The sequence below is a fragment of the Leptodactylus fuscus genome, chromosome 2 (genome assembly GCF_031893055.1).
Source record: "Leptodactylus fuscus isolate aLepFus1 chromosome 2, aLepFus1.hap2, whole genome shotgun sequence".
Lineage (NCBI taxonomy): Eukaryota > Metazoa > Chordata > Amphibia > Anura > Leptodactylidae > Leptodactylus > Leptodactylus fuscus.
In genome coordinates, this window is record NC_134266.1 from 246,412,971 (window position 1) to 246,557,149 (window position 144,179).

The following is a 144,179-nucleotide window of genomic DNA, read 5'->3' on the forward strand; positions in this document are numbered from 1 at the left end:
AGTTGTGGCAGGCGGGTTTTGGCCCGAGAGTGACGCGGCACCCCACGTCACTCTCTGTGTCAAAATCTGCTCTTCCGCTCCCCGTGTAAACGGGGCCTAAGACCCCACATTACGTCACGTAGCGTTTTTGGCTGCTGCGGTAACACAGTGGGGGAAAAATGCTGCGTTTTATAATACCAACAAAAGTGAATGAGATTTCATGAATCTTATCTACCTATTTCAGAAAAAAAAGAGATGCGCTTTTCAAAAATGTATGCGGAATCACCAGAGGTTTCCCTGTATATTTATAATTTTAAAAAAATCAAGGGAAACCCCTGCACAAAAAGAAACATGCTGCACTTTCTCTGCGTTTCATTATGTGGGGCTTTAGCCTAAACGGGTTAAAAGAGTAAGTAGACAGAAACTCACCTCTATCCTATCCCCCTCAATGCAATACTTCAGCGCTACATCGGTTCCTGCCAGATTGTACTTCTTGGTGTCTCCTGAGATGCACTTACTGGGTTATGCGGATACCAGGAAATAAAATCTGGTGCGATCGTGCACAGCATCTGAACCAGAGTGGGGAGTAGGGAGAGGCGAGTATGTGTTATTTTTAACCCATTAAGAGCCAAATTTGAACAGATCTCCTTGAAAATCCTTAGGCTAAAACCCCACATTGCAGAAACGCAGCTTTTTTTGTTGCAGATTTTGTTGCGGTTTTTTGAGCCACAGCCAGGAGTGGATTGAGCAAAAGGTAGAAATCTAACAACTTCCTCTATATATCCCATTCCTTTTGTAGCCATTCTTGGCTTTAAAAACCGCAACAAAATCTGCAACAACAAAAAGCTGTGTTTCCTCGACGTGGGGACTTAGCTGTAGAAGGAACACCAGGCCAAGCAAATGTACCATATTTTGCCATGTGTGCATCCTGACCTAACTGCAGGGAGCAACAACCACTCTTCAGTTCAGCAAACAGGTGTTGCATGCTGTATTAGTCTGTTGACTAAAGCTGGTTGCAGATGACTGTGCTGTAACTGGCCTGCCATGAAATAAAAGCATGGGCTGCACACAGGGGACACAGAGATATTCCCGTGTGCTGCCACTACATGGGCCTCCATGGTTCCTTTCATTAAATGAATAAGAGCCATGAAAGCACAGGCCGCAAAATTGGACAAGAAAAGGACCTGCCCTACCTGATGTGGCCCGGACTGTCGGCTGCACACGGGACTGTGAAAACCACAGTCATGTGTAGGGGCCCATAGAAAAGAATGGGTCAGTGTGCTATCTGTTAAATACACGTATAACACACTGACACATACCACAGTCGTCTACAAGGGGCTAAGACTGTGTTCACACTGCAGAATATCAAGAAGAATTTGGGGTAGATATCTGGATTCTGCTGCTGACTAAACTCGGATGAATTAGCGGGACTGTCACGTCAGGAACTCTGCAGCAGAATCAATGGCAGGATCAAACAGGAGGTTTATTTTTTCACCACTCCGATTCAATCTCTGCCTCCAATGGAAAAGAGTGGGAGGCCAAATCGTGGTGGAATCCACCGAAAAAACAGAACCAGATTCCGCTATGTTAACGCAGACTAGGCAGATGTGGTTATAATTTATTAGATTATGTACATTTTAGTAACTATTGTTTAAGGCATCTCAAATGAAAGTATGTAAATGGGAATATTGTCTAGTCTATGCAGCTGCTAAGTGGACCTATGTGTGTACATGGCTATAGGCTAGAGATGAGCGAACACTGTTCGGATCAGCCGATCCGAACAGCACGCTCCCATAGAAATGAATGGAAGCACCTGTGACGCCGGCCGGCCGCTGGCAAAGTCAGCATCATAGGTGCTTCCATTCATTTCTATGGGAGCGTGCTGTTCGGATCAGCTGATCCGAACAGTGTTCGCTCATCTCTACTATAGGCTACAAAAAAAAAAAAAAAAAAAAAAAAATCACTTAATAAGTCATTCCTTCCATCTACTCTTCACCCTAACCTTTAGCCACAGAATAAGTAAATCATGGAAATATGGAAGTAAGTAAGACATGATGGGAGGAAGATTCGGACTACAGGTTCTAACCATGAAGTCTATGGAGGAGGACATGGTATGGTCAGGTGTAGCCGCTTACAATTTCCATCTATTGGCAGCAGAAGCGGCCACAGGAGGTGAGGGCAGCACGTACAGCTAGTTGTGCTACTGACCAGCTCTATATCACACGTTGCTCGGGTACGGCTGCCATGTCCCATCAGCCCAATCTACACAGCGGGGATAACCTCGATTCCGTGATCCTGATTAAAATTGTAATTTTTGAAGTGGCAATTTAATTGCCCAGTGTTACCACGGGGAGACATAGGTTTCCATAGAAGCTGTAGACCTGGGCAATACTAAAATACTTAAATAAGTATAAAACTGGGTGGAATTTTCTATTACAAGTAAATGCAAATTGTTAAGTTAGAAAAACGTCTATAACAGTAAAAACATTTCTCGTGGGAAATTAATTCTGGTTACAAAAAATGTTTCTTTGCTCATGGCAGATCAAATGCATTAGCATTATCATATTATCTCTGATGTATAGTCAATGTTGGCAAACAGCGCTCCGGAACAATCTACAGACTGTCAAGGACTAAAGGCGTGAGACGGTCATTGGGAGCACAGTTCCTAGAAATGATCTTTCCTGATATCTGACGCAGCTAAAGGTGCCAACGTGCTGCCCGCAAACTGTATGGGGATTAAATATTTGCCCGTGCCCATACAATAGCACCTTCTGCCCACTTATCGGTCCATGTCAATGAAGTCTCAGAGTTGTGTTATAAAGATTCAGAAGTCCATTTCACCAGTCCCAAACCAAATCGATCTGAGGACAACCTCGGAATACAGACTACTGTTTAACAAAGACCAGTGAGTGAGTTTGGAACCATGGGCATTTCTTTCAAATGTTGGTTTATGACCACAAAATGGATTTTCGCAGGGATTGGTGAATTTTTGTAAAGTGATACCGAATATAAACTCTAAAGCTGAGGTCAACTAGGCAAGCTGTATGACCGAACACTTTACAGTAAGAAGAACTATGACCATTTTGTCCCCCAAGAAATACCACAGAATAAGGAGTTACGCTGGAATGGGTTCTTGTGAGGACTGGCTACAGTAGATATAAAAGCATCAAATGTCTAGAGTCAGTGAAAACAGGTAGGAGTCATAAGTTGTAGAGCTTGAAAATGCATTAATGCAAGTCACATCAGTTTACTAAGCTGACCCAAATTCACCCATCCACTTCTCATACTTCTCCAAGTCTGCCGCAGAAACCGACTTTGAGATTTTCTTTAGTGCCAAGTCAAAGTCTGACATTGTCACAGGCATCTGTAGCTCATCTTTGGACAAAGCACGGATCTGTTCTGGTGTTAAGCCCTGGATACGTCGCCGCATAGCCATCATGGAGGCATCCCTGAAAAACATAATTCAATGGTTATAGCCTGACTCAGGTCGAAAAGAGCGAAGATGATTTAAAGGGGTCGTCTCATGACAGACACTGAAGACATCAGGATTATTATTAGGATGTGCCATCAACATTCAACCCTGAGTGAAGAAGGAGAATCATTAGAAATGCATCATGCAATTGCCAAGAGGTCGCTCCGATCAGATTTCAATGGAGACCAAATTAACTATAATAGATTGACTATGTGGCCTGTGAGGAAAAAAAACGATGGAGGGGCATGGTGTTCTTCTAGTGATGGATTAGGTCCCAATGATTAAACACTCATGACTGGACACAGAGATCATATACTGACAATGTACTATCAAAGTCTGTCAGAAGACAATCCCTTTAAGGAACATTTATATTAATTCAATAATTACATATTCACCAAGTTACTGGATCTACTTTAACACAGACTGAAAAGAAACTGGGCCTAATTTATTAACCACTATGGTATTCTAAATACTCGTACTCGATCGAACACTACTAGCTGTTCGAAGTTTAAGGTTCGATGCAGAACCAGTGTTGATTGGTAGAATGTTATACATTCTGCCAATCAACGCTGGTTCTTCTCTAACCTTTAGAAGTCTTCTCCGTGCAACGTCCCCGCGGCGTCTTCCGGCTGGAATTTACTCTGCCTAGGCATCCAGCCTAGGCAGAGCTGACTGCGCATGCGCGGGCATACCCTCGCATGCGCAGTCGGCTCTGCTCAGGCGTCGGGCCGGGCAGAGCCGACTGCACATGCGTAGTCGGCTCTGCCTAGGCCCCGATGCCTAGGCAGAGTGAATTCCAGCCGGAAGGCGCCGCGGGGACGCTGCGCTGGGAGAAGACTTCAAGGAGAATCCAGCCCGACTGTCACTCGTGGACTTGGTAAGTATAACTTTATCGAATTTTGCCTACCCCTGAAACGAGCATTTCCCCCCATAGACTATAATGGGGTTCGAAATCCGTTCGAACAGTCGAACAGTGTGCGGCTGTTCGAATTGGATTTCGAACCTCGGACATTTTAGTGTTCGCTCATCTCTATTAACCATTTTGTAACCTGGTCATTTTCCCTGGTTTATGACTTAGCACATTTTAAGGTTTTTGGTATATGCGGTTTTGATGGCTGTAGTATTTCTTGTAAAAAAAAATTTTTAAGTGATACATAGGCCTCTAGTTTTATGTCATTTTAACAGGAATATAGTCTCCTAGTATACACTGAAGAGCTGAACTAAGACCAAGAAGATGCAGTTCCCACAGATCATATAGCAACACGGTAGGGTAGATAAAGGCACAAGTCCATTAAGTCCAACCTATAAACCAAGTTGATCTATGGAAGGCAAAAAAACCCCTATGAGGTTGAAGCCAATTACCTCATCAGAGAAAAAAAATTCCTTTCCAACTCCAAGGGTGGGAGGAAGAAGCAAGATGGCGGCTTTGCTAGGAAGATCAATCTGTAAACAACTGTTCCAGGCTGGAAGGCTATCAGATGATGTAGGCCATTGGCTCAAGTTCATTGGGTATTTAGTGGGGCAGAATGTAATCCCTCTATGACACTGACGCTTCATATTTCTGTCCTAGTTAGAATGCAAAACCATATGGGCAAATCCAAGCAAACATACCTTGCAGAAGTCAACAGCAATAGACAGTAAGTGGGCAAATTGGTCAATTTTTGACACCATAATAAGGTTTCTATGAAAAAATTCACTTAATTTTTAGAGAGGAGCGCGGCTAATTATAATTAAATAGACAATCGAAAAATACGTCCCCCAGATATTAATTCTGTAATTATATTTCTAAGGAGCCGGGTGGGTGATGAATCGCACAAGCAGATTTGCTTAAAACAGCTAAAGGATTGCTAAATTATTAACCAAAGGTTAAGGTGTTACCCAAGGAGATCACATCTTACAGAAAAGATGCAGAAACAGATGGAGAAAAAAATTATTTATTAAATTTTTCACACAAAACCTAGGATTGATAGGAGTAATGTCACTATCGCTCATCTGTGTGTCCATCATATGACCTGGACAGATTTTTTTTTTTTTTTTCAATAGATAGAAACAATGAAGGTCCCTATTAAATGACAGCACGCAGAGATCTTGAAAAACGTGATATGGAATTGCATACCTTTTTGTTTCACCATGAATATGCTTTATTTCATTAACCTGTAATATTCCTTTAACGCGAAGGCCCCATGGTGCAGAAATGCAGATTTTTTGTACCAGATTTTATTGCGGCTTTTTGAGCAAAAGCTGAGGATGGCTACAAAAGGATATGTGAAATATTTAAGAAGTAATTCTACTTCTAACTTTTGCCCAATCCACTCCTGGCTTTAGCTATAAAAAAAAAAAATGCAACAAAAATTGCAACAAAAAAAAGGTGCGTTTCCGTAACGTGAGGCCTTAGGGGGCGTTCACACTACCGTCGGTGTCCGACATGTAGTGTCCGCTCCTAGTGTCCGCTCAAAATCTGTCACGGACACTAGCTGTGTCCGTGACACCTGTCATTTAGTTCAATGGGCATCGGGTGCGTTCTTTTGCACTCCGTGCCTGTCCTTTCCTGTCCGCAAGTGAAGATGTCCGACTTCTCAAGCGGACAGAGGAACCCTGCAAACATTAAAAAAAGTAGAGATGAGCGAGTAGTGAAATATTCGAAAATTCGATTCAAGTAGACCTTAATATTCGACTATTCGAATACCTACTCGATCGAATACTACTCGCTCATCTCTAGCAACTATTCATTGCCTAAAAACTTAAATATGGTTATATTCATGTGAATACCCTTGTAAGGTTATCAATGAGTACCCCCAACAGTCAGGGGACTGAAGGGTGTGCGGTGCTCTGTAATAGGCACAGCACTGTTCTGTACATTATGTACCATAATTATGACCATAAATGATACTGAAGCTCTGCAGTTCACTGAATTGTGAGAGAGATGCAGTACCACTGATGGCCACTACACAATGACAATGCCTCTTCCAGAATGCTGCAACACTGATCAGTGACGGTATCATAGGTTGGACTCTGACCCATCTGATAACAATTCCTAAGGATAGGTCTTTAAAGGTGTTAACTACAGTAGGAATCATAAGAAATACAGGCTGGGGTGGGTTTAACACCCAAAAAAAGTCATACTTGGCTATCCCTGGTTGTCCATACAATCTTTGTTCTCTTTCTCCCTCCATGCCGAGACTTGCTATGCTAGAAGTGGAGAGGCTCACATGACTGCTGAGGTCAATAAAAGGCCTCAGCTGTCACTTGTGAGGAACCGGTGATGTATTTGGGTGACATCATCAGTGACCGTTCTCAGCAGTCCTAGAAAATCCCTTTAATATAAAGATTAAGGATGTCTATGAAGTACCTGCAAACATTGGTGATATCAGCGCCAGAGTATCCCTCAATCTTCTCTGCAATGACCTCCAGTTTTACTGCTGGGTCCAGCTCAACTTCTCGGAGATTTATTTTCAGCAGCTCGGCTCTTCCATTAGCTGTGAGAGAGAGGGAACAGACTTAACTTTGTAGCGATTAATAATAGAACGATTTCCGAAAAGAACTGAAAACACAAGCGAAGCCTAAAATCTGCCAGGACGGAATCAATTAAACAGAAATAATATTCCCTCATTAGATTCCATTTGGCTGTCAGGTGCCAAATTCTGATAAGATGCCATTCCAAATTATCATTGGATTCAGCTGAACATATGTGCACCGTATAAAAAAACTGGCACAGAAGCAGTTACTGATGGCTAACTACATAGCCCGTGGTGTTGTCTGCCGTCTCGATTCCAGTGCTTTCAGCAGTGATGAACCAACATAATATATATTTGCCAACTCCAATAAAGCACAGAATGTAGAAATTTTCAAAAAGATTAAACTGAACATATACAATTGCAGATATCAGACATTTCTACCTCTTCCATCTCACAAGATGTCTTTCTGTAAGAAAAATGGCTGCAGCAGGAGCCTCCCCCCATCCCAACCATCAGTCAAATCAAATCAAATAGGCTTTATTAGCATATCCGAATGGATATTTGGCATTGCCAAAGCTAGTAAAGTGTGTGTGGGGGGGAAGGGGGAGTTGGAGTCGAGGGGGAGAGTATGGGGGGGGGGGGCTGATTTGGGGTATAACAGTCCATGGAGTCTCATCAGTCTGATATAGTAAAAATACGCCATACCCGACTGTCTAAAAAAAGTTATACTCCTCAGCTGTCTGCAAATGAAAAAGTATGAACCTACTGATAGATTCCCTTTAAATGCATTACTATATGCAAAAATGTTGACATCTAAACTAAAAATGTACCTATATACCTTATGAGGTAGCATAAAAGCGGGGCACCACTGAAATGTATGACACAAATTGTTACAAAGGGTACATAATAAAGGTATTATTGTTGGAGGTCCAAATGCTGGGACACTGATGAGATCATGGACAGCTGATGTAATGAGGTAGCACTGTACACGGCAGTCCCATTGGAGTGAAAGTAGAGGTATCCACATATGTGCTCTACTGCTTCATTTACACAGGGAACTCGGAGACCACCCATTCTCATGATCAAACAAATTCACTATTGTGTACTAACCAAAGAGGGGTCAACGATAAATCGAGTTTTTCTTTTTTGAGACAAAGTACTCCTACGCTATGAACGATAAGGCTACGGATGAAAGATGACCTGCTATCGTGTATTGTACTAGGTAGCCTCCGCTGGGACCATGAGTAGGTGTCCAGGTATTATATTATATCCTGATGTGAATATAGTTAGAGATGAGCGAACACTGTTCAGATCAGCCGTTCCGAACAGCACGCTCCCATAGAAATGAATGGAAGCACCTGGCACGGCGACCGGCCGCCGGTAAAGTGTACGTGCCAGGTGCTTCCATTCACTTCTATGGGAGCGTGCTGTTCGGAATGGCTGATCCGTACAGTGTTCACTCATCTCTAATTATAGTCAATCTTTGACCATCCGAAAATCAACATTACAAAATCCAGTTTGCCTATAATTAGCACTCCTGAGAAGCTTAGAACAATCCAATTTATTGAGAAGACTCTGTCACCACATACAATGAAGACCACATGGATGTTCACGCAAACCATTCATCTTTCTAATATGTTTCAAACCCTGTGACGTCCTACGTAGTACTATGCCCGAAGACCCAACCACTGAAAATTGGACACTTGATGGAAACACCCATGTTGTCTTCATTGTATGAAATGTTTGATTCATCTCAATAAAGTACGCTATTTTTCAGAATTGCTGGTTGTTGTTCATCTATCACCAAGTCCAAAGGTTAACTAATATGTTACCATAAACCTTCGAGCTGCAGTTCGGCCCATAGGGTGAGTGTCCAAAAACTTTGGAAAGATCTGGAATTATATGACTTTTTACCCCAAAGCTAAACATTTATGGCCTCCCTCGATAGTGTAATTTGGTGGGATATTCAAGATTCGCTGCACTGAAATAAAACCAGACCGGCATTAACTTTTCTCCTTGGGACTGTCTTCAAGAACCCCAGAAGATCCAATATTGACATGGAAGTTACTGCTGGCCATAGTAGAGTAGTTTACAGACAATCAAAAGAATGGGTACTATGGATTGTTCAGAAACATACTCACCTGTTCCCGATGCTCCGGTGTCTCCGGCTACTGTCTGTCCTCGACCCGTGATCACTGAGGTCAATCAGCGGTTTAAGAAATGGTGACATCACAGGGAAGGTATGTGAGTGACATCACTGTTTCATTTCCTTAGGCTGCTGATTGGCCTCAGAGATCACAAGCCTTGAGATGGACAGTAGCAGTCGGGATAGGAGAGTATGGGGTTTGTTTTTTTTTCACCTTTCCTGGCCTCCTTGCAGAAACCTGTAATTGCTAGACAACCCCTTTAAAAACCACTTAATGCATGGTGGGTCCCAAACAATTGACCACCATCTATGATACCATGAACACAACTTAAAAATCGAAAAAAAGTTTATTCAGGTCAATATAGGCAGACTTTTCTGCTTTCAATGGTAGTCGTCAGAGCTATAAGCTAAGCTTTTCCATATCAGGGGCAAAGATTTAATCAGTTGGGTACACTAAATCAGTGGTCCCCAACCTTTTTTCCACCAGGGACCAGTTTCAGCAAGACAATTTTTCTATGGCCCGGTGGGAGCAGGAAGGGGTGTGGATGGGGGCAGGGAAGGGGTGTGGTTTGGGACAGGGTTAAGCATGGGGGTGTAGATTAGAATCATGTACATATGTAAACACAAGAGAAAGCGCAAACTACAGTCCTATGAAAAAGTTTGGGCACCCCTATTAATCTTAATCATTTTTAGTTCTAAATATTTTGGTGTTTGCAGTAGCCATTTCAGTTTGATATATCTAACAACTGATGGACACAGTAATATTTCAGGATTGAAATGAGGTTTATTGTACTAACAGAAAATGTGCAATATGCATTACACCAAAATGTGACCGATGCAAAAGTATGGGCACCTCAACAGAAAAGTGACATTAATATTTAGTAGCTCCTCCTTTTGCCTCTAGTCGCTTCCTGTAGCTTTTAATCAGTTCCTGGATCCTGGATGAAGGGATTTTGGACCATTCCTATTTACAAAACAATTCAAGTTCAGTTAAGTTTGATGGTCGCCGAGCATGGACAGCCCGCTCTCAAATGATCTGAAAACAAAGATTGTTCAACATAGTTGTTCAGGGGAAGGATACAAAAAGTTGTCTCAGAGATTTAACCTGTCACTTTCCACTGTGAGGAACATAGTAAGGAAATGGAAGACCACAGGGACAGTTCTTGTTAAACCCAGAAGTGGCAGGCCAAGAAAAATATCAGAAAGGCAGAGAAGAAGAATGGTGAGAACAGTCAAGGGCAATCCACAGACCACCTCCAAAGAGCTGCAGCATCATCTTGCTGCAGATGGTGTCACTGTGCATAATACAATACAGCGCACTTTGCACAAGGAGAAGCTGTATGGGAGAGTGATGAGAAAGAAGCCGTTTCTGCAAGCAGGCCACAAACAGAGTCTCCTGAGGTATGCAAAAGCACATTTGGACAAGCCAACTTCATGTTGGAAGAAGGTCCTGTGGACTGATGAAACAAAGATTGAGTTGTTTGGTCATACAAAAAGGCGTTATGCATGGCATCCAAAAAAACTGCATTCCAAGAAAAACACTTGCTACCCACTGTAAAATTTGGCGGAGGTTCCATCATGCTTTGGGGCTGTGTGGCCAATGCCGGCACCGGGAATCTTGTTAAAGTTGAGAGTCGCATGGATTCCACTCAGTATCAGCAGATTCTTGAGAATAATGTTCAAGAATCAGTGACGAAGTTGAAGTTACGCCGGGGATGGATATTTCAGCAAGACAATGATCCAAAACACCGCTCCAAATCGACTCAGGCATTCATGCAGAGGAACAATTACAATGTTCTGGAATGGCCATCCCAGTCCCCAGACCTGAATATCATTGAACATCTGTGGGATGATTTGAAGCAGGCTGTCCATGCTCGGCGACCATCAAGCTTAACTGAACTTGAATTGTTTTGTAAAGAGGAATGGTCCAAAATCCCTTCATCCAGGATCCAGGAACTGATTAAAAGCTACAGGAAGCAACTAGAGGCAAAAGGAGGAGCTACTAAATATTAATGTCACTTTTCTGTTGAGGTGCCCAGACTTTTGCACCAGTCAAATTTTGGTTTAATGCATATTGCTCATTTTCTGTTAGTACAATAAACCTAATTTCAATCCTGAAATATTACTGTGTCCATCAGTTATTAGATATATCAAACTGAAATGGCTGCTGCAAACACCAAAATATTTAGAACTAAAAATGATTAAGATTAATAGGGGTGCCCAAACTTTTTCATAGGACTGTATATAATTTTTATTATATTTAATGTGACTCAAGTCACCATAAGGCAGAATCAGTGGGATTTTGGGCAGAGGTGTAACTAGGAGTTCAGCACAGGGAGGTGCTAAACGCCTCACTGGGCCTAAGTGTGCCTAAGATGGCTACTGATGATGGACACTGCAGGTTATGAAGATGGCTACTGATGATGGACACTGCAGGTTATGAAGATGGCTACTGATGACAGACACGGTTATGAAGATGGCTACTGATGACAGACACTGTTATGAAGATGGCTACAGATGATGGATATCACTCCTAATGCTGCTATTAACTTCACTACAGCCTCACTACAGCTACATTACACATCACAGGGACAAGTGACGTGTAATGTAGTTACCCAAAGTTTGGTAGGCGAGTGCGGGGTGGTGCCAAGACCCGCTGCATGTCCTGCATAGTACTAGAATCCCGGACATACAGCGGGTCCTGGCTCAACCCCGCACTTTGCTCACCTTATCCCAATGAGCAACAACCAACCAAGCTGGTGGGTCCTGGCTCAACCCCGGGCACTCGTCGGCTCCACAGCAGCTGCTGACTCCTCGCCGCCGGTATGCTGACCGGTGCAACATGCCCCGCGCCCCAGTACTGGTCCACGGACTGGCGGCTGGGAACCCCTGCACTAAACTATATACACCAGCCATGGAAAAGTTTTTTGGCACCTTCATCCTGAGCACCCAGATATTAAAGTAAAGCAAATGTTGAAGGAGGGAATATTCCAGGTAACCATGATTTTCGTAACCACTGTTGTAGCCTCCCCACAGCTTCTTGGGTACAGAACGTACTGTATAATATGGTCTTATCTAAGAAAGGGGGAAGGATTAATTGATCCATTTTTGCCGTATAAATGTACTCTTCAAGAAAGTACAAATCTTTAAAACATCACATAAACCTACTATTAGAACATCTTGGGAAAAAAAAATCAATTTTTTGAAAGTCAACTTTAAAGACCTTGAAAACTCTCAGAATGTTCTTTGTAATTCATTTTATATGTGTTAAGTAATAAGTTCTCACAGCAGCCGGCAGCATAAAATACATGTATGAATAAATCTGATCTAATGACATCACTTTCCAGGAAAAGCTAGAAAAGTCATATACTTCAGCCAAGTCCTCGCTGGAAACACATCCACTTTACATGCAGCCCGTACAATCCTCACAATTGTTCCAGGAGCAGCAACAATCCCATAATTTATACTTCTATTCCAGTCTGGAAGTCAATGCCCTTGAACTAGAAGATTATTATGAGAAAGAGGATTAATAACGTCCTCAGAAATATTGTGTCTGGAAATTTGGCTGTGATAGCAGGGCTGGCAGAGATGTACCATTGTATCAGGAGATCAAACTTCGCCATGGTCACAATGGGGGAAATTTACGGTTCCCTTTAAACCAGAGAAAGTGACGTAGAAGGGAATAGTTGTGATGCATCTCTGGCACATGGTCTTTGGTGTCAAAAGTGCAGCACTTCCCTCTCTCTGCACCCCACTCGTCATCTTTTACAAAAATGGGCAGGGCAGAGACCAAGGATGCCTTGGTCCAAGAAACTTTCAATATTATGCCAAGTCCTTACTGGCAAAGATTTCTATTCTGGTTCTTGGGCGTATGTCTGAATTATTGAGAGGCCAGACCCACTTGTTAATTCAGGTGCAGTTAGAAGTTCAGGAGGTCTTTAAGGTTTGTACAGTCTTAATACATTCCCATCCAATGTCTTATGGAAAACTCCTGTGACATTAAATGTACAGGGATAGTCCAGTTCCCTCCACCATTGGTCAGACTGAGGGTACCCTGATGACAACATTAGGGTGGGGGGCTAACAGGCGGGAGAACCCTATAATCAGTTGAGATCACTTGATGGAGAGCTGGACCCACTGAAACTACATCTCAATGCAGGCCTTCCTGAAAAAACACAAGATGTACTGGATGAAGCGCTCAGGGGACTCACCTGTAACCTGTATTAGCTTGGCACTCCCATATGGCCACTCTATAGTCAGGACACAAGTCGTTGCAGTTGCGAGCCACACTTACATGCAGTAGGTGCAATTTTCAAATTGTTACGCAATTTTGCTGGTAATATCGTCATTTTCAGAGTTAAATTGCAGCACTGGCAGAAAATTAACTAACTAACAACTAGAATACCACACCCAGTGAATATAAGATGCAGTTATGGGGAGATATTTTGGAATATACTGTTATTTGGTACATCTGGAGAGGTATTTTGTGCTGCACAGTGGCTTCCGTAGCTCCTGGTTTAGCGGTACAATACGGGCAGAGAGATCGTGAAATACATCTATAGTATATAAAACAGCACCAACCACTTCTGCATCAAAGGTAGGCGAGGACTGCTGTGGTCAAGGGTCTGAATATATTTAGTGGCTCTGGTCTGGGTTCTGAAGAGGTCATGTCTGGTGTATGTAGGATCAAATGGACCATTTCCAAAGTGTAGAAGGATGAAATTGGCACTTACTCCAATCCAGTCAGATTCCTTTATAAAATACGAACACTGACGCGGTTCGGAGCCAATGTCCCTTCTTCAAGTGCATATACTGTAGGTACTACATGTATTGTTTGACTGGATTGGAGTAAGCGCTGATCTCATCCTTCTATACTTTGGAAACAGTCCATTTGATTCTATTTGCATTTCGTGTACTGTGGCGGCAAGGATTCATCTATCCATTGATCCATCTACTATATTTGCTGTTTTAGGAGTAGTGACCTGTTAACTCCTTAAGTTAAGCAGCCATTTCTCTGAAAATTATTTGTTTTCACGTGTTTAAACGATATAACACGAGGTTGTTGCTCGGTGTTCTGCATTTTTTCTGCACTAGTTTATGTCTGAACTTTTTTAGTGTTGCAGTCATGTGGGAGAGTGGTGATGGCGATCTGGGCCAGGTGGAGGAGAAACAGAAACAACTGCTCTCAGAGACATCACCTGTGAGTTACCAGATTTATGGAGCGCTATAATAGACTGGAGGGCGCTCTACCCAACTTGTGGAGGACTTGTACAGTCATAGTCATGAAAGGAAGAGAAAATCCACAGCACTTGAGAAATTGCTTGTAGTTGACGATTGAATCCTTATTTTATAGGCTACGCGAGATCTGGAGAGACCTGTGGCTGCACTTCACCGAACATTTTGGCCAATCAAACCTTTATCAATAGTAGCGAGTCATTGGTAGTATTGTGGGGACACCACAGCCACATCAGATGTCTTTATGTATATACGAGGGGGTATCCAAAAGTTTCCAGAAAAGTTGTTTTTGAAGTGTGAATTTATTTTTTTTGTACAAAATTCCTTCAATCTCTTTCAAAGTCCTCTCCTTTAGCGGCAATACACTTGTCAAATCTCGTCTGCCATTGTTCAAAACATTTTTTAAACTCATCCACTTTGATGTGTGCAAGTGCCTCCGTCATTTTCCTCTTCAACTCCTCCACGTCAGCGAAACGCTTCCCCTTGAGGTTCCTCAAAAAAAGTCACTGTGAGCCATATTGGGTGAAAAGGGTGGGTGGGGCAAGACAGCCATGTCGTTTCTTGCCATGAAAGTAGTCACCGAGATGGCGGTGTGGGCTGGGGCATTGTCGTGATGGAAAAACCAATCACCAGACTGCCACATTTCGGGCCTTTTTTGCCGCACACTGTTGGGCAACCTCTTGAGAACCCCAAAGTAGAAAACCTGGTTGATGGTCAATGGTTCATCGTCGATCTTTACGCATGAGCTTGTTGATTTTTTTGGACACTTTTGTCCGTTCGGGAAGTTGACGGACGTCCAGAACGCGGTTGATCATCAATTGACATTTCACCATTTTTAAAGCGGGTGAACCACGAGTAAACTTGAGCTTGACACATAGCGTCATCTTTGTAAGCGGTCTTCAACATTTGAACGGTTTCCGATGCTTTTTTCCCGAGCAGAAAGCAAAAACTTCACAGCCGCGCGCTGCTCATAAAACTTCTCCATGAAGAAAAACAATGGCTGGACAAAACAGCTCTTGCAAGAAAATTCACTGCGGGTAGACAAAACCTTCTGCATCAATGCCGCTTGGCACACTGACTGAGAAGGAGTGGTTGAACAAATAACTGGCTGCAGAATCGCGTACTACGAAAACTGCGCGCGCAGCAGCCTCATTCTGGAAACTTTTGGGTCCCCCCTCGTAAAATAAATATGAATTCATTAAATGCAATGGATTTTCTCTTCTGACCATTCAATTAAAGTAAATACCTGTATGCACCATCAGATACCAATTCTAGAGCACCTTTACATAGAGTTCTGTGTAGTGACATTCTGTTGGTATACATGAATGTATGCATAAAGTCTGGCCTACACGAAGACAGTACAAAGTCAGACACTGAGCTGCATGCAATCTTGTGTACGGCAGCTGTCACTTACAATTCCTGGAGGAATATCATCATAATGCACAATGCTGAGTTAGACCAGAATTGTTATATTATGGGCATTATAAGTAATTACTAAAAAAAGACAAGTCAGGAGAAGTGACAGATCCCGATAGTTACGTATTCTGCTGGTGACTGTATCCGATCAGTGTTGTAGTCTCTTACGGTGTTGCAATATAATCAGTGTTGTCTACTTAGGGCTCTAAGGGCTAGTTCACACAGAGTTTTTTGGCAGCGGATTTTGACGCGGAATCACCTCACAGTCCACTGACTTCAATGGGAGCCTTCGCTTCTTTTATCCGCTAGCTAGACTCCCTCCCGATTAAGCCCATTCATTCAGGCCTAATCCGGAGCGGAGTGCCGGTGCACTGCATCAGTATTCCGTCACGGCTAGCCGCGCAGTATATTCACACGCGGAATCCATTATCCACCGTGTGAACGTACCGTAACACAGACCCGGTATCTAGTCTGTATATGATTACTTTAGGGCTGCATTATTGGTTTTAGTATCATATGTATAGTGGGAAACGAGGAAGAGGAGGGATAATATTGTATGTGGGTTGGTGTGGTTAATGTTTCAGGGCTGCTTTTTAATCCCAGTCTGGCCCTGGCAACACACAAACCAGATGCAGTAGTACAGGGACGGATGGAGTTTATGTGCAACCAGTTAAAGGGATTGTCGGGGCCCAAAATTATTTTTCTTACGGATAACCTATCCAGTTACCAGTACGTGATCTGTGGAAGTCCAATCCCGAAACCCAACACCATTTGGTAGCCTCAAGCCGCCAGAAACTGCTGCAGCGGAAGGGGAGTGTGTAATATGAGAAAGTCCAAAAAAGCACAAAAGTCTCAAACCGCTCACCCATACAGTCCAAGCATCTGACCTTTACAACATGGTGCACGAAACTCCCAGGACTCCATGGAACAACAAAAAATAAAAAATTCCAGCATCCAACGTTAATTGAAAATAAAAATTTACCTTTAATCCATACATTAAAAAGGTAGTAACGAAAAACAGTTACATATGGTCTTTGAACAGCGTACGCATTTCAGGTCTATATGCTCCCCTTACTCATGTGTAATATGAGCAGTGATGTAGCCCCGTCCCCTGTATATAACAGTGATTCAGAGGAATTAAAGCTCTACTCCGATTACTTGAACACAAGCATCTGCACTTGCTCCCCGTCCACTGCTGTAACTTCTGGCACCCCAAGGTTGCCGTCACACCTGATTTGTGTGGTGTCTGGGTGTTGCACTTCCATAGGTCACATACTGATGACCTATCCTGTAGATTTTTTTTATTTTTGGGCAGACAACTCTTTTAAACTATATCCTTATGGTATATCATATGCATTAGTGTTAGGGGGCTGGCATGGGTTAATCTCTTTATGTCTGGATTCTTTGGTTAGGGGTGTTTTTGTTTTTTCCATGAGACTCTGCCCCACCTCCTGGTGTGCTATTTAAAGGGGTATTCCCATGTACATAATCATACCTATATTTGTAGATAATTAAAAGTTAAACATTTTTGCTGACCCGGACCATATGACCATGATTTACTCTCTGCCGCTACCTGCCTCAGCCTTCTGGATTCCTGGACCAACACCACAACCTGAAACATCTGCTGGGAAGACTCAATGTCTGCTTTGCCTTGATTTGTGGTGCACTGTGTGTTTGGTGTTTCCTGACCTGTACCGCTCTGCCTAGCAGTGCAGCCAAGTCCATCTACACCATCTGTGGCTCTGGTGGACACCATTGTGGGGTTGGAGTTGGTGCAGCCCAGGGGTTGTTGAACACACAGGACCGTGTTAACCATTTTAATCGGTATATCTAGTACTTGTTCTTACTTTGGCTCTGAAACTGCATCTGCTATCCTAACAATTAGGCTTTACAGGGGTTCTCCAGCGCTTACTACCCCCTAGTTCTATGTTTCGAGGCTGGTTCCAGACTTGGGGGTCACGTGACTGGAACTTGAAACCTGCCTTCAAATTTCTCCACCTCTTCTCCGCTGTTCACAAGTAGTTACCTGTATTATAATGATCTATTTGGCCAATCCACATATTAGATTAAACTAGCAGCGAACACGGGAGAGCAGGAAATAGATGGAGTAACGTGGGGGCAAAGTGCCGGCTCCTATCACAGAACCAGAGCGGAAACAAGATTCCAGGGAAAAGTAAATGCTGAAACCCTACCTGGACAACCCCTTTAAAAGCACTGCACATATGGGTCATACATTATCCATTGGATAGGACAACGAAATGGAAACCTTATCTGTCCAGGTTAGAAACCAAATAGATTCTGTCTTACATTTCCTAATAATATAACCACTACTGTGCACAATACACACCAGGTTAGGCAGCCATACAAGAGCCTGACATATGTGATGAGACATAATGGGAGAGGTGAGGCTGCTGCATTCTGATGTTGCTGGAGTCTAGACAGTGCAGTCACCGGGACCAGCCATCGGTGAATTACAATGATCTGATTACAAAGATCTGCGCCCTCAAGTGAAGAAAATTTAGCAATTTATGTTCTTTCTCAGAGAACAGCCGAGTTTAAACACCAAAACTTCTTTTTTCAACTGTCTTTGGCAGCTCCCAGTGAAGTTGAAATGATGTTCGGCTTGGAGTTGCCCGACTGTGCTTGTAAATATTTAAGAGGAATTACAGATGTATTAAAGCCTGTGAATGGCAAATAAACCTATGTCAGGACTATCCTTTGGGAAGTCTGCCTTTCAATGCCGCACTTTATATTTACATATAGATATATTTCGGCTTTGGAAACTTGCAATTCTTTGTTGGTTTGCTTTTCATCTATGTTATTTAGTGTATGTGAGGGGAAATGGGCCCTCCCTCAAGACATTGGCTTCCTTGGATGAATAATTCTTAGACATGAAAATAATGGGATGAAAAAGATCAAGTCTCTTTAAAGTAAAAGTATCTAGTAAGATCTAAGACTAGGAAAGAGAAGTATTATCCCTTATACACAGTCCGGTCATATTAATGTGACCAGCGCCTACTTTTGATGTCAGCGTTAAATAACCAATGGCAGAAGGCGCGTGTCATCAGCCATCTGGGTGCACTCATCATTGTGGAAGGCATGATGGATCACCACAAGTATGCATCTATCCTTGCAGACCATGACTGCTAGAAGCACTGGATGCCCTGAATTCCTATTGATCCTGAATGCAATAGGTGGTGGTAACACGTATCTGGGGGGCGTTAACTGTGTTGGGTGTGATTTATGCTCAGCTTGCAGCCTGAGTGAAGGGTGAGTGCAAGATTGAGCGAGTGAACCTCTGACAGCCGCACCTGCGTCATGTGCTAGGATGGTCTGTACATGACAGACTATGTGTTCAGTGTATTAGCCAAACAACACAATGAGGTTGCTTTTGTTTTTCACTAATTTATAAAGACCTTGTGCACTTAAGAGAACCTGTTTGCAACTGCATGCACATTACAGACTTATTTCTCCTGGATGCAAAGCTAGAATAGCTCATATATTGGATGGTAAAAGCAACATTTTCTGGTATACATCAGACGTAGTACGACATCAGACGCAGACATCAGTATAACCCTACAGATTTCTATGGGTAACATACTATGGCTCTGTTCAATTCTCCCAACCTTTAAACATTACAATGTTGGTGAAGAATATCAATGGTGCCCAACTTGATTTGTCAAATATACTTTCCCCAAGTAAAAATGCTAGCACTTTTGGTGCAGTCTATACACTCATATATATTAAAATATTCTGGATAGACATCAGGGGCTCTCTTTCGCTGGAAACTCAATTTTCGGATGCATTTACTTGCAGGAATGAGCGCTACCTACGGTGTATGAAGTCATTTCTATTTTGAGTGTTCCCATTTTATTTAGATTTGCAAATGATGCTTATTCTTAGTAATGTCCTCTACAACACAGGATCAATTGGTTTCTTTCTATCAAGTTATTTTGATTCTATATCTCAGTTTGTGAAGAAACAAATTGCTCCTGAGTTTTTCAGAAGTTTTTTAAGTGGTGTTACATTCTTGCAAAATGACTCAGTTTGGGCTTAAAAAAACAAACACAAAAAAGAAGTGATAGCTCATTGATATCCTGCCGCCCTCATTCTTATGCTTGCTAGATACTTACTGATATCTGCTTTCCTAGCCCTAAACCCCGGTTCTGTTTCTTCATACAGTAAATGTCCATTGACAATGACCATCTGCCAATGACTGGCCGAACAGGCATTTCCTATGTGTCATAACAGGACCAGGCAGCAGAGGACAGTGAGAACTCTGAAAGCATTGGAATGAAAATAGGGAACGGGGCAAAGGCCTTTGGGGCCCATAAGCAATGGCAGAATTACAGAGGTTGTAGCAGCTACCAGTCCCATAAGCCAGGAGGGCCCATGGGTCACCTTCACCACACTAGGACTGATTAACCTCCTTCTAATCTCTTTCCGATTTCTTTCTTTTAAAGGAGTTGACCCATCACAAGGATCCTATCTATACTGCTAGTTTATGTGGATATAAGACTTTTCCTAAATGCATTGCTTTATCAAAACTGCTTTGTTTGGCCGCTATCTTAATTTATTCACTTCATTGTTTACACTCCGTTTCTATGGCCCGTGGGATTATCTGCTCATTTGTCAAGTGATGTAGCTGCCTGCTCTCGGGGGGGGGAAGGGGGGGGGGGGGTCTGATAAGTAGTGGAGCTTCTCAGATAGAGGAGGTGAGAGCTCCGGGATTTCTGAGCTCTTATCAGTCGGTTTAATTGAATTTGGCTGATAAGGGCTGAGATAGGGAGTCCGTTACCTCTGTATGTAATGCAAGCTGACTCAAATCCAGCTCTGCTACATCAGCTTCACACTGCGGTAATTCATTTACAACCAATCCCGTGCAAGTGAAACCCCGCCCACCTATGTGCCGAGAAAAGCAGGAAGTGAACAGAGCACAACAGCCTTCAGGTTAGTGAACAAGCATCATGGGAATACCCCTTTAACTTGCAGTCTGTGCTTAGTAAATGTATTACCCTGCCGTTTGGTGCACTAAAGTGAGACAGATGAATAAGGTTTATGTTACACAGCCTTCCACTGTCAGAAAAGAGAATATTAATCTTGCAATGCCAAAAGGAGCAGTTGGTCAACATATAACCAAGGAGGAATACTGCAGAGGACGTTGTGGCACAAAACAGGGCATCATTACTGTTTGGGGGGTACCAATAAGTGATGGAAGTGATAGGAAGTTTGTGTGCACTGACATATTGTGAACTAGTCTTCATGGCAGTCTGTACCCAGATAGGGAAGAAAAGGTTAAATGTAAATGCTGAGAAAAGGTACAGATAGGAGTGTCTGACAGTATGAGGAAAAGGTAAAAAGGGGGTCCATGGTGAGCTTTTTGTAATTGGGCCTGTAAGCCTTTAGTTACGCCCCTGGTGGGATGAGGGAGCAGATGAGTGAGGTGAGTATTGCTACTTTACTTAACCAACTCACAGCCATTTAGCAAAACCTTGCCTTTATAATAAAGAGTGGGAATACTTTTTAGCCCTGATAATTATGTGTCACTGCAATGTTACATTTTTGCACTACATATATATGGGAGGTCATACTAGTCGTCCATACTAATACATGATGGATGCCAGCACAGTCTTGTAAGTTAAGGGTAGACATGATGTGTGCTATCTGTTCCAGTCTATAGCACCAGAAGCAATGGCAGGGAGATCTGATGCTTTACACCTTCTGCTTTGCTCTGTTTATTGCAGGAAAAAAAGCTGTAATCCAGTCCTGGTGACTAAAATTCTGCTGCATCTTCAGAGGCTTGTAAACATAAAAAATGCAAAAAAAAACCCCATTCCAGCAAAATAAACACATATTTCTTGTTAATATTGTTTGGAAGCACCAGCAATGTACTCACTATGGCGTCTACAGCAGATGTGTAAACAGGTGAGAGCCAGAACATGGAGAGAGGCTGCACTCTCTGCCCCTAACACAGCAGGAAGTCACAGCACAGTTATGCTACATTCACATCTGGACTATCATATCTATTATTCTGGTCCATCGCAGAACCAGAAGAATGAAAAACCACATGGCAATGGATCCTGGAAATTACAGACACTAAAAGATCCCAAGGGACCCCCATTGACTATTGCTGGACGAAAAAGTCAGGCTTGAAGCAATTCTGCAATGGAGACTCTGATGCAGATGCAGTCTTAGCAAACCCAAATCAGCAGCAAAATTACATTCAAGCAAACAAAGCTTTCTCTATGTAAACGTACACGCCACCAAAACAGATATTAGACATTTCTTTGGTAAGAAGGGGAAATAGTGATTTTGGTAGATGATTTAAGTTTATGAGAAATGTCACTAAAGACATATAATATTCAGTGTACCAACAGAATATCTTAAGAGGCTGTCCGAAATCCAGGGCTATTGCATACTATTCTGTGGCTAAGTCATATAATAGATGGGGGTCCAAAACCAAGACCTCCACACCAATAAGCTGATTGGTGCAGGGTCCAGTTTCCTAGGCACTGCTGTAGCTGTTGCACCAAGAAACGGCAGATCTGTTTCCATTTACTTGAACAGGAACAGAGCTGTTTCTACCCACATACAATTTTTCGGACTATAAGACGCACTTTTTCCCCAAAAATTTTTGGGGAAAAGAAGGGTGCGTCTTATAGTCTGAATGTGCCTGGCCTGGCACCCGCCGTAATAGAGAGGCGAATGCCGGCAAGTGATAGACGCCGGGGCCTGAGACATCGCTGCGCTCCTCTGCCCTGCATGAAGCCAGCAGCGGGAGGAGTGATTCTATTCCGCTCCTCCGTCCCCCCGCCGCTGGCTTCAGGCAGGGCAGAGGAGCGATGTCTCAGGCCCCGGCGTCTATCCCTCCCCGGCATCCGCCTCTCTAGTACAGCGGATGCCGGGTCTGCAGTCTGTCAGCGGCCTCTTCTCCCCCGGGGCCGGTCCCCACCGGCCCCGTACCTGTAGAGTTGCAGGCCGGCTCCTGCGCGGCGATATCGCAGGAGCCAACCTGTTCGGGTGACAGCCGGGAGCCTAATGAGGCTCCCCGGCCTGTCACTGCTGTATTAGTATTGCGGCTGGGTCTATGACCAGCCGTAATACTAATAGACAGAATGTCCCATAGACGGCAATACACTTGTATTGCCGTCTATGGGACTTGCGATCAAGTGACCGCAGGTTCAAGCCCCCGGGGGGGAATAAAATAGTAAAAAAAAAAAAAAAAAAAACAAAAAAAAAAACACCTTTAAAAATATATAATACAAATATGAAAAATAAAAGTTCTAAATCACCTCCTGTCCCTAGAATATATATATATATATAAAAGTAGAAAATCATATGTCATAAACCACCGGGTTTTTTTTTTCAATACAAGGTGATCTAAGCAATAGATATTCCCCAAAATGGTATAACTAAAAAGTACTTCTGGCCCCGCAAAAAAACCCACTCTATGCATCCCCGTACAGATGCAGGGTCACCTGTCAATGTGGCCTTGCAGCTGTTGCAAAACTACAACTCCCATATATTAAATATTTTACCATTTTTTGCTTCAAATTTTTTTCCCCTATTTTCCTCCTCTAAAACCTAGGTGCGTCTTATAGTCCGAAAAATACGGTATACAGCTTCTGAAAGACATCATCTGATTGGTGCAGGGTCCAGGTGTTGGACCCCTGTCGATCTGATACTCATGACCTATCCTGTGATACGTCATCACTATGCAGTACCCTTGGTTCTTAGCCAATCCCTTTAAGTTGGTAGACTGCTGACAATCTAATGCTATATTTATATTCTCAGTTAGCGGCTTGTCAATGCCTTTAACAAGCAGAAGTATACGCTTTAATGTTGGTTCTGTATTTTTTTTTATTTTTTTTTAAGCTGGGGTGTGTATGAATAAAAATGATGGATTTAGTCTTTCCACAGCGTGAAGGATGGCTGCCACTTTATTTTCCCTAAGAAAAAGTTCACACTAAAACGCCATCCCCCCAAAGTAATATAGGCTTCCATGGATCCGAAAAACCTGCCTCACTTTAGGAGTTCAATTTGTCCAGGACCCAGGCTGAGTTAATAGTCTCCCCCGTTGTCTGGCCAGCAGCTAGCTGCAAATACGCATTTTACAAATATCCAATCGGAATAGAAATCTATTGGCGTGGAGCGGTTTCCCCCGCAGTGCCGGGCTACGTCAGATATGGAAGCGACTCCTCTATTACATTAATCTGCAGCTGACATCATCCGCATAGAGCTATATAGTTACATACAAAATACTCTCTATAATCCATCATAAAAGCACAGTAGTGGCCACAACACCATCCCTTATCTGAAATGCTTAGTAGAAATGTGAACAAAATAGCAGCCGGCGCAGGTGTGGAGAAGGGACGGGGTTAACACGGCGCTGCTTTAATCCTTGATGAAGACGTTCTTCATACTCGCACGACTGTACTCCTTATTTACATACAATGAGGTAGAAAACAAATATCACCCACCAGCGTCTGCCGCACTGACACAAGTAATTAATTTGCTGCTACTGAAGCAGAAAAAGTCTTAAAGTCTGACGGAACGAATATAGACCTGTGAATGGGGATAAGGTGCTAAATATTCGAGAAAACTTCTCTTGGTTACCAAATGACTTAAAGAAACAGTCCTAGCAAAACTGATACACTGTGTAATTGTTTGGCCTCAGTTCACATTTTGATTTTGGTCATGTCTGCTTCAACCATGCATCTGCACCAGGTCGTCTCAGATCACGCAGGAAGGTCCTGCATTTCGGGTTCTGTAACGCTGTTCAAGGTGGCAGGTCGCAATTTCAACTTTTTCTGCATCCTTAGGATGCAGATAAAGTTGAATACAGTGGTGGAGCAGCTGTCACCTCCATGCTCCACCGTTTAGGCTGCAGTTGATACTGTCTATGGCAGGGAAGCCATATGAGCATCAAGCCAGAGAAAGCAGCAGCCAGCCCTGTGGGACCGGGGTTAGGGGAGTACAACTTTGCTGAGTAGAAATGGTGCAAAATCAGGAGCAGAGAGAACAACATAGCTGATGTGTTTGGATGGTGGGGGGTGGGGAGGACTCACTTATAAATCCTTTGAACTTCATAATAGGTTAAAACAGCCCTGATCTGTGATATGTATATGATCTGTGATATGTTGGGACTATTTCCCAATGTATACATCTAATGGAAGCCTAAGGGCCCGTTCACACACTAGGATCTGCCGCTAAGTATGACATGGATTTTGCTTAGAAATCAGCTGACTCTGCCAGGATTTTGTTTCCCATGGTTTCCAATAGGAAGCAGAGATCAGAGGAGGACACTTAGATAATTACATTTCCTGCTCAGTCTGCAGAGTGCACAATTTCTACCTTGCTTTTCAGATGGAAAGCATACAGAGAGCCAGAGAAGGAAGAAGAAATTCCTCCTAATTTTTGGCCGTATGACACTGTATAAGCATAGAATGCATACAACATCAACACATTTCCATCATAAAAATGCTAACTTTTTACTGCATCCCTCTGTATTCAGTAAATTATACTTTCCAATCCAATAAAAAAAGGTATGCCAAACCAACCCCTTGTATGCCTTAAGTATAGTCTTTGACCAAGGGCGTAACTAGCAAAGACTAGACCACATAACAAACTTTTGACTTGCCCTCCTCCCCTCTTCCATGGTATAGCGCCCACTTTCCTGGCCCCCACACAGTATAACTCCCCATTTACACACAGTATAATGTCCTAAATTTGCCTCTTCAGTATAATGTCCCATAGCAGCCCCTGCACACAGTACAATGTCCCAGAGTGGCTCCTCCATAAAGTATTATGTCCCATAGTGGCCCCTCCAAACAGTATTATGTCCCATAGTGGCTCCTGCACACAGTATGATGTTCCATAGCAGCCTCCATACAGTATAAAGTTCACAGTGGCCCCTCCACACAGTATTATGTCCCATCATGGCCACAACAGATGGTACACTACCCACAAACTAGTATTGTACTCCGGGGTCTTTTAGAGTACAATGATCGGAGGACTAAGGGAGGTGACAAACATAAAAACCAGTGGTACTTGCCTCTCCTGGGCTCCGCCACAGTCCTCTTCAATGACGTCATAGACGTGGCTTTACACTGGCATCATTATGCATTGCAACGCTGTCCTGCTCCACGTAATGTCTGTGACATCACTACAGAGGCCGAAAACTGCATGTAGTCTCGTCAGAAAGCTAACACTAGTTTTTATGTTTGCTCCTCTCCCCTGGGCCTCCTATCATTATACTCCGGGGTCTAAAGACATCCCAAAGTACAATGACAGCAGTATTTGTTGGTGTTCTCCCAACAAATACTCCTGCTGCAGGCCTGTGGTCCGCTTTCCATTCTTCCCTCCAGGGAGCTCCAGCAACGTGATATGAAACACACGGGGCACCCTGGAGGGCAGAAGGGGAAGCTGAGGCAGCCATGAGCAGGTACAGGGATCGGTAAGTATATAGGTGGCCTATAAAGAAAAAAAAAAGAAGCAGCAGGGGCCTAATGGGCAACTTAAAGTCCCAAGCCTATGGCAACCACCACTTCTTTTGACTAACAATGAATGTATTATGCCTGTGGAGAAGTCAAAGGTATATGTCAGGGAATACATAGAATACAGCCCCCAAAAAAGTCGGAGTATGGGGCCTTGGTGGACTAATACAGGACAGAGGTCCCAAGAACAAAAAAAAAGGAAATGGAAAAGCCTTATTTATTCCGTACTAAGCAAATACATATACGGTGAAGGTATCAGCCTTATGATGGCTTCTCTAAAGCCAAACATGGCCTTCATTGTATGCACAATTGCTTGGAATAAATATTCCCTTACAGGCCTGAATTTTGCCCCCATGCTCATGGACCCATAATAATATTCGGACCTTAAGAAAATATTGGACCGGTGTGCTATCCATTAAAAAAAACCACACATGTGCATAGTCCTGTTCATGGAGCCTTATAAGTATCTCAGTACCTGTCGGTAACGGTATATAGATCCTCTTCTCTAATCTCCTCCGCAAGGCCTCGTCAATGTCCCACGGGAAATTGGTAGCGGCCAGAACCATGACCATTTTGGAAGGATCATCATTTTCTAGGGCGCCTCCAACACCTGCAATAACACAACAGGCATTATAGAGTTATACTGACAAAGGGTGTTGACAATGGAGAAACCATGATCTTTATTAAAACCACATTTTGTTCTGTAGATTTCTTTGAATCGTGCGGCCACTTGCTATCAATCATTGGCGCTCGGCTTTCACTGCGCTGCTCGGCTGGTTCATCCAAGTATATATTCATAAAACACACTGTCCCAGGCAATTTCTCAAATGGCATCTGTGCACGGTGGTTTTGAAGTCTGATGCTGGAGGGCTTTACATAAAATAACTACTGTTGTACATTGCTCAGCCGAGGGAGACAGGTTATTTATATAACTGTCTCTACCGCTCTCAGTCTAAAGGGGATGGAAAGTTATTAAAGGAAACACTCCTAAACTTCTTTTATATCGAGGTCTGCAGAACAAAAGCAGAGCTACTGTACATCGAAGCACTTTAGTTCTGTGCAAAAAGCCAAAGCCCATCACCATGTCCAATTACAATGTCGGAGTACATTTCTATGAACTTATATAGTTCCTTTCCTTCCCAGAAGAATCTGAAAATTACTAAAAATGTACCCAAAGGCATAAGTATCAAGTCTCCTAGTCTGCCGAGACCAAGAGAAAGAAGTAGCCTCAGGGTCAAACCCCCCTACTCTTATTTATGAAAGAGGTGAATATACAAGCACTTGGCCTGGATGAGATGGGACAGTAAGGGCTCGGTCACACGGGGCGAGAGGTGGCGGATTTTGGCGCTGAATCCAGGTCAGAATTCGCCCCCTCACTATAGAATCCTGTACGGTACGTTCCTGCTCACGATAAAAAGAAGCGAGCTGCCCTTTCGTCAGGCATCCGCCTTGCGGCAGCACCCTCCGGACTAGGCCCATTCATTTGGGCCTACTCCGGAGCGGGAAGCCGCGACTGTCGGAAGCCGCGACTGTCGCATTTTGGTCCCATTCTGACGCGGCTTCCGGTGTCAAAATCAGGACCAAAATACGCCATCCTATACCCCATGTGAACGAGGCCTAAAGGATCCTGAAAAAACAGACAACAGCAGATTCCGATAGATCCCTTTGACTATAATGGACTTTCAAGTGTCCATTTCTTCCCTGAAATTGCCAGATGAAAAAGAAGGGCTTGCACGACTATTCCTTCCAATGAACTGAGACAGACACTGTGCAATGGAGACTCCGATGCAGATGTGAACGTAGCCTTAGTCTCTACCTTTGGACAAATACAAAATCGCAGCCACTACCTAGGAATCCAGTTAAAACTCCTCTAATTGTATGGACTGTGCATTAAGAGTCCACACAACAAATGCCTACAAGAATTGGTTTAAAGAGGACCTTTCACCATATCCGGGCACATGCAGTTCTATATACTGCCGGAAAGCTGACAGTGTGCTGAATTCAGCGCACTGTCGGCTTTCCCGATCTGTGCCCGGTGTGAAGAGCTTACGGTCCGGTACCGTAGCTCTTCTATGGTCAGAAGGGCGTTTCTGAATAGTCAGTCAGAGACGTCCTTCTTCACAGCACAGCCTATCGCGCTGTGCTGTGAGAGCCGGGAGGAACGCCCCCTCCATCTGCTCGCAGTACTCGTCCATAGACGAGTATTATCAGGGAGGGAGGGGGGAGTTCCTCCCGGCTCTCACATCACAGCGCGATAGGCTGTGCTGTGAAGAAGGATGTCTCTGACTGACTGTCAGAAACGCCCTTCTGACCATAGAAGAGCTACGGTACCAGTACGGTACCAGCTACGGTATTCAGCACACTGTCAGCTTTCCGGCAGTATATAGAACTGCATGTGCCCGGATATGGTGAAAGGTCCTCTTTAAGTTTTTCAGCTAAAAGGTAAAATAAAAATGGAATGTGGCGATGTGTAAGGCTTTTCAGCTGAAACACGTAAGCCAATTTTTCTTGGCATTTGTGGTATGGAATTTTAATAGACATTCCATACAATTTGTGGTTGGCTTACCTGGGTTCCTACATAGTAAATAGGCTTTGTTTGTTTTTTTTCTACAAAGGTACACAAAGTGAAATGGGGCCAACGGCGGATGAGCACTAAGTTAGGATGGGATGTGAGGTAGCTTTGGCAAGGATCAGGTGCAGTGTTTAAATACTGGTGTCCTGTAGTGAAGCCAAAAAGACAGCTCATTTAGGCTTCAGCAGGGTGGTTTATATTAAACTATATAGCAAAGTACAGCAAACATATACCATGCAATATGCTGTAAATACCTATTAATAAGGTAGCATAGAGGGCTTTTGGGAGTAAGTAAATAAGGCTTAAAGGGTTTGTCCATTATTACGAGCAATCCATGGGAAGGCCGAGGAGGAGCAAAATAATTTTACATACTCATGTGTCCCAAACTCTCCATTGTCCTCTGCTGGTGTCCTTTTCTATCTGGTACATGGGCCGTGTTACTGGAAACCCTCAGGCTTACGTGATAGGTCTCAGCGATCACGTCAGACACAGAACTTCTGGCAACCCGGCCCTTGTCCAAAAAAGAAAGCGCACTAGCAGCAGATAACAGAGCACTGGGGAGAGCAGAGTATGCTTTTTTCTTAATTTTACACCTCCCCGGACGCCCCACAGACTGCTCCAAATAATGGCCCACCCTTTAAGTACTGTATAATACTTACTCCCCCTTCAACTCCAACATATAGGTGCAGGATTTTGGACGACAGACCACTGGAAGAAGATCTCACAAATTTGCCAAGTACTATACAGTGAATCCAGAAAGTATTCAGACCCCTTTAAATTTTTCTTTGTTTCATTGCAGCCATTTGCTAAAATCAAAAAAGTCCATTTTATTTCTCTTTAATGTACACTCAGCCCCATCTTGACAAAAACAAAACAAAACAGTAATGTAGATATTTTTGCAAATATATTAAAAAAGAAAACCTGAAATATCACATGGTCATATGTATTCAGACCCTTTGCTGTGACACTCATATTTAACTCACATGCTGTCCATTTCCTTCTATCCTCCTTGAGATGGTTCTACTCTTCATTGAGTCCAGCTGTGTTTAATTAAACTGATTGGACTTGATTAGGAAAGGCACACACCTGTCTATATAAGACCTCACAGCTCACAGTACTTGTAAGAGCAAATGAGAATCAGGAGGTCAAAGGAACTGTCCAAGGAGCTCAGAGACAGAATTGTGGCAAGGCACAGATCTGGCCAAGGTTACAAAAGAATTTCTGCAGCACTCAAGGTTCCTAAGAGCACAATGCCTCCATAATACTTAAATTAAAGAAGTTTCGGACGATCAGAACTCTTCCTAGACCTGGTCGTCTAGCCAAATTGAGCAATTGTGGAGAAGAGCCTTAGTGAGAGAGGTAAAGAAGAACCCAAAAATCACTGTGGCTGAGCTCCAGAGATGCAGTAGGGAGATGGGAGAAAGTACCATAAAGTCAACTATCATTGCAGCCTCCACCAGTCGGGGCTTTATGGCAGAGTAGCCAGAAGGAAGCCTCCCCTCAGTGCAAGACATATGAAAGCCTGCATAGAGCTTGCCAAAAAAACACATGAAGGACTCCCGGATTATGAGAAATAAGATTCTCTGATCTGATGAGACAAAGATTGAACTTTTTGGTGTTAATTCTAAGCAGTATGTGTGGAGAAAACCAGGCACTGCTCCTCACTTGCCCAATACAATCCCAACAGTGAAACATGGTGTTGGCAGCATCATGCTATGGGGGTGTTTTTCAGCTGCAGGGACAGGATAACTGGTTGCAATATGAATACGGCCAAGTACAGAGACATTCTGGAAGAAAACCTCTTCCAGAGTGCTCTGGACCTCAGACGGGGCCGAAGGTTCACCTTCCAACAAGACAATGATCCTAAGCACACAGCTAACATAAAGTAGCGGCTTCGACAATTCTGTGACCATTCTTGACTGGCCCAGCCAGAGCCCTGACCTAAACCCAATTGAACATCTCTGGAGAGACCTGAAAATGGCGTCCACCAACATTCACCATCCAACCTGACGGATGTGGAGAGGATCTGCAAGGAAGAATGGCCCAAATCCAGATGTGAAAAACGTGTTGCATCAAGAAGACTCATGGCTGTACTAGATCAAAAAGGTGCAAATACTCAATACTGAGCAAAAACATCTACATTTTTTAAAAGTTTTTTTTCTGTCAAGATGGGGCTGACTGAACACTAATGAGAAATAAAATGAATTTTTTTGATTCTAGCAAATAGTTGCAATGAGACAAAGAGTGAAAAGTTTAAAGGGGTCTGAATACTTTCTGTACCCACTGTATAGGGGAAAAAAAGCTGAATTCTTCCACAAACAACTTCATGCAATAACCTCTGGATAAAGAAAAAGTGCCTGATCGTAGACTCACTGCTGGGGATTGAGGAGGGGGTGTTTATGGGAAAACTACTTAAAGGTGGCCTGCTGACTTACCATCCATTTGAATAAGCAGTTCTGACTTGACTCTTCGACTGGCTTCATGTTCATCTGAAGTTCCCCTACGACTGCAGATTGAGTCAATTTCATCAATAAATATGGTGGTGGGTGCATAAAATCTTGCCTGTAGTGAGAGCAATTCCCAATAAATATATATATATTTAAAAAGAATATATTTGCAGTGGGGATCAATGAAGTGGTGCATTAAAAGTGTAAAGACTTCAGATTATTTTTCATGTGAAGAATTCCAAAAATATAAGAAAGTACAAATGTTCAAAATCAATGGTAACAATCGCCCTTCTAAAGACGCCCGCACCAACGATCAGCTGACCCACACTGGCTCAGATCTTGGAGCCCCGGGCCATTAGCTGTTGCTGCTGAGAGAAGCTTAGTTTGGCCATGCATGTCAAATAAAAGGTTAAAGGGAACCGGACGCGTAAATTTTGGACATTACACCACCAACAGTGGCTTCAAATCAAAATAATGAATTATTTTTAAAAGGAGTCTGTCAGCACAAAAATTAGAATTTGGAGATGGACGCCGTACCTTGCAGGGCTTGGGATGAAGTTTAGAAAGACGCGTTTTTTATTGCTGTCCCCGATACCGTTACAGAGAAATTCTGCTCTTTGGTGAGGCTGCACACCCCTAAAGGCCTTCAATGCACACCCACTAAAAGAAGGAGGACAGTCCTCTATCCCAGCTCGGCTTTCACTAAATCTTAAGGGGCGCAGTACACACTACCTCACATGCTCGATGAGGTCACCTGGAAGGGCTGCACTTACGGAGTCTATCTTCATGTTATTTTGCGCTGAAAGACTCCCTTAAATTATATTGTAGACTTATTAATATTGTAGAATTATTTAGATGTACAGATGGTTACATATTCATTGCAATCAATCACTAGCTTTCTTTCATGGATAAGAAGTCCTGGAGGAGTTGGAGCCGGAGTCAGGCAATGGAAAAATAGAGGAGTCTGTGTTGGTGGCTTGGCCGGTCAACTCTACAGCATAGTAAAGAGAGCATAGGAGTAGAGCGACGTTAAAAATGGCCTACTTTTGATATAAGGTCCCGTTTCGCAAAAAATGTGGTAGATACTGGAACAAAGAAAAAATCTTATAATAAGAAAAATCATTGTATTACAGGATCATGGAGTCTTCTATTTTGTCCTCTCTTGGCTCGTTTACCATGGGGAGGTCTTGCTGCTGGTACTTTGGCTGGTATAACTGGGAGGGAACCAGACGGCAAGTTCTCCTCCATAGTCTGCAGGTCGTCCAGTGCAGTTTTTCCATCCTTAGTAAACCCTTTAATACATGAACCCATATACCCCTAGAATTCATTTTATTTCCATTATACTACATTTGTACCACTATGAGCTCATAAGAGTTTCCGTCTTCAGGTCACAACGTGTTTTATGAAATACTAGAACATTTCATCTTTCTCTAGGCCGGTAACATACAGACGGCGTTCACTCTGATGCTTTTTAGACCTAAGAATGTATTTAGGAGCGCAGCACTTACACAAGCTTCCCATTTATAGTTAATAAGTCATAAAACATATACACTGATTTACTACATTTATTATAGATGATGGCACAAGAGTTGAAAGGTCACAGCAAGGACACAGCAGGCATTAAAGGGATTTTATCATTGGTGTCAGTGGTTTGGAGATAAAGACATGCCAGGCTATTTTACTACCTTCTTTTTTTCAATTCTCGTTCAGTTGTAATCCTGGTTAATAACTTTATGTAAATGAGCCCACCGAGCACCCTAGAAAATGGTCGCTTACAATACTGTGTAAGCCCCCAGTGCTGCGAGAGAACTCATTTGCATACCGACGAAAACCGGGATTTCTACCAAACGGCGGCGCAGAGAAGACATATTAAGGTAGAAGACGAATAGCCTTGCTTAAGGCTATTCCTACGTAATAAGCAGAAAAAAATTCAGTTTAAATGATAGGATCCCTTTAATATGGAGAAAACTAAGTTCATCATCTACCCCTCGCCCCCAATCCCGGCCTATCTATCAAATTTAATGGCACTTCACTTCTACCAGTCCCACAAAATTTACATTTTGGCCCTGCAATTTTTAGGATCTATCCCATCCCACAAACCAACAATTATCCTTTGACATCACCATTGCACTGCAAAAATAAACTACTAAGAGAAACTCACCATTTCAAATAATAAGCGAACCAACTTTTCAGACTCTCCCCTGTATTTAGATGTTAAAGTTGAGGAGGAAACATTGAAAAATGTTGTTCCACATTCTGTTGCTACAGCTTTAGCCAGCATGGTCTTTCCCGTACCGGGTGGTCCGACCATTAAAACACCCTGAAAAAAATTAAAGATTAAAAACAAATTACATTTTACATTAGTTTTTACTACAAGAATCCAAATTTTATTTGCTGATTTTAAAGAGGATCTTTCACCGTCTCCGGCTCTTTTCATCCTCTCATGGGCACCATTCCACCGATTCCAGCACAGTTGGAATTTTTTCTCTAGCCCTCACCACTTCAGAATTAATTTTGGTATCTGATAGGGACAGTATTCTGAGATCTGACACTGTCCTCCCCTGATTGGAGCTCTGAGTCACGCCCCCTTGCCTTATCTTGTCTGACACCACCCACTTGACACTAGAGAGTCTAGTTAGCATATCAGATACTACAATTAACTGCACAGTCGGTTCAAGAACAGTGACTATTAAAAGAGCTTGAATTTGGTGGAGGAGGTGAGGTAAGGTGAAAAAAACAAACAAAAAAACCCACACAGTGCGGCAGAAAACACCGGAGCAGCAGGACCAGAATGCAGTGGGAGACACCACAGCACCGGGACAAGGGCGAGTATATTTTTTTGTTTTGGATTTTTTTTCCACCTTCCACAGCCTCTAAAAAACCAAAAAAAAAAGGTAATCTCTACATAGAAATGACTAGCTAATGGCCCCCATACACATAAGAGAAAGTTTATTGGAACCAAATATATACAGGTATCCCAACACTCCCCTGAAAGAAGACGTCAGGGAAGAAGAGTCTGGCACCAACTTACTCCACTCTATGCACACTCGGCCAAACCAACTGAAGGTATATGAGATCCTTAAGAAATCAGGGGGACTAGGCAGAAAGATACCACACAATCTCTAAAGCCCCCAATATATTGGAGGATTGATCCATCTTCATCTTACCCTCCAAGGTCTTCTAATTCCCTTGAAAAAATCTGGCATCCACATAGGAAGGACTACAGCTTCTCTTAATAGTTTCTTTGCTTCTTCCAGATCAGCAATGTCTTCCCTATTTAGAGACAAGTAATAAGAAAGAGTGAAAAATAGAGGAAATATAAATAGGAAGTGAGACAAAAAAAAGATAGGGAAACAATAAGCAAGTTGGCTAAGATGAAGATGCAATGGAGGGAAATACTTTTTAAAAGGAGTCTTCCACTTCCTCTAGCACCACATTACAGAGCACATTACAGTGATAGAAATCATACTTACGTTATGTAGGTCACTTTTGTGGATTTAAGGAAAATAACTTATGTAAATGAGGCAGTTGGTGCACTGGAGGCGGGCCTTCAGCCCTGGGAACTACTCAAATAGAATGGGTGAGGATCAACTCTAACTACAAATGGTGGCACAGGAGATGGTAGGGTATAGAGTGGCAAGAGCAGTGCCCCAGGAGGTGAAGGCCCGCCCTCAGTGCACCAACTTCCTAATTTGCATATGACTTTGTGGTTGTTTTCCTCCAAAAAAAAATCTGCCTAACTCCCAAGAATTGAGTTTTTGAAGGCGCCAGTCACCTTACATGTACGCATATCGCCATTACCATCTCCTGTTGCAAGGCTTGTCAAACTTTTTTGACTCAAGTCTCACCAGGCATTCTTTTTTTTTTGTTGCCAGGGCCTCACCGGCAAAGAAACACTACCATGGAGTGTCAAACAAATGCCACTGTGTTATCCATGTAATACCCTCACCAGTGGTAACAAAATTGTACAGTACAGGACATATAATTCCTCTAGCAAGAGTAGCACAAAATATCTCCCCAGCAGTGCCAAGTATCATAGTCCAAGCAAAAAATACCCCACCAGAAGAGCCAAACACATAAAGCACCTCCCTAGCAGTGCCAAGTATCAGCATCCAGCATGGGCAACACGGTGGCTCAGTGGTTAGCACTACAGCCTTGCAGCATTGGAGTCCTGGAGTTCGAATCCAAGGAGTTTGTATGTTCTCCCCATGTTTGAATGGATTTCCTCCCATTCTATAAAAAAAGACATACTGATAGGAAAAAAAAAGTACATTGTGATCCCTAAATAGGGCTCACAATCTACATTTAAAAAAAAAAAAAAGTATCAGCGTCCAGCAAAACAGCCCCCCAGAAGAGCCAAACACCACAGTGAAGCATAAAGTACCTAACCAGCAGTGCCAAGTATCAGTGTCCAGCAAAAAATAATCCCCAGAAGAGCCAAACACCACATTACAGCACAACATACATCCCCAGCAGTGCCACGTATCAGTGTCCAGCAAAAAAAAAAAAAAAACACCTTCCGGAGAAGCCAAACGCCACAGCACGGCACAAAATAATTTCCTAAATGTGCCAAACACAACGGTGCAGTACAACAAATCACCATAGCAATAGAACCTATGCAGAAGATCAGACACCACTGTATAAGAACCATGTGGCAAAATGGTCCTCCAACCCTTCCCTTTCTTAATGGCAAATAGAGTCTCCCCCTCTGTAACTCTGGACTGTGCGCAGCAGTATTCTCCCCAAATAAATCACTCCAAACTTGCAGAAAATTATTCCCCAATTCCAAACCTCCCACTCTGTCAGGGGCAGCCCCACCACAAAGAGGTGAGATGAGAGAATAGCCCCCTACCTCCAGTCCCAGTCTATGCTGTCTTTGCCTCCGGACTATAGCAATGAGCCTGAGGCTGATCTGTTCCTGGATGAATAGTCCTGAGTCTACAGGTCCTTCAGTCTTTCATGCCACACATACTGCACTAATAATGCAAAGCCTCCCACTGTACCATAAAGTGACCCCGACCCCAGCTCTGGATGAAAGTAAAGCTTTATCCAAACATGAATTTAGGGTCAAAAGCCTAACCAAAAAAACATGGTTATTTTTACAATTGTAAAAAACCAGGTGACTTTGGAAGTTGTGAACGCTATACAGACCGCGCTTAGAAGAGAGAGGTTTGGCGCCATCCAATAGTCCCCAGTTCTGCAGCTGCACAATTTTGTGTAGCTGCTTAAGGCTAAGTTCACACCTGCGCTTGTATTCCGTTCCGGGTTTCCATCCCTGAAAAGTCCTGCCACATTTTTCAGGCGGAAATCTGGCTGACCCATTATAGGTTATGGGGTTAGCGGTTTCCGTGAGTAACTGCTTTTTAAAGGGATCCTATCATTAAAACTACATTTTTGTCCCTAGTACGTAGGAATAGCCTTAAGAAAGGCTATTCTTCTCCTACCTTTAGATGTCTTCTCCGTGCCGCCGTTCTGTAGATATATTGGTTTTCATGGATATGCAATTGAGTTCTTTCGCAGCACTGGGGGCGGTCCTCAGCGTTCAAACAGCACTGGGGGCGTCCCCAATGCTGCGAGAGAACTCTCCAGCGACAGCCTCTTCTTCCTCTGGAATGCCCTTCCTCTGTGAGGTGCTCTTCGGATGGCATCTTCTGGCTTTAAATGGGACGCATGCGCAGTCGGGTCTGCCATGCCTGTGGCCATTTCCTTATGGCCACTTACACAATACGCTCGTGTAAACAGCCACAAGAAAATGGCCGCAGGCAAGCCCGATGGCAGAGCCAACTGCGCATGCGTCCCATTTAAAGCCAGAAGAAGCCATCTGAAGAACACGTTGCGGAGAGGGCGTTCCAGAGGAAGAAGAGGCCGTCACAGGAGAGTTCTCTCTCAGCACTGGGCACGCCCTCAGTGCTGTTTGAGCGCTGAGGACCGCCCCCAGTGCTGCGAAAGAACTCATTTGCATACCGATGAAAACCGGGATATCTACGGAAGAGCGACACAGAGAAGACATCTAAAGGTAGGAGAAGAATAGCCTTTTTTAAGGCTATTCCTACGTGTTAGCGAGAAAAAATGCAGTTTTAATGATAGGATCCCTTTAGGCGCAATAGGTATCCATATTTCAGGTCCACTTGCAATGGAAACTCTGAACACAGGTGTGAACCTAGCGTCACATTGCCAGGACGTACAAATAAGTCCTTGCAGGGATGACCGTAGACCAGCAGGAAGTATATAGTGAACGGGTGGTCCGGAAGCAGTTAATAAAATTAGATATATCTTACACCACCATAGAGGAGATCAATACTAGCAATCCGGATAAACCTGCCCCTAGGTCTATGCAGGAAATTTGGAGCTCGGTATCAGAAAAACAGACGTCCATCTGCAATAAAGATATATTAGGAAATTAATCAGCCCGGAATTTATATCTGTCTGTATTTGGTCTAAGGCCCTAATGTAAGCGCCAAAGCTGAGATCTGAAGTTTTCCTTGCCAGTTGTCTTATTATCTTTCACTTCTAATATCAAGAAATTCCCTCGTGAACAAAACAAACATTTTATTACCCGCTCACAAATCAGCCCTGAAATTCAGCCTCATTGTAAATACCATATTACATTTCAAGTGACTGATCTATAAATTCGCGGCGAGGCGGAGGATTTTGCAGGCTTAAGTGTAGCTCTGTTTTGCTCAGACGTTAATCACTTAAGCCAGTAACAATTTCCAAAAGTATATTTCTAAAGAGCGTGGATTTTCCTGCATCGCTGCATTCGCCGCTCTACGTAGTCGCTTTACTGGAAGACGCAATTTATGTTGCATTCATTCTCTTTATTTTAGTTTGGGCAAATATAATAAAACGTCAAGTTCACTTTTCTCGCACTGGAAAATAAACCGTAGGGAACAACCTAAACATGGCTGACTCCTGATAAACAGCAAAGGACAGAAGACTGGCAGAGAAGCCGAAGCTGAATTTATGGGGATAGTACACAGAAATAAATCCGATTTGGGGCAGCAGACTTTAACTGTATTTACTGGGGGCAAGTGGTATGTCACGTGACCACTAAATCCACTGCAGCGGACACCAGCCTTAGGATATGTTCACATAGAGTTTTTTGGCAGCGGATTTTGACGTGGAATCCGCCTCAAAATCCGCTGCCAAAACGGCTACCATTTACTTCAATAGTAGCCGCTCACTTCTTTTTTCTGCTATCTAGTAGAGGAAAAAAAAAATCGACATGCCCTATCTTGCCGCAACTCAGCCTCGGCACGAGTCTCCCTCCCGATTAGGCCCATTCATTCGGGCCCAATCCGGAATGCAACAATGGGATGCCAGTGCACTGCATCAGCATACCGCGAAACTAGCCGCGACGGAATGTTCACACATGGAATCCATTTTCCGCCGTGTGAACGTACCCTAAAAGGGGTTGTCCAGGGTAATATTTTATTTATCAATTAGGCTGGGAGAGATGGAAAAAAATAAAAGAAAAGAAAACCATATTCGTCTGTCCCTCGTGCTCCGGAGCTTCCCCGCGGTCCAGTCCTGCAGCTCCGTTGTCTTGTGGCGGAAGTACCTGCCACACATGACCTTGAGGCTGCTGATTGGCTTCAGCGGTCAAATTAAAAAAAAAATCTTAAAAATCCTGTATTTCTGACTCCAGTTTTTTTTTTGAAGCAGTCACCTGAAGCCTACTGATGATCACAGATGTTATACATACGTAGATAAGACACAGAATTCACTAGTCACTATAGGTGATTTCACCGCTTACCTACTCCTCTCTCTGTATAATGACCGCTGCAGAGGTCACACAGCATGCCTAGAAAACTCTCCCATAGAAGTCAACAGAGTTTTCTCCACAACAATGTTCCAGAAGGCAGAAAGTCATAGACTATTTTAGGCTTAGTGGCAAGAGTTGGAATTGCAAGATTGTAAGATTCTTTTGAATATAAATAATAACATGGAAAATTAAACACCAAAAGTTAATTAAAATATTAACATAAAAATGTGATTTAACCAATATGCCATTTCCATGTGACATAATCACTTTAAGGCTTACACGACCATACTGAATGTAAGGTCTGCGAGTTGCCAATCAGCAACACTAGTTGCTGATCAGCAACATAGACGTCAGTGTCCTGCCGCACTCGCGCATAGCCATTACGGACATGTTGTATAAATTGCGGACCACGGTTGTTGCCGGGCCACATCACGGATAAAATATCCGGTGGTTTAAGAGACCGCATTGAGTATAATGTGTCCGCAATAGAGGGTTTTCAATTTACATTACGACCGTGTAAGACCAGCCTAAAAGGGAATGTGTCAGTCCCTGTCTGCCCACTAAACTTACTAGACTAGATATAGACTAGACTATATCTGATGTGGTCTAAAAACCAGGATGGAGAATGTGCAGAGTTCCAAGTTGAACGTAACACCCTCAGTGATGTACTGCGCATACGACATCATGGTTTCACATGGCGCATCCGCAAGATTTCAATCATGGAGAGTGTGATATAACAGTGCTGGGGCCTTCAATCAAGATTCTTGATAGAACCTCAGATGCAGACGTGAACTTAAACTTATTAATTAAAAAAAATTTCTCTGCAATATTTAGTATCTTATAAGAAAATCATTATGGGATTACACAAACATACCAGTGGACATTGGGATTCCTAGAGATGATGTCACGCTCTAATGCTTCAACGAGATCCTTGTCATATCCGGCACCATCAAACTTCTTCATCTCATTTTCTCCACCTACATCTTGCTGATTTTTTCGCCCCTATAAAACAGATAGAATTATGGTTATTACAACATGGAAAATAATAAGAGCCAACCACCAGCATGTCATTTAGGAGTGCACACCATTTCCCCTCCTCTGCCACCAATCCAGCCTGTACAACACAAGTCTATGGAGAGCAAGAGAGGGGGAAGAAAGAGGAGAAACTCTTCAGAGAGGACAGACGTCTACAGAGAGACAGTTTTCATTCACAACACGGTTAGGTTTTGTCCATGTCTAGAATTTGCCCATAACAGTTCAATAGTAAGCAAGTATCAAGAGGCTGGATACAAACTATTGACCAGATGGTACCATGTGCCGTCTAAACTCCACAAAAATGTTTCCGTCCACCTCCCTGAGATGTTGGCGTTGTGGCACGGAGGAAGGAACACTTCTACACATCTTCTGGGAATGTGCCAGGTTGAAGGACTTCTGGAATGGGATCCACAAAATCATCTCTAAGGTGTTTCAGACCAGTTACCCTCGGACCTGGCCTTCTATCTCCTCCACCTGTCTGATCACACACTTCATGCCTACCGCAAGTCGTCCCTTCAACACTTAGTTAATGCGGCCAGGGCTTGCATTCCCACTCTCTGGAAGTCCTCCACCTCTCCTTCTCTTATACAATGGACATGCAAAGTAGAAGATATCCAATGTATGAAGGACCTCACCGCTAATCTCAGGAATACACACGAGGCTTTCATCAAGGCTCACAGGAGTATAAAGTTCTTGTGATTTTGGCCGGCCTCCTTCTGTTGGTCCGGTCGCTGGGAACCTTTACTCTTTCCCTCCTTTTTCTCTTTTCTTCTCTTCCTCCTTCCCTTTAACCCACACCTACTCTGCCCTCACTACTGTCTTCTCTTACTCTGCACCTCTCTTCTTGTTAAGCACCTGGTTTTGTGCCATTGCTGTTCATATGCTGGCCCCTGTTTTGTTTTACTTGCACTACGGATATATGAAAAAATACCTAAAAATTATTTTTACACGTTAAGTGTGAATTCAGACACAGTTCTTTTTGGAAACCTGCCACAGCTGTATACTAAGCTAAAGATAAAAGAGAGTCCAGCAAGAGGAGAAATATAAGTTAGAATCCTATATTTTTTTAATGTACTCTTGGCTCAAAAAACTTGAAAACAGCAGCATGTGTCCAAAATGTAGTGTGTGAAAAATAACCCTTAAACTGAGGTCATACTATGCGGTAAAATTTTACTTCTTGTTGAAGATTTTGCTGTGGTTTTTTGAACCCACCCTTGGCTTTGGCTCCGGAGCTGTCATGGACAGAAACAAAACCTTTGATAAAGATTTAACACAGAGAAGGTTTGAAGTTTAAAGGTTTGAAGTTTAAAGGGGTATTACCACCTCAAAAATTCTATCTGTAATGCTAGATTGTGTAAATTCCTAAATACATTGCTTTAACAATGCTGCTTTATTTGCCTGCTTAGATTATTCCTCCCATTGTTTACATTGCATTGTTGGTGCATGACTTGTATCTCAAAAAAGAGAGGACAAAGTGATGATTCAATGCTCTTGGGGGAGGGGGAGCTGAGCAATCTCCCTGTTATATACAGCTCTGGGTCAGGACAGTCAGTTCAACTAATTGCAGTTTACTGAAAAAGGTTCGGACAGTGTTGGTTATCTCTCTATGTATGCACAAAGATAACCATGAGTCTGTTCTCTTTAGAAGCATGGTAAGTATTCTAGATAAATCTGTGTAATCTCCCTATATTATAAAAATGAATTTCTGTCTGTCTGTCTGTCTGTCTGTGCTCTAATGCGAACCAAACGACTGGACCGATCTTCACCAAATTTGGTACAGAGATACTTCAGATATCCGGGAAGGTTTAAGACGAGACTCCAACTCGCTCGGACGTACCGTTGCTGAGATACAGCATTCCAAACACAGTGCCCCCCCCCCCCCTTAGCCAATACAAACCTGCAAGTCTTTCACTCATATTTCAACTGCAATACACACGGTCACTCCACATGCACAATACAACACTGATATCCAAACTGAGATACATGCATCAGAGGATTAGATACACAGATCAGCACACAGTATCACACACCAGAGGATTAGATACACGCGTCTGCACACAGTTCCACACACCAGAGGATTAAATACACACTTCTGCACACAGTTCCACACACTGAAGGATTTGATACGTACGTCTGCACACGGTTCCACATGCCGAAGTATTAGATACAGGCGTCTACACACAGGCCCACACTCCAGAGGATTAGATACGCGCGTCTGCACACATCTGTACACGCCATAGGATTAGATACACGCGTCTGCACAGAGTACCACATGCCGTAGGATTAGATACACGCGTCTACACACAGTTCCACACTCCAGAGGATTAGATACGCACGTCTGCACACAGTACCACATGCCATAGGATTAGATACGTGCATCTGCACACAGTAACACATTCCGGGGGATTGGATACGCGCGACTACACACAGTTCCACACGCCGTAGGATTAGATACGCGCCTCTTCACACAATACCACACAGGGGAGGATTAGATACACGTGTCTTCACATAGTTGTACACGCCATAGCATTAGATACACGCATCTGCACACAGTACCACATGCCGTAGAATTAGATACACGGGTCTGCACACAGTCCCACACACCAGAGGATTAAATACGCACTTCTGCACACAGTTCCACACACTGAAGGATTTGATACGTGCGTCTGCACACGGTTCCACATGCCTTAGGATTAGATACACACGTCTACACAGAGTTCCACACTCCAGAGGATTAGATACGCGTGTCTGCACACAGTTTTACACGCCATAGGATTAGATACACGTGTCTGCACACAGTACCACATGCAGTAGGATTAGATACGCGCGTCTACACATAGATCCACACGCCGAAGGATTAGATACGCGCCTCTTCACACAATACCACACAGGGGAGGATTAGATACGTGTGTGTGCACACAGTGTCACACTTTGGAGGATTAGATACATGCCTCTGCACACAGTACCACAAGCCAGAGAATTAGATACGCATCTCAGCACACAATACCACACAGGGGAGGATTAGATACACGTGTCTTCACACAGTTGTACACGCCATAGGATTAGATACACACATCTGCACACAGTATCACATGCTGTAGGATTAGATACATGCGTCTACACACAGTACCACATTCCATAGGATTAGATACACGTGTCTGCACACAGTACCACATGCAGTAGGATTAGATACGCGCGTCTACACATAGTTCCACACGCCGAAGGATTAGATACGCGCCTCTTCACACAATACCACACAGGGGAGGATTAAATACGTGCGTCTGCACACAGTACCACACGGGGGAGGATTAGATACGCGTGTCTGCACACAGTACCACATGCCGTAGGATTAGATACGTGCGTCTACACACAGTTCCACACGCCGTAGGATTAGATACGCGCCTCTTCACACAATACCACACAGGGGAGGATTAAATACGTGCGTCTGCACACAGTACCACACGCCAGAGTATTAGATAAGTGCGTCTGCACACAGTACCAAATTCCGTAGGATTACATACGCGCATCTGCACACAGTACCACATGTCGTAGGATTAGATATCCACGTCTACACACAGTTCCACATGCCGTAGGATTAGATACGCGCCTCTTCATACAATACCACACAGGGGAGGATTAGATACGTGCATCTGCACACAGTACAACATGACCGAGGGTTAGATGTGCGTGTCTGCACACAGTTACACACGCTGAAGGATTAGATACGTGTGTCTGCTCTAAGTATCACACGGGGGAGGATTAGATACGCACATCTGCACACAGTTCAAAATGCTGGAGGATTAGATACGCATGTCTTCACATAGTACCACCGCCAGAGGATTAGATACACGTTTCTACACACAGTATCACACGGGGAAGGATTAGATGTGCGCATCTGCACACAGTACCACATGCCAGAGGATTGGATATGCACATCTGCACACAGTTCCATACGCCGGAGGATTAGAAACGCACGTCTGCACACTGTACCGCATGCCGTAGTATTAGATACGTGCGTCTGCACACAGTTTCACACACTGGAGGATTAGATACGTGCGTCTGCACACAGTACCATATGCCGGAGGATTGGATAAGCAGGTCTGCTCACAATACCACATGCCAGAGGATTGGATAAGCAGGTCTGCACACAGTACCACATGCTGTAGGATTAGATACCTGCGTCTGCTTACAGATCCACACGCCAGAGGAATAAATACACGCATCTTCACACAGTTGAACATGCCATAGGATTAGATACACACGTCTGCATACAGTACCACATGCTGTAGGATTAGATACGCGCGTCTACACACAGTTCCACACGCCGTAGGATTAGATACGCGCCTCTTAACACAATACCACACAGGGGAGGATTAGATACGTGCATCTGAACACAGTACCACACTTTGGAGGATTAGGTACAGGCCTCTGCACACAGTACCACATGCCAGAGAAGTAGTTACGCGTCTCAGAACACAGTTCCACATGGGGAGGATTAGATACGTGCATCTGCACACAATACCACATGCCAGAGTATTAGATACATGCATCTGAACACAGTTTCACTTACTGGAGGATTAGATACGCGCCTCTTAACACAATACCACACAGGGGAGGATTAGATACACGCATCTGCACACAGTACCACACGCCGGAGGATTAGATATGTGCATCTTCACAAAGTACCACACCAACAAGGATTGGATACTTGCATCTAAACACAGTATTACACGGGGAAGGATTAAATACAGCTTTACTCCAGATATCCATAACAACTAATGACAGGTTTTTCACTGATATCCAAAATGAGATACACATAATCACATGACGCTTATGGACATACACACAAACCACATACAAAATACATTAGTGCAAAACTGGGCAATTCTTATGGGGCCAATACACAAACATAAAATGTAATATACCCGTGCGAAGCCGGGTCCTCCCTCTAGTGTAATATACATTTAATGTGCATATTATTTGATCTCCATTTGTATTAGATTTCTAGTGATCATAATAAATAATCTGTCATCACAAAGGCAAAGTCTATATATATTGTGATTCTTCGTAGTGTACTGTTCCATCAAATAGTCAAAGCCCTCACTCAAGCTTGTGGAAGAATACAGGAAGTGATAAGAAGAGACAGCAGGCAAATCTTCTGAAACACATGTTGCACATGTAAATAGTACATTTACATGTGCAATATAAAGTAATGACATTTCAAAAAACTTTATGCTCTTTTATAGGGATATTTGAAATTATATTTGGCAAGTTAAAGGGACCTAGCAAAGTTGATGACCTCATGACCTATCCACAGCCACTTAGCTGTTTTGCCTGCAGGAAGTGGTAGATCAAGTACACAGCTGGAACCAGCTCTGCTCCTATTCAACTGTAGAGCTGCAGTTCCTGACACCAGGTACAGTGTTTCAGAAAGAAAATTGCATGCAGTGTACAGAGCTCCATACTCAGAGAGCAGAGCTGGTTTAAGTTGTATATACGGGATACTGCTTCTGACGGGTGAAGCAGCTTCTCGGCGCGTGGTCCAGGTGTCTGACCCCAACTGATCTGATACGGACTGCCTATCCTATAGATATGGCATCAGTATTCAACTTTCCTAGATCCTGGACAACCCCTTTAATTAAAGTTTCACTGCAAACATAAGGAGGTTTTAGCATTATCGCAATTTTTGTATAATAACTTTTTGTACATTATTTTGAAATTTTAATTTCAAAAACATGAAAATAACAGGACATTGTACTTTTTGAAAAATATAGACAGTGACAAGGACAAAATAATTAGATTGGCAAAATTTCTTTAAAAAAAAATATGTTTCTCATAAAAACTTGGTTTAAAATATAGGCCATTTTTGGTGACACATTCCCTTTAAAAGAAATGATGGGCGCAACATCTATAATCGTACATTTTTCTTGGTATTTCAGAACAACTGTCCGATTGGATGTCAGGTTTGATTCAATGAATACGCTATATAGATGACGTTTTATTAATATGGCAGCAAAGTAGAAACAATGTAACTTGTTTTATCACAACTCTTAAAAGTTTTGAACAGTAAGATGCCGAGTCATTTTAGTCATATAATAGAAATTGGAGTCCTGTTTATCTTGGCAGATCTGAGTGGAAATGTCTTGACGGATATATGAGAACATATTACTCCATGCCGAGACTTCATACCTACAGCAAACTACAAAATCAATTTTTTTGCTAGGTTTTTGGGCGATAAACATTTGATCCTCAGGTGGCTTATTTGAGAAACAAACCAAGGACAAAATGTGCAGCTTTTGGGAAGAAGAATATTGGAAATGCTGTATGCATCAAGGATATCTCATAACAAAAAGTACTGAGAGAAGAGACCTGTCAATTGATCAAATAAATTTAAGAGAATCTAATAAGGTACATTTTATTACATCCTATAATTCGAGAAATGCTGTCCAATTTTGGTTAAATATCTTATGCAGTTGTTACTTGAAGATCTAAGAAACCTAAGGATATTCTAACACAAAGCTACCATATTCCAACTACTCATAAAACCCTTGTGCTGTGTGGAGGGCCCTGCATTTTTGTATTTTTCATAAAAACTTTGAGTTATAAAGTCTCACTTGGGGAAATATTAACTATTGTAATTTTAAAATGAATACTTGGTAAATTAAGATGATGTACCTATTAATATAAAACATTGCACAATTTGCTGTACTAAAGATGTCTTGTAGTCTTTTATATAAAAAAACGAAAACTTGGTGATCTTCAGTAGTTGATACCTTTTTAATGGCTAACTCATAATGATGACAAATGGCTAACGTTTCGAAGCGCAGAGGCTCCTTTGTCAAAGCAAATTTAAAAACATTTTTGAAGGATGCATATATATATATATATATACACAGAGTAGGCACAAAGGGTGTTAGATTTCAGGAGGGGAGGGGGGGTTGTTAGTAGTTGGTGAGACAATGTAAGCAATTGGTGGAGACATTTGCTAGAGACAATGTGGTAATTGGTGGAGACAATGTAAACGCTTACAGGTCCTTATCAGTTCACACGTAACGGGACAGGACAACAAAATTGAGACATCACTGTATCGGAAGCCGATTGACCGACCAACCTACCTAAGATGGGACAGCTTTCATCCGAAACACATAAAGAATAGAGATGAGCGAACACTAAAATGTTCGAGGTTCGAAATTCGATTCGAACAGCCGCTCAATGTTCGTGTGTTCGAACGGGTTTCGAACCCCATTATAGTCTATGGGGAACAGATACTCGTTAAGGGGGAAACCCAAATCCGTGTCTGGAGGGTCACCAAGTCCACTATGACACCCCAGGAAATGATGCCAACACCTCTGGAATCACACTGGGACAGCAGGGGAAGCATGTCTGGGGGCATCTAACACACCAAAGACCCTCTATTACCCCAACATCACAGCCTAACAACTACACACTTTACACACTCAATACCACCTCTCTGACAGTAGGAAAACACCTTGAAACATGTGTATTTGGCACTTGCAGTGAGGAGAGCTTGTCACCAGCAGTGAATTTGGCCCTTGTAGTAAGTTGAGGTTGGCACCAACATTTGTTTTGAAAATCAGGGTGGATTGAGCCTCTAACCAGCAGAGTTTGGGCAAATTCATGGTGGAGGGAGCCTCTAAAAACCCCAGTTTGGACCAATTCATGGTGGAGGGAGACTCTAAAAACCCCAGTTTGGACCAATTCATGGTGGAGGGAGCCTCTAAAAACCCCAGTTTGGACCAATTCATGGTGGAGGGAGCCTCTAACCAGCCCAGTTTGGGCAAATTCATGGTGGAGGGAGCCTCTAACCAGCCCAGTTTGGACCAATTAATGGTGGAGGGAGCCTCTAACCAGCCCAGTTTGGACCAATTAATGGTGGAGGGAGCCTCTAACCACCCCAGTTTGGACCAATTCATGGTGGAGGGAGCCTCTAACCAGCCCAGTTTGGACCAATTCATGGTGGAGGGAGCCTCTAAAAAACCCAGTTTGGACCAATTCATGGTGGAGGGAGCCTCTAAACAGCCCAGTTTGGGCAAATTCATGGTGGAGGGAGCCTCTAACCACCCCAGTTTGGACCAATTCATGGTGGAGGGAGCCTCTAAACAGCCAAGTTTGGACCAATTCATGGTGAAGGGAGCCTCTAAAAACCCGTTTGGACCAATTCATGGTGGAGGGAGCCTCTAACCAGCCCAGTTTGGGCAAATTCATGGTGGAGGGAGCCTCTAAACAGCCCAGTTTGGGCAAATTCATGGTGGAGGGAGCCTCTAACCAGCCCAGTTTGGACCAATTCATGGTGGAGGGAGCCTCTAACCAGCCCAGTTTGGGCAAATTCATGGTGGAGGGAGCCTCTAAACAGCCCAGTTTGGGCAAATTCATGGTGGAGGGAGCCTCTAACCAGCCCAGTTTGGACCAATTCATGGTGGAGGGAGCCTCTAACCAGCCCAGTTTGGGCAAATTCATGGTGGAGGGAGCCTCTAAACAGCCCAGTTTGGGCAAATTCATGGTGGAGGGAGCCTCTAACCAGCCCAGTTTGGACCAATTAATGGTGGAGGGAGCCTCTAAACAGCCAAGTTTTGGGAAATTCATGGTGGAGGGAGCCTCTAACCAGCCCAGTTTGGACCAATTCATGGTGGAGGGAGCCTCTAACCAGCCCAGTTTGGACCAATTCATGGTGGAGGGAGCCTCTAAACAGCCCAGTTTGGGCAAATTCATGGTGGAGGGAGCCTCTAAAAAACCCAGTTTGGACCAATTCATGGTGGAGGGAGCCTCTAATTAGCCCAGTTTGGACCAATTAATTGTGGAGGGAGCCTCTAACCAGCCCAGTTTGGACCAATTAATGGTGGAGGGAGCCTCTAACCACCCCAGTTTGGGCAAATTCATGGTGGAGGGAGCCTCTAACCAGCCCAGTTTGGACCAATTAATGGTGGAGGGAGCCTCTAAACAGCCAAGTTTTGGGAAATTCATGGTGGAGGGAGCCTCTAACCAGCCCAGTTTGGACCAATTCATGGTGGAGGGAGCCTCTAAACAGCCCAGTTTGGGCAAATTCATGGTGGAGGGAGCCTCTAACCAGCCAAGTTTGGACCAATTCATGGTGAAGGGAGCCTCTAAAAACCCGTTTGGACCAATTCATGGTGGAGGGAGCCTCTAACCAGCCCAGTTTGGGCAAATTCATGGTGGAGGGAGCCTCTAAACAGCCCAGTTTGGGCAAATTCATGGTGGAGGGAGCCTCTAACCAGCCCAGTTTGGACCAATTCATGGTGGAGGGAGCCTCTAACCAGCCAAGTTTGGGCAAATTCATGGTGGAGGGAGCCTCTAAACAGCCCAGTTTGGGCAAATTCATGGTGGAGGGAGCCTCTAACCAGCCCAGTTTGGACCAATTAATGGTGGAGGGAGCCTCTAACCAGCCCAGTTGGGGCAAATTCATGGTGGAGGGAGCCTCTAAACAGCCCAGTTTGGGCAAATTCATGGTGGAGGGAGCCTCTAACCAGCCCAGTTTGGACCAATTCATGGTGGAGGGAGCCTCTAACCAGCCCAGTTTGGGCAAATTCATGGTGGAGGGAGCCTCTAAACAGCCCAGTTTGGGCAAATTCATGGTGGAGGGAGCCTCTAACCAGCCCAGTTTGGACCAATTAATGGTGGAGGGAGCCTCTAAACAGCCAAGTTTTGGGAAATTCATGGTGGAGGGAGCCTCTAACCAGCCCAGTTTGGACCAATTCATGGTGGAGGGAGCCTCTAAACAGCCCAGTTTGGGCAAATTCATGGTGGAGGGAGCCTCTAAACAGCCAAGTTTGGACCAATTCATGGTGAAGGGAGCCTCTAAAAACCCGTTTGGACCAATTCATGGTGGAGGGAGCCTCTAACCAGCCCAGTTTGGGCAAATTCATGGTGGAGGGAGCCTCTAAACAGCCCAGTTTGGGCAAATTCATGGTGGAGGGAGCCTCTAACCAGCCCAGTTTGGACCAATTCATGGTGGAGGGAGCCTCTAACCAGCCCAGTTTGGGCAAATTCATGGTGGAGGGAGCCTCTAAACAGCCCAGTTTGGGCAAATTCATGGTGGAGGGAGCCTCTAACCAGCCCAGTTTGGACCAATTAATGGTGGAGGGAGCCTCTAAACAGCCAAGTTTTGGGAAATTCATGGTGGAGGGAGCCTCTAACCAGCCCAGTTTGGACCAATTCATGGTGGAGGGAGCCTCTAAACAGCCCAGTTTGGGCAAATTCATGGTGGAGGGAGCCTCTAAAAAACCCAGTTTGGACCAATTCATGGTGGAGGGAGCCTCTAATTAGCCCAGTTTGGACCAATTAATTGTGGAGGGAGCCTCTAACCAGCCCAGTTTGGACCAATTAATGGTGGAGGGAGCCTCTAACCACCCCAGTTTGGGCAAATTCATGGTGGAGGGAGCCTCTAACCAGCCCAGTTTGGACCAATTAATGGTGGAGGGAGCCTCTAAACAGCCAAGTTTTGGGAAATTCATGGTGGAGGGAGCCTCTAACCAGCCCAGTTTGGACCAATTCATGGTGGAGGGAGCCTCTAAACAGCCCAGTTTGGGCAAATTCATGGTGGAGGGAGCCTCTAAAAAACCCAGTTTGGACCAATTCATGGTGGAGGGAGCCTCTAATTAGCCCAGTTTGGACCAATTAATTGTGGAGGGAGCCTCTAACCAGCCCAGTTTGGACCAATTCATGGTGGAGGGAGCCTCTAACCAGCCCAGTTTGGGCAAATTCATGGTGGAGGGAGCCTCTAAACAGCCCAGTTTGGGCAAATTCATGGTGGAGGGAGCCTCTAACCAGCCCAGTTTGGACCAATTAATGGTGGAGGGAGCCTCTAAACAGCCAAGTTTTGGGAAATTCATGGTGGAGGGAGCCTCTAACCAGCCCAGTTTGGACCAATTCATGGTGGAGGGAGCCTCTAAACAGCCCAGTTTGGGCAAATTCATGGTGGAGGGAGCCTCTAAACAGCCAAGTTTGGACCAATTCATGGTGAAGGGAGCCTCTAAAAACCCGTTTGGACCAATTCATGGTGGAGGGAGCCTCTAACCAGCCCAGTTTGGGCAAATTCATGGTGGAGGGAGCCTCTAAACAGCCCAGTTTGGGCAAATTCATGGTGGAGGGAGCCTCTAACCAGCCCAGTTTGGACCAATTCATGGTGGAGGGAGCCTCTAACCAGCCCAGTTTGGGCAAATTCATGGTGGAGGGAGCCTCTAAACAGCCCAGTTTGGGCAAATTCATGGTGGAGGGAGCCTCTAACCAGCCCAGTTTGGACCAATTAATGGTGGAGGGAGCCTCTAAACAGCCAAGTTTTGGGAAATTCATGGTGGAGGGAGCCTCTAACCAGCCCAGTTTGGACCAATTCATGGTGGAGGGAGCCTCTAACCAGCCCAGTTTGGACCAATTCATGGTGGAGGGAGCCTCTAAACAGCCCAGTTTGGGCAAATTCATGGTGGAGGGAGCCTCTAAAAAACCCAGTTTGGACCAATTCATGGTGGAGGGAGCCTCTAATTAGCCCAGTTTGGACCAATTAATTGTGGAGGGAGCCTCTAACCAGCCCAGTTTGGACCAATTAATGGTGGAGGGAGCCTCTAACCACCCCAGTTTGGGCAAATTCATGGTGGAGGGAGCCTCTAACCAGCCCAGTTTGGACCAATTAATGGTGGAGGGAGCCTCTAAACAGCCAAGTTTTGGGAAATTCATGGTGGAGGGAGCCTCTAACCAGCCCAGTTTGGACCAATTCATGGTGGAGGGAGCCTCTAAACAGCCCAGTTTGGGCAAATTCATGGTGGAGGGAGCCTCTAAAAAACCCAGTTTGGACCAATTCATGGTGGAGGGAGCCTCTAATTAGCCCAGTTTGGACCAATTAATTGTGGAGGGAGCCTCTAACCAGCCCAGTTTGGGCAAATTCATGGTGGAGGGAGCCTCTAACCAGCCCAGTTTGGACCAATTCATGGTGGAGGGAGCCTCTAACCAGCCCAGTTTGGACCAATTCATGGTGGAGGGAGCCTCTAAAAAACCCAGTTTGGACCAATTCATGGTGGAGGGAGCCTCTAAACAGCCCAGTTTGGGCAAATTCATGGTGGAAGGAGCCTCTAACCAGCAGAGTTGTGGGAAAGCAGGGTGGAGGGAGCCTCTAACCAGCAGAGTTGGTGGAAATCAGGGTGGAGGGAGCCTCTAACCAGCAGAGTTGGGGGAAATCATGTTGGAGGGAGCCTAGTATTAGCAGAATTGTGCAACGCTTATGGTGGATGAGTATGAGGATGCGGAGGAATTGGAGAGGTTGAGTACAGACATGGAGTTTCATGTTGGGGTGCTTTACACAGGTGGGCACAAAAATGAAGGCTCTATCCAGTGGTGGTTCATTTTTATCAAAGTGAGCCGGTCGGCACTCTCAGCTGACAGACGGGTGCGCTTGTCAGTGATGATGCCACCGGCTGCACTGAACACCCTCTCAGATAGGACGCTGGCGGCAGGACAGGACAGCACCTCCAAGGCATATAGGGCAAGTTCAAGCCACAGGTCCAACTTCGACACCCAATACGTGTAGGGCGCAGAGGGGTCGGAGAGGACAGGGCTGTGGTCGGAAAGGTATTCCCGCAACATGCGCCTATACTTCTCACGCCTGGTGACACTAGGACCCTCCGTGGCGGCACTTTGGCGAGGGGGTGCCATCAAGGTGTCCCAGACCTTAGACAGTGTGCCCCTCGTTTGTGTGGACCGGTGAGAACTTGGTTGCCTACTGGAGGAACTGCCCTCCCTGCCGCCAACGTCACATGCTGGAAACATCTCCATCATATTCTGCACCAATTGCCTGTGGCAAGCATTGATGCGATTGGCCCTCCCCTCTACCGGAATAAAAGACGAGATGTTGTTTTTATACCGGGGGTCAAGGATAGCAAAGATCCAGTACTGGTTGTCCTCCATGATTTTGACAATACGCTTGTCGGTTGTAAAGCACCCCAACATGAACTCAGCCATGTCTGCCACAGTGTTAGTTGGCATGACTCCTCTGGCCCCACCGGAAAGTTCAATCTCCATTTCCTCCTCATCCTCCATGTCTACCCATCCGCGCTGCAACAATGGGACGATTCGAAGTTGCCCGGAAGCCTCCTGTATCACCATCACATCATCGGACAACTCTTCTTCCTCCTCCTCCTCCTCCTCCTCCTCCATTAAACGCAGTGAAGCGGACAGATGTGTGGACCTACTCTCCAGCTGTGACGGATCGGATGCTATCCCTAACTCCTCTGTGTGATCTGAGTTATCCCTGATGTCAATCAGGGATTCTCTCAGAACACACAAGAGCGGGATTGTAAGGCTCACCATCGCATCCTCAGAGCTCACCCTCCTTGTGGACTCCTCAAAGACCCGTAGGATGTCACAAAGGTCTCTCATCCATGGCCACTCATGGATGTGAAACTGAGGCAGCTGACTTTGTGGCACCCTAGGGTTTTGTAGCTGGTATTCCATCAAAGGTCTCTGCTGCTCAACCACTCTATTCAACATCTGAAACGTTGAGTTCCAGCGTGTGGGGACGTCGCACAAAAGCCGGTGTTGTGGCACATGCAGGCGTTGCTGGAGAGATTTTAAGCTAGCAGCGGCTACTGTCGACTTGCGAAAGTGGGCGCACATGCGCCGCACTTTCACCAGTAGCTCTGGAACATTGGGGTAGCTCTTTAGGAAACGTTGCACCACTAGGTTGAAGACGTGGGCCAGGCATGGAACATGTTGGAGTCCGGCAAGCTCCAGAGCTGCTACCAGGTTCCGGCCGTTATCACAAACGACCATGCCTGGGCCCAGGTGCAGCGGCTCAAACCATATTGCCGTCTCATCGAGGAGGGCATCCCTCACCTCGGAGGCAGTGTGCTGTCTGTCCCCCAAGCTGATCAGCTTCAGCACAGCCTGCTGACGTCTACCAACGCCAGTGCTGCAACGTTTCCAACTCGTAGCTGGGGTCAATCTAACAGCGGAGGAGGAGGCGGTGGCGGAGGAGGAGGCGGTGGCGGAGGAGGAGGCGGTAGAGGAGGAGGAGGAGGGGGGTGTTCTTCTCGTGTCCCTGCCAGGAATGTTAGGCGGGGAGACGAGGTACACCGGGCCAGTTTGGGAAGCAGTCCCAGCCTCAACTACATTCACCCAGTGTGCCGTCAGTGAAATGTAGCGTCCCTGTCCGCATGCACTTGTCCACGCGTCGGTGGTCAAGTGGACCTTTGTGCAAAGCGCGGAACTAAGGGCCCGCCTGATGTTGAGTGACACGTGCTGGTGCAAGGCGGGGACGGCACACCGGGAGAAGTAGTGACGGCTAGGGACGGCATAGCGAGGTGCCGCAGTTGCCATCAGGTCCAGGAAGGCGGGAGTTTCAACAAGCCGGAACGCCAACATCTCCTGGGCCAGCAGTTTAGCGATGTTGGCGTTCAAGGCTTGCGCGTGTGGGTGGTTAGCAGTGTATTTCTGCCGCCGCTCCAATGTCTGAGAGATGGTGGGTTGTTGTAAAGAAACGCCTGATGGTGCCTTTGATGGTGCAGGAGAAGGAGATAAGACAGGACCAGGGGAGGATGAGGTAGAAGTCAACAAAGTGGCGGAGGCAGATGAAGTGGTGTCCTGGCTCGTCCTCTGGAGTGCATCGCCAGCACAGTCAGCAGTGGCAGTGGCAGAGGCAGAGGCAGTGGCAGTGGCGTGAACGGCAGGCGGCCTTTGTCCTGCCGTTGCTGCCTGCCACTGATTCCAGTGCTTGGATTCCAAATGACGGCGCATTGAAGTGGTGGACAGGTTGCTCTTCTCAGAGCCCCTAATCAATTTCGAGAGGCAAATTGTGCAGACAACACTATATCTGTCCTCGGCGCATTCCTTGAAAAAACTCCACACCTTCGAGAAACGTGCCCTCGAGGTGGGAGTTTTTCGGGGCTGGGTACGAACTGGAACATCTTGGGAGATTCCGGGTGTGGCCTGGCTTCGCCTAAGCTGCTGACCTCTGCCTCTGCCTCTAGCTACCCTTTTTGGTGCTGCACCTGCCTCAACATCCACACTACTTTCCCCGCTTGACATCCCCCCTGTCCAGGTCGGGTCAGTGTCCTCATCATCCACCACTTCCTCTTCCAACTCCTGTCTCATCTCCTCCTCCCGCACAATGCGCCGGTCAACTGGATGCCCTGACGGCAACTGCGTCACATCATCGTCGATGAGGGTGGGTTGCTGGTCATCCACCACCAAATCGAACGGAGATGGAGGAGACTCTAGTGTTTGAGCATCTGGACACAGATGCTCCTCTGTTAGGTTCGTGGAATCGTGACGTGGAGAGGCAGGTTGAGGGACAATGAAAGGAGCGGAGAACAGCTCTGGGGAGCAGGGACAGTTTGGGTTATTGTTCTGTAAAGCTTCGGAATTTTGGGAGGAAGGAAGACAAGACTGTTGGGTAATAGGAGGAGAGGAGGCAGAGTCTGACTGGCTGCTGGACAATGTGCTGTAAGCATTCTCTGACAGCCATTGCAAGACCTGTTCCTGGTTCTCGGGCCTACTAAGGTTTGTACCCTGCAGTTTAGTTAATGTGGCAAGCAACCCTGGCACTGTGGAGTGGCGCAATGCTTGCTGCCCCACAGGAGTAGGCACGGGACGCCCTGTGGCTTCACTGCTACCTTGCTCCCCAGAACCATTCCCCCGACCTCGCCCACGGCCTCGTCCACGTCCCTTTCCGGGAGCCTTGCGCATTTTGAATTCCTAGTTAGAAATTGGCACTGTATACCAGTAGTAAAAATTGTGGGTGCACGTAACCCCAATATATTCTTTGAATTCCCAGTCAGAAACTGGCACTATATGGCAGTAGCAAGAAATGAGGGTATTTGTATTCCCAATATACTCTTTGAATTCCCAGTCAGACAATGGCACTGTATACCAGTAGTAAAAATTGTGGGTGCACGTAACCCCAATATATTCTTTGAATTCCCAGTCAGAAACTGGCACTATATGGCAGTAGCAAGAAATGAGGGTATTTGTATTCCCAATATACTCTTTGAATTCCCAGTCAGACAATGGCACTGTATACCAGTAGTAAAAATTGTGGGTGCACGTAACCCCAATATATTCTTTGAATTCCCAGTCAGAAACTGGCACTATATGGCAGTAGCAAGAAATGAGGGTATTTGTATTCCCAATATACTCTTTGAATTCCCAGTCAGACAATGGCACTGTATACCAGTAGTAAAAATTGTGGGTGCACGTAACCCCAATATATTCTTTGAATTCCCAGTCAGAAACTGGCACTATATGGCAGTAGCAAGAAATGAGGGTATTTGTATTCCCAATATACTCTTTGAATTCCCAGTCAGACAATGGCACTGTATACCAGTAGTAAAAATTGTGGGTGCACGTAACCCCAATATATTCTTTGAATTCCCAGTCAGAAACTGGCACTATATGGCAGTAGCAAGAAATGAGGGTATTTGTATTCCCAATATACTCTTTGAATTCCCAGTCAGACAATGGCACTGTATACCAGTAGTAAAAATTGTGGGTGCACGTAACCCCAATATATTCTTTGAATTCCCAGTCAGAAACTGGCACTATATGGCAGTAGCAAGAAATGAGGGTATTTGTATTCCCAATATACTCTTTGAATTCCCAGTCAGACAATGGCACTGTATACCAGTAGTAAAAATTGTGGGTGCACGTAACCCCAATATATTCTTTGAATTACCAGTCAGAAACTGGCACTATATGGCAGTAGCAAGAAATGAGGGTATTTGTATTCCCAATATACTCTTTGAATTCCCAGTCAGACAATGGCACTGTATACCAGTAGTAAAAATTGTGGGTGCACGTAACCCCAATATATTCTTTGAATTCCCAGTCAGAAACTGGCACTATATGGCAGTAGCAAGAAATGAGGGTATTTGTATTCCCAATATACTCTTTGAATTCCCAGTCAGACAATGGCACTGTATACCAGTAGTAAAAATTGTGGGTGCACGTAACCCCAATATATTCTTTGAATTCCCAGTCAGAAACTGGCACTATATGGCAGTAGCAAGAAATGAGGGTATTTATAACCCCAATATATTCTTTGAATTCCCAGTCAGACAATGGCACTGTATACCAGTAGTAAAAATTGTGGGTGCACGTAACCCCAATATATTCTTTGAATTCCCAGTCAGAAACTGGCACTATATGGCAGTAGCAAGAAATGAGGGTATTTGTATTCCCAATATACTCTTTGAATTCCCAGTCAGACAATGGCACTGTATACCAGTAGTAAAAATTGTGGGTGCACGTAACCCCAATATATTCTTTGAATTCCCAGTCAGAAACTGGCACTATATGGCAGTAGCAAGAAATGAGGGTATTTGTATTCCCAATATACTCTTTGAATTCCCAGTCAGACAATGGCACTGTATACCAGTAGTAAAAATTGTGGGTGCACGTAACCCCAATATATTCTTTGAATTCCCAGTCAGAAACTGGCACTATATGGCAGTAGCAAGAAATGAGGGTATTTGTATTCCCAATATACTCTTTGAATTCCCAGTCAGACAATGGCACTGTATACCAGTAGTAAAAATTGTGGGTGCACGTAACCCCAATATATTCTTTGAATTCCCAGTCAGAAACTGGCACTATATGGCAGTAGCAAGAAATGAGGGTATTTGTATTCCCAATATACTCTTTGAATTCCCAGTCAGACAATGGCACTGTATACCAGTAGTAAAAATTGTGGGTGCACGTAACCCCAATATATTCTTTGAATTACCAGTCAGAAACTGGCACTATATGGCAGTAGCAAGAAATGAGGGTATTTATAACCCCAATATATTCTTTGAATTCCCAGTCAGACAATGGCACTGTATACCAGTAGTAAAAATTGTGGGTGCACGTAACCCCAATATATTCTTTGAATTCCCAGTCAGAAACTGGCACTATATGGCAGTAGCAAGAAATGAGGGTATTTGTATTCCCAATATACTCTTTGAATTCCCAGTCAGACAATGGCACTGTATACCAGTAGTAAAAATTGTGGGTGCACGTAACCCCAATATATTCTTTGAATTCCCAGTCAGAAACTGGCACTATATGGCAGTAGCAAGAAATGAGGGTATTTGTATTCCCAATATACTCTTTGAATTCCCAGTCAGACAATGGCACTGTATACCAGTAGTAAAAATTGTGGGTGCACGTAACCCCAATATATTCTTTGAATTCCCAGTCAGAAACTGGCACTATATGGCAGTAGCAAGAAATGAGGGTATTTGTATTCCCAATATACTCTTTGAATTCCCAGTCAGACAATGGCACTGTATACCAGTAGTAAAAATTGTGGGTGCACGTAACCCCAATATATTCTTTGAATTACCAGTCAGAAACTGGCACTATATGGCAGTAGCAAGAAATGAGGGTATTTATAACCCCAATATATTCTTTGAATTCCCAGTCAGACAATGGCACTGTATACCAGTAGTAAAAATTGTGGGTGCACGTAACCCCAATATATTCTTTGAATTCCCAGTCAGAAACTGGCACTATATGGCAGTAGCAAGAAATGAGGGTATTTGTATTCCCAATATACTCTTTGAATTCCCAGTCAGACAATGGCACTGTATACCAGTAGTAAAAATTGTGGGTGCACGTAACCCCAATATATTCTTTGAATTCCCAGTCAGAAACTGGCACTATATGGCAGTAGCAAGAAATGAGGGTATTTGTATTCCCAATATACTCTTTGAATTCCCAGTCAGACAATGGCACTGTATACCAGTAGTAAAAATTGTGGGTGCACGTAACCCCAATATATTCTTTGAATTCCCAGTCAGAAACTGGCACTATATGGCAGTAGCAAGAAATGAGGGTATTTGTATTCCCAATATACTCTTTGAATTCCCAGTCAGACAATGGCACTGTATACCAGTAGTAAAAATTGTGGGTGTATATAGCCCCAATTCTATTGCTAGGGGACTTGCAGGGTATTTCTGGGGTGAAGGTGGGGGGGCACACCGTTGGAACGGGTATCGGGGTATATATCGGGTATACGGGAATACACTGACAGTGTATTCCATTCAGGATCCTGGGAAAGCTGGGTTGCGGCGATTGAGCCCGTCAGTGCCACGTTACACTGACAAGCTTCTCCCTGGAATTTAGCTCTTACAAGAGCTGTTGGTTGTCTTCTCCTTCCTATCCTAGCCTGTCCCTGCCTACCCAGAATCTAAGCCCTAGCTAGCTGGACGGAAACCTCCGTCCTCGGTGAATTGCAAGCTCAGAATGACGCGAAGCTGGGCGTCGCTGTTCTTTTAAATTAGAGGTCACATGTTTTCGGCAGCCAATGGGTTTTGCCTACTTTTTTCAACGTCACCGGTGTCGTAGTTCCTGTCCCACCTACCCTGCGCTGTTATTGGAGCAAAAAAGGCGCCAGGGAAGGTGGGAGGGGAATCGAGTAATGGCGCACTTTACCACGCGGTGTTCGATTCGATTCGAACATGCCGAACAGCCTAATATCCGATCGAACATGAGTTCGATAGAACACTGTTCGCTCATCTCTAATAAAGAACTCTATTGTATACAGCCAAGCCATCAGATACCATCGCATATGCTCTAACCCTGCAGACAGAGAAGAACACCTCGGAGTCCTCAGAGACACATTCTGGAGGCAGGGTTACCATCCAAGAACGATTGATAACCAAATCACCAGAGCCACCAGGATACCAAGATCGGAGTTATTAAGATACAATACCAAACAGGAGAACAACCGAGTGCCCCTGGTTGTCACTTATAACCCCCACCTGGAGACGCTGAGAGGTATCACACGCAAATTACATCCACTACTACAAAAAGACAACCGTCTAACATCCATATTTCCGGACCCCCCTCTCCTGTGCTATAGACAGCCACCAAACCTCAGGAATATGATGGTCAGTAGCTCATTACCATCCCCAACCAACGCAGGAACATTTCCATGTGGAAATAAGAGGTGCAAAACCTGCCCCCACATACTGACCACTGACAGGATAGAGATACCTAACTCGAACAAGGAATATAACATTCCAGGTACCTTCACCTGCAGCACATCCAATATAGTGTATTTAATTATGTGTACCAAATGCTCCACTGATAATCTGTATGTTGGAGAGACTGGACAGCAGCTTAGACTGCGCATGAACTCACATCGCCATACTATTAAAGAACAAAGAACTGACCTTCCCGTGTCAAAACATTTTTGCAGTGGGGACCACAACATCACCAATGACATGAAAATTCTGATTTTGAGAGGGAATTTCAGATCAAAGAGAGAAAGGCGCATACATGAATATAAATTTATGACACTGTTTCAGACACTAGAGTGTGGGCTTAATGCATCACAGGGGTTCATGTCTTTTTACAGTTACGTGTGAACTGATAAGGACCTGTAAGTGTTTACATTGTCTCCACCAATTACCACATTGTCTCTAGCAAATGTCTCCACCAATTGCTTACATTGTCTCACCAACTACTAACAACCCCCCCCTCCTGAAATCTAACACCCTTTGTGCCTACTCTGTGTATATATATATATATATATATATATATATATATATAGATATATATATGCATCCTTCAAAAATGTTTTTAAATTTGCTTTGACAAAGGAGCCTCTGCGCTTCGAAACGTTAGCCATTTGTCATCATTATGAGTTAGCCATTAAAAAGGTATCAACTACTGAAGATCACCAAGTTTTCGTTTTTTTATATTTCCAACCCACTGGCTAACACGGTACAACAACGAACATTTTCCTTGTAGTCTTTTACACAGAGAGCAACACGTTCACCCCTGAAGACGTACGGTAAAGTTATGGGGTCTCCTACACAGGGCTGTACCACCAACAACCCACCAAACCACCTCCTCCATTTTCCCACAGACTGACTCCAACTCCTCCATAGTCAATCAGAAGTAGTAAAGATTCTCTAATTTATTAAGAAGTCAGTGATTGATTCCTATGAAAATAAATATGGACTCAACTATACATCAAATTACATCAAAAGCAAAAGGGTAACAATGTTCTGAACTTTTGACTTTCAGGCTCCAGATCTCACCATCTACTACATCTTCGAACGTGAGACTACCATAATTTTATAGACAATAATCTTGGCTATAAATAATACATACATACATAAATTTGACTTGCAACTACACGACAATAATCTGCAAAACAAATCATGTGCTAAATAGTTGCATTTTTACTGTTTTGCTCCTAAAAATCTGAATTAAAATTTGTATTATTTTGTTAGCATTTAGTAAATCCACCTTTGGCTTTCAACCCTGCCTGTATCCCTCTGGACATGTTCTGAATCAGATTAAAGCATTTCTCGACCAAAATCTGATCCCAGGTCCCTTCTACATGTTCCCACACTGGTCGAAGCTCTTGGGTACGAATACAAATTTTTCTTCAAGTCTACCCACATGTGTTTGATTGAGTTGAGGTCTGGGGACTGTCAATTCTGCAGCTCTAATTCAATATCATTGAACCATTTTATTGCTAATGATACTTCAGGCCGTTGTCTTGCTGGAACACTATGCCGTCCTTTTCACACCTATAGTTCTCAAGGGTACAAAGAAAATTGTACGTTTTCACCATATTGGCTTCATCAGGAGGTCAAAGCCAATATAGAGAAACACGTTTCGGGGCGCAAGCATACATGGTAAGACTTGGAGAGCAGGCTCAGGCAGGCATCAATGCCCTCCAAGACTGAAATTTTCTAGAATTAGGTCTAGAAAAAGAAGATAGCCTTGGAAGAAATGGGCAATCCAGATCAGTTTAAACCTTTCTTAACCAGTTCAGGTCTGGGCTATTTTCTCTGGTTCAGGACCAGACACATTTCCTTTTTTTTTTTTCAGGTTTTGAGGGTAATAAAATGTTTTTCCTTTGGGTTTTTTGAATTATTGGGGGGGTTTTGGTGATGCATAGAGTTTTATTTTTATGTTGTTTTTATTTTTCCATGTTTTTTTATTTTAAAGAGGACCTTTCATGAGATTGGGCACAGGCAGTTCCATATACTGCTGGAAAGCTGACAGTGCACTGAATTCAGTGCCCTGTTGGCCTTCCCGATCTGTGCCCCGAGTAAAGAGCTTTTGGTCCCGGTACTGTAGCTCTTCACAGTCAGAAGGGCGTTCCTGACTGTCAGTCAGGTACGTCCTTCTTCACAGCAGCGTCTATTGCGTTTTACAGTGTGAGCGGGGAGGAACGCCCCCTCCCTCTGCTCATAGTGCTTGTCCATAGACGAGTATTATCAGGAGGGGAGGGAGGCGTTCCTCCCCGCTCACACTGTACAGCGCGATAGGCGCTGCTTGTACATAAGGACAGTCCTGACAGACTGTCAGGAACACCCTTCTGACTGTAAAGAGCTACGGTACCGGGACTGAAAGATCTTTACCCAGGACACAGATTGGGAAAGCCGATAGTGCACTGAATTCAGCGCACTGTCAGCTTTCCAGCAGTATATGGAACTGCCTGTGCCCCAAACCATGAAAGGTCCTCTTTAATACCCAAGGAAATGTAAAGAAAAAGGAAGGGGGAAATGTTTTCCCATTTAACATGTGCTTTTTTTTTTTTTCTAAAACACAATAGAGTTCCCTCTCCAGTATGGTTTTATGTTGGTGACACTTACCATTTTGTCATGGGGGGTTTTAGAACCTGTGATGTGCTGTGGTGTTTTTTATACACATTATAGACCTCTGGACGGCATTTTAACTTTGTGGGGGTTTTTATTTAATTGATTCTCCTGTAATTGTGGTTGATACATTAGCCCCATATACAGCTGTAGATACAGCCGCACCACAGTGGCCCCATAGTTATATACACAAAGCTCATGAACGCTGTGCACATAGCGCTCTGGATGGCAGGGATGGTAATTACTTGTAATAACAACTGGCTCCCTACTCCTGCAACTGCAAAATTGCATGCAGCTGCTTAAATGTGCATGGACTATGGGTACGCCCTTGCAGGGTTAAGGGTGCATTCACACAGAGGAAAATGGTGAGGAATTTGGTGTGGAATTTCAGCGCTGAAAAAAAAGCCTCCTATTCACTTCAATGGGTTCTAGCAGAAAAAGGAACCCTTTGAAGTCAATGGGAGGCTTTTTTTTTCAGCGCTGAAATTCCACACCAAATTCCTCACCATTTTCCTCCATGTGAATGCACCCTAAGAGTGAACTGTCTGGGCATATATATAGCTTATGGGTGGTCTGGAAGAAAATAATGAACAATATTAATACTTGCATAGTAGGAAAGAATTTTTTAAAAATTAATTTTATTTTGAAGCCTCCCAACTGCACCCTAATCTGACCCTGACCACAGATCTGTATGTAAGTAAATCTCTATCCAAACATGAGAGAATTTAAGGCCAAGTGCCTAAACAAAAATCATGTTTCTTTTTACAATTGTGAAAAGCCAGGTGATTTTGGAAGTTGTGAATGCTACACTGACGGTACTTATAAGAGAGAGGCGCAGCGCCATCCATTAGTCTGAACGCAACACATTATCTCTTAGAGCTTTGTCACGACAGCATTTTGAAAGACTAAAAAACATGAACTTGTTTTTCCTAGCAAAAAAATTACACTGGATCTTTTTTTGGAACACCGTTCACAATTCTATTTTCTGCCTGACATCTAGCGAGCCTGGCCTAAATAAATTCATAAGGCTCAACTACATTATATGACATATCATCAGAGCTTAAAGAGGTTGTCTAGGCATTTTTTTTAGGTGAAAAAAAAAAATAAAAAATCATCTCACCTGTCCCCAATGCTCATTTGTCTTCCCGCTGTGTTCCAGTCCTTTTATTCCAGTGGCTCCGCACAGGTCTTTTCCTGAGTTCCGATGAGGCCAGTCAGTGGTCATGTGTGGTTAGGACTTCCGTGACACGTCAGCACAAGTCCAAGAAGACCAGATCGCGCAGGGAGGCACCAGAACACCGTGAAAAGGGGAGAATGATATTTTTTTCACTGCTTAAAGGGATTCTATCATTGGTTGTCAGTGGTTTTGAGAAAAAAAAAATTGCCAAGCTATTCTACTATTACCTTCTTATTTTCGATTCTCCTCACCGCTCCATTGTAATCCTGGTTAATTACTTTATGAAATTGAGCCCACCGAGCACCCTGCGCAAGCCCCAGGGCCTGCAAGCACCCCCACCTCGTATCTTTATTCATGCCCCTCCAATGCTTGTGCCCCGTCTGACCCTCCTCCCCGTGGATGTTCTTACAGACAGCTCGCGCTGCTGAATTTGAATTCTTGGGCATGTGCAGTTCCGCTCCGTTCAGAACGGTACTGCGCATGCTCGAGCGCCATTTTGGTGTAGCTCGCTATAGAACAGCATACTGGTCAGACATAATAAGTGGAGACCCAGAGGAGGTGAGGAAAAATAAATAAGAAAGGATATATAGAAAAACCGGGAAATGATAGAGCGCTAATGGCAGCAAATTCTAAATAAACTTGAGAATAAAAATCATGATGTGGATGGTTAAGATGAATTGGTTCTGTTTATTGCTCCAAGGACATGAACAACAGATTAAAATGGCTACGCGTTTCAACCCCGGTTGGGTGTCTTCTTCAGGCCAAGCAGGCTTGATTTGGTTCTAAGGCTATTGCTGGACACCTCCTGCTTGGCCTGAAGAAGACACCCGCCCGGTGTCGAAACGCGTAGCCATTTTAAGCTGTTGTTCATGTCCTTGGAGCAATAAAGAGAACTAATTCATCTTAACCATCCACATCATGATTTTTATTCTCAAGTTTATTTAGAATTTGCTGCCATTAGCGCTCTGTCAGTTCCCGGCTTTTCTATATATCCTTTCCAATTTGCCTCACCACCCACTGTGTGGGACGGTGTCCGGGTAAGAGTTGCAATTGGCCTGGAGGGCTCCTGGCTGGAGTCTACTATTTCCAACAGACGGGCGCCAGGTCACCATTTTTATATTTCTCTCCGGAAAAATAAATACTTATAGTCACCCTGCCTCACCACAGAGGCCCAATCACAGGCTGCACTGGTGACCCCAGACCATGTGACGTCAGAAGGAAGCTAGAAGAGGTCTGAAGAGGACACTGGGAACTATTCGAATAATAATATAATAATACATTTTATTTATATAGAAACAACATATTCTGCAGCGCTGTATAATTTGTAGGGTTCAAATACAGACAGAAAGATACATTACAAAGAAAGTCATTTCACACAATGGGACTGAGGGCCCTGCTCACAAGAGCTTACAATCTATGAGGTAGAGGGGGTGACACAAGAGGTAGCAGGGGCAGCATTGCTTATACAGGGGTCAGACAATTTTGTAATAAAGGTTACTGTATTTAAACAAACATAAAACTTTATGAGCCGTCACCAGTCGTGTCCTTTAACATGTGGATGGAGCTTGGACATATAAAGTTAGCCTGAATTGGCATCATATCATGTGGGGTAATGTGGGAGGTGGAACAGAGCAGGGTTAGATTTTGGGGATTCTAATTACCTTACAAAAGGGTTTACATTAGGAATTGTGATAGGCCTGACTGAAAAGATGTGTCTTTAGTTTGCACTTGAAGCTGTAGAAATTGGGAGTTAATCTGATTGTCCGGGGTAGAGCATTCCAGAGAAGTGGTGCAGCTCGGGAGAAGTCTTGTATACGAGCGTGGGAGGTTCTGATAATAGAGGATGTAAGTGTTAGGTCATTGAATGAACGGAGAGCATGGGTTTGGAAGTTGCAAAGATACTCAGAAGAGGAGAGACAAGATGAGTATAAGGTTTTGTTATTTTTCTCACATAGCCTTGTCCTCCGCTTATTATACTATGGGGTGAGATGAGACCCCGGAGTATAAAAATAGCATTTATAGTTCTATCTGAATAAGTTCGGTATAAAACGTATCGAAAGGCTGAACATCATTAATATTTTTAAAATGAATCTTGTGAGATTCACCCATCTCTAGTTAGTGTGTCTTCAAAAATATTACTTATTGTTTAAATCATTTTTTACATTAAATATATTTTTACTTTCAAAAGTATTTTGGTTGTCTGTTTACACCTTCCCTGAGCTTGAAGATTGGGGTTTTGTCCCCCCACTGGAATTCAGCCTGATTACAGCCAGGCTGAATATAGGGTATCTGCAGTGCTCCTATTCTGTTGGGAAGGGGTTAATAGGAGCACTGCAGATACCCTATATTCAGCCAGGCTGAATTCCAAGTGGGGAAAAAAACCCAGTCCTCAAGCTCAGGGAAGGGGCAGACAGACAACCAAAACACCCCCTCCCCTTCCCCAGCATCTACTGCACCCAAAAACTCTGGACACCCTACCCATCCCATTGGTGCACATGATCAGACCCCCTAGGTTTCAAGATCCCTAGGGGGTCTAATAAATGCAAAAAAAAAAAAAAAAAAGTATTAAAAATTCATATCACCCCCCTTTCCCCCCTAGGCTTATACTCGAGTCAATACATTTTCCCAGTTTTTTGTAGTAAAATTAGGGGCCTTGGCTTATTTTCAGGTCGGCTCATACTCAAGTATATGAGGTACTCTAGGGAAGAGGCGGTGTGTCGGTCCCCCACAGACAGAACCCTGTTGTGCCTATAGGTTGTGCTGCCAGCAGTGTCTTTCACACTTGTCAAAGTACAGCCTATGCACTTTGTGGCTTTACGTTTTTTTGTATGTCACGCTGGGGTTGGAAGTACTCACTATAACAGGAGTTTTCCATTTGGGGGTCAGGTTCTGGAGTTTGTTTGCTGCAGACAGCCCATGGTAGTCCGGGAGTCAGACCTGCAGAGGCCAGAATTCATCCTGAAAGTCAACAGAGTGAACTGTAGTAATAGATTCAAGTAAAAAAGTAGAAAAAGGTTGTATCTGTGGCTCAGTTGTATGAAGTCTTCTATGTGGCAAATTCTTCAGGGAGCACGGCCTACTTAGCTATAAGGAAGACACAACCAGGTCTCAAAACACGTTAGCGTTTTTTAGGGGTTTTTTCTTTTGTTTTTTCTGTATGTTCTAATTTTATTTTTGATGAATTAAAATTAATTTTTTATGAACTTCAGAGTGCTGCCGGCACCTTTCTTTGTCTCTACAATAGATTTAAGTAGCAGACTCCATATGAGCTTAGCGTCCCCTGTGCAAACAAGAACACAAGAAGTTTTTGCAAACTTTGCGACTCTAATACAGTCGGCGAGGGCAGTTACCTGTGTGTGGCAAACTGCTATAAAGGTCTGTACCTGAAACTACTTCAAGGAAAGTGCCTGGTGATACCCCATTCTGCAAGTGTTTGGGTGCTTACAAAAACAGTTTCTGTCCAACATGAAAGTATGGTATACTACAAAAAAAAATGGTCATTCATTAAACAGATCTGCTAACTGGATGTAAAGAAAAAAAATTGTGTGAATGCACCCTAAGAAGTACTCGATCTACACTGGGTAATTGGTGTAACAAGGGGGCACCCAGCTGTAGGGCACTTGCCTGTTACACAATCAGAGGTGGCATCATGCATGAAATCTAACAATTTATAAAATAAAATGCCTAAAATTCATGTTTTGTGGCTAAAAGTTTAACCCTGCTAGTCAGGGCAGTTCATCTCAGGGTCACTGTGCCTACGCTGGACCACAGGGACATGGAAGTGAACATAAGATGTCCTGTATCAGTAAAGAACTGTGAATGCACCAGAAGAACCAGAGATGAGATCAATGAAAATATCAGATTCATCTGAAGATTCTTTTACTGCTTTTTTCTTTTTTAAATAAAACCCAGGTACAGAGAGAGATACAATGTGGATATTTGCCACCTGGACCCGCTGGCGGTTTTGTGTCCCAATTTCACATAACTAATAAATTTCTGCAACTTTTTAAAATAAGCAATAGGCAACTAGAAGTACGGATGGCCACTAGTTCTTCCGACTTCCTTAGAGGCAAAAGCATATGAAACACAAATAATTCATCAGTATCATCCAAAAGAGCTTTGACGTTCACTGCGGGTGTTTGGTTTTCAAAGAAACTGTAAAATGAACAAAAAAAAAGTTTCGACCAAATGCCAGGCCCTCCAAGGGGAAAACAATTCTAAATTACTAGTGCAAAAAAGTAGATACACAAATGTAGTAAAAAGCATATATTAGCTAGAATGCATGTGTCCCACATAGCAACTGTCCCCTATACCTATAAAGTTAAAGAGGACCTTTCAACAAAAAGACTAACCTATAGCTCTGCCCTTCACCTCACTAAACAAGCCTATTTCACCGCCCTCATCTCTACTCTCTCCTGTAACCCTAAAAGGCTCTTTGAAACTTTTCACTCCTTACTTACCCCCAAGGTGCAGGCGCCATTCATGGACCTCTGCAAAGAAGACCTGGCCACTTATTTCCAAGACAAAATGGATAAGATCAGTCATGAAATAACTGCCCAATCCCCAGATGACATTGATCCCCTAACCTACCATAGCACTGATCCCCTCACCTACCATAGCACTGATCTCCTCACCTACCACAGCACTGACCCCCTAACCTACCACAGCACTGACCCCCTAACCTACCACAGCACTGACCCCCTAACCTACCATAGCACTGATCCCCTCACCTACCATAGCACTGATCCCCTCACCTACCGCACTTCATTCTGTTCATTCTCATCTTTTGAACCAATTACAGAACAAGTCTCTCAGCTACTTTCTTCTTCTCGCCATACGACCTGCAGTAGTGACCCCTTCCCCTCAGACCTTCTCCAATCTCTGTCACACGCTGTCACTACTTACCTTGCTAAAATATTTAACCTCTCTCTCATCCGAAATCTTTCACTCCTCTTTCAAACATGCTGTCATAACCCCGCTATTGAAGAAATTCTCCTTTGACTCTTGTGCTGCTAGATATCGACCCATCTCTAACCTCCCCTTCATCCCAAAAATCTTGGAATACTGGGTCTATTCTCGTTTAATCCGCCACCTCTCTGCTAACTCTCTGCTTGATCACTTACAATCTGGTTTCCGCGCTCTGCACTGTACTGAAACAGCCCTCACAAAAGTCTCCAATGATCTCCTGTTGGCTAAATCCAACGGTGACTTCTCTCTTCTTATTCTTCTGGATAGCTCATGAGAATTTGATACTGTTGACCACCAACTCCTCCTGACAATGCTCCGCTCTGTTGGCCTTGCAGACATTGTGCTCTCTTGGTTCTCCTCTTATCTTTCAGACCACTCTTTAAGTGTATCATTTGCAGGCTTTGTCCATTTGCCTCTTCCCCTTGCCATTGGGGCTCCTCAGGGCTCGGTCCTAGGCCCCCTGCTCTTCTCTCTCCACACAACCCATATTGGACAAACCATCCCCAGACTTGGCTTCCAGTACCATCCTTATGCTGACGACACACAACTATATACGTCATCCCGGGACATCAGCCCTGCACCAATACAGAACACCAGTGACTGTCCCTCTGCTATATGAAATATCAGGTCTTTGCGTTATCTGAAATTGAATCTCTGAAAGACTGAACTACTACTGTTTCCACCATTTAATAGATCTGTCCCTGATATATCCATTGCAGTCTCAGGCCTTACTTTAATTCTGAGGCAGTATGCCCGCTCCCTTGGGGTCATGTTTGACTCAGAACTTTCATTCACCCCACATATCCAACCACTTGCATGCTCATGTCATCTCCACCTCAAAATCATCTCTAGAATCCTCACTTTCCTTACCACGGAAACATTAAAGACCCTTATTGCCACCCCGATTCACTCTCGATTTCACTATTGTCGGTCTTCCCCTCACTAAACTCTCCCCTCTACAATCTATTCTGAATGCAGCGGCCAGGCTCATCTATCAGGCTAGACGCTACAGCGAGGCCTCCGGTCTGTGCCAGTCACTACACTGGCTGCCTATTCATTACAGAATACAATATAAACTAATCCCCCTCATCCACAAGGCTCTCTATAATACTGCACCTCCCTACATTTCCTCTCTGTCTATCACCCAACCCGTGCTCTCTATTCAGTCAATGACCTAAGACTAACATCCTCTATTATCAGAACTTCCCACGCTCGTATACAAGACTTCTCCCAAGTTGCACCACTTCTCTGGAATGCTCTAACCCAAACAACCAGACTAACTCCCAATTTCTAAAGCTTCAAGTGCATCTTAAAATCACATCACTTCAGACAGGCCTATCACAATTCCTAATCTAAACCTTTCCGCAGCTAGATTCCCTAAAACTAACCCTCCATTGTTCACACTCCCGCATAATGGACTGTCATCTTACATGACCAGGAACCACAAAAGGACACCAACTGGTGACTGGCTCATACAGCGTAATTTATATGTGTAATGAAAATAATCTTTATCACAAAAACGGCTGGACAACTAGATAAGCAATGCTACCTCCTAGGCTGTCCCTGCTACCTCTTGTGTCAGCCTATCTACCCCATAGATTGTAAGCTCTTGTGAGCAGTCCCATTGTGTGAATTGAATTATTACTCTGTAATGTATCTTTTTGTCTGTACTTGAACCGTACAGTTTGATAAGTGCTGCGAAATATGTTGGCGATATAAGTAAAATGTATTATTAGTATCAGTATTATTCACCCTTCTATGGATTCTGCTCCACTGATTCCAGCATGGTTGGAATTTATTATTCTAGCTTCCCCCATTATTGAGCAATAATATTCCTAAAATGCTAATTAGCTTCTCTACTGTCTGGTGGGTGGTCCTGCTTTGGAGCAGACATCCAGAACTGCCCACTTGACAGAATTAGTATGCCGAACACTGAAATTAATTGCACCAATTGTTTAGGTATGGTGGAGCTATGTGAACTTATTCCTCCCATTGTTTATAAAGTGTTGCTATAACAACGGACCTGTGAGAAAGGACAAGTGATGTCACTCACTGCTCTGCCGGCAGGACAATCAGCTCAGCTAATTGCTGTTTGCCAAGAGGAAACTGTTATCTCTCTATGTAAATACACAGATAACACTGAGTCCATTCTGTACAAGCATCTGCATATTATCTGATCTGCATAAGTATCAGTGTTGTTCGGCAAGGGGGGAGGGGGAATACAGGAAATGAGAAGAAGAGACTACAGGCAGGCCGCTGAAACAGTGAGATGAGAAAACCCTTTAATCTGCACAAGAATCAGTGCAACACAGCCTATTAAAGAAGGCAAAGAGTTGGAGTTGGTGGAGGTCCTCTTTAATTCACCTTAAACAGTGACCACCTCTTTGACCTCTTTGAGAAGATCACCTCCTTATCCAAACCACATTTTCTGCGATGGCTTTTCAGTTTTCCATACTAGACTATCCAACAAGAAGACCAAAAGAGGTTTTACTGTATTATAAGAAAAAGTATGGAAAAAAGATGGGCTGTAGGTTACCGCTTAAATGTGGATGTTTCAGAGGTGCCAAACCACGCTATGACTAAGGGGTTAGTGCATCCTGAAACGCGTTAGCATTTTGTTTTATGATTGCACTTTTTCAGTTTTTTCATTGCACTTTTTTCTATGTGTGAACTCTATACTTTTAATGGAATGAATTAAAAGATTGAATTTTATTCAAGAGTGTTGCGAGTCGTCATCTCTCTTCACTGCATTTACTGTATTATAGTTATAACTATATGAATTGCAATATAAAGCAACTATAGGCCTATACAATTGCAGCCCAATAATGATAATGCAGAGTTAGGTTGAGGTTCCTTCTAACATGAAATATAACAACCAAAAAGTTCATTATGTAACAAAGAAGCAAGAACACTAATTTAATAGATCCCATTTGATGTCCCTCCTAGGCCTGAGAGCTATTATAAAGGTGACACCGTGCATTACATTATGAACTTTCAGGGAGTGCTACTTGTCCATTTCACTATGAGGTCCCATGGTTATTTTTTGGTACAAGCTGAAGACTTTAATAACATGGTGTGGGAATACAGCGATCAGGAGATAATAACCTATGGGAATACGAATTTTTAGCTACCCTTGTGAACTGTGCAGGTGAAAACACAGGTTAAATGAAAGAGATAAAATGATATACTGCAGAAAAGCCAAAAATGTGAAGCGTTGTAGCCCCCAGGGAACAATCTGCGCAGGAAAGTTGAAAGTTCTATAGTTATAAATGACTTTCTCTGGGATCTGCAGAATACTTGTGGCTACATTACTTCTTGCTGCATAATGAATGCATAGTATGCATTAAAAGCGTGCCAGCTATAGAAGTTGACTCCTTCCATTAAACACGTTATTAATGTACAAGGTAACAGCCAGCAAAAACAAAAACGATTAAGTGGCAATGCAATAAACCAGCTCAGCGCTAACTTTATTGACATTCATCTGTTCAGCCCAACTAACACCTGTATATGGCGAATGAGCCGCCCCGTGCACACTGTAATCTATGTACGCTCCATTAACCCCGTCTAGGAGCAGTGTTATAGCTGGCCAAATGCCCGCAGACCTCATAATAAAAGATCTAGCAAATCCCACGGAGTTCAAGACAATGTCATACCCATACTGTGTCTGGGTCATCTGTGAGTAAACCAGACCATACACATTAGATGAATATCAGTCAAATGCACCGATTTTGATGGGACTGGCCAACCATCTAATGTGTATAGTGACGTCCTGAATTTCCCCTGAATATGATAAGAAGGATTAGGCATGTTCAATGTTAACATGCCCAATCCTTTGTTCTCAGGGGAGATAAGCCACTTCCAGGAGGGTCTGGCATTGGCTTTCATCTCTTTCCCCATTAAGAACATGTGTACTTTTAGCTGAACCAAGTGTGCATGTTTATAGGAACATCAACAAGAATAGCGGTCAGTCTATCTAACGCACATGGTCGGCTTAAAGGGGCTGTCCAGGAATGTGGATTCTATAGCTTGTCGTTACAAAAGGCCATAAATATCTGATTGATGTGGCCACTGTGCCACCAATCTGTATGAGGCCACTTACTACATACAACACATGGTAGGAAGCAGTTGGCTACATATACTGTGTATTGGCCAAGCAACAGGACTGCAGCTCAGCTCCCATTGACTTTACAGATCAGATATTTATGGACTATCCTAAGGAAAGGACATAAAGGGGTTGTCTGGTAAGAGAGGCGTATTTTCCATAAGAGGGAAGGTGTAAACCACTGCTATAGCTCTGGTGGCAGAAATTCTTCCTTCAGAACAATAGATTGGACATGTTAAAAATGAATATATCTGATCTTTCCTCCTACCAACTTATCTGTCCGAGGAGAGTCCGAACACCCCGAAACATTATAACGCAAAAATTTTTTTCAAAGAAGGAGGAGTACTCCAAGAAATCCAATAAAATGCACGTGCACGAGGTTTACACATAAGAAATTTGGCCAGTTTAACTGAAATTGGAGAGTTCGTTCAACTTAACTCTTATGTACGGCCACCTTAAAACTAACACTTGACATGGAAAGGTTTAAAAGGGACCTTTCACCACCTCCACTTCTTTGCATCCTTCAATAGACACCATTCCAATTACTCTGGCGTAGTTGGACTTTTTTCCTAAGCCCCCACCATTCCTGAGCTATATGTGTTGTTAGTTTCAGCACCCAGTATGGCAATTACGCTGTCTACTGTCAGGCAGGTGGTTCCTGTCTACTTACTCTAGACCTGGACCGCCCACCTAATTAGCATATTGGATGCAGAAACTAACTGCACTGATTGCTCAGGAGTGGTGTAGACTAGAGAAAAAACTCCAACTGTTCCAGATTCAGGAAAGTGGTGCCTACTGAAGGTTGAAAAGAGAGGTGGTGGAGATGATGAAAGATCCTCTTTCTTCTACCGGTGGAATGCTATAGAGCAGACGGAGTTGCGCAGGTTGATGCATAGTCTTGTAGGAAAAGATTAATTATAAACCTGTCATTTATCTATTCCTATCTCTTCCCTGTTTATGCAAATTAGTAAAGGAGGCGGTCCTATCAGTGACAGCTATCTCTGTACGCACATGTCATGGAGCAGAACCTGTCAATCCGCTTCCTTGACTTCTCAACAGAAAGAACAATGACGTCAATAGACAAATGGCAAGTAAGGGCCCACTGACATGGTGGAATTTGCTGCTGATTTTGAGGATTCTGCGTCTGGAAGTCAGAGACTGGAGAAGGATGCCGAAAAAATAATCACCCTGCTCAATTTTGCAGCCGTTTCCGCAAACTGGAAACATTCATTGGAGGATTCATCTGGGACAAATTAGGAGCAAAAAGTATCTGACGAAACTCATCCTCTATCCACTGAATAGGAGACAAGTTGTAAATCAGTGGGGGGTCCAAATGCTAGGACCCTCTTGATGAGTGGGGGGGGGGGGGGAGGTCTCGGCCAATAAACCCTCCGATTATTAAAGATATTCCCCATCCTGTTATTTATGGGCACGCCTCTAACATAACAGCTGGAAGTCTGCAAATCCATAAGCAGAATCATTAACCGTTTACTGCCAGCTGTTTTCTGTCTATGCAGCAACAGATAATAGCGGTTGTATAATATTCTGTATAGGATGAAATGGCCGGGTCTAAGCTCCGAGTCTCCTCCTATAACCAGAACTCTTGGAAGTGATTCTTATCGAATATTGCTACATATGCAGTTCTACTATATATATATGTGTATGATCGCCATAAGTAAATCCATACATTACATCACCATCAATAACATAATATACACACACTAAAATTATTTCACCCCTTATAGCTACTTGTGAGGCACCAGTAGGATGTGTAGGTCTTAGCTTAGTGAAGAACGAAGGCTTATGCATTAAAAGTCACTGAAACGGATGTTCTGAGCAATGGAAATACCCAACCGGCAAATGTATGTGCAAGCATTTAACAGACCAAGGGCGCTGAAGGGTTAAAATCAATAAGCTCCTTCCAAGATAGTGACTGCATGAACAGTTTTCCATCCCATTGCCATTCCTCTGTACTTGCAGATACAAGCCAAGTATACTCTAATGTCAAGTGCCTTTTACACTCGATTTGCTCAAAAGCAGATGGAAAAACTGCGCTTAGTCGGGTGATACGCAGAGAAAGGAAAGCAGCGGCGCCCTCAACTGGTCAGTATAGGGAACAGAAGAAATACGGCAGTAAATTCCATTTACGATATGTCATTTATTATGTCTGCTGCAAATTCATGTAACCCTTAGGGAAATGACACAAGATACTGAAATTTTTTAAATGGTTTTTATCTTTTGTTTTGGGAGGGGGGGACATTGTCGTCTTCGGTTGTGCTTTTTACATTTAATGGCATGTAACGTTACATCATTTTTCATCCAATGATAACACACAGAGGTAAAGGCTATTAAAGGGCTACTAAACAAAAATTACAAGGCTGTACATAAAGCAAACATTTCGGGCGATTTCTGCTGCCCTACCTGACACGGGGAAAAGCTGAGCTCTGTGATATACAGTATAGGGATATATGATCGGAGTACAACGTAGAATAAAGCTGTATTCACATGTATATAAGAACAGCGGTGTGACAGCCGCTATCAAAATAAAGGAGAATATTTATTACGTCTTGTATGACATCTGTGGTCAGGTAATGGAGGGGGTGTACATGTCACCCAGACTACTAAGGCGAGTGAGATGAGAAAACTCCAGAAAGAACGTTTCTCAGCAGATAACTATTGTCTGCTGAGGGTTATTTCAGAGTTCCAGTTACTGGGCTGAATTTTTAAGAATGACAGGTAGGTTGGTAGTGGGACCTGTCATTCCACCCCCCTCCAGTCCACACTTTGGGGATGTTCCAGCAGCGACTCAGCTGCAGAGAGTCTGCTCATCAAAGAGGCTTAAGAAGTCAGCTCCAGCAGCAGACTGGGGGCAGAGCTTGGCTGGAGAGCTGACAGAGAGGTCGTTTTTTTTTTGGAGCTGTGTCCTGAATTATTCAACTGGCTTTTGATTTCTGTTATCCTAGGTGAGGTAACCTATTCTATGTTTAGTTAGAGTCTAGCCGGGCAGGGATTTATTTTTGCATCGTTTCCTTTTGTTGCTGCACCGTTTTGTTTTGAGTGAAAATAAACTCTACCTTTGTTTGGATTAAAGAAATTGGACTTTTGTGTCTATGCCACTCCACCTGGTAACCCCAGACCCTGACACATCCTTTCAGTACATTTGGGATAAAACTGACTCCTGGGATTACACCATTACCCACATGCGGTATAGCAAAGTTTAAAAGGGGTTTTCCAGTTCCCATAGTGTTTTTGGACATCTGTGGGTCCAACACCAATACCCTATCAAAATCATCAGATCAAGCTGTCTCTGGTCACCAGAAGCTATAGAGATGTACCGAGCAGATAGCAATAGGTGCAGAACTGCAGGCCCATTCACTCTATAGCCATGGTGCCAGGGTACAGCAGCCAGATCAACTGATAAGTGCAAGGTCCGGTATGAGACCCCTACTCATCAGATATCGATGACCTATATTGTGGATGGTGGGGGGCATTAAACCCCTTTATGTGGCTTAGTTACTCAGTTCTACAATTGTAGAGCTACAGTCTGGCATGACAACTATAACACGTAGCAGGTAATTTCATCCCATAATACATAATCCATATTTGTCTCATATAGTTTATTCCTGGGTTCTTTATACAATCTCTAGACATTATAAACCATTTACATTTATACATAGCCAGAGATTGGATCCATGTATACGCACTCACCAGATAGAGCTGCTTAAAGGGTATTACAGTAACTTGCTCATTGCTGGGGGTCTGGCCGCTGACTGATCACGGGGACTGAGGCATTCACCAACCTCCAGCAGTTTCGATTTGCAAAAGTAAAGTGCTCGGGTATCTACACTCATTCCTATTGAAAAGAATGGAGCACTGGTGAATATTTATGACCTGCCGCTCCATTCAAACTGAGATGCTAAACACCCAAGTAATCGTGATCGTGTGGATCCCAGCAGTCAGACCTCCTACTACCTACAAGCTACCTACTAGCTTTTCAATATGGTGTATCTTCTAGTTCCAGAAATTCAGCAGGGTGAAGGATATTAAACCATCAGTGCAGCTAGATAGTTCAGGCTCACCTGAATGAAATGTCTATTTGCCTATGAAAGTTTTTGCCTCCATTGCCAAGATATGAATTTATTTCACAATATGTGTCTTAAAGGGAACCTGTCTACAGACTGTTAGTAAATGAGCACTGAAAGCAGGAGTATGTTCTGCCTTCAGGGCATCACGGCACATGCACCAAAGTGATGTCTAGGGTCAGATTGGCCATGTATATCACTGAGAAAATTTCCGGTGGTCCCATTGGAATATGGTCGCGCTGAACCACTATAAAAACCACATGGGCCACTATAGCACATTATAATGTGTGGAGGGGTTAGAAGGGCCAGCTCTGTCCTGGGGAGCCCCCTGGAGCCAGTACAGGTGGTAGGTGACAGAAGGATACTGTCTGTAGTGAGCTCCATGCTGGAGAATAACTCCCATCCCATGTATGAGACCGTAATAGCACTGGGCAGTACTGTCAGTGACCGACTGCTTCACCCCAATTGTGAGAAGGAGCGCTATCAGAGATCCTTCCTCCCAACCACAGTCAGGCTGTATAATCTACAGCAGGCTAAGCGGAGATCACTCCGCACAGAGAACTAAATGATCCTGAAGTCTTTCTTTTTTTCTTCCAAGTTGCTATGACTCCTAGTATCTTTTTCTATCTTCCATGAGCTTGTATGAGTTCTTTCTTGAATTATATTACTGTATTATCCATGCTGCTGAATTTCCCCATGGTGGCACTATTAAAGGATTACTTATAGGGAACTATAGTGTGTGGAAGGCCCACTATAGGGCATTATATTATGTGGAGGGCCCACTAAAGGGCATTATATTGTGTGGAGGACCCACTATGGGACATTATCACGTGACAGTTTAGGCCAATTAGGCGGTTGCTGGAGAAGGATCGGTGAGGTCACTCACATACATCACCAGTCCCTCTCCAGTTGCCAGTCATGTGGGGTGAATGGGATCTGATGACTGAAGCAAGGTTCATGACTGCATGGTTGCAGCAGTGGACACCAGAGCACCAGGGAATATGTTTTCTTTCTTTATTTTACACCTGTCCAGGGTCCCTGCTGTATAAATTACTTTACACAGGACTGCTTTACATAGAGGAGCTACTTGTGCTGGCTCAGACTACTTGTATCGACTCTGCCGATTTGTTCTGAACCTGCCTATAAAATAGGGTCACTTTTAAAAAAATTTCCAGGGCCACTTTCAGGTGCCAATCCCTGGTGATGTCAGTGCCTCAGTCATGTACTGAGATGTCCAGAAACCAGGAACGTGTAGGGCCGACTCTACACTTCACAAGCACAGGATTTACCAGCAATGTTGATCTGACACCAAAGAGGCTGGACGGGCTCCTTCACTCTGGAGGATAAGACTTGGGGCAGAATTACCTTAAAGAGGACCTTTCATGGGTTTGGGTAGAGGCAGTTCTATAGACTGCTGGAAAGCTTTCCCGATCTGTGCCCCGGGTAAAGCGCTATCGGTCCCGGTAACACAACTCTTTACAGTCAGAAGGGTGTAAGAACGACGTTCTTCCCCGCTCACACTGTACAGCGTGATAGGCGCTGACTGTTAAGACCTACGGTACCGGCACCGATAGCTCTTTACCCGGGGCACAGATTGGGAAAGCTGACAGTGCGCTGAATTCAGTGCACTGTCGGCTTTCTAGCAGTATATAGAACTGCCTGTGCCCCAAACCCATGAAAGGTCCTCTTTAACCTTTACCGCTAGGTCTCTGCCCCCAAGACTTTACAACTAATTTACATAATCAATAAAAGCTATGTTATTGTGGATAACATCATAGGTGAAACATCATAAGGCTATCAGTAGGATGCCCTGCCAGGTAATGTGCTTGGTTTAAAGGGGTTGTCCAGGATAAACTAAGAATTAACCCCTAAACTAAACCCCCTCCCCCTGCCTAACTTCTAATTTTTTTCAATTAAAAAAAAATCTGTAATTACCCATATCCCTGGAGCGGTCATATGACCACCCCAGGGACACTTTCTGATCTGGTGAGGTTCGATGTCACTGCTTCCAGTACATCACTATTATTCTTCCCCCCATCCCATTCCCATCAATATTTACCAAGCCTGTGTCCGGGAATGGCTCTTCTGTTCTCTCCTGTCTGCTAGTAGTGGGCGAAACAGGTTAGCTAGGGAGACGGGGGAGAATGGGAGGGGCTAGTAATGAGCAGGATCGCTAGGCTAGTTAGACAGGGAGGGGGGAGTGTAACAGAGGGGGGGCTGAGTGAGAGGGAACTAGTGTAGAACCTACACATGAAGCTGCACAGCGGGAAGCTAACACCACATAAACAAATGCAGAGGATGCCAGCATCTGCTAGAGACATCCAGAAAGCACTACAAACACTGATAAAGGTATATAGGTGTATTACTATTATTGTTTATTTATATAGCACCATTAATTCCATGGTACTTTACATTTGAGGGTTTACATAGAGTACACAAAATGTACAAACAGATATGATACTAACAATGATTGACTGGCACAGTGGGGTAGAGGGCTCTGCCCGCAAGGGCTTACAATCTATGAGGGAAGAGGGATAGAGACAGAAGGAGAGGTGGAGACTGTTCAGATGGTGGTGTGGTGACAGTAGTGTTATTGGAGGTTGTAGGCCTTCCTGAATAGGTGAGTCTTCAGGGACTTCTTGAAGCCTGTGATTGTGGGGATCAGTCTTATGTGTCTTGTTAAGGAGTTCCAGAGTATGGGGGATGCACGGGAGAAATCTTGGAGGCGGTTGTGTGAGGAGTAGATGAGAGAAGAGCGAAGTAGGAGGTTGTCGGAGGATCTGAGGTTACGTGTGGGCAGGTAGCGGGAGATTAGGTCAGAGATATATGGAGGGGACAGGTTGTGGATGGCTTTGTATGTCAGTGTTAGTAACATGAACTTTATTTGCTGGACAACAGGTAGCCAGTGAAGGGACTGGCAGAGGGGAGCGGGCGATGAAGAACGGGGGTGAGGTGAATTAAGCGAGCAGCGGAGGTTAAGGAGGACTGGAGGGGGGCCAGGGTGCTAGCTGGGAGTCCATGGAGAAGGGTGTTGTAGTAATCTAAGCGGGGATTATGAGGGCATGGACGATGGATGGATGGATGGTGGATGTTCTTGAGTTGGAGGCGGCAGGAGGTGTTGAGGGTTTGAACATGCGATTTGTACTTACCGGTATTAACCCATTACTAGCACTAACAGACCTTTCTATAAAAAAAAAAAAAAAAAAAAAAAAAAAAAAAAAAATTCTGCCATGAAAACCCCTTTAAATACCTAAAATCTGCTGACAATTTTCCTTTAACATTTACAGATCTGACTGTGACACGCTGTGTGCCGATACCCTGTACCTTTAATTATATATGGAGAGCGGATTTTAGGATCCGTCTGATTCAACGAAGTACAATTTTTTTTTATTGTTTGCATAAATAAATAAATCAGTAGCTTGAGATTCGGGACAAATTTCATCATTCAAAAGGAAAAAAAAATTTTGTTTCTTCACGGAACTGAATTTTATACCCCTATATGCCAAACCCCACAGGATAGATTCCTTGATGAGGGATCTGAACATGATCCGAGCGGCTGTGCTGTCTGCAACACTTCTGCTGACACTTGTGGTTAGTTGCTAAGCAAACCTGCTGTTCAATCACTTTGCCGGCATTGCCAGCCACACACACTAATGAGCAGCCCTCAAAAACCTCAGGAAAAAAAACCCATGCAAGCTGCAGACTGGCGGTTTTATTTTTACAATCATCTAGCGTGCGTGGGGAAATAATTACTTTTTGTACTTCATGGAAAAAAAAAACATAGCAAAGCAAACATACATCCAGCTTCATGAGTATAATTATTAATAGTGCTAGATAATGTTCTTACAGCTGGCCGCAATAAGGCTGCTCAGATAGAAACCGCAACTATAGAAAAATGCAAAAAAAACGACTTGTGCTTGATATGAACAGAAGGGACAGAAAACTATTTTATCTAAATATATTCATATTATAAGCTAGAGCAGGGTCAGCAACCTTTAGCACTCCGGATGCTGTGAAACTGCAACACCCAACGCGTTCCATTCACTTCCATGGGAGTTCTAACAAAAGCAGAGTAAGTATGCATGCTGGGAGCTGCAGATTTACAAAAGTTGGCGTGTCAAAGGTTGCCTACGCCTGAGCTAGAATAAGACCTTGCAAGATTTAGTGAAAAACTTACATTAATGTGATCACCGCCTACTTTTGACGTCAACGTTAAATAACCAATGGCAGAAGGCACGTGTCATCAGCCATCTGGGTGCACTCATCATTGTGGAAGGCAGGATGGATCAACACAAGTATGCATCTATCCTTGCGGACCATGTTCACCCCTACATAATTGTTTTTCCTCAGGATGATGGCATCTACCAGCAGGACAATGTGACATGTCATAAAGCTCACATTGCAGGTTCTTGCAAGAACATGATAAAAGGGTCCATGAAGAGGGTTTTTCAAGCAAAAAATATATGCTAATTTATTCTAAAGTTAGGTCACTGATATCAGGTTGTGGGGATCTGACAACCGACACCCCATCTTTCAGGTGTTATAAGAACCTGATACACAGAGAATAGAGCAGGAAGCAGATAGCACTGTACAGTGGTGGAGCTGAGTCACTTCATCTTAGGTCTCACGCAAATAAATATGAGCTGATCTGCAGTACCAGGTCTGACCACTACATTTAGAACAGCACTGTCTGCTTCCTGCTCCATTCTTTATCAGCTGCTGAGAACAGCTGGTTGAAGGTGACTCCAGCAATCTGGGAGTCTGACACCAATACGGTTAATATTTTTAGACCAAAAAAACCCTTTAACAACACGGTACTATCACAGGTATCTATAAGAGAGACTTCCCAGTAGCCAGAGGCATCACAGGACACTGTTTTTGTCCTCTGTTGGGCAAATGGCAACCTATGGGTATGTTGAATTTCTGAGCTGGAAGCAAATGGACAATGCAGAACGTACAGTAGTGTTAAAAGAGCCCAATTAGTGACCGTGTCAGAATACAGAAAAAACATACATGAACTAGATCAAACCTGCATGACCTACATGTCTGGTGGAGTGTTCCTGGCGAATACCTATCAAAACTGGTCCAAGGAAGGACAACGGATAACCACAAACAGGGCTAAGAGCGCCCAATGCTTATTGATGCGTGTATGGGGGGAGCCAACGATGATCTGATCCAACAGACTGGCCACTATATAACAACCCAATGATACGGTTATTGCTGGAAATGGAAACATCAGCCATTTCACTTTGTTGCAGCGCCCATTTTTGCAAATTGCAGCCATAGTTGTGCCATCAGAAAAATGAGGAGTAGTGTGAACAGAGACCAAAGCTTCCCAAGGAAATTGAGCTACTGCAGAAATTGTGACGGGCTGAAATCCATTCTTACATCTCTTTTCAATATTTTATATCTGTAAGGGAGAATAAGGACTAAACTAGAAGAGTAGATTTAATAACATTTCGGCCCTGGTCTTCTACAATGTGGCTTTGATCGTGGCTTATGTTCCTTCATCCCTCCTGGGAACACGTATAGACACTGCAGTGTAGTATACTAGTTGATGTTAGCCGGGTGGGATTCACTCAATAGCACCGATCAATGGGCTCCGTGTTACTGCTTTTTCTGATTTTTAATAGCTCAGCGGCGTCATTGATTAGAACATAATGCTGAAGCGGACTAAGCTATACATGGAACCGAAACCTGCCATAAGTACACAATGACTCCTTCCAAGTTATTACTATAGGGATGACAGCAAGGCTCAGTAGCGCGGCCTGCCTCACAGCTTGAGAAGCTCGGCTGCACAGACTTTCTACCTTTCCACAAATTGGAAATGTGACTAAAGCTCTCCGCAGACAACAATAACAACCATGGCAACGCAAAATTAGTACAAAAATAGATGAAAAGGGTAAAAGGGAAATGCACTTGCTTGCTAGCTGCTCGGGGGGAAAAAAAAGCAAGCTATATCAAATATTTTCTGACTACTTGGTGCAAATTTTAGACAAAAAAGCAACTATTCAACATGACACCAGTTCCGGCGTTTCCGTTCTTTGGGTCCGCATGGGGACATGAAGAATGGACCCTGATCTGCTTATAAACGGGATACTGTAATGGGGTCCGGCAGGTTTCCACACAAAAAACGCATAGAGAAAAGTCCTGCTTGCCGCATTTTGTAAGCAACTTTGCGGACAGAAAACCTAAATGGAATCCAGGTGCAGGTGAGATCCTAGCCTTAGGCTAATGCTAGGTTCACACTAGCGTTCGGCAGTGCGTTCTGTGGTTTCCGTCTTCTGCATTCAGAAGACGGAAACCGGTCAGATTGGGTCCGGCCGTGAGCGCCAGTGAGCGTTTTATGCTCTCCGCCGCGAAACCGTTTTTTAAAAATCGGACACAGAGTACTGCATGTCCAAATCTGTGTCCAGTTTAAAAAAAACGGTTTCGCGGCGGAGAGCATAAAACGCTCACCACCGCTCACGGCTGGACATCTTTCAAACCCTTTCAAATGAATGGGTATGAAAGAGTCCTGCAGGTTTCCGATTCCTGCCTCTGTTTGTGTTTTGTGCAGGAAACGGAAACTTGCAGAACGGAGACCGGGCGCAGATGTGAACGAGCCCTTAGTTCACACGTGAATTTGGTCCGGACACTTTCTAATTAGGAAGCAGTTTTTTGACCTTGAGGTGTTTTTTGGAGTGGTTTTTGGTAAAAACCGCTTCAGAAAACGCCAGGCGGATTTTCCCTGCCGGGCAGTGAATGGACCACAAAAAACCGCGACAAGTTTTTTGGCAAAAATCTGTGACACAGTTTCCGCCTCCCATTCACTTCTATTACCTTCCTTAGGCGGAATCCGCCTCAAAAAAGGTCATGTCGCTTCTTTTTTCTGCTAGTGGCATATTGCTAGAACGCTAGCAGTCTCCATAGACCAACATTGTGAGGGGGCTGGATTATGACGTGGATTCCGCGCCATAATCCACCCACTCTATGCCCGTGTGAACAGGCCCTTAGGTGGTAATTTGGCAGACCAAATTAGAGGTATCAAGATTAGGTCAGCTTCAACTCTTGTGTCTAATATTAGTAAATTTAGGCCTGTGTATTCATATAAATAAGGGACATATTGATAGGCATGGGAGGAATAAACTAAAAGTGTCTAAGTATTATATTGTATCACGCGGCAACAGAATAACAGGTGCACTTAAAGTAAAGCTAGGAGATTGATCGAAAAATAAACTAAAAATCAACCTGGATAACCGACGTGAACAAAATCATATTGGTTATCCAGGGTGACATCAGCTTCGGTTATTGTTCGGTTTGGTTATTGCAATATTTGCAGTTTCAATCAGACCAAACCAAATATAAAAAACTGTCTAACGTCACATGGCATCGCGACGCTTACATCTAGGCATCACGATACCACACCATGCTGGGGCCCAATCAGCAGCCAGAAGCCCTGAAGATAGCAGGGAGTTGCACCAGAGTGTATGAGAGGTGAGTAACTCTGTTTATTATGTTTCCTCACCTTCCCTGGCTCGCCACTTATTGTATTCTGGGGTCTGAGCAATGTCCACATCATAACAGCAGTTTTGAGACGAAAATACGAGATGAATCTCAGGAGACGAATCTCCGGGGGTTCGCACTGCGCTTAATCATACTATGATGGGAGCGTGACCTAAATGATAACCATTAATCATATTTGAGGTAAAATGCCCAGCCCTACTTAAAGGGTACCTGAGTTTTCATGAAAAGTTGAAATATGTGTAGAGCAGGGGTGCACACAATTTCACAAGGCCTCCCGGCCTGCCAGTGTCCGTAGATGACTCTCAGCCTGCGCTGTAAAGAAGCAGACAGCGGCTCCCGCGATCGACCCATACGTCCATTGCGATCGACCGGTAGAGCGCGATCGACGTATTGGGCACCCCGGGTGTAGGGTCTTACTGGGTGGTCTATTCTATCCTATCACTTTTTCTGCTGCTAATATCCCCATTATTGCTGAAACACAGTTTACATTTGTCACTCAGCCAGGAACAGTATACATTAAGGACTAGTCTGCCCCCTTCACCCATCCATTGCTGATAATGTTCTGCCATTCTGCCTGAAGTAACTGTACAATTTCAAACAAATACCTGAGAAGAGCCCAAGTGACCATAATATAAGAGATCCAGGAACAGTGGACCGTAAATAAAGTGCAAATACATAAAGGTAAGCAGATGAGATACGCAAAAAATTTTTTAAAAAAACACTGATCACAGTCAGTAAAGCTGCTGTCTGTGAATAATATCCCATCTGTAAACACACAAGCAGCCAGAAATAGATACCAGTACATAGAAGACTTTTCTTGTGAAATACGCAGATTCCTTAGTCTTTTGCACACAAGCAATAATTTGCAGACATATCTGTGCAGGCTGTGAGGAGAATCAGCCCCACAATATTCAATGTTGAAGAGAAAAAATTCCCACCCTCTACACTCATTGAGATAAGCAATACTGATTGGAATGTATCTATGGACAGACTTCCTTAGTAACAATAGAGTGAACAGCAAATTAGTTAGAAGGAAGGAACTTGGCAGGAACTTTAAACATTTTTTCATGCAGAAAGCAGCCAAATTTTTAATTAAAGAGTAATACATTTGTCTGAAAAGTTAGTGACCATTTAACAAACAATTGAGTGTCCTATGCCAGTTTAGAATCCATCAATTTTGCAATCAAAAATTCACATTCGCCTTTTAGTTTGTGCGGCGTATCATTAGACAGTTTTAAATAAAGTCCCTTTTTCGATGTATTTTACAAACTGCCGAATACTGGTGCTGTTTTAGACGGAGGATAAGGTTTAGGATATGTAAATAACTCCGTACTGATCCCTGGAATAACATCTCCTGCATCTAGCACATGCAACTTGTAATATTATTTATTTCAAGAAAGGTATCCAGGCCCCCTTCAACTTTCAATTCACTAAATATTACATCTTTCTCCAACAGAGACTTCCACAGTCTCACTGCTTTTACAGTAAATAATCCATTTTTAGAATCATGGTGATTTTTTTTAATTTTTATTTTTGTTTAACACAATCTTAATTTTCTTTGAAGATCATTTGAGAAATACAAGCAGTTTCCCACCTTGTCATCCTTCGCTCTTCCTCGAACATCCCTTTCCCGATTGGAAGCTTTTTCATTTTTTGAAATGGGGTGAGCTCTGCCCACGGGGCCATGTGGTTGTATTCCAGGAGATTCTTTACGTGAAATCTTTACATCTCTAATAGGCCTTCTGACCTGGGGTGGAGCCCTGATAAGTATAAAAGGAAACCATAAGTTCCACTGTTAGCTATAGACAGGTACCAACAAATCTTTAGGGTACATGCACATGATCAGGATTTACATGAAGCATTTGGCATACCTATATGCAGAAATCTGTGCAGAAAAACCGCACCAATTGTAGATTTTCATACAAGTATGTGTGGATTTTGGTTAGGATTCTCATACATGTACATGCAAATTTTGCTTTGGATTTCATACATGTACATGCAGATATCAGTGCAGAATTTGACATCATTTTTAATAAATTTAAGCCCGCGCCATAGGTCAATTTCCCCACAGAAAAAAAATCTGCATCATGTGCATCAGAAAAAGAATTTCTCATATATTTTAATGCTAGTGGATTCTGCATAGGATTTTCCACATCGCAATACATTAAATTCACACATAATCCTGATCATGTAACTTAATTTTTGTGACTGTCGTGGAGAAAAACAAATTGAATAAAATGTACAGAGATATACAAAAGAACAACAAGAAAAATGTAGGCTAAACAATACACAGACTGTGTATGTGTACTACAGTGGAAGGAGGGAGAAATCTAATGCCAAATGCTTCTGGTATTGTTTTATTTCTCCCAGGACAAAAGGATTGGGCATGTCGAAATACAGGGAAGAACGGGTAGCCCCCTATATATTAGACAGTCGGTCGGAACCGTTGAAATTCAGTACAATAGATATCTAACGCGTACAGGCTTTTTAACTCTCTTCCCCTGGCTGTGTGACAGATCAGGCCCTTACAAAAGAATATCAGATTTGTCTGTGTCATAACATAATAGAGTTAAGTGTCAAAGCGGCAGACTGCAGCGCTATATCACAGAAGACTGAATGATTCCGTACAAGACATTCCAAGAATTAACAGGCTTACGAGAGACGATTCATAAAAATATCCCACATGGCAGGAGTCCTAAGGAACAGTCTGGAGAAAAAATAGAAAGTATCGATCTCACGTCACCAGTAAAGCCAGTTGTTCTTGGAAACAAACCTTGGAACACGTTGCACTGCGCTCAGTAAACAGAATAGGCTAGAATTTCACTGACTGCTGGGATTTCCTACAAGGTCAAATAAAACAGAAGATTTTCTGACGTACAATGATACCGGATGGACTTCCGGGAACAAACCAATATCCTAATCAATCTCTATACATATAAAACTCAAATTCTCTAGTAGTCCGCTCTAAACAAATCCACAGTACTCGCCTGATTTGGGTGAAATTTGGCACGCCCCCCTCTCCACCCACAGGAGCAGAATACTGCGCACGTTACATCTCGCTAGCTTCCCCCCCGTCATGAGATTGGGGCCCCCAAAGTTAGTCCCTATTAGAGATGAGCGAACACTGTTCGGATCAGCCGTTCCGAACAGCAAGCTCTCATAGAAATGAATGGAAGCACCTGGCACGTATGCTTTGCCGGCGGCCGGTCACCGTGCCAGGTGTTTCCATTCTATTCATTTTTCATTTCTATGGGAGCGTGCTGTTCGGAACGGCTGATCCGAACAGTGTTCGCTCATCTCTAGTCCCTATACATATAATGGAGAAAAGTGAAAGTGAAAGCGCTGAGGGGAAAACAACAGTTGTGACTGACAGGGACGGATTATGGCGACAGCGCCAAAGAGTCGCTGCTGAAGGGGAAAGGGGCTGCACCTCCACACACAAACATTTCACAAACACCATATAAACATCACACAGACAGCACACATACACCAACCCACAAGCACAACACCACACAAATGCCACAACACACCACACAAACACCAGACCACTCTAGACATACAACACAAACATCACCCCACAAATATCACAACACCGCCCCATAAATACCACACACACGCAAGGACTACAAACGCATGCAAACACACTCAGATGGATGCACACTATGCACACGGACGAACAGAACACATGTGTACTCACACACAACTACCGCATGCATGGAAACTTACACTGCACCTGCACAAACACATGGATCACATGGCCAGATACACGTATACATGGACCACAAACGTGTATGCACACATGCATACATACACATGGATCACACGCGTGCACACACACATGCATACATATACACGGACCACAAACGTGCATGCACACACGCATGCGTACACATGGATCACACACGTGCGAGCACATACACACAAATACACGCAAATACACGCACATACATGCATACATATACATGGACCACACACGTGCATGCACACACGCATACATACACATGGATCACACGCGCGCGCACACACACACACATACACACAAATACAGGCATGCGCGCATACACACACATACATATACACGGACCACACACGTACATGCACACACACTTACGCGTACACACACACGCATACATACACATACACGCACGCACTGAAAAAACACATCTGGTATCATTAGTGGCTGCTTGCACACTATAGTATTTTTCATGGGCCTCCAGGCCATGGATTTGGCGGTTCCATAGACTTCTTTGTGCACAAAGCTGTGAATTTTGAAGGCTCCATAGAAGTCTATGGAGATGTAGAATCCACGGCCCGGAGACTGTAGTGTTACTGTAGTGTCCATGAACTACTTATACATTACAATGGAGGGAGGGGGGGAAGGGTTGCACTATGTTGCTAATTGGGTGTAAATGTTTTAGATGTCTGTGTAAGACACATAAATTTTAATTTTTGATAAAAAAAATGTAATTTAAAAAATAGTTGTAATAGTTTACACACATAATATGTATTGAATATGTAAAATCTATAAAAATGTTGAAATGAAAAAAAGTTGTTGTTCACATCAATGTTATGACAAATTAGTAAAATGCCAAAATAAAAATTTTAAGCATGCCTTCCAACAGTCCCAGATTCTGCGGGACATTCACATATTCGAGGTCCTGTCCCGCAGTCCCGGTCAGCGGGAGGTATGTCCCAGTTTTAACACATCTGCGTCTGGAGTTAAATACACAGGCGAGTAAAGCAGGAGCTGTCACAGCTCAGCTTCTGCTTTACTGCTGCAATCTGGCTCCTGGATGTGTAGGCGCGAAGTGATGATGTCACTCACATTGTGCCTACTACTCTGTAAGTGAGACTGTGGAGAGAGCTGCAGGGGAGCGAGGAAATGGTGAATATCAGTGGGGCAGATGAAGGAGGGGAAGAACGACATGAAACTGGGACAGAGATGGAGAGGAGACATGCAATTGGGGACAGAGATGGAGGAGGGAACATGAAACTGGGGCAGAGATGGAGAGGCGACATGGAACTGGGGACAGAGATGCAGGGGGGACATGAAACTGGGGACAGATGAAGGGGGGACATGAAACTTGGGCAGAGATGGAGGGGGGGCATATAATTTACAGGTGACTGTAGGAGGATTATACTGTGTGCGGGCACATGAAAAATGAATGAGAATGGGCGGAGTCAACATAAACGCGGGCGGAACTAAATTTGCAGCGGCGCAAATAGTGCACCACACATTTTGTCCCTCTTTCTGTTCTTCAAAAGTTAGGAGGTATGTTTAAAGAGGACCTTTCACCATATCTGGGCACAGGCAGTGTTATATACTGCCAGAAAGCTGACAGTCGGCTTTCCCGATCTGTGCCCGGTGTAAAGCGCTATCGGTCCCGGTACCGTAGCGCTTTACAGTCAGAAGGGCGTTTCTGACAGTTAGCCAGGAACGTCCTTCTGCCTCGCGGCGCCAATCGCGCTGTGCTGTGGAGCGGGGAGGAACGCCCCCTCCCGCTCCTGATAATGCTAGTCTACGGACAAGCTGTGTGAGCAGAGGGAGGGGGGAGTTCCTCCCCGCTCCACAGCACAGCGCGATTGGCGCCGCGAGGCAGAAGGACGTTCCTGGCTAATGGTCAGAAACGCCCTTCTGACCATAGAAGAGCTACGGTACCGGGCCGTAAGCTCTTCACACCGGGCACAGATCGGGAAAGCCGACAGTGCGCTGAATTCAGCGCACTGTCAGCTTTCTGGCAGTATATAGAACTGCCTGTGCCCAAAAGTGGTGAAAGGTCCTCTTTAAGTGGAAAAAAGATTTACTGTCTCACTCTGAAAATGTCAATTACAGTGTGACACTAAAATTTTACTTTAGTCAGCATAACCAACAGTTTATCATATTTTCCGCGAGCAAAGTTGCGGGTATTCTACTAGTAATATAATAAAGAAAGGTTTCATCGGATACTCTTAAAGGACACATCACAGGGCCTCGCAGTAAATGTGACAACCGTGCTCCAAGATATGATCTCCTGACGTTATATGGCCCTGAATCCAAATCTTGAGTTATGTATGAACCTACACAAGGCCTACTCATTCAGTAGTGAGGCTCAGTGACATGTCAGAAGTTTTGACCATTAGCTTCCAGGTGACAAGACCCCTACTTATTACTAAAACAATGGGGCTAAAGTACTGAGCTGCCCTCCAACTGAGTTTGGCTCTTTGTAGAGAAGGTTTTTGCCAAAAAAACCACACCAAAAACCGTGTCACGGTTTTCCGCCTCCCATTCACTTGTATTGATTTCCTGAGGCGGAATCTGTCTCTACATTCTACATAGACCTATATTGTGAGGGGGCGGATTTTGAGGAGGATTCCGTGCCATGTCCGGTGTGAACGGGGCCTTAGGCCCCTTGTTTCAGCAATCTTTGGGGAGCTCAACACCAGGACCACTACTAGCCAAAGCTTCTGACACTGTAAACAATTTGTGAAACGGTCACACTTTGATGCACTCTATTGCGACCATTACTGCATCAATTCCTTTTTTAAGTCCTCCTTTAAAGGGGTTTGCACATAAAATTTACTTCTCCCCAATCCTGATAAGTTGGAGATCAGTGAGATCTAACCCATGTGGATAGGAGAGAAGAGGATTTCATAAGCAAGCTCCTGTAATGGCTCATTTAAAGAGAACCTCTGCCAAGTTAAGCTCTTTGCATCACTTAAAGGGATCCTACATCCTGTATCATTAAAACACAATTTTTTGTGACTAACCTGTCGGAATAGCCTTAATAAAGGCTATTCTTCTCCTACCTTGAGATGTCTTCTCCGCGCCTCCGTTCGGTATAAATCCCGGTTTTCGTCGGTATGCAAATGAGTTTTCTAGCAGCACTGGGGGTGAGCCCCAGCACTCAAACAGTGCCACCTCCATCAGTAAGTAAGCGGCCATTTTCTTGTGGACTGTGGGCATGCGCAGTCGGTTCTGCCCGAGGTCTAGAAGTTTGACCACCAGCAAAGGAAGAAGACACGTGAAAAGGCCGTTCCTGAAGAAGATGGAGGCGGCGCTGGAAAGTTCTCTTGCAGCATTAGAGACGCCCCCAGTGCTGCGAGAGAACTCATTTGCATACCGACGAAAATCAGGATTTATACCGAATAGAGGTGCGGAGAAGACATCTCAAGGTAGGAGAAGAATAGCGTTTCTTAAGGCTATTCCGATGTGTTAGTCACAAAAAATTGTGTTTTAATGATAGGATCCCTTTAATAATTTAATAGTTGCCTCTCGACTGATTCTGACACAGAATCAGTAGCCCTTGCCATTCCCAAGTAATCAATGCTGTTAGTTTTAGTATCCGATATGCTACTTAGACTCTGTACTGTCAGGAGGGAGTCAGGCAGGAGCGGATAAGGGGTTTGATTCTGATCTCTGACACTAGCTGTCTCTGATTAGAGATTAGAATAACACCCCTTGTCCGCTCCTGCCTGACACTGCCCTCCTGACAGTACAGAGTCTAAATAGCATATCAGGCACCAAAACTAACAGCACTGATTGCTCGGGAATGGAGTTAGAAAAAATTCTAACTGTGGTGGAATCAGCTGTCTATTGACAACTGGATTGATAAGAACTGGAGTTGGTGAAAGTGGTGAAAGGTCCTCCCTAATGTTTGCAATAATTGTTACTACTGCTGTGCTCCATATTATTTCAGTCCACCACGTGCTCTTAGGTCTCAGTGTGCTCGGGGTGTTTTTCACAACTACAAACACACTAACCCATTCATTTCTATGGACCCCTACACACGACCTTGTATTATACAACCTGGACTCACTGACCTCAATGAATGAGGTTGTGAAGGCAGGGGCAGCACATGGATGTCATCCATGTGCCACCCATGCCGTTCACTCATGACCAGGCAACACGCACAGTCCTGTACATGTGGCCTTAAAGTCACACCATATTCAACACAACATCATATTTAGACAAAAGTGGCACTAAGGGCCCCAGCATGATAACAACAGTGAACAGAACAAGCCAAAAATAAGCAAGGTCCGATCTTTCTGTTTCTGACCAACCTGTCAATGCAGAACCGGAAGATTTCGATTGCGGATGGGGGGGGGGGGGGTAAACGGGGATCACATGACACAAGGTCATGCAGGGATAAAAGTATGGATACATCCGAAACGGTGTACAACAAATTACACTACTAAAATATTGCTGGTGAGCTAGCTTTATACGGCCATTTTTTCTCTTGCGTCTATATACTACATACGTCTTACCAGTAACTGTTGCTGTCACATTATTTTGTTTCAGGATCTCTTATCAAATCTACGCATTCTTGCAGACAAAATCTAAGATGGAGTTACTGAACAATATCGGAGGCAGATTAATGAAAAAATGTCAAGCTATGAATTATCAGAAACATTCTGTAAGAACTACATGCATCGGTTCACTGTGACAGCTCAGACCGGAGACATCTTTACAGCAAGAACATTTTTCTTTTTTATATACTAAAAGGGATTGACCAAAGTTAGGGAAAAAAAAAAAAAAAAAAAAAAAGTTATGTTATTCCTAAAAAATTGCTCCACACTTGTCCATGGACTGTGCCTGGTATCGCGACACAGATCTATAACCAGACACAACCTAAGGACATAGAGTGGTGTTATTTCAGGGGAAAAGACTACCCTTTTTTGTAATCCTGGATAATCCCTTAAAGTTTTCATACCAAGTCCTGAAAGGCTGGTAAAATGTGTTTTAAAGAAATTTACAATTTTTTATAGCATAAAAATACCTTTCAATTTTTGGTGCTGCTGTTAAGCTGTGCTGCTAGTGACAAGATCTAGACAAAATCACTCTCCTCCCCCTTCTGGCAGCTGGCACTACCATTCCTTCTTAGTTATCCTACAGAATCTAGGATTCTAGGTTCACACTAGTGTCAGAGGACCAGAACAACAGATAGGCACACTGCAAGGTCAAATGCGAAGCTCGACGGAGCCCATAAACTATAATGGTATCCATTATAGTTTATGGGCTCTGTATGTCCATGAAAGTTGGAAAGTTGGGCTCCGTGTGTCCATGAAAGCCAGAAATGCAGGACTTTCATGGACACATGCTGGGACAGAGACTCCAACGTAGATGTGAACTTAGCCTAACTCACCTTTTCTGCCATGTAACTACAGAGGCTCAGCTACTTACCCGACAAGCAGCCCTAAAAGCTATTTCTATTGACTGCTCTGTAGTAACCAGAGGATCACTATGCAGAGATGTGACTGAGCATGTGTGTCCACCACTACTCAGCCCAATAGGTGGACCTGCAAATTCCTCTACACTCTGATCACTAGAGGGCGCTATATTATAGATGTAAATGTCATAGCTCTTCATTGGGTCATTTTTAACAGCATGTACATGGTAAAGAGTATTCTTTTTCTGATTTATACAGGATGGAAAATGCTTCAAGGACAGGTGGTCAAAAAACACAGACGTGCCAGACGTCAGTGTGTCCTTTATATTTTACCAATGCAATACAGCACATCGGTAAGTAAATAGTCTGCTAAAATGAGATAATGATGACAGATTTATGAGCAAAAAAAAATGGAGAACAAGAACTGAGTGCAACACAAGGACAGAAACAGAATGTCGCCATTGTGAGAACAAAACAGTCAATTTTATTAAAAGCAGCCTTGTGGGTGACTGTCACCAAGACCGAAGGGTAAGTGCAGCCTTGCGGATGTCATGTAAATACTGTGATTTTGAGCGCTGAGAGCTACGCCATTATATCCACACACCTGTGCTCCGCAGGAACAGGAGGCGGCCAAACCGCAGGGTCCTTCACAGGTTCGTCTTGTAAAGCGACTGGAAAGTCGGCAGGCTTTTCAATTTTGAAGGATTCTAGAGTGTTGACAATGGTCTTTACTTGCTCGTATTCTTCCACTAACTCTTGGCACACCTGCAGCGGGAAAGGGAACACAATGCAGCAAAGCCGCTTTATTATAATTTGTCAGGAAAAGCGTCAGCCCTGTTCTCTACATCGCGACCAGATGAATAGGGCACCTGTCAGACACTCTCTAAAGACCACATCCCACCATTTTCATTTTACAGCAGGGCAACATGATGCAGATTATTACAGTAAGGCTGAATTATATAAACTATAATACTATAGGAACAGATGGGACTTATTGAGACGCCTGGATTGGCTGAAAGGTTGCTATGAAATATGTAAATGAATTGTATTTGTCAATATAATAAACTTTATAATATATCTTATTAAGGATATCTGTTTACTTTCCCACTTATTAAGCTGTTCTCCTGCTGTATCTTCAGTCGGACTGCTTGTCAACATTACATTATTTCTGCATTCTGACTCCCATAAAGAGCTCTATGAAGAAGGGAGGGGTGGAGTATAATTCTCCTGCCAGCTAGTTAATGCATTGTTTCATTCTGTGCACTCACAGCCCCTTATCTACAACCTAGCAACCAAAATAGTTTAGAATAGCAGAGTGTAAAAATAGCAATTATTTGAGTTTCTTTTCTATCCCCCCTCCCCTCTTCATGTACTAAGTAACTCTGCCTAAAAAGTGAAGAAGAAAAAACATATTACAAAGTTTTTTATTTTCGCCTGTACTATTGGAGGTGCACTTTAAGACTAGTGAGACTGCAATGATTTAAACGGTTTATTAAATCACCAGCAAGCAGTGCATTATAGACAAGCACGGATGTGGAAAAGTAGATTACATGGTCAGCAAGGCTGTGGAGTCAGTAGCCCAAACCACTGACTTCAACTCTGCAACATGAAGCCTTAAAGACCTCCATAGAGAAGCCTTGTTGAGAGTTTCTAGGGATAATACCATCCCCTTATAGCATACTGATCACAGTTCCCTGGCTGCCATCCTGGCTATTACTGAAGACATCTTAATTGCTTTTTTACTTAATTTGGTTACCAAAATTGATGCTTTTGCAAAACTCTAAATACAATATGACTAAATACAATAACATTTTATTAAAAAAAAAAAAAAAAAACTGGAAAATCGGAGTGTGGAACCGATAAAATCTGATTTTAAGCCTTAAAGAAGTTGCACAAACAATCTTGTTTTCTTCCAATCCTGTACAACTACAAATAACACAACTCTAATCAATGGATTGTGTGTCTAGTATTGCAATACCTCATACAACCTGAGGATGGGTGTGGCACTGTTTTTAGAAAAAGCAGCAGAAAATCTTTGATCCCAGACTAGCTCTTTAAAATGCCACTTACATACCTGACATTTTAGGGTATGTTCACTCGACTATTTTTCCAAACATGCCGTATTTTCATGTAAATCCTCATTTTATTCTTACATGTTTTGCACTTCATTTTCTGTGTGTTTTAGACACTTTCTAACTGGGTAGTGCTTAATGAAAAGGGGGCAGAGATTGTTGTAATACAAAAAAAGATGAAAACATTTTGGCACATTTTTTTCTTTATGGGATACTATAAGTAAACTAATAAGCGGTGTAAAGTTAGACGAGGCAGTCTAAGGCTATATCCACATGGCGTTTTTTAAAAATTGATTTTGAGGCAGAACCCAAACAACAGAAAGGCCAGCGCTATTGTGAAACCAGAGTACTGCTGTTTTAGAAATGTGACAAACTGTTAGGGTTAGTTCACACATAGTTTTTTGGCCCAGATTTTGATGCGGGAAGCCGCATCAGAATCCGGACCAAAATGCGCCTGCCGCGGCTAGCCGTGACTTTTCGCTCCGGATTAGGTCCAAATCAATGGGCCTAGTCCGGAGGGATTGTCTTGAAGCGGACGTGGAATCCGCTTCAAGATAGGGCAGGTCGCTTCTTTTCTCCGCGAGCTTTAAAATACAGTCCTATGAAAAAGTTTGGGCACCCCTATTAATCTTAATCATTTTTAGTTCTAAATATTTTGGTGTTTGCAACAGCCATTTCAGTTTGATATATCTAATAACTGATGGACACAGTAATATTTCAGGATTGAAATGAGGTTTATTGTACTAACAGAAAATGTGCAATATGCATTAAACCAAAATTTGACCGGTGCAAAAGTATGGGCACCCTTATCATTTTATTGATTTGAATACTCCTAACTACTTTTTACTGACTTACTGAAGCACAAAATTGGTTTTGTAACCTCACTGAGCTTTGAACTTCATAGCCAGATGTATCCAATCATAAGAAAAGGTATTTAAGGTGGCCAATTGCAAGTTGTTCTACTATTTGAATCTCCTCTGAAGAGTGGCATCATGGGCTACTCAAAACAACTCTCAAATGATCTGAAAACAAAGATTGTTCAACATAGTTGTTCAGCGGAAGGATACAAAAAGCTGTCTCAGAGATTTAACCTGTCAGTTTCCACTGTGAGGAACATAGTAAGGAAATGGAAGACCACAGGGACAGTTCTTGTTAAGCCCAGAAGTGGCAGGCCAAGAAAATATCAGAAAGGCAGAGAAGAAGAATGGTGAGAACAGTCAAGGACAATCCACAGACCACCTCCAAAGAGCTGCAGCATCATCTTGCTGCAGATGGTGTCACTGTGCATCGGTCAACTATACAGCGCACTTTGCACAAATAGAAGCTGTATGGGAGAGTGATGAGAAAGAAGCCATTTCTGCACGTACGCCACAAATAGAGTTGCCTGAGGTATGAAAAAGCACATTTGGACAAGGCAGCTTCATTTTGGAAACAAAAATTGAGTTGTTTGGTTATAAAAAAAGGCGTTATGCATGGCGTCCAAAAAGAAACAGCATTCCAAGAAAAACACATGCTACCCACTGTAAAATTTGGTGGAGGTTCCATCATGCTTTGGGGCTGTGTGGCCAATGCCGGCATCGGGAATCTTGTTAAAGTTGAGGGTCGCATGGATTCCACTCAGTATCAGCAGATTCTTGAGAATAATGTTGGCGACCATCTAACTTAACTGAACTTGAATTGTTTGTCCAAAATCCCTTCATCCAGGATCCAGGAACTGATTAAAAGCTACAGGAAGCGACTAGAGGCTGTTAACTTTGCAAAAGGAGGATGTACTAAATATTAATGTCACTTTTCTGTTGAGGTGCCCATACTTTTGCACCGGTCAAATTTTGGTTTAATGCATATTGCGCATTTTCTGTTAGTACAATAAACCTCATTTCAATCCTGGAATATTACTGTGTCCATCAGTTATTAGATATATCAAACTGAAATGGCTGTTGCAAATACCAAAATATTTAGAACTAAAAATGATTAAGATTAATAGGGGTGCCCAAACTTTTTCATAGGACTGTACCACTCGCAGAAAAAGGAAATGACCGGCTCCCATTGAATTGACCCGGATTTTGATGCGGAATCCCCGTCAAAATCCGGCCCAAAAAAACTACGTGTGAACTAGCCCTTGGGGTGTGTTAAGTATGTTTTGAGTACTCAAAATCCACCTCAATAAAACGCCTTGCAACAATTCCATTCATTTCAATGGTCAGTAGAAGATTTTTTTCCCTCCTCCTGATTTAAAACTAAGCATAGTGACCGACAGAAAATCCAATGAGATGAATGGGAGGGTGAAAAAAAAAAGTACTGGTGTTTTTTTTTTTCCGCCTCCCATTCATTTCAATGGGCTTTGCAAGGTGGAACACGTTGGAAGATCGGTCATGATGCTTCATTTTTCTATTAGCCAGTGTCCAGAGATAACTCTCAGCCTGCGCTGTGAAGAAGCAGACAGCGGGGATCCCTGGGTGGCCACAGAACGCCGCTGTCTCCTGCTCTCACGCTCCGCCCGACCCTGCCCACAGACACGCCCCGCCCACAGGCCCGTCCCTGCCCCGCCCACAAGAAGTGGGTAGTAGATTTTTGGACTTGGTCAGCTAATAAAGTAGCTCACACGCTGAAAAAGTGTGAGCACCCCTGCCCTAGGGCTAAGACACCCCCATCGCGGAAATGCAGCTTTTTGTGTTACAGTTTTCATTGCATTTTTTTTTTTGAGCCAAAGCAATGAGTGGCTACAAAAGTAATGGGAAATATAAAGGAAGTTCTTGTACTTTCTGCTCAATCCACTCCTGGCCTTGACTCAAAAGAAAAATTTGCAACAAAATCTGCTTTTCTGCAACGTGGGCCTTAGCCTAAAAGTCTGCCAGATTTATAAAACAGCATTATGTTAGGGTCCAGAACAACAGCTAGGTGAACTGCAACAACAGCGGTCAAATATGGAGTCCAATGGACACCCATTGAGGCTAAGGCCCCATGGGATGTCTCACAGCAATAAAGCACTGCTGGAATGACCGCGGCAGAAACACATTGCGGTTCTTCCCACAGCACTTTAAACAGAAAGTTCGTGGAGGTTTCCACCATGGACTTTCTGTTACAATTATATCTATGGGGAAACCACCGGCATTTCCGTAGGTATGATTGACATGCTGCAATTTCCAAAAACGCGCCATTTTTGGAAATCGCAGCGTGACCGCCAGTGTATTTTACTGCAAAGTGGGCATGGGATTCTCTAGAATCCCATCCACTTTGCCTGTACTGTAAAACGCTGTGATTTTTCCCGCGGCGTTTCTATCCCGTGGGGTCCCAGCCTAAGGGTGCATGCACACTACGTAACGCCGGGCGTGTATGAGAGCCGTACACGCCGGCGTTACAGCAGGGCTGCCGAACACTTCCCATTCACTTCAATGGGAGCGCTCGTAAACGCCGCTGTTACGAGCGCTCCCATTGAAGTGAATGGGAAGTGTTCGGCAGTCTGCCGTAATGCCGGCGTGTACGGCTCTCATACACGCCCGGCGTTACGTAGTGTGCATGCACCCTAAAGGTGTTTTCTAGGCAGAAAATCTTTTTCTAGAAAAGTCTGTTAGTGTTAATAATGGGTTAATAAGTACACCTATATAACTTTAGCAATGTTTGGAGTGATTTCTGGGTGTCTCTGGTTGCTGCTGACATTCTCTCCCTTTGTTTACTTGGTGTTAGCTTCCTTCTGTGCAGCTTCCTATGTAGCTGCTACACTAGTTCCCTGACTAGCGATCCCGCCCATTACTAGCCGCTCTTACCCTCCCTGTCTCACTAAGTCTATCAAACACACTCATTACTAGCTCCTCCCACCCACCTCTGTCTCCCTAGCTAACCTATTCTGTCCACTACTAGAAGACAGGGAGGAGCTGTCCCCAGACACAGGAAGGCTTGTTAAGTATTGATGAGGACAAGAGGGGAAGGGAAAAGGAACATCACCGGATTATAAAAAAGTGTCCTTGGTGTGTTCACAGGACTGCTCCAGGGATAAGGGTAATTATAGATTTATTTATTTTTAAATTGAAGTAAATTAGAAGTTAGGTAGGGGTGGGAGTTTAGTTTAGGGGTTAATTATCGGTTTATCCTGGACAACCCCTTTAACTATAAATTCTTTACTCCATTTATGCCAGAGGTAACATATTTTTGAGTTCAAATAATGGAACACTAGGTATAAACGGGTTAAAACAAACTGCTGGATGAAAAAGTCGCACACTACAACAGAGACTCCAACGCAGGAGTGTACGAAGGCTTAGGGCTCGTTCACATCTGTGCCCGGTCTCTGTTCTGCAGGTTTCCGTTTCCTGCACAAAACAGAGCAGGAGACGGAAAGCTGCAGGACTCTTTCAAACCCATTCATTTGAATGGGTTTGAAAGATGTCCGGCTGTGAGCGGCGGTGAGCGTTTTATGCTCTCCACGGCGAAACCATTTTTAAAACGGACACAGAGTCGGACATGCAGTACTCTGTGTCCGGTTTTTAAAAAATGGTTTCGCGGCCCAAAGCATAAAACGCTCACCTGCGCTCACGGCCGGACTCGGCATGACAGGTTTCCGTCTTCCATCTTCTGCATGCAGCAAACTGAGATGGTTTATTAGTTGTCAATTGGAATTGAAGCTACAAGTCTTTACCGCTGTATGTCGGTGTTAGATTTTCATTTTTCCATAGGATAAGTCGGTAGCCTCATACAGCAGTGAACCAACAAAAAAGTGACCGCTGCGAACACGGCAACAATATCCATTCCCTAATTATATGTTTTTATCTTATTCGGTGACAGCGGAGAAAATCTTTAAGCATCACAGTAGGATTTAAAAAAAATCTCCAAGAAAGCGGATTGGTACCTATGTCCATGTGTAGTATTATACTAAGTTGTTACCACTTACGGTAATAGCAGATTTTTTTTCCCCAGTTTTATGAAGGAACTAATAAGGTTCTAACAAGATAAACCACCCGAAATGTCACTTCTCACTGGGCGTAATTTCCCTCTAAAATACAGTGTTGGTGAAATCCACAGCATATAACAGAGCCTGAGGATGTAAGTACCACTCACTTGCTGCCACTTGACCTTCACCACTGGATCCCTAATGTTCTGAAAGTGTTTCTGAATTTGTTGAATTACTCCCTGGTAATAAACCATGGATGAGTCATAATTTCCAAGAAGAGCGTATTCTCGGCCTTTTTTGGCGTTATCACACATCTCAGCCAAATTCATTTTTGTGAACCTATAAGGAAAAAAAACAAATAAAATTATATATAAGCAAATTAATAGCAAAAAATAAAAAAAAAACAACAACACAGAGTAAGACAAGGGAAATAAGTAGCAATGTGAAAAGACACAAATTTGGTTAATAATCCTAATGTCTACTACCAATAATATCACAAACATCAAATATGGAAACAAGATAGTGATAATCACCTTTGAGGCTTGTTTTTTTTTTTTTTTGGGGGGGGGGAGGGGGGGTTATGTAGATTGTGAGCCCCATATAGAGCTCACAATGTACATTTTCCCTATCAGTATGTCTTTGGACTATGGGAGGAAACCCCCTCAAACACGGGGAGAACATACAAACTCCTTGCAGATGTTGTTCCTGGCGGGATTCAAACCCCAGGACTCCAGTGCTGCAAGGCTGCAGTGCTAACCACTGAGCCACCGTGTTGCCCCAAGGCTTGGGTTTTATGTGCTTATATTGGTTAAGGGCTAACTAATTTTCCAGCTTTTAGGGGACTGCTGTTAGTAGTGTCCATTGCTAGCATCCGTTACGAAATGTTAACAGGCACTAACAGATCCGTCATAAATCTGTTAAAAATCCCAATTTCAATGGGATTTGATTTGTTATCCATAACTTAGTGTTTCCTAAATCCGTCACATGTTCGTTTGTTTTTTTTTTAACACGGACATAAAAACCCAGGGTCCTTTCCAAAAGCATACTCACCTGTCCTCAATGCTCCAGTGTTCTTCTGTGCATCCAGATTCCTCTGCTCTTCTGGGTCTCTTCCAAAATTCCGCCGAAGCCGATGATTGGCCTCAGTGGAAGCGGAACATTACTACTACTCCACCTCCATCCACCCCAGGCTTTTTTCTGTGGGATGGTTCCTTCTTTATTGATTCTGCAGGTGCGCCCTCTTTTCCAAGCGCTGCTCTGCGCACTGCTGCCGATAATCCACCTCTGCTGCGCAGCCCCACGCCTGCACAGTAGAAGTCGATTATCACTGCAGAGAACAGAGCAGTGCTGGGAGAAAAGCTCGCACCTGCACAATCAGTAAAGAAGGAGGGGCTATCCCCAGAAGAAAAAAAAAAAAAGAGAGGCAAGTATATAATGGGGTCGAGGTATAGGCTGAGTAGGTAGGGAAGGGCTAGTAGTGGGAGGGATTGCTAGAGAGACATGGATGGGGAGAGAGAGAGATGAGGGAGAGAGGAAGGAGGAGGAGAGTGAGTGAGTGAGTGAGTGAGTGAGAGGGGTTAGTGAGGAAGTTATATAGCAGGAAGCTCAACCAAGTAAACAAATGCAGGAGATACCAGAAGCTCCAAGAGATACCCAGACATCACTCAAAACACAGCTAAAGGTATATAGGTGCATTTAATAACCTATTAATAGCACTAACAGACATTTAAAAAAAAACGAAAAAACATTTTTTGCTCTCTCTCCTGCCAGTGGGCAATTTTAGCCAAACTTAGGTAATAGCTTTAAGGCTACATGCACCCATAGTGTGCACACTGAGGGAAGGGGTAATGATTTCACAGCAGCAAAGTATTGAGGCAGAAACGCAATGTGGTTTTTCCCACAGAGCTTTTTCCTGAAAGTCTGCAGAGTTTTCCTCTCCAGACTTTCTGCTTCAATTATACTTATATGGAAACAGATGGCGTTTCAATAGGTATCATCGACATGCTGCAATTTCCAAAAATGCAATGGTGTTGGAAATCGCAACAACTGTACTGTACTTTTGCTTTTGCTAACTGTTAAAACAGCAAACACGAACAGTGCACTGCAGACTTCAAAGGGCTTAGCAATTTCTAAGTGACTGATCCTCTTTATATAACAATAAGCACATTTCTGTATGATATTATAATTTTTAGGAATTTTAAAGTGTAACTCCCATTTTTTATCAGGGAGGGTTGAATGTTATTGTAATATACTTTATTAGCCTATCTAACTTTCTTTTAATAGAAAAACAGGCTGTAACGTTCCCATTAGAAATGTTTTAACTAAGCATTGCCAGCGTGAGTATGTCTGTACACATGTGCTCAATGCAGCCTATAGAACTGAAGCACTTACCGACTGTTTTTTAACTAGTAATATCTCTAACTCTTGTATAGCCAGTACTAGATTCTCAGCTTTTTAGTGATACCAGAACCAGTTTTCTAGATGGCATAAAACCGAACATACAGCCCATTGAAGAGACCATCTTGCTTTTGGTAAATGCTTCAGCTCTGCAGATTTACAATATAAATGTGTACGGACTTTCCCTAGTGACAGCTCAGTTAGAGGGTTGCTAAGGAAAATGTCACAGTCTGTTTTCTATTAGAAAGGAAGTTAGATAGGTTGATAAGTTATGTGTAAACGGGTTTTATTAGAGATTTTTCAAAATTAAAACATATAAACAAAAAGGAACAAACGGAGCAACGTCACTAATCAAAATGGACAAGGAAAAAGGGGCGGCTCAGGAGGAAACCCCAAACCGATAAATTAGTGCAGTACCTGCTCAACATAATACAAAAGAAAAAGAAGGGGAGGGAACAAAAACAAGACAGGAATACGAAGAAAACGGAAAGAGAGAAAAAAAAAAAAAAAAAAAAGAAAAGGAAATAGGTTGATAAGTTATATTACATAAATAGTCACCAACACAATAGCAAAAAAAGAAGGAGATACACTAGTCTATTACACACCCAATGATTCAGTAAACAGCCCCTGAGATAGAGAATAAGTGGAACATCTCACAATTACAGACGCAGTGTCTGGAGAAACATCCTCCGCAAGCCTCCTGCTCCCCCCTCTGGCTCTTAAAATTCATATTTATTCTTTTATCCGAGACTTGATTACAGAGCACAAATAAAAAAATATATAAATGTGCAATCGTGTGCGCGCGAGCGAAGGTTCCTGCAGTACTGTGGATTTATCGCAACACCTGGACTGACTAAATATCACGTCTGTGTAAATATGTATTAAGATGAATACAGTGTGTTTAATTATAGGTTGCACCAACATAGAAGACTGACTGCAGGAAACGTCCACATGCATCTAGTTTGCCCATATATATATATATATATATATATATATATATATATATATATATATATAAATATAAATATATATATACTGTGGGGAATCGCTCAGGTAGATGCTCGGTAGCAGTGCAGGAAGCAGGGACACAGACACTGGGTTGCACGCAAGCTCAGGCTTTAATCACTTGCAGCGCGTTAGTTGCCTTTGCAAAGGCACAGAATAAACCAAACAAAACCCTTCTCGGCTGAGAACTAAACTAAACACAAACAAACTTTTCCCTGCCTATACAGAAGCCTGGCTACCAGACTCCCAGCTTGGCAACAACAACGGGTGGTACAGTACCTGCTTTGTATGTTCAGTCTGAATAGGTCAGCTCTGTCAGTGTGGTGCCACACTACACAGTCTTCACACACAGACTATTATCAGGCCTTGATTACCCAACTGATCTCCCTGGTGTGGGCCTTTACCATACACCGCTTAGGTGCCAGGCTGGAATGTACCTGTCTTCCCAAACCACACCCTTCACTCTCTCACAATATACAGTATATATATGCCAATATATATATTGTCAGGGTCTGAGGTTGCTAGGTGGAGTGGCATAGGTACAAAAGTCCAGTTTCTTTAGTCCAAAACAAAGGTAGAGTTTTATTTTCACTCAAAAAGGTAGTGCAGCAACAAAACAAAACAATACAAAAATAAATACCTGCCCGGCTAGGCTCTAACTAATCATAGAATAGGTTACCTCACCTAGAATAACAGAAATCCAAAAGCCAATAGAATCATTCAGGACACAGCTCCAAAAATATGACTTCTCTGTTTGCTCTCCAGCCAAACTCTTCCAAAGTGTTGCTGCTGGAGCTAACTTCTTAAGCCTCCTTGACGAGGAGACTCTCAACAGCTGAGTCGCTGCCGGAACATCCCCAAAGAGTGGACTGGAGGGGGGTGGAATGACAGGTCCCACTACCAATCCTACCTGTCATTCCTAAAAATCCAGCCCAGTAACCGGAACTTTGAAATAACCCTCAGCAGACAATAGTTATGTGCTGAGAAACATTCTTTCTGGAGTTTTCTCATCTCATCCACCTGAGTAGTCTGGGTGAGATGTACACCCCCTCCATTACCTGACCAGCCATCAGCTTACAATATATATGGGTTTTTTTGTTTTTTTAAAGAGAGACCTAGAACCCAGTCCAGTAGATAGATGGGTTAGGCTCACCTAATAAAATAGTGTTTTCTGGGGGGGTTTTGCTGCCTCCATTTCCGAGATATCGCTATTTTTGTCAATATGCAATTGAGCTCTTTGGATTAATGAAGATGTTGCCGCTTATCTCTTTGGATCAAATGCAGCAATTCATAAAGAGAAAACAATAGTTGAGTCAGGTGACCCTAACCAATCTATCTGCATGACTATGGCTAGAAGTGATATACTGGGTTTTGGGAACTACACTCCCTTTAAATCTTAGGATAGATATTGGTTTATCCTACACATGCTTTAAAGAACAGAAAACTAAGGAAATGCACAGAAAAATAAATACATATTCCAGCACTTCCTTTTTCTTGATCCCATTATGTCTTAGAATGATCCTACTATTGATGCATGCGCACTCTTCGTAATACAAAGGGTCTTAGTACATACTCATTGTTGTTTCTTACATTTATGCACAAGCACAACTTTTAGTTAGACCATGCAGGCCTGTTTGAAAAAAAACAAACTATCTAAAACGTGGGCAAATTCATGCAACCATTTAGCGCCATCTATGGGCATGCCCAGTAATCCAGAGGTTTCCAACTCCAGTTTCCACTATGTTTGCATCTACGCCTGGGTATCTGTTGTTCTGGTCCATTCAGGGGACCAGAATAATAAACTCATAGACCGCTAAAACAGTGGACGCCAATGGTGAGCAATGGACCCCATTGACTATCATGGGGTCTATCAGGTACCTGTTGCTATAAGCTGAAACTGCCAGACGAAAAAAGTTGGACTGGCAGCACATTTTTTTGTCTGGCCAAATAGAGACTCCAGCGCAGACGTGAATCCAGCCTTTAGGCTACATTCACATGACAGGGAAAACTGGCAGAGTGACGTCCATTTTTTTATCAGACATCACATGACAGCATTCATTTCATTGGGGGCTAATGAGCCCATCAAAATATAAGCAATTTCCTATTTTCTATCGCTTTTTTTCGCATGAAACCGGGTGACCCTCGAGGCAAGATGGATGAAAAATGGATGTTTTTAATGGCTGTTTTGTACCTTGGTTGCGTGTATGTAGTTCTAGACTTCGCTTTAGATCTCCTAGGGTTAGGTTTACACTTGCGCTGTGCTCTCTGTTGTTCGTATCAGCAGTGAGACGTAAACGACATGGAACTGGTAACGGTATTCAATTTTGACTCCACCCAAAATTGGTCTCGATGGGTTGTAGGGCCATTTCCATTTGCAAGTCACTACTAGACCTGTTTGAAACAAGTTGTCCATGTATAGTCTCCCATCTGATCTGTCATTGGGCGTAGAGCAGGGGTGCCCAATATGTCGATCGCGATCTACCGGTCGATCGCAAAGGACGTATGGGTTGATCGCGGGATGCAGCCAGGGATCCCCGGTGTCTGCTTGTTCACAGTGCAGGCTGAGAGTCGACTCTCAGCCTGCGCTGTGAACAAGCACTCCGGACACTTGCAGGCCGGGCAGCAGAAGCTCCGGGGGATGACGCGCCCCCCGCTCTAAAGGATGGAGGGAGCCGGGGTGCTGCTTGTTCACAGCGCAAGGTGAGAGTCATGTCCGGACACTGGTAGGTGGGGTTGCTGCAGCCCCAGCCTGCCAGTGTCCAGAGATAACTCTCCGCCTGCGCTGTGAACAAGCAGACACCGGGGATCCCTGGGCGGCCACAGAACGCCGCTGTCTCCTGCTCTAACGCTCTGCCAGACCCCGCCCACATACCCAGCCCCGCCCACAGGCCAGCCCCACCCACAAGAAGTGGGTAGTAGATCTTTTGCCTTGGTCAGTTTATAAAGTAGCTCACATGCTGAAAAAGTGTGAGCACCCCTGGCGTAGAGAGACTCAACTGACTGATCAGGTCCCATCCTACAGTCAACAAGTATCCTGCCTGGGTTAGAATGGGAACTGTGCATGATGATCGCTGGCCATCGATTTATTACCTACCCAGTGCGGCGCTCCATCCATTGAGAAGTAGGGTATCCCTTTAAGATCAGAAATCCAGAAAAAATATTATTCGTAGGTTGAAGTTAAATCGACTTCACAAAACCAAATTATAAGAATTTCAAGGACCTCAAGGGGGATAATAAAAGAGACATGGGTGAAAAAGCAAGGTATTATTCTTTGTCCTATTTTCACAAAATGTGCCGAGACTTCCTAAAGAAAACAGAGACAAAGCATGCAGATATACATGAAGATTCCTTACAAGAATAACTACATAATGAATATTCCTTTTAAGTGCGCTCCTCAGACTTGTTTTTGTTGAGTTAAAAGCCGCGTGCTATTTGTTCCTACACTTCCTCAATTAGATGACGCGCCCGTGTATGAGATGTGTAGGTGTCCGAGATGAAAGGGTAAAAAATAAGATTTCTGTCTTTTTCTTAAGTGTCTGATGTCAATTGAAACGTGATCTGCTCAAAATAGGAAAATTGTATTATAGGATGAAAAGACAAAAAGTTCTCAGCTACGCCTCTGCTGCCCTAGTAAAAATACCTCATTACCTCTACTCTGGCACAGAATGTCTCACAACGGCTGAAAGACAACTGGTAGCATGTGAAAGTCGCACAAAGGTTCATACAATCTGAAACTTTTCTGTTCTGTCGAACATAAAACAGAGAAATTGGCCTGTCGAATCTCTGGGTCAATCTCTCGATCTCTTCAATCATGACAAAAATGTTAGTTGGCGCAACTTTTCACCATCGCTCGTTCAACATGTACTCAGATTGTTATTCTTAAAATAGTTGGTTCAGTTAGGGTTTGTTCCGGCCAGGTTCACATGGGGTTTCTTGGTCTGGATTTTGACACGGAATCCGCGCCAAAATCCGGCTCAAAAACTGTCTCCCATTGAAATCAATGGGTTTCTGTTTTCGCCCGCGGAAAAAAGAAGCAACATGCCCTTTCTTCAGGCGGATTCCGTGGCTGATTCAGCCGCGGATGTCCACCTCGCGATACTCCCTTCCAACTAGGCCCATTCATTTAGGCCTAATCCGGAGCAGAATGCCGCGACTGTATGCTGGTGCACTGTATGCACTGCACCGACATCCAGTCGCAGCTAGCCGTTTTTTGGACCGGATTCTGAGGCAGCCTCCTCCTCAAAATCTGGGCCAAAAAAGTCCCATGTGAACCAGGCCTCACACTATCGGTATTAATGTCAGTTGCTGTCATCCGATGGGGCATCCAATGGCCTGTTCAGTTGAAAATGGAGCAGGTCGATTTCATTCAATCAATTGCCCAGTCCTAGACCCAACTCTGGGCCTCACATGGATTTTGTGCTGGACTATTTGCAGAACTCCCATAGAAGTGAAAGGAGACTGCCACAAATGTTTTATATCTCCAAGATACAAATAACCCTTTAGGGCTTGTTCACACAGGGCAAGAGGGGGCGGATTTTGGCGCTAAATCCCCCTCACAATAGAGGTCTATGTAGACCACTATCTTCCTTTTTTCCATGAGTGGTATGTTCCCGCTCACAGAAAAAAGAAGCGAGCTGCCCTCTCTTCAGGCTGATTCTGCCGCAGCATTTGCCTCGCAGCAGCACCCTCCGGACTAAGCCCATTCATTTGGGCCTACTCCAGAGCGGGAGGCCACAACTGTCGGAAGCCGCGACAGTCGCATTTTTGTCCTATTCTGATGCGGCTTCCCACGTCAAAATCAGGACCAAAATGCGCGACGCTTATCCCCGTGTGAACTAGCCCTTACTGTTATTTTCATAAAACCATAAAAATGTTTTAACAAATCTAAGCTATCGATAAACCAGGATGATTTGGAAATTATGCATCACTGGTAGCCAGGACAATTTTTACAGTTTTACCATGACACCTCAATCACAATGTTAAAAAAAAAACAAAAAAACTGAGCCATTTGAAGGCTTAATTTTGGTAGGACAAATTGTGCTTCCTATTGGAACCATTTAGTATTCCGTACTCTGTACTGGGGAGCTGGAAAAAAAATTAATTAAGATTAAAAAAAAGGAAATCATACTAACCCCCTCAGTACTTAGGAGGTTCATTATAGTCTACTGGCTCCGCGGGTTTCCACAGGTTTGGGTCCATGGGTTTAAGGGGATAAGGTTTCCATTTGCGGGTTTTCCAAGCGGAGGGGTGTGAAACTAGCGTTCTATGTTATATATGGTGCAGAGTTCATACATACTATTTAAGCTGAAAACTTACAACATATAAATTCAATGGATCTTACACCAAGTGCACCCCTATATAGTTATTGAAAGCAGGAAACCTGACAATTGCAATGGTCTTGACGGACTGTTGACAGCTATTTCCACCTTCATGCAAGTTTGCAATGAACAAAATACATAAAAAAATACATTTTAGCCTAAAACTCACGTGTAAGCCAAAATTTACACACAAAAACAATGTAAAAATAATGGGTAAGTCTGTGCAAAGGTTCTATATACCACTATCATAAAGGATTTGTACTCTTAAATATGCTTAAACAAAAGCCAAGAAATAATTTACCATCACCCCACAAATGTGCTAAAATATATACTACACACCACAAGAAGTTACAATGCTCCTCAAAAAAAAAAATTTGGGAAAAAAAAACAGGATACTGTGAATAAAAATAGAACTTAATAATTAATAAACACAACCACCTTCATGCAACTTTGCAGAAAACAGTGACAAGTAAAAACAAAACAAAAAAAAAATATATGAAATGTTATACAAAAATGCCTACTGAAGCAAATAACACATACACACTGGATTCTTTTAGTCCATTGTACTGATCCATCCTTGGATCATAACAATAAACTAAAAATCCGACAAAATGAAGAATGAAGACACGGCATATTCTGACAGGATCCGTCATCATTCACTGTAATGTAAAAAACAAGCCTGGCGCTTTCTTCCATCGCGTTTGTTCACTTTTCAAAAGGAAGATAAAGTATTGTATGGACAACAAGACGGAACTAAGATGAGTCTTTTATATTGTAGTGAATAATGACAGAGAGAGAATGGGGAGAATACATCAATACTACCGTTTTCTGATATTGTATTTTTTTTTTTAAGTGTAGATTGTGAACCCCATACATTATCTACAAATATAGATATTATTATGTTGATGGGAATACCCCTTTAAGAAAGGCTATTCTTCTCCTACCTTTAGATGTCTTCTCCGGGCCGCTGTTCGGTAGAAATCCCGGTTTTCGACGGTATGCAAATGAGTTCTCTTGCAGCACTGGGGGTGGGCCCCAGTGCCCAAACAGCACTGGGGGCATCCCCAATGCTGCAAGAGAACTCTCCAGCGCCGCCTCCATCTTCATCTGGAACGGCCTCTCTTCGCGTCATCTTCCAGCACTGGGTTCAAACTGCGAATTGCCCGTTGGCTACAAGAAAAAGGCCGCTTACACTTAATGTGTAAGCGGCCATTTTCTTGTGGCCGGCGGGCATGCGCAGTCACCTTTGCCCGAAGCCTAGAAGTTTGATCCCACCTCCGAAAGAAGACGCAAAGAGAGGCCGTTCCAGAAGAAGATGAAGGTGGTGCTGGAAATTTCTCTCGCAGCATTGGGGACGCCCCCAGTGCTGTGAGAGAACTCTTTTGCATACTGATGAAAACTGGGATTTCTACTGAACGGCGGCCCGGAGAAGACATTTAAAGGTAGGAGAAGAATCACCTTTCTTAAGGCTATTCCGACGTGGTAGGCAGAAAAATACAATTTTAATGATAGAATCTCTTTAATGTGTGATATTATATACCGCACATATTCAGTTCACTGTCGGCTTTCCCGGTATGTGCCCCAGTGCTGCAAATATCGGACCCTGGGATATCTCCCCATTGGTAGAAGGGTGGGCCTTACAGCCTAGCATTATTGCTGCGCGGTAAGAAACGTTCCCTCTGACAGTACAAGACTATGGGTCCAGTACAGTCAGGGACTATTGTATTTACTTACTTGTTGCGGCAGAATGCTTTTGATTGACCTGGGGGTACCGGTGACATCATGACTCCATGGTCATGTGATCGCAGGCAAAGATCCCCCCCCAAACATTGCCTCCAATCACATGACCCAGGGACCCATTCCACCGGACCAGGCAAGTTAAAGAAAAAACTCCCTGGACAACCCCTTTAAAAACCATGTATTGATTTCTATGAAAGTAAGCATATGGAACAATATTAATAATTGTATAAAATAATTGAGAATTCTGAAACTTTTAAGATTTTAAGTCAAATTCGGTAACTTTTTTTCTGACTCCAGCCAAAACGGATTTCACAGCCCTGTGAGTTATACAAGGAATCTACCCTAGGTCCTCCTGGCATAGGTCGCCATTCAGACACACGGGTATGCACCTGATTTGGATAACTCAGTCATGACTTGCACCTCTCGGGGGGTGGCATATGAAACGTGGCCGGGGTATCTTCTCATACCTATAGTGTCCCTGCCCGATAACCCGACCACAATAAGGACATGATGGCTGGGATTCTCAGAAGTCTCAGACCATAGGCAGTTCCTGCATTCATTGTCATATCCATTGGCAACCGATCAATATGGGGTGCATTAAAAGTTTTGGGCTATTGGATGAGGCAGGGTATGCTGGGAGTTGTAGTACCCCAGGAGCTGGAGGATCTCAGGTTGTACAGGCCGTGCTCTAGACTAACCAATACCCAGCCATATTACAGCAAGCCCCTTGGCAGATGTATATTGAGTGCACAAGGCCCTATAGCATTACCCTGCTCACACCCCATGGCACATGCACGCATTGATAACACAAGGCCGTCCCCCTCACATCGCTCACACCTCACTCACCTGCTACTGGGGTCTGTTATTACAGTCCGGGTCGCTGAGCCAGTGTGTGCGCTACAATAGGGATCAATGAACTGGGGGCTAAGGATGGAGAATCCCTGCAAGGAGCCCGGGCTCTTGGGGTTTGTAGTTCGGCGTCCGCTGATTCCTTACGCCGCACACTAGTAACAAACTACAGGTCCCGTCATGCCTTGCGCGACCAATTTGGGGTCAGTGATACAGCCTAATGTATGGCACGGAGCGATGACAGCCGCGTGAGGGCGGACTAATGGCCGGTATTGTGGGGGCCCCGGCAGAAAGTGATGGCTTGTGCCCAGCCTAGCTCCTGATTGGTGGCAGAAGAAGGTCCCCGCCTGAGCCGTTACCGGCTTGTGTTTGCAGTGTTGTCATGGCTGCGGGCGGATGCAGGGCACAGAGCTGGCTGAGGAGGAGCTTATTATCCTGCAGTTACTGCAGCATCCTCCAGGGGACGCTCTAATCACTAGTGTAGCGCTGCCTGCTCATAGTCTGCAGTAACAGGGAGGAGATGCTGGGAAATCTCACTGAAAGCAATGGCTGGAAGGTGGCAGATAGACTGACAACAGTACAAGGGGGCGCTAGAGAACGCCATACATACTTATAAGGGCCCCTCAGTAACCAATATTAGTAATACACCCACATATTTATAAAGACCCTTTCTGTGCTCCCAACTAATAGTAATACACCCACATATCTATAAAGGCCCCCAAATATTAGTAATGTACCCACATATTTATAAAGACCGCCTTTTGCCTGTCCGCCCGAAAACCACTTTTTTTTAGCAGGACACAAAGTCGGACATGCAGGGCTTTGTGTCCGGCTAAAAAAAACGGTTTCCCCACAGACAGGCAGCAGGTGGACACGGGCGGTCACCTTTACAAACCCATTCAAGTGATTGGTTTTTAAAGCTGACCGCCGGGTTTCCGTCCCCTGTCCAGTTTCACCGGGACTGAGGACGGAAACTCGGTGAAATGCACACAACGGACACTGAGCGCAAGGGTGAACGGACCCATAGTCTAATTTGGAAATTTATTTGAAAATTATGGTGGAAAATAAGTATTTGGTCACCTACATACAAGCGAGATTTCTGGCTGTCACAGACCTGTAACTTCTTCTTCAACCCGTTCCCACCGACGGCATTTTTTGATTTTCATTTTTCGTTTTTTACTCTCCCCCTTCCAAACTCCATAACCTTTTTATTTCTCCCCTCTCAGAGCCCTATGAGGGCTTAATGTTTGCAGGACAAATTGTTCTTCATGTGCCGCCATTAATTATTCTATACAATGTACTGGGAAGCTGCATTTGTGCGACTTTCCTACGGGCTTCGTTTTTTACAGCGCTGACTGTGCAGCCAAAATGACATGTCCCCTGTATTCTGTGTTTTGGTACGATTCTGGGGATACTTCATTTATATGGTTTTATTTACATTTTAACCCCTTAACAAAAATCCAAAACTGTGGCAAAAAATTTTTTTCTAAAAGTCGCCATATTCTGACACCCATAACTCTTTTATACTTCCGTGTACGGGGATGTATAGGGCATCTTTTTTTGCGGGGCTGGGTGTACTTTTTAGTTCTACCATTTTGGGGAAATGTTATTGCTTTGATCACTTTTTATTCAATTTTTTATCAGAGGCAAAACAGTGAAAAAAACGGCAGTTTGGCATTTTTAACTTTTTTTCCTGCTACGGCATTTACCGTACGGAAAAAACATTTTTATAGATTTGTTGAGCGGGCGATTTCGGACACAGGAATACCTAACATGTATGTGTTTCACAGTATTTACATACTTTTATACTTTTAAGAGGCTCCTCTGTCCTCCACTCATTACCTGTAGTAATGGCACCTGTTTGAACTTGTTATCAGTATAAAAGACACTTGTCCACAACCTCAAACAGTCACACTGCAAACTCCATCATGATGAAGAGCAAAGAGCTGTCGAAGGACACCAGAAACAAAGGTGCAGCTCTGCACCAGGCTGGGAAGACTGAATATACAATAGGCAAGCAGCGTGATGTGAAGAAATCAATAATTAAAAAATGGAAGACATACAAGACCACTGATAATCTCCCTCGATCTGGGGCTCCACACAAGATCTCACCCCGTGGGGTCAAAATGAGCATAAGAACAGTGAGCAAAGATCCCAGAACCACACAGGGGGACCTAGTGAATGGGATGGGACCAATGTAACAAAGGTTACCATCAGTAACACACTACACCGCCAGATGTCTGCAGTGCCAGACATGTCCCACTGCTTAAGCCAGTACATGTCTGGGCCCATCTGAGGTTTGCTAGAGCATTTGGATGATCCAGATTGGGAGAATGTCATATGGTCTGATAAAACCAAATTAGAACTGTTTGGTGAAAACTAGAGATGAGCGAACACTATTCGGAACAGCCAAGACAGCAAAGAGACAGTACAACTGATCCGTGTATATGAAATGAATGGAGCCATGTATTATGGGATTTTGAGTGCAAACCTCCTTCCATCAGCAAGGGCATTGAAGATAAAACTTGGATGGGTCTTTCAGCATGACAATGATCCCAACTACACCGCCAAGACAATGTGGCATCATAAGAAGCATTTCAAGGTCCTGGAGTGGCCTGCCCTAGCCAGTCTCCAGAGCTCAACCCTATAGATAACCTTTGGAGGGAGTTGAAAGTCCGTGTTGCCCAGTGACAGCCCCAAAACATCACTGCTCTAGAGGAGATCTGCATGGAGGAATGGGCCAACATACCAACAACAGTGTGTGCCAACCTTGTGAAGACTTACAGAAAACGTTTGACCTCTGTCATTGCCAACAAAGAATATATAACAAAGTAGTGAGATGAATTTTTGTTATTGACCAAATCCTTATTTTCCACCATAATTTGCAAATAAATTCTTTCCAAATCAGACAATGTGATTTTCTGGATTTCTTTTCTCATTTTCTCTCATAGTTGAGGCTGACCTCATCTTTTAACTGGGAGAACTTGCGCAATTGGTGACTGACTAAATACTTTTTTCCCCCTACTGTATAAGGTCCCTTCTATGCTCTCATACCAAGAACTAAAACTCTCTGAATGATGGAAATCACAGGATTTAAAGACGTGTTGATGAAAAAAAAAAATAAATAAAAACAAAATATTCGGAAATTCTCAATTTTCTCAGTATGAAGTATGAGTGTCACACTCAGAAATACAGGCACTTATACACTTTGGCATGCTGTAAATGAGGTTATTAATGGTTGGCTCAGGAACGTTACCTCACGCTGAATGCACTTGGGAAAATCATCAAATCCCTTTGCAATCTGATGAAGGGAACTAGAGGATGGGATCAGTAGTTGGGAGGCTTTTTTTGGAGGCTGATTTTGAGGCGGATTCCTGACCAAAAAACTCAGTGTGAACTCAGCCTAAGGGTCAGTTCACATGTGAACCATCCGCGCGGGTTTTGACACAGAGAGAGAGACGCGGCTCGCCGCGTCTCTCTCTGGTCAAAACCCGCCTGCCGTGACCATCGCGGTCGTGGCTTTCCCCTCCTATGTCGGCTCAAATGAATGAGCCGACACAGGAGGGTGCTGCCGCTAGGCGGAAGCCGCGTTCCAGCATGCCACGGTTTCCGCCTGAAGATAGGACATGTCACTTCTTTTCTCCGCTAGCAGCAGCCCACCGCTAGCGGAAAAAAGAAGCCCGGCGGTCTGCATAGACCACCATTGTAAAGGGGCGGATTTTGAAGCGAAATCCGCTGTCAAAATCCGCCCCTTTGCCCACGAGTGAATGAGCCCTTAGGCTATGGCCCCAAGGGACATCCTGCAGCAAAAAAGCACTGCGGGAAAAAACACGGCGGCAACACATTGCGGTTTTTCCTAAAGCACTTTAGACAGAAAGTTTGCAGAGTTTTCTTCCGCGGACTTTCTGTTACAATTATTCCTATGTGGAAACGCTCGGCGTTCCCGTAGGTATAATTGACATGCTGCGATTTCCAAAACTGCGCCGGCTTTTGAAATCGTGGCATGTCCCCACGGCGGTTTTTACCACAAAGTGGGCATGGGATTCACTAGAATCCCACCCACTTTGTCCTTACTGTAAAACACCGCGATTTTTCTCACGATGTTTCTGCTGCGGGCAAATCGCAGCATTTCCAGCCCTGCGCAGCGTGAAATTGTGTTTTACAGTTCGTGCAAATCCCATCCCCAGATTGCAGGAAAATAGGCACAGAAGGCACACTGTTGCGGTTTTGCTAAGTCATACTATGTTTGTAAAGCATATGTTATATTATCGATGTAGCTTTGACATTGTATTTGCTTTGTAACTTTTCAGTTAGATGACTGACCACCAACTAGAGGGGGCAGCATTGTAGCAGAAATATAGGATACCCCTAAACTTTACCATATGCAGATCAAGGAGTCTGAGGGCGCCATTTCACTTATTGGCTTAAGCAGCAAAAAAAAGCTATAAACCCCCCTTCCTAAGGATTATAGATGGTTGGCTGAAAAGAACAAATGAATGAACATTAAGAGGCGCTCTGCAGTAATGCCGTCTGGATGTCGTCACAAATTCATCTGCAGTCAGCACATTACAGTGAACACATCAGACCACAGAATTCAGGAGCTTGGAAAGATCTCAGTCAGCACTAGCAAGCATTAAATATCTGCCATCCAGTTTCTTCTCTTTTTCTAGACTCAATAGTTCCATCATCTATTGTGTAACAAGTAAGACCTAATAATAAGAACTAAGCACAAGGAGTAATAGCACGAGGCAGAATATATACTGGAATCTTTCCCCTAGCAACCACGGCGAGCCAGTCTGAGCCGAATATATACCAGCTAATAGAGAAAATCATGCAGACAGGGGAAATGGACATTTGCTCTGCAATAAAACATCTTCGATACAGAACTCAACGTTCCTGCATTTCCTCTAATTTGGAATCTGGATGAAATAGTCTGAAATCTTATAGTCTGAAAATTTCAGTGTCCAGACCTAGAGATAGAAAGCAGCAGGGGGCACAGACACATATTTGCAGAAAGCCAGAGACACAGTGAAGATCAGAGATCACTGCAGCAAGTATAATAAAAATTGCCTTCGGAGATACATTACAGAGAATGTAAGGAAATTGCTAGAATGGTAATTCCGTAATATACGTTATTAGTCAAATTGTTTCCGGTAGTCACGGGAGGGGCCTGTAAATAGAGAGATGGCCATTATATATAGCACTAGGCTTCCATCAGCAGGCAGCAACTTACAGACTCTCCTAATGCAATAGCTGTAAAATGGTGTGAAGGTTATAATCATGTAATGTATGAAAAAACATTGTTATCCTTTAAAGCTGAATGCTAGATATAGTTGCTAATGCTTGAAACTGCTATAATGTTATATCATAAGATGGCGCCTGTATCCAGGATGGGTGCAAGAAAAACAAATGCTTGACTTGCTGCCACAAGACAGCGCCCCCAGGCTACCACGCAGGACTGGGAGTAGCTGGCTATACATGACACTGCTTAAACTTTTTCTGTTTGATTGAGATGTCCCATACCAACCAGGAATGAATATGAAAACTTACGTTGTTATTGTATCACTTCCTTTCTCTGCTACTATGTAACTCTGTGGTCTCAGTAAAAAGTGCGTCAGTATACATTTTAGCTGAGAGAAGAATGAATACCAACACATAGAGTGTTGTGATTTCTTGACTGCCGGCCCTCAGCCTTTTTAATTAAGATGACAACAGTTACCCGGGATTATTGGTCAATTAGTCATAAACGCGACTATGACTTTATCAATAGTGTATATTTAAAGAGGTCTTCCAGACCCCCAAAAATTAGGCAAGGGAAGGGATTAAGAAGTCTGAGGGCATGTGCAGTTAGCTCTGCCAAGGCCTGATGGCAGAGCCGACTGCGCATGTGTCGAAGTCTGAACAGAGTGCTGGAAGAAGATGCAGAGAGAGGCCCTTCCAGACGAAAATGGAGGTGCTGGAGATTTCTCTTGCAGTATTGGAGACGCCCCTAATGCTGCAAGAGAACTCATTTGCATACCGAAGAAAACCGGGATTTCTACCGAACGGCGGTGCAGAGAAAACATCTAAAGGTAGATGAAGAATAGCCTTTCTTAAAGCTATTCCTACGTGTTAGTGAGAAAAAATACCATTTTAATGATAGAATCCCTTTAAAGAGGACCTTTCATGAGTTGGGGCACATGCGGTTTTATATACCGCTAGAAAGCCAAAAGTGCACTGAATTCAGTGCACTGTCAGCTTTCACAATCTGTGCTCCAGGTGAAGAGCTATTGGTGCCGGTACCATAGCTCTTCACAGTCAGTCAGGGACGCCCTTCTTCACAGCAGCGCCTATAGCACTGTACCGTGAGAGCAGTGAGGAACGCCTCCTCCCTCCCCTCCTGCTAGTGCTCATCTATGGAGGAGTACTGTGAGGGGAGGGAGGGGGCGTTCCTCACTGCTCTCACAGTACAGTGCTATAAGCGCTGATGTGAAAAAGGACGTCCCTGACTGACTGTCAGAAACGCCCTTCTGACTGTAAAGAGCTACGGGGCACAGATCGTCAAAGTCGACAGTGCGCTGAATTCAGTGCACTGTCGGCTTTCTAGTGGTATATAAAACAGCATGTGCCCCAAACCATGAAAGGTCCTCTTTAAGCAATAAATGCTACTATCACTAGTGCAGTGATCTTTGGTTACCAGACCACTGCTCTCCTCAATTATCATTCAGGAGAATGGTTGCCCACTGGAATCAGCAAGGGCATATTTTAACCATTTAACTGTGCCCGTGTGTACACCCTTGCTCCAGGTCCTAGCAGGTGTAGATTTCAGGTGTTACTTTTAAGCCCATTTTCTGTCATGAGTAGTGTTAAATATATCAGACCATATAGACCATGACACTCCCCACCTTGCCTCACTTTTTTTTGGCATGGGAGTCAAAAATATAAATAAATATAAAGACTTTATTAGAAAGTTCAACATCTGCAAGGAGTTTGTATGTTCTCCCCATGTTTTTGTGGGTTTCCTCCGGGTACTCCGGTTTTCTCCCACACTTCAAAGACAGATAGGGAATGTAGATTGTAAGCCCTATATGGGACAGTGACTGTCAATGTTTTGTGGGGGAGGTAGCTGGGTAGCAGCAATGGTGCGGACCCAAATAGTCAAACACAGGGACACAAAATATGCTGCAAACAGGTTTATTTAGAAAAAAAAACCAGGAACATAAATAAACCTTCACTTCAGGCACAAAATGAGCATAACAAAATTCAGCCTTAACTTCAGACAAAAACAAAATCCTGCTGATCTGAGCGACTAACTAAACAGAATCAATAACCTAACTATAGGTGTGGCTTACTACCTGTTATGGTCAGCAGGGTTTATAAAAAAAAAAACTAAACAACTGAAAAACCCTGCGGAGCCCTCTGGGCTACTGACTGCTAAAAACCTGGTGTGAACACTGTGTGACAGTTTCTGTCACTGCCAGCTAAATAAAGAACCAGGTGCGCTCTGTTATCATTCACAGAGTCCTGTGCAGTCAGAGCAGCCACTACAAATAAACACTGGCTAGCCAGCACTCCTGGACTTGCCAGAGACCAACAAACCCTGTGTGCATTCAGCCACCCAACCCCCAATGCAGCTACAGCCAAACAACTGGTCAGTGTGAACAGTGACTGACACAGCAATGGCCTAGTGAGCTTTCACACAATTCACACACAAGGCAGCATGCTGCCCAACTACAAATGGCATTGCTGTCTCTGGGGATAATTCTAACTAGGACCACTGAGTAATTACAGGCTGGAACCCAAGCGCGCGCACGCAAGCGCGCGCACACACGCACGCACGCACACACGCACACACGCATGCACACACGCACACACGCACACACACACACACACACACACACACACACACACACACACACACACACACACATCAATTCAGGTATCAGATTTGATTTGGGATTTCATCTTAGAGGCGTCCAGACCAGCCCCCTTATATAGGCAAGGGGCGGTCACCAGCAAATAGCCCAGCTGCCCAATCCGAGTGTCTATTGGTCGACACACATGTCGATCAACCAGTCGACCACGCCCGGCTGTTGCAAGGCAGATTAACCCTTGCAACCCTGGATTGTGCAGAGGAACAGACAGCGACGCCCAGATCATGGCCGCAGTTACTGCACAATCCTAACATTACCAGACACATGAACAAAACAAGCACAATATTTTCTCACCAGACTCAGAGTGTCAGGACAGACCCAGACGCCTCCTCTTACTTCCTGAATCTGCATTGGAGGGCGTAATCTGTAGCCTTTTTCTGGCTCAGTAATGAGCCAAGGACTCACACCTGGGCTGATTTGCAAATAAATTTTGTTGCACACACCAATTTAAGGTGAAAAGGATAGGTGATTTATTTTACAATACAATCAACGCCATTGACACAAAGCAAAATATAGATATTGGACAATAAGGTAGGCTAGATCAATTGAGATTTGACGTTTCGGTCATCTGACCTTCCTCAGAAGTGATCTAGTGTGGATACAGAGGCAGTAGGGTGTCAAGACGCCTTTGCTTTGTGTCAATGGCGTTGATTGTATTGTAAAATAAATCACCTATCCTTTTCACCTTAAATTGGTGTGTGCAACAAAATTTATTTGCAAATGGTCTACATGGGTCGAAGGATCCTATTTTGTTAGCACCACATATTACCAGAGTGTGCGGTACCATTGAATTTTCTCTCTCACACCTGAGCTGAGGCCTACTCAAGACCCACACTGGACCACACGTAAGTTAAAAACCTGTGAGAGATATAGTGTGATTCCAGCACTGTCACCTTCTCACAGTCTGTAAAGCGCCCCAGAATATGATGGCGCTATACAAGTAAGCAGGGGCACACCTCTAATGAGGCGACGTGAGGCTGCACTATCAGGTGGGGCAGCATGGAGGGGTGCTGGTCTGCGTACGTCCCGTCATGTCCCAGGCCAATAATATATGCCGTCCCTCCTGATAGTAATGCCCCGGGCCATTAATCTATGCTTCACGGTTAACTAGATCGGCGTCAGGGATAGATTGCAGAACTCACTGCTCAGTCTAGTGTGACTAAGGGAACAGACTTACAGTAAATACATACAGAAACATGGGAATTGGCAGGAGGAAATTTAGCAGATGAAACCACTAATTTTTAAAGAGACATATAGCCAGTAGACTAGGCCTGCTAAGAAAGGCAGGATATGGGCCAGAATACTCAGAGAACTAGCATTATACAATACATATCTCTAGCCCTTTTTTGCCACAAATTCGTGCTACATTACATATCTCTCGATTGCTCAGGAATGGTGGGGGCTAGAGAAGAAATTACAACTGTGCTGGAGTCAGTGGATTGGCACCTATTGAAGAATTGGAGGTGGTGACAGGTCCTCTTTAATTCTGACATATGTGTCTGATTTATGAATGTCAATATGACTTGTGCTCTCTCCATTGAATGTCTCCCAAATGGTTCTCTTTGCACTTGGGTAATGATTCCTGTGGTCTCCTGCATGGTCCATGGCAGCTACAGCTATCACTGAAGAGAAGAGGGCTACAATAGGGGCTTTACTTAAGAAGATGCCCCAGCTGGTAATTTTGTATTGAGCCCTTGCAACAATAACCATTATGGGTATGAGACGGAAAGAGTCAATGCAAACAATTAAGAACTGAGAAGACAATTGACCTTTTTAATGAAATGTCAATTCATTGTTGACAATACAATTTGTAATCTCCCTGTTCACTCCATCCATCTGACTTCTAAGGTTCATTTATATTAGGAAACTCCATTGTCTCATTGACTTCAGTTTAAAAAAATCAACGGAGGAAGGAGAGAGGTTCAGAGAAAGCAGGATAAATCATTCGATCAATACAGTCAACCACTTGTGCACAGCCTACCATGAATTTCCATCGGACATTCCTGGCCGTTAAATACATGTACACCACATGCATAAAAGACAATCAACTTCTAATCCGTATGCAAATGAGCTGCTCAGTGCACCCAGGGAGGGACTATGCCTAACAGAACGCCCATTTTTATATGTGGTTGCCACACAGCACCGCCACATAAGATAAAAACCAACATATCCTAATGTGCAGTGACCACAAATGAAAACAGGTGCTGCGACAGATGACAATTAATATAATAATGTACAGCATCATGGAATTAATATAATAATGTACAGCACGATGAAATTAATATAATAATGTACAGCACCATGGAATTAATATAATAATGTACAGCACCATGGAATTAATATAATAATGTACAGCACCATGGAAGTAATATAATAATGAACAGTACCATGGAATTAATATAATAATGTACAGCACCATGGAATTAATATAATAATGTGCAGCACCATAGAAGTAATATAATAATGTACAGCACCATGGAAGTAATATAATAATGTACAGCACCATGGAAGTAATATAATAATATACAGCACATTGGAATTAATATAATAATGTACAGCACCATGGAATTAATATAATAATGTACAGCACCATGGAATTAATATAATAATGTACAGCACCATGGAAGTAATATAATAATGTACAGCACCATGGAAGTAATATAATAATGTACAGCACCATGGAATTAATATAATAATGTACAGCACCATGGAATTAATATAATAATGTACAGCACCATGGAAGTAATATAATAATGTACAGCACCATGGAATTAATATAATAATGTACAGCACCATGGAATTAATATAATAATGTACAGCACCATAGAAGTAATATAATAATGTACAGCACCATGGAAGTAATATAATAATGTACAGCACCATGGAAGTAATATAATAATATACAGCACATTGGAATTAATATAATAATGTACAGCACCATGGAATTAATATAATAATGTACAGCACCATGGAATTAATATAATAATGTACAGCACCATGGAAGTAATATAATAATGTACAGCACCATGGAATTAATATAATAATGTACAGCACCATGGAATTAATATAATAATGTACAGCACCATGGAAGTAATATAATAATGTACAGCACCATGGAATTAATATAATAATGTACAGCACCATGGAATTAATATAATAATGTACAGCACCATGGAAGTAATATAATAATGTACAGCACCATGGAATTAATATAATAATGTACAGCACCATGGAATTAATATAATAATGTACATCACCATGGAAGTAATATAATAATGTACAGCACCATGGAATTAATATAATAATGTACAGCACCATGGAATTAATATAATAATGTACAGCACCATGGAATTAATATAATAATGTACAGCACCATAGAAGTAATATAATAATGTACAGCACCATGGAATTAATATAATAATGTACAGCACCATGGAATTAATATAATAATGTACAGCACCATAGAAGTAATATAATAATGTACAGCACCATGGAATTAATATAATAATGTACAGCACCATGGAATTAATATAATAATGTACAGCACCATGGATTTAATATAATAATGTACAGCACCATGGAATTAATATAATAATGTACAGCACCATGGAAGTAATATAATAATGTACAGCACCATGGAATTAATATAATAATGTACAGCACCATAGAAGTAATATAATAATGTACAGCACCATGGAAGTAATATAATAATGTACAGCACCATGGAATTAATATAATAATGTACAGCACCATGGATTTAATATAATAATGTACAGCACCATGGAAGTAATATAATAATGTACAGCACCATGGAATTAATATAATAATGTACAGCACCATAGAAGTAATATAAAAATGTACAGCACCATAGAAGTAATATAATAATGTACAGCACCATGGAAGTAATATAATAATGTACAGCACCATGGAAGTAATGGTGCTATATAAATAAACAATAATAATAATGTATTCACTATGCTACCAAGTGTGCCTGCAATAGTATATGAGTGGTATAGAAGATATTTTGGTGGTGGTAAACTCCCTTTATGCCATTGGCCTACTGCCAGGACGTGCTGGTTACATGGCTTCTGTCCTTTCCTGTACTTTCATACACATAGTAGTCATTGATCACATACAGAGACGTAGCTATAGGAGGTGCAGAGCTACCACTACCTGGCCCTGCAGCTTCTGAGTGGTCCAAAGGCCTCTCTATAGCACAAGAAGACACCAGTGTTAAAGATATCACATGGGGGCCCCATTACATATTTTGTATTGGGTTTCAGGTCCTTCATGTTACGCCTCTGATAATATAATCACCTATGCATTTAGTAGTAGCGGGTTGCTAGGTCTCACTGGACACAGCTCAACCCTAAAGATAAATCCATATGTGCGGCAATGCAAATACGCCACATCTGAACTCATCCTTACAGGGACAATTGTTAAAGCTCTTTGCAGATTAAGTTACTGTGGAAAAGCATACAAAATATAGGAAATGATGAAGCCCCTTCTTAAAGGGGTTGTGCTAGCTTTACAAGTTATCTCATATCGATAGAGTAGAGAATAACGTCATGCTTGGTAAAGATCCAACCTCTCAGACCCCACTGATTCCATAAACAGGGGTCCAGTTCCCCACCCTTGATGGAGTGGAAGGCAAAGAACCTGGCAATCTCCAGCACCTCATGAATAGAGGGATGGGGTGTATGCTTGGGCTGCTGCTCTATCAGGGTGGGAGACTGGACCCCCATTCTCAGGGTCGTTGGGGGGGTCTAAGTGGTTGAATCCCATCAATCATGAATTTTTTCCCTACTGATATATTATAAAGTTGGTAAGACCCCTTTAATGGTGTTCTCAAAGTTTGAGGACAGACTATAAAATAAAATAAAAAACCTAAGAAAAAAAAACACTTTCAATATAAAAACAAAACATCAACAATCATTGCCTTATCTGACCCTACATCGGACGTCATCATATATAGAAATGAACAGTCTATAGTTGTATACAAAAAAGGATATACTTGAAGGCCCAACGTATCCTGGACTTGAACTCAGTATAAGTGGCAGCTGTGTCTATTTTCTGCCATCCCTGACTCATAATTACACGTAGTTGTCCTAGGTGGCTCTTCTGGTCCCACACCACGGAGGACCATGTGAGGATAAAGATTGCTCTTGTAGCCCCGTCATACACTATAACTGCAGAACAGAATTTTACTTTCCTGTTTGCAAAACCAAGACCGGATACAAAAGACGAGAAGAAAACGAGGCGCCACTCTATAAGACACAACTAAAAGTGGTCTTATCATACAGTATAGGCATGACAATGGCCGCACTTAGGACAAGTACATACATTTATACAGACAGAAATCAGACCCAAGAAACTTCTTTTAAATGCAATGATCAAATGTATCATCTGCCTTTCATCTCTGTTCAGGATCTGGAATAAAGCGCAATGGACATCACAGTTTTAAACATAGTCCTGGTTCTCAGATCTTAAGATCTAAGGAATCACAGGTTATTAGGTAACATACGGCAGACAGGCCAGGTATACTAAAGCCTCCACGTCACTCTTCATTTATCATGGCTGGTTTTGAACTGGCTTTGAAGAGAAAAATGTAATGAACACAATAAAAAAAAAGACTAAAACTCTGTTTAATTGGGAGCTGAAAAGAACAAAACAGGAAAAACACAATTAAAAAAGTGCAGCGGAATTAATGGACTATGAAGAAGTCCCTGCCCCTGGCATTCTGCGTTTTTCCGATCTTTTTGGATACTACATAAAACGGTATGAAAAAAAATTGTCCCAATATCTGTAACTTTATAATTTATGCATGTATGGTTTTTTTTTTTTTTTTACAAAAAAAAGGCAACAAAACACATTACAAAACCACAAGTTCTGAACATACCCTGAAAGATGTTGACAAGACTCTTGCATGAAATTACTCGTATGTATGAGTAACCTTGCATGCGTCTGAAGTGCAGTTTTACTCCACTGGGTGGCACCCACCTACTGACATTCAGGCCTGCCTGTGAGTATCCAATGGTGGTGGGATAGGCTGAATCTTTTTGCATATGGTTATTGTAGTGTATTCTTTAGGCTAAGGCACCACGTAGCGGCTTGCAGCAAACAAGTGCTGCAGGAAAAATTGCAATGACAACGCATCGCGGTTTTACCCGCAGTGCTTTTTACAGAAAGTCCGCACAGTTTTTCTCTGTGGACTTTCTGCTTCTATTATACCTATAGGTAGATCGCTGACACTTCCGTATAATGACATGTGGTGATTTAAAAAACACAGAACGTTTTTGGAAATAGCAACATTTCTGCTGCATGTGTTTTTCGGCAATGTGTGTATGGGATTTGCTAGAATCCTATCCACTTTGCTGTGACTGTAAAATGCCACTTTTTTTTCCATGGTGTTTAAGCCGCAGGTAACTTGTGGTATTTCCGTGGAGGAAAACTCCGTGAACTTCCTGTTGAAAGAGCTGTGGAAAGAACCGCAATGCGTTCACGCCCTGGTTCTTCCCGCAGCGCTTTAGCCCTGGTTTTCTGCCCAGTGAGGCCTTAGCCTAAAGGAGTTTTCCCATGAACCACGTATAACCATGTATCATTTTGTTTATTAATTAAAGATAAACATTGTTGAAAACATAAATAAAAATTTTCCAGATTTTTAAATATTTTTTTCTAACCAGCTTATGCTAGGTTCACATATGCGCCTGGGTTTCCGTTCTTCAGGTCCACGGACCCCATAGACCAGGGTTGCTCACACTTTTTCAGCGTATGAGCTACTTTATTAGCTGACCAAGGCAAAAAATCTACTACCCACTTTGTGGGTGGGCCGGGGTGGACCTGTGGGCGGGGCATGTTTGTGGGTGTGGCTGGGCATGTGGGCGGGGTCAGGCGGAGCGTGAGAGCAGGAGACAGCGGCGTTGTGTGGCCGCCCAGGGATCCCCGGTGTCTGTTTGTTCACAGCGCAGGCTGAGAGTTATCTCTGGACACTGGACCCCGCCTGCCAGTGTCCGGAGATGACTCTCAGCCTGCGCTGTGAACAAGCAGCACCCCAGCTCCCTTCATCCCTAAGAGCGGGGAGCGCGTCATCCCCCGGAGCTGCTGCTGCCCGGCCTGCAAGTGTCCGGAGTCCTTGTTCACAGCACAGGCTGAGAGTCGACTCTCAGCCTGCACTGTGAACAAGCAGACACCGGGGATCCCTGCATCCCGCGATCGACCCATACGTCCTTTGTGATCGACCAGTAGATTGCGATCGACGTATTGGGCACCCCTGCCATAGACTGTAATGGGGTCTGCTGGGTTTCCACCCAGTTTCCGCCTGATAAATATGTAGAGAAATGTCTTGCTTGCAGGACTTTTCTCTCTGCATTTTACAAGTGGATTTGGGGACGGAATCCCTGACCAGAATACAGGCGCAGGTGAGAATCTAGCCTGTATTCTAGTGCCAATGGATACAATTCCAATGGATGCAACCATGAATTCAAGAACTTTCTCTGGTTTGGGACTTGTGAGAATCCCAGCTATGATGTCCTTATTGTGGACTGCTTATCAGACAAGAAGAGTCTCACAAATCATGGCCAAGGTTCTCACAAGTCCCAGACCATAGAAAGTTCCTGCATTCATGATCATATCCATTGGCAACTGATGAAGACAAAAGATGTCACCACTAAGGGAGCGTTCACACTACCGTCGGTGCATGCAGGGTTTTTCTGTCCGCTTGAGAAGTCGGACATCTTCACTTGCGGACAGGGAAGGAAGGGCACGGAGTGCAAAAGAACGCACCCGATGCCCATTGAAATGAATGACAAGTGTCACGGACACAGCTAGTGTCCGCTCCTAATGTCCGTGACAGATTTTGAGCGGACACTACCTGCCGGACACTGACGGTAGTGTGAACTCTCCCTAAGATGGTTAGAGGAAATATTTAAGACTCTTTAAATCTTTTTAAAAATTGTCTATTTAATTGTCTAGAAATTGAAATATTGTTATGTTTATAAAAAAAAAAAAAAAAAAACTCTAACAAAAATAAAATTCAAATCACATGACTTTTTCATCTGCAAAAGTTGTTTAATGGAAGTCTGGTATAACTTGAAGCTCCTGGGCTCTAATACTATATATATATATATATATATATATATATATATATATATCCTATTAATATTATAAATGTGAAAGTTTGTGAGTTTGGATGTTTGTGGGTTTGTGTGTTTGGATGTTTGGATGTTTGGATGTTTGTTCCTCAATCACGCAAAACCCGCTCAACCGATTTGGCTGAAAGTTTCCACAAACATAGTTAATACACCCGATTGCGCAATAGGCTACTTTTCGTTACAACAGCGCACATACGTTTGTGCCAGGACCCCCACAAAACCCAAACTCACACCACCATCTCTGCAATCTCACACACTTTGGACCATAGCAAGCCACAAAATTCATATTACCCACTGCAGCCTAGCCCCTAACCCCACACAATCTCATATACACATACTTTACCACTTTGCCCCTCCCCTTAACGATACTCCAGGAGGCGCTCTTTAACGCTCCGGAGCAGCCATGTTTGCCGACCCCCACCGCTCTGACAATCCACGACACCGCCCACCCATGTCAATACCCCTAGGAAGTCTAATAAATGCAAAAAAAAAAAGTTTAAAAAAAAGTAAAAAACATATAAAAACAAATAAAAAGGATTAAAAATTCAAATCACCCCCTTTCCCTAGAACACATATAAAAGTAGTTAAAACCTGTGAAACACATACATGTTAGGTATCCCCACGTCCGAAATCGCCCGCTCTACAAATCTATAAAAATATTTTTCCTGTTGGGTAAATGCAGTAGCGGGAAAAATGGTCAAAAGTGCCAAACCGCCGTTTTTTCACTCTTTTGATTCTGATAAAAATTTGAATAAAAAGTGATCAAAGCAATAACATTTCCCTAAAAAGTACACCCGACCCCGCAAAAAAACACGCCCTATACATCCCCGTACACGGACGTATAAAAAAGTTACGGCTGTCGGAATATGGCGACTTTTCAAAAAAAAAATGTTTTAACACAGTTTTGGAATTTTTTTAAGGGGTCAAAATGTAAATAAAACCATATAAATTTGGTATCCCCGGAATCGTAACGAAACACAGAATACAGGGGACATGTCATTTTGGTTGCACAGTGAACGCCGTAAAACCAAAACCCCTAAGAAAGTCGCAGAAATGCATTTTTTTAACAAATCCACCCCATTCAGAATTTTTCCCTGCTTCCCAGTACATTATATAGAATAAATAATAGTGGCATCATGAAGAAAAATTTGTCCCAAGAAAAATTAAGACCTCATATGGCTCTGGGAGCGGAGAAATAAAAAAGTTATGGGGTTTAGAAGGAGGGGAGTCAAAAATGAAAAACCAAAATCAAAAAATGCCATCGACGGGAAAGGGTTAACTTCAAATACTTCTGTCCCAAAGTCACTATATAAAGTTTCTCACAACACCGTATATATAGCGGCTCTAATACAAAGTAACTTCAACACAAAAGTCTCATGTATTCTCTGAATTACAGCAAAAACAAGATACAAAGTTACATTTCATATCCCATACCTTATACACACTACGAAAAGCTTACCCGCGCCTGTAAATACCCACTGCTACAATCACCGCAGACGAAGTCGCGGGTACCAGCTAGTATATATATATAATGGGGTCCATGAGCTATCTACAATATTGGTGTCTTTATGTTGTAGAGAGGCGTTTGGGCCCCCTGACATACCAGGACTCAGTAGTAATTGATACCACTGCACCCCCTGTAGCTACACCCCTAATGTGGGTATAACAATGACATCTTAGTAACACCTCCTTATGCAAACTGAAAAATTCTCCTTCATTTACTGTTCATCTCTGCAATTGTCTGTATTGTTCCCAATATTACTTTTATATATTTAAGGGGATTATCCAGTTTCTAAAGGAGGTTATCCAGTTTCTAGCCCTAGACGTCAATGGGGCAGGGCTGCAGTACTGCCAGTGGCTGCTACAGTTTGTATGGCATGTGAGCAGCGCGGCATTCCCACACTGACTTGGTATTGCTTAGGTCCTTGGTATTGGAACCCCATGGATCTAATCTTGGTGGCCATCAATCTTAGAAACTGGATAACCCCTTTAAAGGCTTAAATACTGGCTTAATTTGCACCTCAAGGATTGAGCAATTTTTTTAAATTATTTTTTTGCTGTTTTTTTTTTCATCAGTGTAGCTGTATCATGGTTTGTTTTTTTGCAGGTCGAGATTTATTATTTACTGTCACCATCTTTATTGATTTACGTGTTCATTTTTGGGGAAGGAGAATTGATGAAAGCAACAATTCTGCCACTGATTTTATGAATGTATTTGCAGTGTGTTATAGATATTATGTTAATTTTTTTTTCTGTGGCCAGTCGCGTGCAGTAATACCCAATATCTATGGTTCATAATATTTAGCATCCTATTAATATTATAAATGTGAAAGTTTGTGGGTTTGTGAGTTTGGATGTTCGGATGTTTGTTCCTCAATCACGGAAAAACCGCTCCACCGATTTGGCTGAAATTTTCCACAAACATAGTTAATACACCCGATTGCGCAATAGGCTACTTTTTGTCACAATAGCACACATACGTTTGTGCCAGGACCCCCACAAAACCCAAACTCACACCACCATCTCTGCAATCTCACACACTTTGGACCATAGCAAGCCACAAAATTCATATTGCCCTCTACAGCCTCACCCCTAACCCCACACAATCACATGTACATATACTTTACCACTTTGCCCCTCACCTTAACGATACTCCAGGAGGCTCTCTTTAACGCTCCGGAGCAGCCATGTTTGCCGACCCCCACCGCTCTGACAATCCGCGACACCACCCACCCATGTCAATACCCCTAGGCGGTCTATTAAGTGCAAAAAAAAAAAGTTTACAAAAAGTAAAAAAAATATAAAAAAAAAAAAAAAAAAAAAAAGGATTAAAAATTCAAATCACCCCCCTTTCCCTAGAACACATATAAAAGTAGCTAAACACTGTGAAACACATACACGTTAGGTATCCCCACGTCCGAAATCGCCCGCTCTACAAAGATATACAAATATTATTCCTGTTCGGTAAACGCCGTAGCGGGAAAAATGGTCAAAAGTGCCAAACCGCCATTTTTTCACTGTTTTGATTCTGATAAAAAATTGAATAAAAAGTGATCAAAGCAATAACATTTCCCGAAAATGGTAGAACTATAAAGTACACCCGGTCCCGCAAAAAAAGACGCCCTATATATCCCCGTACACGCACGTATAAAAAAGTTACGGCTGTCAGAATATGGCGACTTTTCAAAAAATAATTTTTTAACACAGTTTGGGATTTTTTTAAGGGGTCAAAATGTAAATAAAACCATATAAATTTGGTATCCCCGGAGTCGTAACGAAACACAGAATACAGGGGACATGTCATTTTGGTTGCACAGTGAACGCCGTAAAACCAAAGCCCGTAAGAAAGTCGCAGAACTGCATTTTTTCGTCAAATCCACCCCATTCAGAATTTTTTCCCTGCTTCCCAGTACATTATATAGAATAAATAATGGTGGCATCATGAAGAAAAATTTGTCCCAGGAAAAATTAAGACCTCATATGGCTCTGGGAGCGGAGAAATAAAAAAGTTATGGGGTTTAGAAGGAGGGGAGTCAAAAACGAAAATCAAAAAATGCCATCGGCGGGAAAGGGTTAACTTCAAATACCTCCGTCCCAAAGTCACTATGTAAAGTTTCTCACAACACCGTATAGCAGCTCTAATACAAATTACCTTCAACACAAAAGTCTCACGTATTCTCTGAATTACAGCAACAACAAGATACAAACTTACATTTCATATCCCATCCCTTATACAGAGTACGAAAACCTTACCCACGCCTGTATATACCCACTCCTACAAGACTCAGCACTGACCACATATGTCATTCCAGGTACATGTACATCCAAGTGCCTTGATATACACTGTATTCAGAAACACTTGTACATTCTAAAGCAGGAATGTGTTAATATGAGAGGAAGGTCTTGTGAAGAAGAAACTCTCCCCAGTATAGCGTACAAAGGGCAATGTCTTCTTAGTGGCCGAATTTTCATATATTGTGACTTACTATACATATGTATAGAAGTAATAAACTAATAATACTCATTGCATGATTTCTCTGTTGCCTTTGTGTAATTCTTACTGGCTGAAAATGTACAACGGAATAGATCCTTAAAGGGATTGTCTAGTATGGATAATGTCTTTTAATTGCTACAATGAAACTCAGTACATCTGTATTATGAATATTGGTTTCTGTCCATGGTGCTGAAGGAACACATTCGCTATGTATACAATATGAGTTATTACAATATACTATAATTGTATAAAGCACTAACATGCTTTGTAACTATGAATGGTAGAAGTAAGTTACTGCATTGTAATATTGCTGTTAGCCAATGGAAAAAAAACTTAGAAGGAGAGTGGACAGCCAAGTAAGTGACATGACCATCAGATATTAGGTGATGAGGATAAACCACTGGCTACCAGGGACTGGGTAACCTAAACCTGGACTGAGGGGAAATTGAGCTGTAACAGCAGATACAACCACGGACAAGGGAAAAGCCATTCAACACCTGAGGCTGAGTACCAAAATTCGGTTAACCAGAAATTGATCCAAAAAAGAAACTGACAGTTTTCCAGATGTCCAACCATTTTTTTTTCCAGAAACAGCGCCACACCTGCCCATGGTTTGCATCTGGTATTGCATTTCAACTCCATTGAAGTAAATAGGCTGAGCTGTATTACTACACACGACCTGTGGACAGTAGTGCCACTGTTTCGGAAGAAAGCAGACTTCAAAGACATAAAACCATATCTGGAACTGATCCCCAGGTCTGCATCTGACATTCATTAATCCAAGCACGCAATGATCCTGTCAATCCTAGCCATTTTCTATCCACAAAAAACAGATGCAAAGTTGATATGAAGTCATTTTAGAAATGTTTGAACTGGTTGAACAAGAATTGTTTGGCCGACTGCGCATGCCCACGGCAATTTTCCTGTGGCCGCTTACACAGTTAACTGGTGTAAGCAGCCATTCCAGGCGAAGATAGAGACGACTCTCTTCTCTCGCACCATTGGGGACGCCCACAGTGCTGTTAGAATCATGAGGACCGCCCCCAATGCTGCAAGAGAACTCATTTGCATACAGAAGAAACACGGGATTTCTACCGAACGGTGGCACGAAGAAGACTTCTTAAGGCTATTTCTACGTGTTAGGGACAAAAAATTGCCTTTTAATGATTGAATCCTTTTAATGTCTGTGGGACAAATTGTTCTTCATGATAGTACTATTAATTACTCTGTACAATATACAGAGGGGAATGTCTATTGCTTTGATCACTTGTTATTCAAATTTTTATCAGAGGCAAAACAGTGAAAAATTGGCGGTTTGGCACTTTTGACTTTTTTTCCTGCTACGGCGTTTACCGTACAGGAAAAATATTTTTATATATTTGTAGAGCGGGCATTTTCAGACACAGGGATACCTAATGTGTATGTGTTTCACAGTATTTAAGTACTTTTATATGTGTTCTAGGGAGAGAGTGGTGATTTGAATTTTTAATACTTTTTATTTTTTTTTATATTTTTTTTTTTACTTTTATATTTTTTTGCATTTATTAGACCCCCTAGAGGTCTTGAACCCCAGGGGGTCTGATCACTAATGCAATGCATAACAATGCTAATGCATTGCAAAAATCCAGCATTTCTATTGCAGGATACATAGAGTAGTCTGCAATAGAAAGTATAGAATGACAAGCTGGAGAGCCTTCACAAGGGTCCTGGCTGCCATAGAAATGGGACGGGGGCCCCGGAGCTTGCTCTGATTGCCTGCAATCACCAGGAAACCCCTGGTACAATGGTGCTGCTGACGGAATCCAACAGTAGTGTGAACGCCCCCTTAGTGGAGATGATAAAAGGTCGTCTTGATTGGATTTTATTGAGTGCACTTTGGGCACCTTACAGCTGCTGTATGTTTATTTAAATGTGTCAAGTGGGTGGCAACCTTAGGGCTCGCGACCGCAAACATGCACCATCAAAATCGCGGCGCAAACGTCCCGTACATGCGGTGCATTGCGCGCCACGTTTACTCCATGTGAACGAGCCCTTATATTTTCTCAGAGCATTTAGTGCTTGGTGACAAGTCCTCTTTAAAGAAGTTGAATGCAGTATCACATGCAGGAGCAGCAATGTAGATGAAGGCTATTGGTGACCACGGGAGCTGATGGATATAGATCTTATTTGCTATTTTTATGACATAGTTCATAAAAATAACAAATCAATTACATGGTCCGAGATTCACAACTCACCTCTATTGTCACAGGAGAGGGGATAAGTGACTGATCAGTGGGGGTCCAACCAACCATGAGAATGTGTGTTCCTTGTATTCAGGCCGTGCATGTGCATTTACCATTCATTCAGTTCTATGGAACTGCCAAAGATGCTTTGGAAGTTCTATAGGGATGAGTGTAGCTGCAAGGTACAAGTATGACCTACAGCTTCAGTCCTATAAGTCACGTGGGACCCCCATTCTTGTGGACAGTGGGGTCCCAGTTATTCTCTATCTGGTGGATAGTAAATAACATCCAGTTACCAGAATACTCCTTTAAACTACTACAGCTAGTACCGAGGCTGCAAACAATAATCCTTTCATCTGTGACCTGTTTAGTGTCCCCCAGGTGAACTTCCTAATGTCAAGGCCAAAATCACAATAGACGTTAAGATAAATAGGAGGATAATAATAGCGCCAAGAAATGTTCCTGCCAGTATTTATTTGTAGTATATAGGGCAAGGTCAGGCAAAATGATAAAAATAGGTTGTGTGCTCCAATATGAATGTGTCTGTATGAGGTTAGTATATCAACTTTTATTAGTATTATTATTATCGTGTACGCTCCGGCATGAGCAGAGCTTGCCGTATACACCGGCACTCCCCATTCACTTCAATGGGACTGCACGGAGTGAAAGAAGCAGCCCATTCATTTCTATGGGGAGCGCTCGTATCCCCGCTCCCATAGAAATGAATGGAGCTGCTTTAGACGCCGCTTATTCTGAACGTGTTTTACGTTCAGAATAAGCTAGCGTTTACTCAGTGTGAATTCACTCTAAGGCTGTGGTCCACGTTGCAGCTTTTTTTGTTGCAGATTTTGTTGCGTTTTTTTGAGCCAAAGTCAAGAATGGCTACAAAAGTAATGGGAAATATATAGGAAGTTCTTATACTTCTTCCTTCTGCTCAATCCACTCCTGGCTTTGGTTGGAAAAACCGCAACAAAAAAAGTTGTGTTTCTGCAAAGTGGGGCTAAGGGTATGTTCACATGGAGTTTTTTGCAGGCAGATTTTGCCACGAAATCCGCCTGCAAAAATGGCTCCCATTGACTTCAATGGAAGCTTCTCACTTTTTTCCGCTAGTTAGTAGCGGAAAAAAGAAGCGGCACGCCCTATCTTGCCGCGGATTCCGCTCCTGTTTAGGCCCATTCATTCAGGACTAATCAGGAGCGGGATGCCGCGACGGAATGACGATGCACTGCATCTACATCCTGTTGCGGCTAACCGCACGGAAAATTCACAAACTTACAATTTTTTAAATGACGGGGCAGACAGTGTCATCCCATTGATTTGGGGAAACCTTAGAACTAATCAGCGTGAATTTAGGGGTACATTTTAGGTTGGAAACAGTTGTCCAAGAATAGTAAGAAGGATTTGCTTTTTCCCCAGAAATTGCGTTACTTTTGTCCATGAGAAGAGTCTGGTATTACAGTTAATCCTCATTTGTGTTAACGGAGAGGAAGTGAAATACCAGACACAGTCTATAGGTGGATGTGGTGGTATTTCTTATAGTAAAGTGATTCTAGTAGTATAGAGGAGAAATTCAAGGTATGTTAGGAAACTCAAATTGGTTTCATATATGTTAAGCAGTAACACTGCCGTGGGAATGCACTTGTTGATACAAAAAAAATAACACACCAAGAAGAAGATGGTGGAACCAAATAAAACTTTCTTTGTGTGAATGTAATAATGATGTGTTTAAGGCCTGGTTCACATCTGCATTCGGTACTGGGTTCAGTACTCCGTTCAGGAATCCGCTTGGGGACCCCCAAATCGAATACCGAAAGCATTAAAAAGCAGTGAGCGATGAAACCACGTGGACCCCATAGACTATAATGGGGTCTGTGTGTTCTTCATGTGGTGTCCATATAAATCATGCGGAGGGGAAAAATACTTCAAGCAGCACTTTTCTCTCCACATGATTTGTTTTGACATCCTGTGGAAAACACAAGGACCCCATTACAGTCTATAGGGTCCGTGTAGTTTCTCTGCTAACCGCTTTTTAATGCATTCGGTATTCCGTTTGGGGGTTCCCTACATGGAATACTGAATGCAGATATGAATCGGGCCTAAGTAACTACAATATTAGAGTCAAAGAAGTATATTGAGGAAAACCGTACAAGTGAGCTGCGGTTCTAGCACCATATTGGGCTGCCTTTAGCCTGCATACAAGATGGGATACAGTTGGGTATGAAGGTATACAGGTTCCATATGGTACATTTGCCCACAGATGTTCCAGATGGGTCTGTATATCCTGCACACTAGTAGGTCGCCTAAGCTGATGCCCCAACTGGTGCCATAAATGATTGGTAATAAACCTGACCATGGGGAAGGCCAATGAATTAGCCAAAGCATGCAAATACAATGTTATTAAATAAATTTCATGATCCAACTATCTATTGTCACAAGCAGATCACCCAAATAACTATAAAAGTTAACTTTTAATATAAATTATAATAATAAATATTTAAGACGGTCAAAAATATCACCAATTTAAGTGCACAAAACAAACCGTGCACTAGATAAAAGAAGAGCAGTCTTAGCGGGACCTACTGAGAGACATTGAAGACTCAACGGGACTTGCAGATGAAGGGCTGGTGTAATTATACCCTATGTCCCACAATGACTCCTGTCCTATCAAGGACAGTCCCGAGAGCTCTCCCTGTATCTCCCTATCAAATTAGATCCGTTTCCCATATTTACTTCATCCTGGGTAAGACCGTTCCTCTTTTATCCAGAGCACAGTTTGTTCTGTGCACTTAAATTGGATATGGATTTTGAGAGTCTTAAATATGTATTATTATAATTTATATTAAAAATTAAGTTTTATAGTTCTTTGGGTGATCTGCTTGTGACAACAGGCCAATGAAGTAATGTAATTTGGCAGAGAAATTCCTGGGAAATCCTTACTGTGTGTGGGTGAGCATTATCCTGCTGAAAAATGCCAGTTAGAAGACCTGCTGCCATGAAAGGCAACACATGAGGTTGCAGGATGTCCTAACTCCTCCCCAGGCATATTAAACTTAAACTATTAATTAAACTATTCTCCAGGATGTAATTAGGAGAACATTGCACTCTGTATGCCGCCCTCTAGAGGGCAGCCCCCTTAACATCATGCATGACTCAGTTAATAAGCCTACTATCATGATGCGGATTTAATTGCCAAATTAGTATTTCTATTCCAAAAGGAACAGATTCCCAGCTATGGACAGCGCTGTTTCGGTCTTTTGGACCTCCTCAGCATAGCGCAGGGATACTGATTGGGCAGAGTGAGAGACTATAGACCAGGGTCAGGGGATAATTGTACACATCAGGGAGAGTGTGTGCCTACATAGACGTACGGAGACTTACAAGTCATTCCTGCTCCGCTAGGGATTCTGGGTAAAAAATATGCAGATCAATTCTCCAGGATGTAATTAAGAGAATAGTGCACTCTGTATGCCGCCCTCTAGATCATTCGAATTCTAGCATTAGAATACCTCCGCTCCCATTTTGTAGGTTTGGAGAAAAACAACTTTGAAGTCTTACTATAAGGCAGTTGGTGCACTAGGGGTGGCCCTTCATCTCCTGGAGCACGGTGGGTGATGTCAAAGCAGTGGGAAAATCAATGCCTACTACAAGGGGTGGCACAGAGAAGAGGTGGTAGGGGTCTGAGCGGCAACAGCAAATACGCTTTTTCCCTGAAATAATTTTGAAGCATGAAATCCATTAATACCTCATGTAGGCTAGACATTAAAAAATGATATTATAAAACTAACATGAGGTCTGAAAATTGTATAAAATATTCAAAAGAATATATGAAGGACTGTACGTACTACCAAATAACAATAGCTTTACTCTATAATTTTCAATTATTAATCCTAAAGGTCTATTATGCTTCAGATTCCTAGTCTGCTCTGTTTCCAATTAGAAGTACGACAATACTAGGTATCCCTTTAATCCCCCATGCTCATGGTTGGACATGGCTGAGCCAGTCTTTATTCCTTTATGTGATGTATTATTCATTATCGTTGCAGAATAATGAAATGATCATTTGAATAACAAAGACCTCGCGACTCCTTCCATGAACTGCTTAAGGGATAAAACATAGATTTTGGTTATTATTAACGACACATTTTAACAGTAATAGCCCTAATAACTGCTTGAGATACATTTTATGCTCTATTGTGTTTTACAGCTAAAATTGTTGAAAAGATTCTTTTAAAGGACATCAGAAGAAAATGTCTATTATTTTATCAATATCTGCTTTATAGAGCAGTTCCCATTGTACGAGGGCTCCTGTGCTCTGTGCTCAATTTACCAGAAAATTGGGAGTACGATGACGAAGAAGCAATATTAAAAGTTCTAGTATATATGTAAAATATATAACTATATCCACATAAAGAAGAACAAAAAAGAAGGGGCACTCACCAAAGCATGTCCTAAAAAAATTACTTTATTCCAAAGTATCCAGATTAAAAAACATCGGGTAGGGTTCACATGAGGCTTGAAAAAGCGACAATAGGTGCGAAACGGTCATTGCCTTCTTGCCCTATACGTGTCCCAATATTGTCCCATTCCCTGCTATAGTAGGCCTTATCACTGATGGCGACGATAGGGAATACAGAGACTTAAACTGGGATTTTGTTGAATGGTGCCAGCGGAACCAGCTCAGGATTAATGCTGGGAAGATCAAGGAGATGGTGGTGGACTTTAATAATTGGAGAAGTGCTCCGACCCCGGTGGAGATCCAAGGGACATGTATTGAAATAGACCTATAACTATCTGGGCGTGCTCCTCAATAATAAACTAGACTGGGCTGATCAACTGGAGGCGCTGCACAGAAAGGGTCACAGCAGGCTCTACCTGCTCAGGAGGCTGAGGGCCTTCGGAGTACAGGGGACACTTCTTAGGGCCTTCTTCAACTCTGTGGTTGCATCAGCCATCTTTTTCGGTGTGGCCTGCTGGGGGAGCAGTATATCAACCAGGGACAGAAATAGATTTGACAGGCTGATCAGCAGGGCCAGCTCTGTCCTGGGGAGCCCCCTGGACCCAGTACAGGTGGTGGGTGACAGAAGGACACTGTCTGTGGTGACCTCCATGCGGGAGAACAAATCCCACCCCATGTATGGGACCCTGATGGCACTTGGCAGCACTGTAAGTGACCGTCTGCTTCACCCCAAGTGTGAGAAGAAGCGCTATCAGAGATCCTTCCTCCCAACTGCGACCTCTACATCAGACCAAGCGAAGATCACTCCGCACAGAGAACTAATGATTATGACTATGAAGTCTTCCTTCTTTCTTCTCTTCCTTAGCTGCTATGGACTCCTAGTATATCTTCTCAGCATATGTGTGCCTACGTCTGTAATATATTACTGTGTATTATCCTGTATCTGTATTACTATGCTGCTGTAACATACTGAAATTTCCCTACTGTGGGACTATTAAAGGATTATCTTATCTTATCTCAATATAGTAGCAATGCTGCTCCCCTTTGTGACCTGACATAATAGGAATACTGCCCATATATAGTAAATATGCCCCACCTTTGTGCCCAATATATCAGTAATATGTGTACTGTGAATGATTCTCCATTGGAGGATAGTTGTGATCCATGAATCATATGTTGTTCATAGAGTAATTTGTAGATCATATGTTACTTATAGACATGACCTATAGATTGTATGTTGCTCATAGACATAATTTATATATCATATATTGTTTATAGACGTGACCAATAGATCATATGTTACACATCTTCAGAAAATGTGAAAACAGCTTACGCATTACATGGCTATGACTAAGGAACACTCTGTTCTGAAACACGTAAACTGTTTTTGCATTTTCTGAAGACATGTTACATTGTGTCTTTTATCGCTTTTTATCTTGGATGGGAACAATAAAAGTTTCTTTTTTTTTTTATAAATCTGGATCACTGGATCTTCATTTTTTCACTTGCTTCCATGGAAGAGTACTGTCAGGAGGGTGGTTCCTCAGAGCCCAGCTGGACTGTCAGGAATACCCTTCTGACAGTGGACAGAGATCGGTAACGGCACTGAAATCTCCAGCCCCGGGGCACATAACGGGTATACAAAACTGCATGTTCCTGAGGACATGAAAGGTCTTCTTTATGTAAAGGATTCGTCCAGTGAAAACACAAGGAAATGGTAAGAAAGAGGGATTCTTATTCCATCAGTTATGCTAATTAACTATTTTATTGCCACCTAGGTGGGAGGTCCTAAAAAGAATTGAAGGTGGGGCTACAGATGTAACATGATCTATAGATCATCTGTTACTCATAGACGTGATCTATAGATGATATGTTGCTCATAGAGGTGATCTATAGATGATATGTTGCTCTTAGACATGATCTATAGATATGTTGCTCATAGATGTGATCTATAGATTATCTGTTGCTCATAGACATGATCTATAGATGATATGTTGCTCATAGACGTGATCTATAGATCATATGTTGCTCTTAGACGTGATCTATACATGATATGTTGGTCTTAGATGTGATCTATAGATGATATGTTGCTCTTAGACGTGATCTATAGATGATATGTTGCTCTTAGACGTGATCTATAGATCATCTGTTGCTCTTAGACGTGATCTATAGATCATATGTTGCTCTTAGACGTGATCTATACATGATATGTTGGTCTTAGATATGATCTATAGATGATATGTTGCTCAGAGACATGATCTATAGATGATATGTTGCTCTTAGAAGTGATCTATAGATCATCTGTTGTTCATGGACATGATCTATAGATCATCTGTTGCTTATAGTCGAATTGATATGAATAAATGATGAAAGTGTCATATTTAAAGGATAGAATTAGCCGGGAATACATCAGGATCACCCAGCGTAGCCAGTTAGCAGTCTACAGATAAATGTGCTTGTCATTTTACAGCCGTTTCCACAGAATTGTTCTCATTTCAGACCTGGTGATTTCCCAGAATTCATGAATTATAGAGGATGGTGCTGTGTCACCTCTCACACACTACAGGGGGTTTATCTCAGCAAAGGAGGAACGTCTTGTAAGTCAAGGCAGTGTGTTTTGTTATGTGCTTATAGCTGACAGGCACCAAGTCCCATATTTCCTGCCTACAGAATAAAGACACATTCAAAGCACAAATGTTCTCAAAAATCTGTAACATACATATTTATAGACCTGAAGAAATCATCTATGGAGACTCTTCACACCTTCTTATCAAAACCTTCTGGGTCTGGAAGGTTTAGAGTTTATTATCTTTTTATGTCTGGAGACTTGACAAGGTTTATTCTACAGTGTATAAAATATTAAATAAAGCGTCTTTATTTTTATAGAAGGAGGAACATTTTTGCAGAAAACTTATTGCAGATTTTTGCAGATTTGACATGAGTGCAGTGCAGGGGAAAAAATGCATTAGGCTAAGGCCACACAGAGGAGCCAAACTCAGCAAAAAAACAGCCAAAACCAGATGTGGCTTTATGATGTGATTGTCGGTGGTTGTCCCAGCTTGCATTGCCAAGGTTGGAAACTGTGCCCGAACATGCAGCAATAATTAACATACTACGTGATCAAAGCACAAGGGACTGCTTGGTGTGGAATTTGATAAAATCTCACTATACTACTACTATACATTGCAGAATGTTATCCACTACCAATTTTTCAGCAACCAACCCACTGCAAGTAGCCATATGTGTCCCCAGCTTACAAGATTTTTAACAGCAAGGACTGGCATACATTTGTATTACAGAATATGTATTTCTATTTCTATCACTTGACAGATCCATTAGTACTGTAGATATTTTGTATATTGCTTTTTCATTACCTGATGGCCTGTCCTTATGATAGACTGTCAAAATTAAATTGATAGGGGGTCCAACCCTCAGCATTGAAGCACATGGGACTTATTGCAATACTGGACAATCACTACTAAATGTGTGGATCCTAGCAAACAAGGGGATGCAACAATGAAGAAGACAGGAACAGAAAACCCCACGGGCTAGAAACGCTGTGATTTGCCTGCGGTGGAAACGCTGCAGCAAAAATAGCGGCGTTTTACAGTAACTGAAAAGTGGATGGGATTCTTGTGAATCCCACGCCCACTTTGCGGTAAAAACCACACTCCAACTTCCAAAACCGGCATGGTTTTGAATATCGCACCATGTCAATTATATCTACGGAAATGCCGGCAGCTTTCCTGTAGATATAATTGTAACAGAAAGTCCGCAGAGGAAAACTCAGCGAGCTTTCTGTTTAAAGCACTGCGGGAAGAACCGTAATGCGTTCCTGCCGCGGTTTTCCCGCAGCACTTTATAGCTGCGGATCGTCCCGTGGGGCCTTAGTCTTAGGCCAAGACCCTACCTAGTGAAACGCAGCTAAAAAAACACTGCGGAAAAAATACAGAAAAAGGCTGAAGCCCCATATTGCGAAAATGCAACATTTCACAGTGCCTGCAAATGGGAATGGGATTCTGGCTGTTGACAATACTAGTGTTCACACACTACAGAAAAAAAAATCTGTAGCGGAAAAACTGTATTTCAAAATCACAGCATGTCAATTTTACCAGTGGAATCGGTTGTGTTTTCCCTACGTATTTAACTCCTTCACACAAAATCACATACATGTGCGTAATCTGATGTGATGTATGGAGAGGGCTCAGGAGCTGTGCCCTCTCTATATACAGAGGATGGAAAGGCAACCAAATGGGATCTCACTTGGACTGTGAGTAGACCCAAAGTAAGAGACTGCGCTAAACCTGTATTACAGTACATCGCGTTTGCCCACTGTAGAAAATAATTCTATACACCAAATTCTTTCAAAGAAAAAAAAAATTTATGCACAGTTTCCCTAGCTAGCCTGCCCACTACTAACCCTTCCTACCTAACTCACCCCATCATACTTACCTGTCTTCATGTCCTGGAGATTACTTTCTTCTGTGCTACCAGAAACTTCTTCTCTTAACCTCTGCTGACACCTGCACATTGGAGAAAGAGGCCGGCTCCTTCTCCTCTTCACGTCTGCCAACGCCTGTGCAATAGAGCCAGCTGTCACAATTGTGTGTATGCCTCAAGCAACTGAATACTGAATGCAGCGTGCACCACTATAGGAAAGGGGTAGGAAGCTTTCCCTGGCGCTACAACAGCTGACTAGGCCCTGCCTGAGGGTGTTGGTCGGCTGTTCCCAAGCTAAGCTTGGCCCCGACAACTTCTGGCTCTCTAAAACACAAAGACCTATTGGGCAGGTAGGGAGAGAGCCGAAAGAGGCCAGGGACTGGGGATACTAAAGGTGGTCACCCCTAGCGAAGAACAGGTGCAGCTGCAAACAGAAACAACTAGGACGGTATGTGCTGGGAAACAAACACGCAGCACAACATGAACACACAACAGGAGTATGAGGGAAGGAACAGTGGAATAGTGAGGAAAGGGTTACACAGGACTGGGGCAAAATAAACCTGAAACCCTAAACAAAACCTCACTATTACCCAGACAGTGTCAGGCAACCAGAAAATGTAGGACAGGGGTTGAATACAAGTGTAGAGGGAAAAGCAGACTCTCACACAAGGTAACACACACTCCTTCCAAATCAGTTCCTTAACTGTGCAACTTCCACAAGTAACTCCTCCTAACCGGGCCACAAATTCAGGTTGGTAACAACGAAAACCAGCAAAGACTGAAGCCAACCCTCTGCCTTATACAGGCCCCGGAAGAATCTGATAGGATGATGAGTATGACAAACACCTGACGCTGGTTCACACCAGCGTCTGGTCTCCGTTCTGTTTTGTGCAGGAAACGGAAACCTGCAGAACGCACTCCCGGGAGCAGATATGAATGAGCCCTGAGGGTCAAATCAAAGAAACCTCAAGTGTACACTGAAGGCAGATACTCAACAGCCTACTGGCAAGAAAAACACCAGAGAGCCACAGAACACCGGGTCAAATCCCCAACCAAACCCCACCAGAAAACGCACAAATTTTATTACAATACTCAGGTCCTGACACCAGCATTCTGA

General features: G+C 43.2%; 1 protein-coding gene across 2 annotated transcripts; it reads right to left on the reverse strand.

The window, feature by feature from the left end:
- Nucleotides 1-2,857: 2,857 nt before the first annotated feature.
- Nucleotides 2,858-112,276, reverse strand: KATNAL1 (katanin catalytic subunit A1 like 1). Of its 2 annotated transcripts, none has more exons than XM_075265986.1 (11): nt 111,885-112,276; nt 100,746-100,917; nt 94,229-94,389; nt 86,073-86,238; nt 39,858-39,985; nt 34,386-34,491; nt 33,380-33,538; nt 31,207-31,333; nt 26,675-26,809; nt 6,801-6,927; nt 2,858-3,428 (listed from the first exon to the last, which is right to left on the reverse strand). In XM_075265986.1, the coding sequence occupies exons 2-11, from the start codon at nt 100,905-100,907 to the stop codon at nt 3,230-3,232; spliced, it is 1,470 nt and encodes a 489-aa protein (XP_075122087.1). In that variant the 5' UTR covers nt 100,908-100,917; nt 111,885-112,276; the 3' UTR covers nt 2,858-3,229. The 2 variants fall into 2 exon arrangements, with proteins under 2 accessions (XP_075122087.1, XP_075122088.1); XM_075265987.1 differs by having other exon boundaries at nt 112,247-112,266.
- Nucleotides 112,277-144,179: the final 31,903 nt, after the last annotated feature.

What these genes read in the sequence shown, in the direction of transcription:
- KATNAL1 (XM_075265986.1), bottom strand. Translation starts at nt 100,907, where the DNA reads ATGAATTTGGCTGAGATGTGTGATAACGCCAAAAAAGGCCGAGAATAC. An exon ending in ACTGCTTATTCAAATGGATG is followed by an intron (nt 26,810 to 31,206) that starts GTAAGTCAGCAG and finishes GTGTTATTGCAG; the next exon opens with GTGTTGGAGGCGCCCTAGAA. An exon ending in CTATATACCGTTACCGACAG is followed by an intron (nt 6,928 to 26,674) that starts GTACTGAGATAC and finishes TCTCTCTCACAG; the next exon opens with CTAATGGAAGAGCCGAGCTG.